The 140,889-nt window shown below is 45.9% G+C and overlaps 3 protein-coding genes and 2 pseudogenes across 3 annotated transcripts; 2 read left to right on the forward strand and 3 right to left on the reverse strand.

Moving 5' to 3' along the window:
- Positions 1–1,974: 1,974 nt before the first annotated feature.
- Positions 1,975–88,771, reverse strand: APOD (apolipoprotein D). Its single transcript, XM_067738517.1, has 6 exons — positions 88,638–88,771; positions 15,390–15,564; positions 11,700–11,852; positions 7,597–7,718; positions 4,229–4,317; positions 1,975–2,550 (listed from the first exon to the last, which is right to left on the reverse strand). Exons 2-6 carry the CDS (start codon positions 15,429–15,431, stop codon positions 2,315–2,317), a joined length of 642 nt encoding a protein of 213 aa, XP_067594618.1. The 5' UTR covers positions 15,432–15,564; positions 88,638–88,771; the 3' UTR covers positions 1,975–2,314.
- Positions 30,150–32,102, reverse strand: LOC137224494 (ubiquitin-conjugating enzyme E2 L3 pseudogene; annotated as a pseudogene).
- Positions 63,890–65,637, reverse strand: LOC137224495 (small integral membrane protein 29-like). The gene has a single exon (XM_067737256.1). It carries the CDS (start codon positions 65,345–65,347, stop codon positions 65,027–65,029), a length of 321 nt encoding a protein of 106 aa, XP_067593357.1. The 5' UTR covers positions 65,348–65,637; the 3' UTR covers positions 63,890–65,026.
- LOC137225643 (U5 spliceosomal RNA) lies at positions 79,325–79,414 on the forward strand (annotated as a pseudogene).
- On the forward strand, positions 82,659–118,183 carry BDH1 (3-hydroxybutyrate dehydrogenase 1). The gene is given in 12 exon segments (XM_067739492.1): positions 82,659–82,707; positions 83,743–83,898; positions 89,894–90,020; positions 98,369–98,420; positions 98,423–98,443; positions 99,126–99,236; positions 99,335–99,513; positions 115,012–115,069; positions 115,165–115,197; positions 115,199–115,314; positions 116,337–116,715; positions 116,717–118,183. Coding segments are annotated over 12 exon segments (1,389 nt in total). The 3' UTR covers positions 116,825–118,183.
- The last annotated feature ends 22,706 nt before the right edge of the window (positions 118,184–140,889 follow it).

The raw sequence follows: 140,889 nt of genomic DNA on the forward strand, positions 1-140,889 counted from the left end.
ACACCTTGGTCTTATCGGATGTGGCTGGGTAAGCAGAGCACATGTTCCAGACTCTATCTCTGCAGGCAGCAAGGCCACATGCAGGACCCCTCCTCTTCCTCCCCTCCTCCACCTTTTTCCACCCCCCCTACACACACACAGGTGGTAAGTGTGGGCGGGCAGGCACAGCTCCCATGTGGCCTTGTAGTCTTCATAACTATGAATTTTAATGAGTACACCACATTATAACAAGTGTCTGATCCATAATTCATGATCTCATTCCTCTGTTTTAGTTTTAGTTTAGCTCCTTTTAGTTTGGGGGCTGCTACGAGTAAAAGTATGATGAACATTTTTGTACATATATCTTCCCTTTCATCTGGATAATATAAAATAATCTTTAAGTTACATAGATTAAATTATATTCTCTGAGCACTTGCAGGATATAAAACGTAACCTTGTATTTTTTGTTGTTGTTTAAGAAATGTCTGTACCTGCTAGAGATTTATCCTTAGGTAGCTAACAGGCAAAATAATAGGATGTGCTCTTTAGGATTTGCTTCAAAACGCTCTATGAAAAAAAATGGGGGTGGGTGGGAGATAGCTGAAGCAAGATTGGTGAGATGCTGATGACTGTTGGAGCTGACGATGGGTACATAGGCACAGGGGGATTTACTACTCTCTCTATTTGCTGTTTGCTTCCCATTTCCCTTCTCTTGCTCTCCCTTCTGGATTTTTTGTTGTTTTTCCCCATGTTTCCTCTAGATACGTGGTGCCCCCATGCTATCCTCTGAATTCCCCCCATTTTCTGAGGTTCAATCGCCCCTGATACCTACACTGTAAAGGTGCAAAATGTAGCCATGTTCATTGTTTTAGATGCTACCAGACAGCTGTTAAGAGGGACACAATCATAGCTTGTCTTGTACCATGAGTTAAGAGCGAGGTAAGCAGCTTAACACTCTTGGGAAGAACTGTATGTTAGAAGAGGAGCCAGGTACCCTCTGGTGGGGTGGGCAGTGTGATAAAGCACACATGCAACAGCAGGCCGAGCTTGTGGGAAGAGGCTCTTCTTCAATACCTACCTCTCCATCACCGCCTTTTTGTCCAGTGGTTTTCAGCCTTTAGGAATTGCAAATAGCAAGCTACATTTTGAGATCATATTTATTTAGTAAAATGAAAATTGTACATATTAAGTGTCTTGGAAATTTTATAACCTTTAATATAAAGCAGTGAAGCGTCTCAAGTGCTCAAGGAAATATTTTATACTCATGCTGAAAACGCAAAAAGCTAATCAAATGGCTTCATCTTCTATTCATTTCCCAAAACATTAGTGGATTACAAATGTTATGTGACCTAAGAGTAATCGCAGGGTGATGATTTTGAGATTGTTCTGATTTTAATAGTAAAATGTAAAAAACAACAACAAACTCCTGGTGGTTCCTGACTCCTTGAAGCTGGGACACTCTGAGATGTGACTGTATAACCTTGTGGGTACCTATGCCTGGCAGGGGTTGAGACCTTCTCAGAGCTCCCATGGCTCCCTCCACATGCCTCTGCCTATGGACCCCTCAGCTTGGATTAAAATTGTGTCTTTACTTGTCAATCTCCCTCCCTAGTCTGTGAGATGCTGTGGGAGGAGACAGATTCTGTATTTTTCAATGCCTGGAATGCAGTTGGGTCCCAGTAAATATCAGTTGAATAAAAGACCCAAAAATTATTTTCTTAAAAAAATTCCCATAGCTTCACCCTCATAGATTCTCTTCTTCCTTGCACAGACCCAAGATGGTCCCATTCTTCACCTGACTCTGAAGACCTCCTGATAAGAAAGTAAATGCGTCCAGGAAACTGCCTGTCAGAGACTCAAAAACTCCAAATGATTCCCCGTTATGGACTGCCTACTGCAGGATGGGGCCACCTGGATTCAGGTCACCTGGTATGTGCCTTTGCCATCAGCTTTCCCTTTCTAGAAACAAGATTGTTACCTTTAAATTGTTCAGTGTTTCTTTTTTTTTTTCAACATAACTGCTTAAGGATTTCCAAACATAAGCTTAGAATTAAAAACTCCCAATAATTAGTCCAATTTGTAGTCTACTGTGAGCACAGCAGGTCAGCAGCAAGTTTATTATCAGGCTTGCAAGGTAACAGGATGGTGCATGGCTAAGTGTTTGGGCCAACTTGCCTTGAGTTCCTCTCCACTAGCTTCTGCTGTCACATTTCCCTTCTGGTATTTGTAATAGTTTGCTATGGTGGTTTGGTTTGTCTTTATGAGGGGTGGTGTAGGGGAAAAGCAAAGCAAAGGAAGGAACATGGAGTGAGTGCAGCCTCCCTTTAGAGCCTGGTTATAGGAACTCGGGGCAGTTCACCTGATCTGTGACAGCTATTTTCTCAATGTCAATGTCATTAGAGGTCAGGATATCTTTGAGATAGGTCACTGTTTCTGGAGGGAGATAAGGGTTTCTTCCCAAGATCCAAACATGATCCATGTGAAAAAGCCAGATGATTGTGGTACAGGAGTACACGAGGGCGTAGTTCTCATAGTCGGTGGCCAGGACCCAGTATGGAGCTGATGGCATGACTGAAAACCAGAGAAAGACAGTATTAGGAGGGACCAGGTGAAGAGAAACCTTCACCTCTAGGACCCTGGAAGCCAGGCTCTGGGGTTCTAATTCTTCTACATCAGTGGTTCTTAATTGTGACTTCACGTGGGAATCCTACGGGAACTTTGAAAAACACCAGGCCCGCCTCCCCTCACCCTGACTCCCCAATTCTGAACTGGAGGCTATTGGTACTTTTGAAAGCTCCCCAGTGATTCCAGTGTGCAGCCAGAGTTCAGAGTCATAATTCTGGATCCCCCCTCTTCCCTGATTGCAGGTTGGTACCTGGAAGTCCGTAATACCTGGGAGGTTTGGCTGTACCCCCTGGACCAACAGGCGGCTCTAGTGCGTATGGAACCACCACTTAGCTAAACGGAGTCAAGAATGTAAGGTCAGGGGCCCCAGGCTTTCCAAGTTTGTACCACTTCCTCTAGAACCCACCTACGGAAGGAGGTAGGGGCTAATGTTGGTCTGCTTGTTTTTCTTCTTGTGCGAACTTTGAAAATCCCACCACTCTTAAGAATACGGTAAATCAGGTGGTCACAGGTTATGATTCACTGATTGACATCTGTATAGTGTTGAAAGCTCAACATTGAAATGGTCCTTAAGAGAGAAGGAGGATTTACTTTCCCCATCTGAATCCAGAAACTTCCTCTGTGAACGTGACCTCCACAGCCAAGCTCCATTTTGTCAGCTCCACCTTAGGCCTGCGGTCCTACCCTCTCCCTTTTTTTGTGAGTCTGAGCTTTAGCTTACTCACAAGGAATACACCCAAGCCAGATTAGTTCCCTATAAACTTCATCTGACATGAAAACTGGACGAATGCCTTTTGCTGACACAGGTGGTTAATGGTCACGAGACCCCTGGGGTGAGAGTGCAGGGAGGAAAACCCCTCAGTTCCTGTCAATGTGGACATACTTCTCTTTAGTAGTCATTCTATTTTTAGCTTTGGCTCCTTTAAGTGCCCCTGTACCCCTTTTGGCAGAATGCAGTGCAGCTGTGACTGCCTCTGAGGGTCATCCACCTGATTCTACCCACAAGAGTTCTTTATGGAGTTGTCTGCTTTGTTTCCAGTCTCAAAGTTCCTTTTCAGTTCAGAGGATATTATTCAGTAACTCCACTTCCAAACACCAAGGAAAACTCACTGCCCAGCTTGTTAAAGTTAAGGGGAAGGTGGACCCAAATGAAACTCCAACAATTTGGCTAGAAAATGGCAGACAGAGCCAGGACTCCAACTTACCTTCACTCTTATCATCGCTTACCTCCAAGATTTCTCACATGTTAGTTGTTCTGCTAATAACTACTAATTTTTCAGTTATTAGTTTCCTCTGGGAAACAAGACTGGCTTGGGTCTCCTACGGCTCATGCCCAGTGGCCTCCAATCTGTGCTTCCTCTATTGACACACTTACTGTAGTTTTATAGTAAACCACACTGACATGTAAGCTTCTCAGGGACGAGGGCCAGCTCTGTCTTGCTCATCTTTGCATCTCCAGGGCCTAGCCCAGCGCATGGCAGGTAGGAGGTGCTCAACGAATAATTATGCATTGAATCAATATGGGTGACACTCAGATGTGATGGGAGTGCTTGGACCCAGGGCTCTAGTCTTCCGTTTGCATATCTCCTGTCCCTGACACCTCCTGCGAGAAGTGTATACTTACACCAGAAAAACTTAACTGCCAACTTGGCGGGCTCCGTGATGTTCTCCTGGGTGGCTTCGCCTTCAATTTGATTCACAGTTCCATCAGCTCTGCAATGAGTTAAAAACAAAAACCAAAAAACCTGAACTCATGAAAAGCCCCAAATCAAGGAAAAGCAAGATTTGTGACACCAACAATCATGGTGGCCAACACTGCAATTTCTGGGTAGGAGGTTCTTGAAAACAGGTTGGGTCCTAATTCCCTAATCCCTCCCCTTTGCTTTCTTGCTGTCTCTGAGACAGAGCAGAGGAAGACAGCTTTTGGGTGATAAGAATCAACAATTGCAATGCCCCAGGACTGGATAACATGTGAGGCCCTGGTATTTCAACACTGTTTTTTGGAGTGTATGTAGTAGCCTGCAAGGCCATTTGCTGCTCCTGGGCTCCAAACCAAGAGGGAGGAAAAGGGAAGGGAAAAACAAGCAAATAAAACAACCCAACACAGAACAAAGATTTGCTTCTTTAAAAATGAGAAAGGAAAAAATAAGGACTGACTGGATTACTGAAAATCATGTAAAACGTGGAATCTGGAGATCTGCCAAGTTTCCCCCTCTTTGGGCCTCAGTGATATCACGTGGCATCATTTGTCCCATAAAGGGGTTCATATGCCTGGGTTCATAGCTCTGAGGCCCCATCCAGTTCAGCAAGCTTCTGATCGAGTGTGGGAGATTCTGACGTAGGCCAGGTCAAAGCAGGCAGTGAGGAAACATTTACCTCACTTCAGGGATTCTACCAGGCATCCAGATCTCAGAGACATTAGGTGTGAAGAAATGTGCATCTTACAATTAACGCCACCTTACAATTGTTAGTGTCATTTCTTTTTTAGTGGTATATAAAATGGTGGTGTCTTAAAAGCGATGGTCTTTTTGCTTGGATGGATGAAATACTTTCACTCTTTTGAAGGGAGCTGGCCCCATTTCTGGATAACTTCCAATGACCCCCTGGATCTAAGGGAAAGACCTAGGGACTGAGGCCGTGAAGGAGGGTGCTCTTCCTAGCAGGCCAACAGAGGAGTTTCCTGTTCATCAGTTCTCAGAGGGGCAGACAAACTAAAATTGGAGCAATGGCATGTGTTAGAAAGTCAGTAGGCTATGGTTAGTGGGGATGGATATCCTAGAAACCAGACAATAAGCAGCAGGTAAGGGGGTTGGGGGTGGGAAATGTTCTCTGATGCTCCTGGATTGCATAGTCTGTTTATCACTGAGTAGGGCTGGAGACTGTGCCCCGCTCTCACCTGGGAGTCAACCTGTAAGACGGAAGACGGTCCATTTCTATCTGCATGCAGTTGCTTAGCAACAAACCAGTCTCTTCCCAACAGACTTTCCCCCTTTTCACCGTCATTTATGTTTTGCTCCAGGACAGTTTTCAAAATACCAGTCTCTGATCATAAACTCACAATTTGTTCATAGGAAAAATGCATTTGTATTTTCAAGGGTAGCAACATATTAGCAATAATAGGTAATATTAAATGATTACCACATGCTAAACACTGTTCTAAGTGCTTTACACGTGTTACCCTATTTAATGTTCACACAGCCTTATGGACAGACGTACTATGATTATTGTCAATTTACAGAGGAGGAAACTGAGGCCTAGAAAATTACCATAACTAACCTAAGATCACATCATTAGTAAGTGGTAGAACCAGGATTTGAAACTGGGCACCTAACCCTTTCAGCTCCCAGCCCTGAGCCAGCTGCTTTGGCCCCAGCATTCTGACACTGGCTAAGGGTATTTTGCTCAGGCTCCCTGCCGTGCCCCCTGCTTGTTCTGCAGAATCTATATCATTTTCCTGACTAACAAACCTTTCTCCATATGCCTTTGCTCTTAAGTAGAAGTGACCCTAGAGGCAGAGTGACCTAATACTCTGGGTACAGTTAAAGAGGATTCCTGGCCAACTCAGAAGGAGAGCTGGGGGCATCTGATGGGTTTTGGGATCTGTGTCATTGACTCTTGACCTTAGAATGGGACAAAATATTTCAAATAAAGTCATTGTTACTTTGGGACCTATAAAATTCCTGTGAGACCTTCTGGGGCTCTGCATCTCAATTCCTGTAGCCCTTACTGGGCTCTGAAATGAGTGGGATTTTTCTTTAGAGTTGCTCAAGATTCTTACTTTATTTCTTTGGTTTATGCGGGGTCAGAGAGTCAGCCCACTGTACTGTGGCTCACAGGAAGCTTAATGGGTAATAGGATGGCCATGCAAAGCCTCTCTGAGCCCGAGTAACTTCCAGGCTGGGTGGTAGTTGTTTTCTTGCAGTTGAACACAGTTCTTAGACAACTTAGGAAACAGGAATGGCAACCATCCATGCCCCGCCTCTTTCATATATCTTCTGGTCTCTTCCCCATTTCACTTCTCCCTGGTGTTGAATCTCAACTTCATCGCTTATAAGCTGTGTGACCCTTGGGCAAATTACTTTACCTCTCTGTACCTCATTTTCCTCATCCATAAAAAGAGGATTAATAATAGTACCAACCTCAGGTTGCTACGGGGATTAAATGAATATCTATGCTCATTTACGTGTACATACATAAATAGATGTATATGTACACACATGTATATATACATACACATACAGAACAGTGCCTTGCATATAGGAAATGCTTAATTAATATTAGTTACCATTGTTTATTGTTACTCTTATCTTTGTTGATGGCAGGTAGGTAGGAGTTCTTCCTAGGTTTCTTTTTAAGTTTATATTTGCTTTCTAAAGTATGAATTTTGGGATCAAATATCAGTCTGTTAGAAGTAATAGAAAAATATCTTTCTGGAGGTTCTCCTGTTCACACAACCTAGAGTGTGACTATGTATCTGATTCTTGCTTAATAAGAAAAGGAGTTTTCTAAGAGTTAAAGCTGTCTGGAGATGGGATAAATTGTCATGGAAGATGTTGAGCTCCCAGTTTCTGGAAGGATTCAAGCTATGCTGGATGCCCTCAATCAGCAGACGATATAGAAAGTGCTTCTCTCTTGGTTTGGAGGTCAGACAAGAGGGTCCTTTGCTGTCCTTTGCTACCAGAGGGTCTGTTTTGCAATGAGAGCAGGAACCTTGCAGTTTGTGTTACCATTGAGTCCCTAGGACCTCTCACAGGGTGTGGGACACAATAAGGTGCTCAGCAAGTGGTCATGGAAATGAATGAGTGACTTCTAGTCCCTACCATCCTGCCTGCCAAAAGCTTTCCTCTCAGGACCTGTCCTGAGCAGGCAGCCCAGACCCAGCAATGTCTGCATCCTCCCCACACTAGACGGCAAGGACACCAGTCACCCCAGGACAGTCTCTGCAGGGCTCCCTCCCGGACGTGCGTTGCCTTTGAAAGCACAGCCTCTCACCTCAGCTCCTTGTTTATCACTTTGATGTTTCCGTTTTCCATTAGCGAGTAGTTGGCTTGGATGCAACTTCCCTTCTCAAAGCTCACTGGGATCTTCTCAATTTCATACCATCTTCCAAGATACTGCAGAGACAACGACAAGCACAGCAAACCCTGTGGCTCTCTGGGGACCTGCAAACTCTTCCCCATTGTTGTCTTTCAGAGCAGAGCCCTTTCCTGGGGTAACCAGGCAAAATGGGCTGCATTGTTCCCAGCAGCCACTGAGCAAGATATTGACTCAAATGGTAATAAGTGAATCGGATGTGTGGGCATTGGTTGAATGCCACAGTCCATTCCTAAAGTGCTTTTTATTTAGCTATGCTTTCAGTGTCCCCTTCAGTCAAAACCTATCTGAAATTCTAAACTCCGTAAAAGGAAGGGGTTGGTTTAGATGATGTAAGGTGCCAGCTCAAATATTTTATGATTCTCCAAGACGTCTTTGAATTGTGTGCAAAGTCAGATGTGTTTACTGTGGGGAGCTGGGTCTCCAGAGTTGGTTAAATTCTCCTCATATAACCCCACACAGGGAGTTGGTCACAAAGGCTTTTGGAAGGTGGTCAAGATTTAGAAGACCTGTATCATTCCTCCCCTGAGGGCTTGCTCTCTGTCCATAATTTTGGTGCACAGAGTCATCTTTAAAGGGAGTGAGCAACTGCACGGGTGAGGGTGAGGGGAGAGAGGCACACTCCTGCCTCCATACATTGCTGGGCATAGAGACTGCTCTAATCTACAGCCTTCATGAGGGCAACTTGGCAATATCTAGCAAAACTAAAACTACATATACTCTGGCCCAACAATTTCACCTCTGAGAAGGTATCTTCCTGAAATTAAGAAACGATGTATGCATAAGGTTATTCATTGCAGTCCTATTTGTAATAATAAAAGACAGGAAATGGCCTAAATGAGCATTAGTAGGGAACTGGGTAAATAAATGATGGTACATCCATACAATGGAATGTTATACACCCTCTTTTAAAAGAGCTATATGTAATTATCTCCAAGATACATTTAATGGAAAAAGAGCCAGGTGCAAAATAGTGTATATATTCAACTAACTTTTATGTAAAAATGGGGGAAAAGGTTATTATATCAGTTCTCTATTGCTGCTGTAACAAATTAACACAAATTTAAAACACCACAAATTTATGGTCTCATAGTTTTGTACATCAGAAGTCTGACACGGGTCTCACTGGGTTAAAATCAAAGTGCTGGCAGTGCTACATTCCTTTCCAGAGGCTCTAGCGGAGAATCTGTCTTCTTGCCCTTTCCAGGTTCTAGAGGCCGTTTGCATTCCTTGGTTTGTGAATCCCTTCTTCCATGTTCAGAGGCAGCAAAAGCAGGTCAAATCCCTCTCACACTGCATCTCTTTCACTCTTCTTCCATCATCACATCTCTCTGACCACAGCTGGGTAAGGTTCTTTGCTTCTAATGATTAGATTGGACCCACCTGATAATGCAGTATACTCTTGCCATCTCAAGCTCCATTACTTTAATCACATCTTCAAAATCCCCTTTTCCATGTAAAGAAACAATTTGCAGATTCTGGGGAATATGGCATGGACATCATTCTTCCTACTGCAGTTATGTATGTGCTTTTTTATATATGTACATATTATCTCCCAAAAGATACACCATAAGCTGTTTTTACTGGTTGCTACTGGGGAGGAAAACAGGCTGGGATATAGGGGTGGAAAGGATGTATGTCCTTTTGCATCTTTAGAATTTTGAACCATGTGAATATATTTACCTAGTCAAAATATTGATTGAAATTATTTTAGAAATTTAAAAATGTATTACTCAACAAAACAAAATCAAGGAGATGCAGTCACCTTCAAAAAAGTCAGAATTTGAAATGAGAGCATACTGCAAATAGGTAGCAGTATTGCTTCGGTCACCTGGCTCTCTGCTAAAATATCTACCCACATTTAGGGCATAAATTTTCCACTCATTTGTTAAAGGACATCTTTCAATTAAAGTCACTGAACTTAACAGGCATTTAAAGCACTGAAGAATAAGTTTAAAGGTCAGCTGGTTTCATAGGCATTCTCAGAAAATCTCCATTATATACAATGCATTTAAAATAGTTCTATTATTGTTAAGGTGACTTTAATGCTCCATAATTAAAAACGAGGATACATGATTTTCCAGAAAGGAAGAAACTCAGAGGTGGAAGATTGCTTTTCATGGCATGTTCCCTCATGATCTCATAATATTTTTGTGAAGGTCTTTTTGTCTTTGGGGGTCTCCGTTTCTCTATCTCTATGAGGAGAATGCAATGTTTAAAGATAATTATGAAAAGGAAGAAGTAAAACTATCTCCATTTCCAGATGACAGGGTTTTATATATAGAAAATCCTAAGGAATACACACACACACACACACACAATTATTAGAACTAACAAATGAATTCAGCAAGGTTAAAGATACAAGAATTAATATATAGAAATAAAATGTATTTCTATTCTTACAATGACCAATCTGCAAATTAATTTAAGAAAATTCCATTTATAGTAGCATCAAAAGAATCAAATTCTTATGAAAAAATGTAACCAAAGAAGCATAAAACATACCCTGAAAACTACAAAACATTGTTGAAGTAAATTAAAGGAGACCTAAGTAAATGGAAAGACATCCTATGTTCATGGATAGGAAGACTTAAAATTGTTAAGATGGCAATACTCTCCAAATGGACCAACAGATTTAATACAGTCTCTATCAAAATTCCAACTTGCTTCTTTGCAGAAATTGACAAAATGAGCCTAAAATTTATACGGAAATACAAAGGGCCCAGAATAGCCAGAAGAACAAAGTTGAAGAACTCATATATTCTGACGTCAAAACTTACTACAAAGCTACAGTAATCAAGACTATACTGTGCTGGTATAAGGATAGATATATATAGATCAATAGAATAGAATTGAGGGTCCAAAAATCAACTCTTACACATATGGTCAATTGATTTTCAACAAGGGTGTCAAGACTATTCAATGGTGAAGAATAGTCTTCTTAACAAACCGTCCTGGAACAACTGGATATCCTCATGCCAAAGAAAGAAGTTTGACTCCTATATCACATGATATACAAAATTTAACTTAAAATGAATCAAAGACTTAAATGTAAGAACTACAACTGTAAATCACTTAGAAGAAAATATAGGAGTAAATCTTTATAACCTTAGACTAGGCAAATTTTTTTAGATAGGCCACCAAAAAGCACAAGCAACAAAAGAAAAAATAGGTAAATTGGACATCATTAATATTAAAAAGTTTTGTGCTCAAAAGACACATCAATAAGGTGAAAAGACAATCCTTACCATAAATGGGGAGTTGAGTCTATCAATATCTTTTTAGTGCAGGTAACAAGAAAGCCCCTTGGGGGAGTGCTGTCCTCTCCTGGGCTCTGTTTGGGTAACCTGCGGGGGTCCTGCACTCCTGGCTAGTTTCGAATCCTACTCTGCATTTACTGGCTGTGTGAACTGAGTGGGTTGCAAGCTCTCTGACGTTCAGCTTCTTCAGCTGTAGAGTGAGGATAATACTTCTGCAGCAGCTGCTGTCAATGCCCTGTCCCATGTCCTTTCAGCCCACCTCTGGGCTCACCTCCATCACAGTGGGCTTCCCATACACACTGCCAGCTTCCCACCTGGAGCCCCTGGGTCTCCTTCTCTGCCACAGGCTTGGCCAGTGCCATGGGAGCTCCCACTGCCCACCTACATCCGTCTGTGGGACAACCTGAGGCACATTCTACATATTTCCTCAGAGGATCCCCAGCAGGATTGAACCCCATTGTTCACAGAGTAACCTGCTCATGAACTCACGCTTTACTGCTTTCGTGCCTTCTCTGTCTGTTTCCCCGCATGCCCACTCAGGCTTCCTGGGATCATCTTCTAAAACATCTCTGCTCCCCAGTTCTTGTCTCAGGGTCTGCTTTGGGGGAGCTCCCAGTAAGATAAGTACCTACCCCAAGGCTTGCTGTGGCCATTAAAGCAGAAAAATAAAACTGAACCTGGTAGGATGCTTATGCAAACAGGAGACAGCAAAACAAGCGGGAGGTTAGCCTTTTACCGCACCTTATTCACGTCAAAGTTCTCCTGCACTGGAGGATTTGGGCATTTCCCGAGATGGAAAGCTTGTCCCTCAGCTGCTCCTAAGAGTCCAGCCAGGGCAGGAAGCAGCAGCAGCAGAGCTGGGACCATCTTGGAGCTGGGTGGCTGGAGGTGGACCTGGAGTGTGGAGAACAAAGCAGCTGGAGGCACTCGGAGTCTCCTGAGGGGACAGAGTCCCCAGAGGAAAATTTCTGGGCTGGCCGGTCCCTCTGTGAGCAGCCTCCCACTCAGCCCATCTGAGTCCCTCATCCCCCAGGACCACCTCAGTCATCAGTGTCACTGTGAGGCCCTCCACCCCTGTGAGTCTCTCTAGAAGCTTTTGTGCCACCATTAGAACACATTCTGCCTGGTATTAGAGTTTGTTGGATTTATTTTCCCAGCTCCCCCTGACCCTACACACCTAATTATGCATTTTTCAAGGACAGGCATCGTTTTTGATTCTCCCTGGACTCACCCACAGAACCTCGCAGTGCCAGGTGCAGTAGGTACTCATTGTATGAACAGAAACAATGTGTGTGTGTTGGGGATGGGTAGGCAAAGGGGTAGAGTGAAGCCATCAAGTGAACCATGAGAGAAAAAACCAAAAACAAACCATTCACTACATTTAGTGCCCTGTGAGATTCATCAAAGAAATGCCTCCCTGACTCCACTTCCCCACCCTGCCCCCATCTGCTTGGCTGTTTACCAACCCAAGAGTAGGCCTGGGAACTTTTTTTTTTTTTTTTTTTTGGTGGTACGCGGGGCTCTCACTGCTGTGGCCTCTCCCGTTGCGGAGCACAGGCTCCAGACGCACAGGCCCAGCCGCTCCGCGGCATGTGGGATCTTCCCGGACCGGGGCACGAACCTGTGTCCCCTGCATTGGCAGGCGGACTCTCAACCGCTGCGCCACCAGGGAAGCCCTAGGCCTGGGAACTTTAACAGGGAGCAGCGTGCTGGGGACTCCAGGGTCACCCTGACTGGATATGAATTCTGGCTCTGCACATACTAAGTATAATAGTGTCCAATTGATGCTTTAGTTTCCTTGGCTATTAAGTGGGAATAATAATCATACCAACCTCGTGAAGTTTCATGAGAATTAAATGAGAAAATATAAGGAGAGCATTTAGAGCAGTGTCTGACAGAGAAAATGCTCAATAAATGCTAGTTATTATTATGAAAAGCAGAAGCAAAATATTGTGTTTCCTGAATTTCTTTTTCTTTCTTCCTCCCTCCCTCCCTTCCTCCCTTCCTTCCTTCCTTCCTTCCTTTGACATGCTGTTGAGGGTATTTTTCATAGATGCTGTACATTTAACCAGAGAAGGACCAGTAGCTGACTTGTAATTGTGCAAAAAGCATTTGAGCCCAGCACCCTTGGGCGTGGCAGCTTCTTTGAGGAGGGGCAGTGGGCTGGGGTGAGGGCTGCAGCGCTGTTCACAGGGTAGGACCCTGGGCTGCTCCCTGCTTCTTTCACTGACTTGATCTCAGTCTGTTCTCCTCCTTGCGACTCCTTGCCTGTAGCTGCACGGGAGCTATTTCCAATGCTTTGCTTTGCCTTTCTGCCTGTGATGAAGAGTTCTGAATCAATGCAAGCAAGATGTTCTCAGATCTGAATATTTAAAAGGATGTGTCATAACAGGAATAATTATAACCACTTTCTTATGAATCTCTAAACCTCCAAATAACCTTTAATAATCAATAGCTTTTCTTCTGGAAGTTTTGTTGCCCGTTTTTCAAAAGAACAGTTACCTAATGAGTAAAAGCTGATGTGAGGTTGGGGGGAGGAAGGGTGGTCCCTGAGTCCCTGCCTTGAGCACGTCTGCTGTGGGGCAGACTCCACTTCCTGTCAGCCCCTACCACCAGGTAAACAACACTTGTCTTTTAACCTTTTGGGGGATGATGGATGCCAAAATCCAGCCTAAATCCACACAAATTTGCATTTCTTTCCAAGAGGTTCTTAGAACCACTGAAGTTCTGCTTTGGGCCCCTAGTAGGCTCCAAGCTCAGTGCCTTGCCCAGGAATTCTAAGCCCAGAGGATGGCCACACATTCTACAGGCACCCCCTCCCCCAAACAGGACAGGACCTTAGAGGTCATTTATCCAACCCCACCCCTCAGGCGTACAGATGGGAAAGTTGAGGCCCAGAAGGGGCAGAGCGCTGGGACTCGGGCCCCATCTCCACTTCTCCATTCTGTCCCACCCCTGAGCCATGCTTCCTTCTGTGCTCACCTTCGGTGGCTTCAATAAACACCTACCTCTGTACCTGATAAATCTCATGGCACCACGTGACAGTCCCACCAAAAGTCAGTTCGCCGTCTTACTCTGACAAATATCTTGTTACAGAATGTTCTATTGTGGGCTGAAACATATTCTTTAGCTCTGTAGGAGGATTTCAGAGCAAAACTAATTCCCCTTGCCTGCTACCCTTCCAAAGATGCCTCTTTATTGCGGTACTTTTATTCCTATGATGAAAACTTTTTGTGAGAGGAAGAGTCGATAACATCCATCATTTTTTTGCAGTACCCCTTGCATTCTCCTTCACCCAGTGCTTATTGAGCACCTTCTGAGGGTAAATCATGTTATTAACATATATCTATGAACTTGGGTATGCATGACTTATTTTTGCATTGTTTCCTAATACTAATGGGAAGACTGTCCTAACGAGGAGAGTTTAAATACTTAAAAAAAAGATATAATTTAAATATTATTTTAACTAAATATTAAATAATTAAAAAATAATTCTACTAAAGTTATGGTGCATCCACACGGGGCCAGGATTGACTCTGTGGACCACTGCTCACACTCACTGAGCTTCTCCGGGGAGGAGCCCTGGCTTCAGTATTTTATATGTGCATTGAATCTTCACAACACCCTAACTGGAAGTGTCCTGTGCTGACAATTCTCTGTGTACTCAGTGAGGTTACTTCCTGACAAGCGGTGAAGCCAGAACTTAGGTCAGGTTTCCTAAGCGTCTACACACCTGCATGTTAGCCTGGACCTGGTGCCTGGTCTCAAGGAGCTGCAGAATATTAAGGACTAGGCTTTTAGATTTCACATGACCAAAAAAAAAATGCATTTCCACAAGTAAATGGGTCTTAAAAACCATTTCGCTATCGAATCTAACAAGAAAACATATCTTCTGAAGAAAATATTTTTGTATTTTCTATTACTTTAATTTAATTTAATAATAATTAATTCTATTAATATTAAATGCATTTTCTATTCATAGTGCATTCCAATTCACTTTTCAGTCAATTGTACTGTAATGCACAGTGGATAACAACCCCCTGAGAATTCATCTATCACAGTATTGGTGTATGGAACAATTCCTCATCGTCTCATATAGTATAGAAGGGGGTGCATAGTGCCAGCAGAAGACTTTGAGGTGAGTCAGCACTGCGTTGGCACCCCAGTTCTGGCATTTGTTGGTGGTCTTACCTTAGGCCTGTTGCTTAGGATATCTGAACTTCAGTTTCCTCATCTGAAAAATGGCACTAACAGTATCTTCTTTGTAAGGTTGTTTATGGAAAAATGAGACTAAGTCTGCAAAGCAACTGGCCAAAGGCCCTCAGTTGTGTTAGTTACAATTTTTAGCTGAAAAGGGGCAATGAAAACTCAAGACTGTCTCTATTTTAAGCATTATTTATCATAAATGAAAATTAATACCACAGTACATACCTTTTTTATCAAGATGAAAGCAGTTTCCACATGCAAAATCATCCAATTCGAGATGCCTTCTCTTGGTGACTGGCTTCTCCCAAGCTATTTTATAAGCTTCTCAGGTCATTGATGTTTAATTTTAATGCATGCCACACCCCCTCCAGTTCAGGAAGGCTGGCCTAAAAGCTTCGCTCTGTATGAAACACAAAGATGGGATGTTATGTTCATCTCCCTCCCCCAGTTTCCTTCACAGCTGCTCCCTGAAGAAGAAACGAGATATTGTTTGTGTGTGTGTGTGTGTGAGAGAGAGAAAGACAAAGTGCATTTCATTCAAAACATCTTTTTTGCTGTGTGGATTTTCTAATTTAACTTTCTCAGTCAGAATGCACTGTTAAGTTCCAGTAAGATGAGTTGCAACATGTGTTCAAACATCTGTTATTTATTTTTCATTTTTGTGTAAATGAAAAAGCAACAGTCGCATTTCCTGAAAATGGAGCCTGAATTCCACCCATGTGGTCCCTGGCCTGGAACATGACGCAGGCAACAGAGAGAAGGTTAGCAAACAGGGTTGGCTTTCTGTGTGATCCTGGGCAAGCCACCCACTTCTCTGAGCTTCAGTCTCCCCACTGTGAAGGATAGACTGTCATTTTTGTCCCCGCCAGAGTTGGGTCTGTAGGGGCTAAAAGCTGAGAACACCAAAGGTGTCTTCTGCAGCTCCTCTCTCTTGAGTCTGGGATGACTCTCCCAGCTACGTATTCTAGGCAGCCCGTTCTGCTTGGGGTGGGAGTGGGGACGCGGAGCAGATTTAAGCCCAGGGGCACTTTTGGTTGGGCCTCGTCTCTCTCTGTGGAATGAACAGCTTTGGAAAGACTCTTAGGCGTTGGATTCTGTGCCTTTGTGATAGGCATAAGGTTTTTTAATTTTATTTTATTGAAGTATAGTTGATTTACAATGTTGTGTTAATTTCTGCTGTACAGCAAATTGGCTCAGTTATAAAAATATATATTCTTTTTCATATTCTTTTCCATTATGGTTTATCATGGATATTGAATATAGTTTCCCCTGCTATACAGTAGGACTTTTTTTTTTTTTTTTTTTTTCCCGGTACGCGGGCCTCTCACTGTTGTGGCCTCTCCCGTTGCGGAGCACAGGCTCCGGACGCGCAGGCTCAGCGGCCATGGCTCACGGGCCCGGCCGCTCCGCTGCACGTGGGATCCTCCCGGACCGGGGCACGAACCCGCGTCCCCAGCATCAGCAGGCGGACTCTCAACCACTGCGCCACCAGGGAAGCCCCGGACCTTTTTGTTTATCCATCCTGTATATAATAGTTTGCATCTGCTAATCCTGAACTCCCAATCCTTCCCTCCCCCACCTCCCCTCCTCCTTGGCAACCACAAGTCTGTTCTCTATGTCTGTGAGTCTATTTCTGTTTTGTAGATAAATTGGTATTTTAGATTCCACATATAAGTGATATCATATGGTATTTGTCTTTCTCTTTCTGACTTACTTCACTTAGTATGATAATCTCTGGGTCCATCCATGTTGCTGCAAATGGCAGTATTTCATTCTTTGTTATGGCTGAGTAATATTCCATTGTGTGTGTGTGTATATATATATATATATATATATATACCACACTGGCAGAAGGTGACACATAGATAAGACACTACTTTTGTACCAGACTTATATTCCTAAATAAAATTCATTCTCAAATTTGTAAGCAATAGAGAGAAATTTACAGCACTAGACCTTTAAACCTTATAACAACAGCAGCAAGAGTGAAACCTTAACATACCAAACTTTGAGAGCTCTTTCTTTGGGATGTTCTTTACCTTTACAGGAAAAGAAGGAATTCTTCTTCCTGTTCAGGGCACTGACTCTGACTGTACTCCTGTAATGCCTTCCCCTCAGAACTCTGCACGGCTCCCTCCTTCGTCCAGGTCTCTGATCTAATGTCCTTCCTTTAAGGGCCTTCCTGACCTTTCAAAAATAGCACTCTTGTCACTATCATTTTACTTGGTTCATTATATCCTTACTATATCTTTACCTGAAATTATATCCTTTATTTATGTTTTTTCTTGCTTATGGTGTTTTCCCCACTGGGATCTAAGCTCCACAAGTACAGAGAATTTGTCTCATTTTCTTACTGCTGTACCCCTAGTGGCTAGAACACATCCTAAGTGCTCAGTAACTACTTATAAACTGAATGGAAGGGACCTATCTATTCAAAGAATTTACTGAGTATTCTAAGATATGCACAAGGACTAGAGGTAATATTCAAGAGACTTCTATTTGAATTGTTTTCTGGGGAAAGTACTGGCCTGTAACTATTACAATAAATTGTTGCACAGTTTTCCACAAAGCAATATTGCTAAATTTCCAAATGTGTAAGTTAAGATTGATATATTTATATATTTGAATCCTCAGCATGAAATCAAGAACTGTGGAGCTGAAGGTACTAGTCTAGGAGTCATAGTGTGAGAAAAATCACATTATCTTTCTGGGTCTCAGTTTATTTTTTTCTGCAGGTGTTAGCAAACGATATAATTTAGGGAAATCCTCTTTTTATATGTTTCTGGAATGTAGAGACAAGCACAAGTTCTTAAGCATTATAAAACCAATCAGAATTGTGTTCTAAACAAGTCTTTATGTTTAAATTCCAAAAGAGTGCAATTTGTTGTAAACAATTAAAATAGTACCAAAATGTAGGCCTCAGAAAGTGTGTCTCATAATCCCACACCTCAGAGATTGTTACATTTGCACTTATTCTTCTCCATAGTCCTAGACAGATCCCAACATAATAACAATAATAGCAACTATATCCAGTGTACTGAAGCTTTCTTGTCTTTATGTAATAATGTATCTCTTGATATCAATTCACATAGATGTACTTCATTCTTTTACTTGCTGTAAAACGTTGTTTTTACATGACAGCACGTTTCTTCAAGAGGATGGCCTGTGGTTTTCTAGGGAAGTAGTTCTTTAGTTGGGTGATCTTTCATCATGTAGGTAATTGCCTCAGTGGTTTCACCGTAAGACCCTCAGGGAAGATGAAATTGTTTTTGTGGACTTTTTGTAGCAAGAAATAGAGAACTATCCCATCTTAAAAAAAAAAAAAAAAGTTTCCCAGATGGAAATTTCTCTGTTTATTAATACGTGGTTCTTTCAACTACCAGAGTCATCCTGTATGCCTTTCTAAAGTGATTTTTCTTTTGTCAAGTATAATGAAGGGGAAACACAACAGTAGTTTTCATGTGAAAACCCAGACTATGAGTTTTCAATAGCAGGTATTCACTCTTTAAGACTCAGTTCAAAAGTTCCACTCTCTGGTTGTCTCCCTGAATTCTTGCCCACTCCATGCAGTGTTCATCACTCTCTACTTTGTGTTTCCACAGCACGTGTTACTTTGGTCTCAGGCCCATCACACCATGTCAAGCATCACCACTAGGGCCACCATCTCCTCCTGGAGACTGTCAGATCCTTCAGAGTAGGTTTGTCTTTTTGTCCCTGGTAAATTGCCTAATGCCTGGTAGGTAATAAGTGTTTACTAAATGTCACTGGATGATTGAGTGCTTAATTCTCATTATTTTGGGGGATGACCACATACTTCATGATTTATTCAGATGCCCTCTTTCCTCTCCTTCCTGCTCCTTGGTGGCCGTTTAGTTTATCACTAGGATCTGGAACCAGCTGAGAGTTGAAGGATGCCAAGCATCTGCTGAACAGCAAGAAAGCAATCAAACTGGTGAAAACTACAACTTGACATGGCATGGGGGAGGAACACAGAACTGGAAGGCGGGAGGCCTGGGTTCTTGTCCTAGCTCCGTTACTAACTCATTTATCCATTCATTCACTCTTTCGACAACAGATATCAAGCACTGCCATGTTCAGGCACTGTTCTAAGTCCTGCAGATGTAATGGTGAAGAAGAAAGACAAGGTCCTAGCCCTTGTGGGACTTACCAACCAGAACAGAGTCAGACACACAGAGAGGAAAACATATATGAGAGAACAGGGTGATGTGATAGGGAGTGACTGGGTGGGCTACTTCAGTTTTGTGGTCAGGAAGGGTCATTTCAGTGAGATGTTAATGATGGAAAGGAAACAGTCATTCAAGGATCAGGGGGAAAAGCATTCCAGGAAGAACAAACAGCCAGTGCAAATGTCCTAGGGTGGGAATAGATTTCAGGTTTTCAAGGGACAGAAAGACCAGTGTGGCTGGAGTGGAGAGATGAGGAGGAAAGTGATTCAAAGTGAGTTTGGAGAGGTAGGCAGAAGCCATGTTACATCGTGCTTTGAGGAATTTAGGTTTTATTTCAAGTACAATGGGAAGCCATGTACTTGTACATTCTACAAGAATGTGACAAGATTATTCAGTCTTCCCTGTCAAGTGTGGATTGTAGAATGGTTCCAGATGGATCAGCTGGGAAGCTATTGCAGTCATTCAGGTAATGGTGGCTTGGACCACAGTGACTGTGATGAAAATGGAGAGAAGTAGATGAATTTGGAATATGCTTTGGAGATAAAGTGGACAAGATTTGCTGATATATTGAATATAGATAATGAAGAAAAAAGGGAATCAAGACTGACTCCTAGATTTATAGGTTGAACAACTGGGTGAATGCTCATGCTAATGACTAAAACTAGGAAGCCTGAGGAAGGAGCAAGTTTGGGAGGAAAACTCAAATTCTTTCATGGATAAATTATATCTGAGTTGCCTGTTAGACACCCATGTGGAAATGTGAAGATGGCAGTTGGATAGTCAAGTCAAGATTTGGGGAAAAGTCAGGGCTGGAGGCAGAGATTTTGGAATCATAAGCACATAGATCAGCGGTCCCCAACCTTTTTGGCACCAGGGACCAGTTTCCTGGAAGACAAGTTTTCCACGGACGGGAGGTTGGGGGGATGGTTCAGGCAGTAATATGAGTGATGGGGAGTGGTGGGGAGCTATGGGGAACGGTGGGGAGTGGTGGGGAGCGAGGGGGAGCGATGGGGAGTGGTGGGGAGCGATGGGGAACGGTGGGGAGTGGTGGGGAGCAATGGGGAGCAGTGGAGAGCAAGGGGGAGCGGGGGGGAGCGATGGGGAGTGATGGGGAGCGGCAGATGAAGCTTTGCTCACTCACCCACCGCTCACCTCCTGCTGTGCGGCCCGGTTCCTAACAGGCTGCAGACCGGTAACGGTCCGAGACCCGGGGGTTGGGGATCCCAGAAGGAGATGGTCTTCAAAGTCATGGTACTCGATGGGGTTACAAAGGGAGAGCACACAGTAATGGGAGAAAAGGATGCTCAGGACAGATCCTTACTATGCTCTAACTTAGAGAGACTGACTAGAGGAGAATGAGCCAGTAAAGGACACATAAGTAAAAGAGGACAGTGGGCTATCACAGAGCCAAGGGAGGAAAATGTTTAAAGAAGGAGGAAATAATCAACTTTTGCTGAAAGTTCAAAGAAGATAATGAAGAAGCGGCCCCTGGATTTAGCAAATGGAGGTCACTGGTGACCTTGACAATAGTAGTCTCTGTGGATAATGGGAATAGAAGTCCAATTTGAGTGTGTTGAGGAAGGGAATTGGAAACAGCAACTCAGTTTTGAAGTTGAAGGAAAATAGAGAAATGAGTTTAGTAGCTGACAGGAGACATGGAGGTTGAGGAAGATGCTCAGGGCATGCACATGGGGCTGATCCAGTAGAGGAGGAATATTGACTCTGTAGGAGAGGCGGGTGGAGACTGCAAGAGCAATCCTGAGCAGGAGAGAGGGAGTGGGATCCAGAGCACAGGTGGAGAGGCTGGCTTTTGAGAGGAGCAAGGGTTCTGGGCCCATAGAAACAGGAGGGGATGCAGAGGGGAGGCAACCAGATTCAGGGAGGTATGTAGATCTGGTGGTAAGAAGATGTGGGGTTTTCTCTTTGTGTGACTGTGGTCAAGTCACTTATCTTGCTGAGATTTGTTGGAGAAACTCAACAATTCTGCTCTGATCATGGTAAATGGGTTTCCTTGAACACAGTCACTCTGCTAATGACACCTGCCTTAACACCTGCTTCATTTATTTAGGGACAGAGTGGGGAAGGGGCAGGGTTCAACCTAGGACTAATTGTAATCATAGCTCCTGACTATTTAACACTGCAACACCAGGTCCTGTATAGGTGTTTTCCATATATTAGCTCTAATTGTTACATACCCTGCAAGGCAGGCATTAGTACTAGTCCCATTAGAGGGATGAAAAAACTGAGGTGGGAAGATGTGGTCATGCAACTTTTCTAAAGTGATGAAGTGAGAATTTAAATCCTAACGTTAAACCCATACTTTTAACCATTATGTTCTATTGGCCCAGCAATAGAAAGGGGTGAAAGTGTTCACTGAGAGATTGGCCAGGGGTTTAATACCTTCCAACCTTCTCAGCAGAGAAGGATGATACCAACTGCTTACTAATTCCTGAGAAATGCTGAGGCAAGCAGGAGGGCTGAGTTTTCTGCATCAGGCTCAGAAACTAGTGTTCCAGACTCCTTGACAAAGGCCACCTGAAAGCAGAGGAATTGAACCCGTGCATCTAGTCCATCATCCAACACTGTCATCCAACAAATTCCAGGAGCTGGGACATCTGCTACCAGTTACCTCAGTCAACTTATTGTGGCTTTAAGCTTTTCCAGATGTTTGCTGGGAAACAATCTTTGTCCAGTTTTGTAATCCAATATAGACTGAGGCCAGTTCTTATGAAGATATATGGGGCTGGCAGGGCCACCTCCAAGCCTTCCAATGGGACCAAAATTCAGGATTTTTTTTTTTAATTCAGGATTTTTTAAAGCAGAAGCAGTAAGAGCTCTGTTTTGATTTTTTTAATTTTCTAAGATAATAAATAGATTGGTGGACAGAGCTCGGGTTCCGGAACAGGGCGATGGGGTTCTTGCCTCGGCTCTCTTACCTCTTAGCTGGGTGACTTTGGAGAGTTTCCTGAGCTTTCAATCCAGGGTTTGACTATCAGGTGTTTGTAATATGGAATCCATGGGTCTCCATGGGAGGTTGATAGAACCCCATTTCAATAAAATTGAATGCTTTTGCGATCCTGTTTTGTTTTACGCATTTATGGACATTTTTGCTGAGTTGTCAGTGAGTCCATGGCACAAAAAGGGTAGGAACTTGAGAGAGGATGTCTGGAGTCCCTGCTTGATTCGACATAATTTCCATGAACATACCTTCTGGGAGAGAAATTTCTTTAATGAAGTCCAACTGAGTGTGCAGGAGTGAAGGGCAGTTTCCCAATGCTGGTGAGAGAGGTCAATAAATAGGAGGTGATGGAGTATCACATTTGGGCTGGGGCCCAGGTGACAGAGGGAGAGAGCCAGACTCCAGGCTCTCACATGCTGTCTTCATCTGGGTAGAGGGGCTGAACCATCACACACTTAGATGTGTATTTGGGGCGCACCCCCGAGAGGCAGGAGCAGCCTGCAGACTTCAAGTCTCAGGTGCCATGTGCTGCCTCGAGTGAGAAGATAAGAGGGAGGGAGAAGGTGGCAGCAGGAGAACCATGACCTGGCCCATCCTTCTATCTCTGTGTTACTTTCGCTCCTGTAACACAGTTTCCGATAATAAAGTGATGGTAGAATAAATAGAGAGTTTTCACTGACTGATGAGCCAGCTCTCGGGTACTAGACACTTGTTATGCTGGGTACTCTACATATATTATCTCCTTCAAGCCAAGAGCAACCATGCAAGGTAGATATAATTATATCCATTTTGTGGAGCAGAGAACTTGCTCACAGGTTAGTACTTGCCCAACATGGTGCAGCGAGTGGCTGAACTGGGATTCGTAACCACTTCTGAATTCACCTTCTCGTGAACGGGAGCTATTGGCCCGTCTCTTGGTCCAAGGTAGTCCCTCTTACAATGGGACATGCCCCAATTTGAAGAACAGGATTTCTATGTCTCCATCTAAGTCTTTAAGAAAATGACCATTTGATTTATTGATTTATTATGTACTTTGTCAAAAGTGGTATTGTTGTACTGTGTCTAGAGTTTTGTGTTTGGCCTTGGAGCCTCCTTTTAAGTTTTCTGAAATACAAATAGGTCCTCATTACAGCAATGAAGAGAGTATTACTGGATTTGAGAGCCACAGCATACTCCATTAAGAATGGCAAGTGGTTTTCCATGGGCTACATCTCCTGGAGGGAGCAAGTGGGTGTGGGGGAGAGGAGGTGACTGAGAACCACAGATTTCATTGGTTCCTGGATTTGGGTGGAGGCTGTATAGTAGATCTGTTACTGACTCGAGAATACATCAGTTCACCCCTTGGTCTTGCATGCTTTGCATGGGGTCTAAGAGCCTCTATTTTAGAATTATTGATGGAGTGAAATAGTATTCTTTTGTGCTTTTTTTTCCCCAAATATCTTGTGTTAGTGACTCTTCCTTAGTCTAGTGTCCTTAACTCTGGTCACATATACCTGGGGTTCTTTTAATAAGACTGATTCCTGGGCCCTATCTCCAAAGATTCTGACTTAATAGATCTGTGTGAGGGCCTAGGCATCAGTAACTGTTAAAAGCTCTGCCAACATAGAAAACAAACTTATGTTACCAAAGGGGAAAGCAGGGGAGGAATAAATTAGGAGTTTGAGATTACCAGATACAAACTACCATATATAAAATAGATAAACAACAAGGTCCTACTGTGTAGCACAGGGAACTCTATTTGATATCCTGTAATAAACCATAATAGAAAAGAATATATATATCTATATCTGAATCACTTTGCTGTACACCACAAACTAACACAACATTGTAAATCAACTATACTTCAATAAAAAATAAAAAAAAAGAAAAGAAAAGCTCTGCCAATGATTTCAATGTGCAGGGAGGTGAGAACCACTGAGTCATTGTCTTGCTTGCCTTTGGCCATCCTGCTTGCGGCTCCCTTACCTGGAAGGCCTCCCTGCCCCCTTCACCTGGTCAACCCTTGCTGGTCCTCCAGGAACACTGAAACACTGGTTGGGCTCTGTGGCCTCCTCTGTGCTCCCAGGACTGTTTGCAAAATCTCTTTCTAACACATCCCCCAGTGTTCTAGTGTGTGGTTTGTCTCTCTTCCCTACAGGGCTGTACGTGGGAAGGGATGTGGCCTTATTTCTTTGAAGCTCCAGCTTCCAGCACGGTGCCTGGCACAAAGTAGGAGCTTGGTAAATGTTTGTTGAATAAGTGAGGGCATGAAAATATTTGGAGGGAAAGAATCAGAAATGTGGCCAGACATGTCTGGTCCTTTTCCGTGCTCTGGGGGCCCTGAAGACACATCAGGAGAGCTTAGGATGAGTGTGTTTGGAGAGGTCTGAGGCTGCATGTGAATCTGACGTTCAGAAATACACGTATTCGGTTTTTAAAAAGGTCCCCCGCACCTCATCATAGTATATACCACAACAAATACTGAAGTCTCAGGGGTTCAGCTCCAGCTACCCCTGTGTAGCCATCACTCAGCCCATAGCGTCTGCTCGGCTTATGAGTCAAGCTGCCTGTTTGTCCTTTACAGAGATGTTGGTTCCATCTCAGAGGAACAAAGAAAACATTCTGACTGTGAGAGAACGGCTTTCGGGGTTTTCCTGACGCAGCCCTGGAGAGAAGACACTTTTATTTCTATCTGTTCAGTGGGGATCGGTAGAGACACGGGTGTGTCCATTGCCTTCAATCATGACATTCACATAAAGACACGGCTGGCAGAGCCTCCTTGGGGTGGGCACTCTGAGGTTTTCAGGTGGGATAGTCTGATCTTTAATGAAAATAGAGAGGGATGAGGAGGAGGAGAAAGCTCTTTCTATTAAGAACCTACCCAGGGCTTCCCTGGTGGCGCAGTGGTTGAGAGTCCGCCTGCCAATGCAGGGGACACGGGTTCGTGCCCTGGTCCGGGAAGATCCCACATGCCGCGGAGCGGCTGGGCCCGTGAGCCATGGCCGCTGAGCCTGTGCGTCTGGAGCCTGTGCTCCGCAACGGGAGAGGCCACAACAGTGAGAGGCCTGTGTACTGCAAAAAACAAACAAACAAACAGAAAACCTACCCAGTGGCACTCAAACACTATTCCAGAGACTCTGTGTTAATTCGTCTACTCCTTACAGTAACCCCATGAAGTAGATATTGTCTTTATATTATTTTTACCTTTGAGTCACTTTTCTTCAATACCTACATACTCTGTCTCCAAATATTCTCCATCCAGCCTCCTAAATTTCTATTTCATCCCTTCTCTGTTTCCCCAGTGGCAATACCTTACCTCAGGCCGCCATCTAATTTGACGTGAGAAGGTTCAAGTGTCACTAAGCTCATACCGTATGTTACAACCATAGTGGGAGCTGCATTTGGACTTGGGTCTTGGAGTAAAGGGACCTCCTCTGTTGAGTCAATGATTCTGAGACTTACCAAGATTCCCTTGAGGTTTCTGACTAATCCCCTTAGACTTCCTTCTGTCTCCCCCACCCCAGGCCTAAATCTTTGACCTGTTCTCATAAATCAATAATTTATTAATTTAACAAATGTTTACGGAGCACTTCGCAAGGACTAGTCATTTTGCTAGGCACCAGGAAGATGAGATGTACAAGATCAAACCCCTGTCCTTGTGGACTTTGCTATTCTGGCTTCTTTCCCCTCTGAGTAGTTGCTCTGGTCACTTGTTTCTCAGCTTCCCTCACCTGGATCAGTGACCTTTGTAGCAGAAGCTGAACATGGCCATTAACCAGACAAACTCCTGAAGACTCAGGATCTCTGCACCCTGCCGTGAGGGGCACTGGACAGCTCCATTCTGCCTGTCCAGGGGCTTCAAATTGTCTCTTACATTCCCCTCCCACAGCCATATCCACTTGAGAGATGGGCAAAGCTTAGGGACTCTTAGCATCTCAGGGCTCAGCCTTGCAGGTACCACTCTGGGTACCTTGGGACCACAGGGGACCCTAGTCTCCAGGGAAAGCAGCCTGTTGACCTGTCAGCCAGAAATCCTTTTATCTTTGGTATCATGAACTCTCAAGTAAACATGTCTTATATACATTTTGCCCTAAATGATCCAATGTCTGCTTTCCTAGCACATTCTATGTCTTTGGACTGGGATGCTTTGATGTAGTTAGAATAACAAAAATTTAGGAAAACAAACTCAACTTTTAAAAGAAAAATATGTGAACGAAAGAGTTGGTTCATCAAATATGCTTCAAATAGGGAGATTTCAATCATGACCAGGCGGCCCGTGATTTTCTTAAAAGGGTCAAGGAAGGGCTCCCCTAAAGAAAGTCTGCTGGGTCTGAAGGAAGGTCCCACCTCACAACTCTAAGGGATGAACACACACACTTTGCCTCTTTTCTCTACATTTGGCCTGAGATGATCTTCAGGTTGTCATAACTATTCCAGGTTGAGAATTTCACTTCATTGAGATTCACCCTAACTCACTCAAAAGAACCCAACAGATGGTCTAAAGATTTAGGCACCAACCTAATTCACCCCCTCCCCTTTTCTCCCACTAGCCAGGGCCCAGAGCTGTGGAATTTTCCAGAAGCTGGTGCTTCCAGTTGAGGGGAAGTGACTGGATTTCCCAGGACCTTCCCACTTCAGGAGGGTTATTTGAAAAGATATCCATGGCCTGCTTAGGGAATATTACAAGTTGTAGTGTGGGGATGTGCTTGGGCAGGGATGGGCTTCAACTGAGGCCCTGAGGGACTGAGTTTGAAACAGGGGAGAAGGAAAAATTTAAAAAAACAACAACCAAAAAACAAAAAACCAAACAATGGTACAAAGGAAGCACTGTTCCCATGAACAGATGGAGTGGCGGGGTCAGCTGAGCCCAGGTCACTGTACCAGGCCTCCCATAGCATCTGTGCTGGGTTGGGAGGAAGCACATCTCTGGTCCAGGGACAGAGTGGGCCAGGGAAATGGCCCAGGGGATAAATGGCTACATTAGGACGTCGTGCAGAGCAGAGGGATACCCTTAGGACTTTAGATTGGGAAACTGGATAAGTGGAGGGGAATTTCTAGCTCTACTATAGGAGTCCTGCAGTGTAGACTGCCAAATAGAATAATGCAAGTGGCATAGTGAACATTCTGGCTTGAAATATACAGCTTAACTGCTACCTGTTCAGATTAACCAGATAACGGCCAGACCTTCAAGTCCCACAGGGATCTGCGGACACAGGCACAGGAGGCTGCCTTAGGACTTGCAGCTGCTTCTAACATATGTGATACACGCAGACATGTAGTTATTCTGTATGCTCTTTAAGGCCTCTTCCTTTCCTGAGCATCTAAAATTTTAGAGACCTACAGCTAAACATGTTAGGGATGAGTCATGCTGTGAATGGTCACTGGGTGGACAGCAGAGGGAAGGAAAGATTCATGTGACCAACCTTGTCCTCCATGATACTAGACCCTACTCAGATCCCTGAGAGTGTCAGGGATGAGGGAGTTTGTAGTCTCCTCTCAATGATGTTGTAGCCAACTAAGGTTTATCCTATTTTGTCTTATTTCAGTTTTGGTATCTTGACATGCCATTATTATTTACAGCCAAGAATCAGTGAGAATCTCCATAACAGCTCAGTTAAAGAATCCTCTTCATGTTAGGACTTCTGGAAGGAGCACAGGTCTGTGAATCAAGACAGACGGGTTCTAGGCCCAGCTTTGTCATCAATCTGTGGCTGATTTTGGCAAGGAACTTCCTCTGCCCAGATCAAAGTTCATCCTTTCTTGCCACTAACATTCTATGACTGTGATTGGGTACCTAGTATAGGAAGAAGACAAGACCCCAGGCAGGTCAGGGGAGTCAGAAAGGGAAGTTGGGAGAAGGTTGTATTAGCTTAGGAACCATTAAAATCCTTGGATCCCTACATAACTCTGCTTGCATCTTTAAGTCCACTGGCCTCACTCTACCTCCCAAACTGTCAGCTCTGATCAGGGCCTGTGGGCTTCCGCAGAAGCACCAAGACTCACTGGGTCCCCATTTCTTTTATGCACCCACCATGGGGGTAGAGAGTCAGAGAGATAGGCTGTGAGGTGAGAAAGGAGGCCATGTGGAGAGTGCAGCTGGGGAAGATGCTTCCATTTTTAAACCATTTGCTGCAGGCCCTCCAGCCTCAGCACCAGGAGAGGACTATAGTCATGGATGAATAGCTTATGCTGTTGTCTTAGATGAAACTGTTTATATGAAACAGGAAATGCAAACACAGGTTCTGTTTTTCTGCACTGCATTTCTCTGATGGGGATAATAATAGTTGTGCAACCCGGAGTGTGGTTATTAAACCCATCCTATGGTCACAAAGAAGCTGTGAGAAAGCCAACAGGCACAGACTCCCCAAGGCAGGATTTGGAGATTTTGCAAATTTCAAACTATTTTCCTGATGAACTGTAGTAACCCACCACGAAGACAGAAGAGATGGAGTCGAACTCCAAGTACATTTTGTCCTCACAGAGTTTGTTTTAACACCAGAAGAATTTCTTCTGTGTGTTCTTCTCATGGTCTTACCCCTATGAACTTGTTCAGCACTCAGTCTAGTGGACACTTGGTGAATATGAAAGTCTCCAGCACAAAATAAGTGGCTGAGAATGGGAACATTCCAGGATTCCATGGGTTAGTTTATTTGCAGGACCCAAATGGTCTGGTCGGTTCTTCCACCAAATTGAAGAACTGATTATCTGAGGAGGGTTTATCATAGATATATTAATTATATATCTATGTGATTGTGTGTGGCCGAGAGCTGAGGTCCTTGGACTCCAGGAGAAAGGCAGACTCTTTATGATAAGTCTCTAGTGGTCAGATCAGAACCAGCCTCGCGAAGTTAGTGAGAGCCCTGAGCTGATCTGGAGAGCGTAGGACGAAGTGCCTGGCTGATTTTGGACAAGGGTTCTTTGTGGGAAAAAGAGGTCACTCTCTCATCTAGTGCAAAGCAAACTTGGGACACAGACACGTACATACAGCGTTCCTGCAATTCTCCCCGTCCAAGAGGACTGCTCCTTTCCCTTCCACATGCTTCTCAGGCAGCCAGTTTCCCTTTGCTGACTCTCCCTGTCTCCATCCTTCACACCCTTCCCAAGACTGCCCTTGATGCTCATTTCACCCACTTTTGCCTGGATACAAATGATGGGAGATGGCAGTGAGCTTGTCCTCAGTCCAAGCCTTCACTCCTCAGGAGGGCCCTGGGCCTTGCTTGGCTGAAGCACTGGTGATAAAATAAGGAAGAAGTCTGAGAGAAGAGGAGAAGCAGAGGAAGACCAGGACTGTGACCTGGGGACAGAAGTGAGTTTTCCTCTTACTGACTCACCTCTACCAAGAATTAGGGCAGGAGGAAACATAAAATTTAGCTCTCCAAAGTCTAGAATGATCTTAATCTTACATATCCACTTTACTGAGGACATCTCTAGTGATTTGTTTGGAGATATTTGGGTGAAGAAACTTTGATACTTTTTTATTGTCAATGGGTTTTAACCTGCTACGAAAATAGGGATGAATCATAAAACTTGGTCCTCAAATATGCCCCGGTTATAATTTTTTTTTTAAATAAATTTATTTTATTTTTGGCTGCGTTGGGTCTTTGTTGCTGCGCGCGGACTTCTCATTGCAATGGCTTCTCTTCTTGCAGAGCACGGGCTCTAGGTGTGTGGGCTTCAGTAGTTGTGGCACGTGGGCTCAGTAGTTGTGGTACATGGGCTTAGTTGCTCTGTGGCATGTGGGATCTTCCTGGACCAGGGCTCGAACCCACATCCCCTGCATTGGCAGGCAGATTCTTAACCACTGCGCCACCAGGCAAGCCCATGCCCTGGTTTTAATTTAAAGCCAAGTATTCAGTTCAGTTTTCTTTTCTGTTTTTTTTTTTTTATTATACCACTTATTAGATCCATGACACAGTGGTAACCATATTTTTCATGTCTCCTGACACCATTTATTGACATCTTTTCTTTTCTTTTTCTTAGAACATCTTAAAATTTTAATCCTATCTTTACAGGTTACCTAGACCACTTTTGATTATGAAAATTGTAGAAAATTAGTAACTGCCACAAGCGGATGCTGGGCGGTGGCCCATGTCAATCTTCCCCAGAGTCCTGCTTCTTGGGATATCTGAATGCACTGCTCAGGGTCTCTGCTCACACGCTGGAATCAGTTGTGGCAGATTTTAGTCCACAGGTCGCTTTTCCCCATATTTCTTTGTAAACCCTTCAACGTTCTTATAGAATTTTTTACTGTCCTTGTGCTGGGGGGTTCATCTGGTTGGTTTTGGTTGCTGGCTTCCAGTTTTCAGCACTAATTACCAGCAGACAGACCTGCCCCTTTCATCCATGTTCCGGGTGATAGATCTTCGATTTACATGTGATCTTTGGTAGCTTGAATGGGTAGTCTGCTGGAAAGCTGATTTCGATTCTGAAGGCCCCCTTATCAATATGGAGGGTTGTCAGGAACCATAAGCCCTTGCCAGGTCAACAAAGTAGCTTCATCAACCTAGATGTAAAGGAAGTTTTTCATCTCACATTTGAGGATGTCCTCAAGCCCCTTCAGCAGTCTCCTGCTGGCTGCCATCTTCAATCTGGTGCTGCTGGCACCTTGACATCTTTTCTTTAATATTTAGGTGTGTAATTCTGCAGATACCACACATAATAAATGGAAAGTTATCTCATTTTCTTTATTTCATTTTTGTGGACAAATAGAGAGTCTTTTAGTTTATATCAGGTATAAAGATCAAAGAAAGTCTAATTCAAGTTGAAAACCAACAACATTTGGCTGATCATAAGCTTTCCCAGGGTGCTACATCTAGAGGAAATTCAGTACCAAGTACAAGTACCATATTGTTGCTATATCACAGGTATCTCACACATCAATGATATTGTAGCTTAGAAGCAGCATCTACACTTTAAGTTGCTCATGCTGAGATGTAAGATGTTGCCGGCAATATTTATTTTGAAAACATACAAACAATAGTTCTCTTTTTCATTGCTCCAGTTACCCTTAGTTATAGTACTTAAAAGTACTTTTGTACTGTTTTGTGTGTGTGATTATAGAAGTAATTCATGTTCAAAAAAAGTGGAAAACACAGGAAAGCACAAAGAAGAAAAGCATATGAAAGCCAGTAATTCCACCAGCCAGAGAGAACCATGGTTACCATTTGGTATTTCTGATATATAGGGATAGGGTTGTAGAAGAGTTATAGAGAGCAGGCATGTATCTTTTGAAACAAAAATGAGATCATATGAGGGGCAGGGAGAGAAAAGGTGAAAGAGATGCTCCAATTGCATCAGAGTTCATGTGAGACCTTCCGACAGAGACCTGCCAACAGAGAAGTGGAATATTTGAGCTAAACCTTGAGCCCTCCCAGGACTAAGTTCTAGGAGCCTGCCTAAGGGTATAGCCTGGTTGTAATTGAATGACTCTGGCCCTGGGGTATCCGTGGCCTGTCAGGTTTCACAGCAGGTCAAGGCCACTTCTAGGACTTACTCTGCTTTGTAGCTTCCCACCTGGACCTGGAGAAGGCTGTGAATAAAATGTTTCTAACTCACTTTTCCTCTCCCCTCTCGTCCCCCTTAGCCAGGATTCTTGGCTCTTAGTAGCCAGGCTTCTCTATAACTGATATATTATTTATGATATTTGCTCCACTGTCACTACAACGATTTTATATTTTGCTCTCTTGAGATATGTTGCAAGAGAAGGAAATATGGTTTTGCCTTTGTTTCACGTCATGCCCATTTATGCTAAATGTATAAAATGGCTCCTCATGCATTTCCCACACCCTGTACCAAAGAAAAATTTTCATTCAGTTTGTGTCTTCTAGTGACTCCACACAAGGCCTTTTGACTTTGGGCCAGAACCATTCAATATTCGTTCCACAAAATTTTCTCAAGCACCCACATGGGCCAGGTACCGTTCCATGTAGTGGGGATACAGCAATGAACGAAACCTGCAAAAATCCCATCCCTCACAGAGTGTTCATTCTGGTGAGACCAGATGGCCAAATGCCTCTTGCTGCCATGCCAGCTCATTGAATCATTCATTTGTTCAAGCACTCATTCATTCAAGCAGTCCTTCAACAAACGGTGAGTGCCTACTATAGTGGCTTTGTAGTGTGTTAACTTGGCTAGGCTACATCACACTTTCCTTTCCTTCATGTTTTTGGAATAGGGTGGGCCACCAGAGGGATTCTCATGTGAGATTTGGAGGGTGGAAGTGAAGCAGCAGTCATTTTGTAGCTCACACATACGGTCGTGTATCTGCTGGCCCACCTCCTTTGCATGAAGCAGGGACCAGGCCCATATCTGCCCTCACCTCCCCTAGGGCCTCCCTCAGCTTCCCTGACCCCTGGGCAGCTGTGGGCATTTACACCCATGATGACAGGTGCCTTTGTTTGACCCGTCAGCTCTGTTAGCTCCTATGTACTCTGCTCCACTCTGCTAAGACTCAATCCTGACAAAGCTGGCATTGCTTACCCTCCACTCTACTTCACCCTGCATTTCACTTTTTTTTTTTTTTTTCGGTACGTGGGCCTCTCACTGCCGCGGCCTCTCCCGTTGCGGAGCACAGGCTCCGGATGCGCAGGCTCAGCGGCCATGGCTCACGGGCCCAGCCGCTCCGCGGCATGCGGTATCTTCCCGGACCAGGGCACGAACCCGTGTACCCTGCATCGGCAGGCGGACTCTCAACCACTTGCGCCACCAGGGAAGCCCAGCATTTCACTTTTAATTAGCTAAGGAAATTTATTTAAATTTGTTAAGCTTATTTAAAATTAATTAGCTAAGTGATATATCACTTATTATGTACATTCTACTTTATTTATCCATTCAACAAAAGTTCTAACAAGATTCTCCTACATGGCAGGCACTCTGCTAGGTGCTGGGGGTACATTGGAGAGCAGAACAGATGTGGTCTCTGCCCTCATGGAGCTTACAGCCCAGCAGGGGAGGACAGACCAAAAATTCAAGTAAACAAACAAAACTTGATTTTAAAAACGAGTGGGGCTGTATAGAGAAAGGTGAGGCAGGGTGGACAGGAGGGTAGGACCTATTCCGGATAAGATAGATGGGGAAGGCCTTTGTATCCAGATGCATTTTTAAATATTAGAAAGTCAGAAGGATATGGACCCATCAAGAAAGCAGTTTTTGTTAGAAGTGTTCATCCGTTTGAAAAATACTCCACAGTGGTTAAATTTCTTAAGAAGAAATATGAATAGAGATGGAAAGCTAGCAGTTTGAGAGAACCAGGTTCAGGAGGAAAGAGACAGTCATACAAGTTCACTGGGAGAACAGGGGATGGTGAGTCATCTTTTTCCTTCCTTTTGATCTGATGTTGAAAGGGGGAAGTATATGGAAAGGAAGTCCTTCATTCTAACAGAGACGATTTACTAAGAATGAGTTACTGAGAGTGAGTCCAGGCTGTACCATCAGAAACCTCTCCATTAAGATAGTAGTCAGGGGAAGGGATGGGACACAAGGTGGACCCTGAGAGAATATGCAGCACGTGCTCGCGACAGACAACTGGGGTGTGTGTGTGTGTGTGTGTGTGTGTGTGTGTGTGTGTGTGTTGTGATATGATGCACTTTCTCCTTCACAGAAAATCTTCTACATTAGTCCATTCTGAGGAAACAAGTGTGGTGATGGCTCTGCATTTTCTTTGACGCTGCCCGGGAACCCAGGATGAAGCCACTCAGACTGGCTGTGAACACTAGGTACGACCTGAGCTGGAAATGCTCCCCAGTTAGAGTCAGTTCCCTGGTCAGGGGTTCCCAGTGATCCTGGAATAAGTCACATCTGTCACCAGAGGGTAAGGGTCATGACTTTAATCCTTTTGTGTTCCCTCAGCATGCTGAGCAATGTGCTATGCCCCCAGCAGGAGAATCAGTACTTATTGATGCCTTTATACAAAAGCTTCCCACCTGAGCCAAGTCAACTTTTAAAGCTTTTAGGGGCTTCCCTGGTGGCACAGTGGTTAAGAATCCGCCTGCCAACGCAGGGGACACGGGTTCGAGCCCTGGTCCGGGAAGATCCCACATGCCGCGGAGCAGCTAAGCCCATGCGCTACAACTATTGAGCCTGTGCTCTAGAGCCCGTAAGCCAAACTACTGAGCCTGCGTGCCACAACTACTGAAGCCCGCATGCCCAGAGCCCATGCTCCACAACAAGAGGAGCCACCGCAATGAGAAGCCCGCACACCGCAACGAAGAGTAGCCCCCGCTCGCCGCAACTAGAGAAAGCCCCACGCAGCAACAAAGACCCAACACAGCCAAAAATAAATAAATAAATAAATTTTAGGGAAAAAAAAAAAGCTTTTAAAGGTTTGGGCCTGAAGTGTGGACTCAAGACACAGAGACCCCAGCAAGGAACTAGTGGTCTTCTAATGTTTCTCATGATGTTTCCAGGTCAAGTTACTGGTTTTGGATCCAGAGGAATGATGCTCCTCATGTTTGGAATTCTACAGAGGACAGGAAGAACTCAAACAAAAAGCTAGGAGAGGAGCCAATGTGATGAGGAAGAGATTAAAGCCCCTTTCTTCTCAAATGAGGACATTGCTTTCAAAACAAGGATGAACACTGTGTTGGGAAATTTCAAGTTCTCCTTACTGTTTTGCTCTCAGGGCAATTTTAGTAAATAAAGCCCCACTGTTATTCATTGGATTTTCCAGATTGGCTTTAAGCTCCTTTAGCTTGGTGGTGGCAGGCTGATAGGTTATAAAGAAAACACAGCAAGAGAAATCCAGGTTAAAATACTTATTTAAGTTAGCCTCTGCATATCTTTCCATATACTCTATTATTTCTGAACTCACTTTACCTATATGTCCTCAAAATACCCATGAATACCCACTCCTTCCTAGATGGCATTACATTTCATTTTAGATTTTAAAAAAGAAAAAAGTGCCTTGTCCTGGAGCCTGACATTTTCTTCATGGGTCAGAATACCCAGAGTTTCTGTGGTTCATCAACACCAGGGAGACTAAGCACCAAACATTTCGCAGATTTCTGTTATAAAGGCTCTTACAAACATGGACCCGTGCAAAGGCTCAGTTGTCACCTCTAAAGACAATGGTGTTCCTCAGCCTTACTGTCTGGCCCTGATTAGCACATATGACATAAATAGTATAGCCTCTGGTGTGACCTTGTCACAAAATTCACTCACCTTGGCTATTAGTGGCCTTTACCTGACATAAAACAAATGACCTGTCACTGATCAAGTGAACAAAAGAAATCATAAAAATTCAAGCAAAAGGGGAAAAAATATATGCACACACGTAAAGTTTTAACCTAAGGTCACCCAGCCTAAAGCTCTCAGCCAGAAAATGTGTCGCCATCTTTCCTCCCACAAGGCATTACTGGGTGGAAAACACATAAGCATCATCAGCTGAGTCTGTCCTGGGATAGCCGTCTCACAGTTCTGATAGAGGAACAACAGCCGGAGACCCCATCTCCAGCACCAGGCATGCCTGTGACCCGGCTTCCATCTTGAACTCAGAGGCCAAGGCCTGGATTCATCACCCCTCACTGCAGCAGGAGCTCAAGGAGGTTCGCTCAAAATTCAATATTTATTGCTTGAAGCACTTTTAAAGTCCTTTGCTATCCAAAGCCTTTCCCTTGAGCCTTGGAGAGGATTACAAAGTAATGCTTTCTTCCTTCAGCTTATTTCTTAGGAAATTGCCTTCAGACCTGCCAAAGTCACAAAGAGATGCAGGATTTCATTGGTGTCTTCATACATGGAACATTTGGTCATCCCTCATGATTTTTTCCACTCCTATTTCCTGAAGAGAAAACAGAAGCTCTGGGAAAGAGGGGCTACCTGCCTCTGGTCTCTTGGCTGCCCTGGTAGGAAGAGTCCAAGTGACGGTTCCAGGAATGAGGCTGGGACTGTGGGCAGATCCATACCTGTTGCTTCACCTTCTCATTTCACAGTGTGTGGCCCGCTGTCAGGTGAGGGCCACACTCCTTCTGTCCAGGTGCTTTGCCTTCACCTTGTTTTGTTACCACATTTTCCCTTATTTTCTGCCTTTCTTCCATCCATATATCATAAATCCATTCACTATCCATCCATCCACCCATCCTTTTACCCATTCTTCCCAAACTGATGACTTCCTATGTGCCAGGCTTTGTGCTAGACGCTGACTCTGAAGAGGAGTGAGAATGATTCCTGCCCCCAATCTTGTGGGAGAGGCATATGTAAATATGTTATACATATTTAGCATATGTAAATAACTCTAATACGGTGCAGAGGTTGAGGTGTGCATAAGACCAAGGGACTGCCTGCATGCAAAGGAGAAGCATCACCGCCAGCTGTCACCTCCTGAGGTGGACTTTCTGTCAAAATGGCCCCTCTGATCCCACCTCCTGGTGTTCACGCCCTTGTGTGATCCCCTCCCGTTGAGTGTGGGTAGAACTTATGACTTGCTTGATTCTACCATAAGACAAAGGTGACAGGATGTGGGTGACTATGTGTATGTAATTACATTATTCTGTTACATAAAATTGTAGTGCCCATCTTGCTGGAGTTTCTGTCTCCCTTGCTATAGCTTTGAGGAAGCAAGTGACCACGTTGGGGAATCCCACGTGCCAAGAAACTTGGCTTTAGGAGCTAAGAACAGCCTCTGGCCAACAGCCAACAAGAAACTGAAGCTCTGTGTCACGTAGCCGCAGGAACTGGGCTCTGCCAACAACCTGAGGGAACTTTGGAATTGGACCTTTCCTCAGCAGAGCCTCAGGTGAGACTCAGCCCCAGCTGACACCCTTTTCTTTTTTTAAATTGAAGTATAGTTGATTTACAATGTTGTGTTAATTGCTGCCGTACAGCCAAGTGACTCAGTTATACCAGCTGACACCCTGATTACAGTTTTAAAAGACCCTAAACAGCAGATCCAGATAAGCTTTGCTGGGATTCCTGACGCACAGCAACTGTGAGATAAAACACGTGTGTTGTTTTAAACCCCTAAGTTTGTGGTAATTTGTTATGCAACACTAGAAAACTATCATACCTCCTGAGGAGCAGCTATCAGAAATGTAAAGTTCTGGGAAGGGGCTGACAGCTGGGGGAATGTCTCCAGCTCCCATGTTCATCCATTCAGCAAATATTTATTGAGCATTTATGATGCACGATGTACTGGTTTAGATACATTAGTAAACAGAAGAAAATCCCTGGGACTTCCCTGGTGGCACAGTGGTTGGGAATCCGCCTGCCAAAGCAGGGGACATGGGTTCGAGCCCTGGTTGGGGAAGATCCCACATGCCGCGGAGCAACTAAGCCCGTGCACCGCAACTACTCAGCCTGTGCTCTAGAACCCGCGAGCCACAACTACTGAGCCCATGTGCCACAACTGCTGACGCCCGTGTGCCTGGAGCTGGTGCTCTGCAATGAGAGGCCACTGCAGTGAGAAGCCTGCACACCATGACGAGGAGTGGCCCCCGCTCACTGCCACTAGAGAAGGCCCATGCGCACCAACGAAGACCCAATGCAGCCAGAAATAAATAAATAAATAAATAAATTTAAAAAAAAAGAAAGAAAATCCCTGCTCTCATGAAGTTTATATTCTAGTCAAGGAATAAAAACATTAAATTAATAAATAAATTGTATATAACATGTTATTAGGTGATGAGTACTATAGAAAGGATAGAGGGGCTGGGGATGCCAGGGGGTGGGTGAAGTTTTTCATAGGGTCACTGGGGTGGGCCTCACTGAAAGGGCAAAAGCTGGAAAGAGGTGAGGAAATATTACACAAGAAACTCCAGGTATCCTCCACATGTACAACTTCAAGCACGGATTCAAGGTCTAATCCTGCCCTGTGGGTTCATGCAGGTCATAACTGCCCTTTTCAACCTCCTTTCTCACCGCTACTCCTCCATGCCCAGGTCCACCCTGCATCCTCACCTCCCAACCCTCTGCCATTCCCCAAACCCACCTACCAAGAATCCTCACTCCTCATTCTGTTCCCACAACAAAATGCTTCTCCTCCCTCATCACCTCAGTGGTCGCCTCCCCTGAAGCCTCCCCCGGTGCTCCCACCTCACCCTCAGAACCAAGTGCGCCCCTCCTCCACGTTCCCTGCAGCTTTGCTTGTGACTTATTGTGAGCTTTCTACTTTCCACACTTGTTACAGCTGGTGGCCTTTGTCTCTTGGAGAGACTGTGGGATGCAGGAACCTGGACTTGTTATCACTGAGTTTCCAGGCTCCAGCATATTACAGGTGGGATTTGTTGGGAAAAAAAAATTAGCTGGAGATCAGTCCTCTGTGGGTTTTTTTCTCTCTTTCCATCTACCTCTCGCCCGACTCCCTCACTATCTGTCTTTCTCTGCACACCTCTTTCTGCATTTCTAAGTGTCTTTTTCTGTTTCTCAGTCTGTCTTGGTTTCTCTCTCACACACACGTAGACACATGCACATGGACACTCGCACAATCATTATGCAGAAGTTTCTTTTGAGCATCATGTTTTCCCACGGCACCAGGGGGACAGGTGGGAAGGAAATGAGAGTGGGATGGGGTAGGATTGGGGTGGAGTAAGAACCTTTACTTCAAGGAAAAACCTGAAGTATACAACGGGCCACTCTTAAATATAGGTTAAAACAACCACATTACTACCCACACATCCACCTAGGGAGGAAACTCATTCCTCTTATCTTCACATCACCCAGCGTTTCTCAACAGTGGCACTATTGATTTTTTGGATCAGATAATTCTAATATGGAGCATGTCCTGTGGCTTGTAGGACGTTTAGCAGCATCTCTGGCCTCTAACCGCCAGTAGCAGCCCCCAGTCATGACAATCAAAAATACCTCAAGATCTTGCCAACTGTCCTTCGGGGGCAACCCCTTCCCCCTTCCTCCATTGAGAACTGCTGATGTAGCCCTTTTCTCTGATGTCACTCATGTGCAATCTCTCAGGCAGCCTCCTAAGCATATCATTTCTACAAGGTGCAATAGAACAGCAACCTGAGCCTGTTCTCATCCTTCCCTAAGCCCTGGGTCTGGCCCTCTGGGATCCAGCACTGACCCTGTGGGGGCCTCTGGTAGCTTACAGGGCACCTTTGTGCTGCCCCTTTTGGGAAGAGCCATCTCCAAGTCAGGACACTCAGCTTGGATTTCAGTCCCCATTCACAAGTTCTACTGGCTCTTTATGTGCAGTGCACCAACTGCACAACTGTATACTGTGGCCCTGTACAAACATTACCCTTCTGCTACTAAACACTGGAGTGGCTCCCAATGAGTTATTCTTCTGAAACCAGGACAGCCCTTTTCTTCTTGAATGTATCCATAGCTGAGGTGATGTGCATCAATGGGGGTGAGGTGTAGAGATGCACATTTTTTGCTTCTTAAAGCATCAGATTTTCCTTGCTAAATGTAGTACCTCGAGTAGTAAAATGTGGCCACCTGTGCAGGAGATGAGATCAGACTAGAAGGAGAAGGAAACTATACTGTGGGTAGAACTCAGAGAATATCCAGGATGAAAATACAGTCTACAGATGACCAGAGAAAACGATGACCCACACTTGCAAAACAGTTTCTGAGATGATGTGTGACAGGATCCCAGGGACTCTCAAAGGGAAATCTGACTGCCCTTTTGACCTTACAAGAATCTACCCCTGAAGGGTTTATGTAGCTTGATCCTGACGCTGCTTAACTTGTGCAGTCAGCCTGCAGTGGTCTAAGCACTGGCATTTTAGTATAATACCTAAAATGTTGTTTATAATTGTTAAAGTACGTAGAGGAGGTTTATATCATTTTTTATTTGGCTTGTTACTGAGAGAGTATTTGGACAGAGTATTATTCGTTTTCCAAATTCTACTTTTGAGCCTACTTCTTCCACAGCATAGGCCTGACCTGCCTCACAGAATTGCACACGTGTTCAAGACAGAGCCTTGGACTCTAAAACAGATAATTCATGTAGCCACATCTGTCTTTCCCGGAGAGGAGAAAGACGGAATAATGATGACTTTCCAATGTTATTAGCAAGGAGCAAACATCTTGAGAAAGGAATGGTTTCCCTTCTTGAGTACAGAGCCCAAATATGATGTCTAAAAAGTCTGGCTGTTGCATTACTTGTTGCAATTAAAAAGAAAACAAACACTGTAGGAGCAAAAGCCCTACTGATGGAGGCTTCCTCCTGAAATTCAGGCACCTGCTTGTTCATGATACCGCTCACCATGTAAGTCAATGACTGGGGGAAAGAATTAGTTTGCCCCTGATTACATCTGATTGCCATCAGTGATGACAATAAACAAGGCAGAAGGACCAAATGATACTTGTGGGAAGCTCAGAAAAGAGCCTGGGAAACACTTTCAACTGAGGATACACAAGAGAAGAAAATCAACTGGGAGTCACATAGATAACAGGCACACTGACTTAATTCAGTCATCAGAACAGTACAAAGTAAAATAACAAAGCAATATCACTTTTTACCTATTAGACTGGCAGATGTTAGAAAGCTGAATAATGCCAAACGTTGCGGAGCTGTGGGTTAGAGGAAACCTGAGCTGCTGGTGGGAGGGGGCACGTGCAGCTATTCTGGAGAGAGTCAGGATTCAGTCAAATCATATTCTGGCCAAAAGCCTAGAAGAAAATGTAGGCCAAAATCTTCATGAGCCTTGGTTAGATATTTTTAGAGCACAAAACATATGGGCCATAAAAGAGAAATTACCAACTGGACTTCATCAATTTTTAAAAATTTACTCTTCAAAAGACATTGTCAAGCAGGACTGGGGGAAACAGAGACTCCACTCCTGGAGGGCACACACAAAGTAGTGTGCGCAGTGCGACCCAGGGGAAGGAGCACTGACCCCAGGGGAGACTGAACCAGACCTACCTGCTACTGTTGGAGGATCTCCTGCAGAGGCGGGGGGTGGCTGTGGCTCACTGTGGGGACAAGGACACTGGCAGCAGAAGTTCTGGGAAGTACTCCTTGGTGCGAGCCCTCCCAGAGTCTGCCATTAGCCCCACCAAAGAGTCCAGGTACGCCCCAGTGTTGGCTTGCCTCAGGCCAAACAAACAACAGGGAGGGAACCCAGCCCCACCCATCAGCAGTCAAGTGGATTAAAGTTTTACTGAGCTCTGCCCACCAGAGCAACAGTCAGCTCTACCCACCACCAGTCCCTCCCATCAGGAAACTTACACAAGCCTCTTAGACAGCCTCACCCACCAGAGGGCAGACAGCAGAAGCAAGAAGAACTACAATTCTGCAGCCTGTGGAACAAAAACCACGTTCACAGAAAGACAGACAAGATGAAAAGGCAGAGGGCTATGTACCAGATGAAGGAACAAGATAAAACCCCAGAAAAACAACTAAATGAAGTGGAGATAGGAAACCTTCCAGAAAAAGAATTCAGAATAATGATAGTGAAGATGATCCAGGACCTCGGAAAAAGAATGGAGGCAAACATCGAGAAGATGAAAGAAATGTTTAACAAAGACATAGTAGAATTAAAGAACAAACAAACAGAGATGAACAATACAATAACTGAAATGAAAACTACACTAGAAGGAATCAATAGCAGAATAACTGAGGCAGAAGTACGGATAAGTGACCTGGAAGACAGAATGGTGGAATTCACTGCTGAACAGAATAAAGAAAAAAGAATGAAAAGAAATGAAGAGAGCCTAAGAGACCTCTGGGACAACATTAAATGCAACAATATTTGCATTATAGGGGTCCCAGAAGGAGAAGAGAGAGAGAAAGGACCAGAGAAAATATTTGCAGAGATTATAGTTGAAAACTTCCCTAACATGGGAAAGGAAATAGCCACCCAAGTCTAAGAAATGCAGCGAGTCCCACACAGGATAAACCCAAGGAGAAACACACCAAGACACATAGTAATCAAATTGGCAAAAATTAAAGACAAAGAAAAATTATTGAAAGCAGCAAGGGAAAAACGACAAATAACATACAAGGGAACTCCCATTAGGTTAACAGCTGATTTCTCAGCAGAAACTCTACAAGCCAGAAGGGAGTGGCATGATATACTTAAAGTGATGAAAGGGAAGAACCTACAACCAAGATGACTCTACCCAGCAAGGATCTCATTCAGATTCAATGGAGAAATCAAAAGCTTTACAGACAAGCTAAAGCTAAGAGAATTCAGCACCACCAAACCAGCTCTGCAAAAAAATGCTAAAGGAACTTCTCTAAGTGGGAAACACAAGAGAAGAAAAGGACCTACAAAAACAAACCCAAAACAGTTAAGAAAATAGTCATAGGAACATACATATCCATAATTACCTTAAATGTGAATGGATTAAATGCTCCAACCAAAAGACACAGGCTCACTGAATGGATACAAAAAACAAGACCCGTATATATGCTGTCTACAAGAGACCCACTTCAGACCTAGGGACACATACAGACTGAAAGTGAGGGGATGGAAAAAGATATTCCATGCAAATGGAAATCAAAAGAAAGCTGGAGTAACGATACTCATATCAGATAAAATAGACTTTAAAGTAAAGAATGTTACAAGAGACAAGGAAGGACACTACATAATGAACAAGGGATCAATCCAAGAAGAAAATATAACAATTATAAATATATATGCACCCAACATAGGAGCACCTCAATACATAAGGCAACTGCTAACACCTATAAAAGAGGAAATCGATAGTAACACAATAATAGTGGGGGACTTTAACACCTCACTTAAACCAATGGACAGATCATCCAAAATGAAAATAGATAAGGAAACAGAAGCTTTAAATGACACAATAGACCAGATAGATTTAATTGATATTTATAGGACATTGCATCCAAAAACAGCAGATTACACTTTCTTCTCAAGTGCGCATGGAACATTCTCCAGGATAGATTACATCTTGGGTCACAAATCAAGCCTCAGTAAATTTAAGAATACTGAAATCATATCAAGCATCTTTTCTGACCACAACGCTATGAGATTAGAAATGCATTACAGGGGAAAAAATGTAAAAAACACAAACACATGGAGGCTAAACACTACGTTACTAAATAATCAAGAGATCACTTAAGAAATCAAAGAGGAAATCAGAAAATACCTAGAGACAAATGACAATGAAAACACGACAATCCAAAACCTATGGGATGCAGCAAAAGCAGTTCTAAGAGGGAAGTTTATAGTTATACAAGCCTACCTCAAGAAACAAGAAAAATCTCAAATAAACAATCTAACCTTACACCAAAAGGAACTAGAGAAAGAAGAACAAACAAAACCCAAAGTTAGCAGAAGGAAAGAAATCATAAAGATCAGAGCAGAAATAAATGAAATAGAAAAAAGAAAACAATAGCAAAGATCAGTAAAACTAAAAGCTGGTTCTTTGAGAAGATAAACAAAATTGATAAACCATTAGCCAGACTCATCAAGAAAAAGAGGGAGAGGACTCATATCAATAAAATTAGAAATGAAAAAGGAGAAGTTACAACAGACACCGCAGAAATACAAAGCATCCTAAGAGACTACTACGAGCAACTCTATGCCAATAAAATGGACAACCTGGAAGAAATGGACAAATTCTTCGAAAGGTATAACCTTCCAAGACTGAACCAGGAAGAAATAGAAAATATGAACAGACCAATCACAAGTAATGAAATTGAAACTGTGATTAAAAATCTTCCAACAAACAAAAGTCCAGGACCACATGGCTTCACAGGTGAATTCTATCAAACATTTTGAGAGAAGCTAACACCCATCCTTCTCAAACTCTTCCAAAAAATTGCAGAGGAAGGAACACTCCCAAACTCATTCTATGAGGCCATCATCACCCTGATACCAAAACCAGAAAAAGATACTACAGAAAAAGAAAATTACAGACCAATATCACTGATGAATATAGATGCAAAAGTCCTCAACAAAATACTAGCAAACAGAATCCAACAACACATTAAAAGGATCATACACCATGATCAAGTGGGATTTATCCCAGGGATGCAAAGATTCTTCAATATACACAAATCAATCAATGTGATACACCATATTAACAAATTGAAGAATAAAAACCATATGATCATCTCAATAGATGCAGAAAAAGCTTTTGACAAAATTCAACACCCATTTATGATAAAAACTCTCCAGAAAGTGGGCATAGAGGGAACCTACCTCAACATAAGAAAGGCCATATACAACAAACCCACAGCAAACATCATTCTCAATGGTAAAAAACTGAAAGCATTTCCTCTAAGATCAGGAACAAGACAAGGATATCCACTCTCACCGCTATTATTCAACATAGTTTTGGAAGTCCTAGCCTCGGCAATCAGAGAAGAAAAAGAAATAAAAGGAATACAAGTTGGAAAAGAAGAAGTAAAACTGTCACTGTTTGCAGATGACATGATACTATACATAGAGAATCCTAAAGATGCCACCAGAAAACTACTAGAGCTAATCAATGAATTTGGTAAAGTTGCAGGATACAAAATTAATACACAGAAATCTCTTGCATTCCTATACACTAATGATGAAAAATCTGAAAGAGAAATTAAGGAAACATTCCCATTTACCATTGCAACAAAAAGAAATACCTAGGAATAAACCTTCGTAGGGAGACAAAATACCTGTATGCAGAAAACTATAAGACACTGATGAAAGAAATTAAAGATGATACAAACAGATGAAGAGATATACCATGTTCTTGGATTGGAAGAATCAATATTGTGAAAATGACTATACTACCCAAAGCAATCTACAGATTCAACGCAATCCCTATCAAATTACCAATGGCATTTTTTTTTTACAGAACTAGAACAAAAACTCTTAAAATTTGTATGGAGACACAAAAGACCCCGAATAGCCAAAGCAGTCTTGAGGGAAAAAAACGGAGCTGGAGGAATCAGACTCCCTGACTTCAGACTATACTACAAAGCTACAGTAATCAAGACAATATGGTACTGGCACAAAAACAGAAATATAGATCAATGGAACAAGATAGAAAGCCCAGAGGTAAACCCACGCATCTATGGTCAACTAATCTATGACAAAGGAGGCAAGGATATACAATGGAGAAAAGACAGTCTCTTAAACAAGTGGTGCTGGGAAAACTGGACAGCTACTTGTAAAAGAATGAAATTAGAACACTCCCTAACACCATACACAAAAATAAACTCAAAATGGATTAGAGACCTAAATATAAGACCGGACACTGTAAAACTCTTAGAGGAAAACATAGGAAGAATACTCTTTGACATAAATCACAGCAAGATCTTTTTTGATCCACCTCCTAGAGTAATGGAAATAAAAACAAAAATAAACAAATGGGACCTAATGAAACTTAAAAGCTTTTGCACAGCAAAGGAAACCATAAACAAGATGAAAAGACAACCCTCAGAATGGGAGAAAATATTTGCAAATGAATCAACGGACAAAGGATTAATCTCCAAAATATATAAACAGCTCATTCAGCTCAATATTAAAAAAACAAACAACCCAGTCCAAATATGAGCAGAAGACCTAAATAGACATTTCTCCAAAGAAGACATACAGATGGCCAAGAAGCACATGAAAAGCTGCTCAACAATAATTAGTGAATTATTAGAGAAATACAACTCAAAACTACAATGAGGTATCACCTCACACCAGTTAGAATGGGCATCATCAGAAAATCTACAAACAACAAATGCTGGAGAGGGTGTGGGGAAAAGGGAACCCTCCTGCACTGTTGGTGGGAATGTAAACTGATACAGTCACTATGGAGAACAGTATGGAGGTTCCTTAAATAACTAAAAATAGAATTACCATACGATCCAGCAATCCCACTACTGGGCATATCCCCAGAGAAAAACCACAATTCAAAAAGACACATGCACCCCAATGTTCATTGCAGCACTATTTACAATAGCCAGGTCATGGAAGCAACCTAAATGCCCATCGACAGACGAATGGATAAAGAAGGTATGGTACATATATACAATGGAATATTACTCAGCCATAAAAAGGAACAAAATTGGGTCATTTGTTGAGACGTGGATGGATCTAGAGACTGTCATACAGAGTGATGTAAGTAAGAAAGAGAAAAACAAATATTGTATATTAACGCATATATGTGGAACCTAGAAAAATGGTACAGATGAACCGGTTTGCAGGACAGGAATAGAGACACAGATGTAGAGAACAAACGTATGGACACCAAGGGGGGAAAGCCGCGGAGGGGTGGTGGTGCTGGTGGAATGAATTGGGTGATTGGGATTGACATGTATACACTGATGTGTATAAAACTGATGACTAATAAGAACCTGCTGTATAAAAATAAAATAAAATTAAATTTAAAACTTTAAAAAAAAAAGAACAGAAAAAAAAAGACATTGTCAAGAAAATGAAAGACAAGCCACAGACTGGGAGGTAAATATTGGCAAATATATCTGATGAAGTTCTTATATGCTTTATACATAAAGAACTCTTACAATTTAGTAAGAAGAAGACAAACAACTCGATTAAAGAAATGGACAAAAGAATGAGCAGACACCTCATCAAAAAAGTTATATGAACAGCTAATAAGCATGTTCAACATCATTAGTCACTAGGAAAATACAAATTAACACTGAAATGAGATGTCACCATAGACCCACTAGAATGGTTAAAATTAAAAAGACTTACCATACAAAGTGTTAGTGAGGATGTGGAGCAACAGAAGGCCTCGGATATTGCTGGTGGGAGTGCAAAATAGCACAGCCACTTTGGAGAGCACTTTGACAGTTTCTCATAAAGTTAAATACACACATATCATATGACCCAGCAATTCCACACCGAGGTATTTACCCAAGGGAAATAAAAACATATGTCCACATAAAGACCTGCTACATGAATGTTCACAGCAGTTTTATTCTTACTGACTCAAAGTGGAAACAACTCTAATATCCATCAACTGGTGAACAGATGAATATCTATGTGGTGAATACTTCAAACTGTGATAAATCCATACAGTGGGATACTACTCAGTAACAAAAAGGAACGAACTGCAGATACATACAAGAACAGATGAATCTAGGGGCTTCCCTGGTGGCGCAGTGGTTGAGAGTCCGCCTCTCAATGCAGGGGATGTGGGTTTGATCCCTGGCCAGGCAACTAAATCCCACATGCATGTTGCAACTAAGAGTTCACATGCCACAACTAAGGAGTCCGTGAGCCGCAACTAAGGAGCACATGTGCTGCAACTAAGGAGCCCGTGAGGCACAACTAGGGAGCCCACCTGCCACAACTAAAACTTGGCGCAACCAAGAAAAAAAGCTTAAAAAAAAAAAGAATAGAAACTCCTAGAAGATATGATGATAGAATAATATTCATTATTGTTACCTTTTGGAATATCAGCACTAAAAAATAAATGTTGTAATAGTTTTACAACTATAGGCTCATATAAATTTGAATTTGTAAGGATCTCAGCAGCAGAAAGGATCTTGTAGGTTACCTAGCCAACCTCTGACACAGAGCAAGAATGCCCCCTACAGCATCCCCAGAGCCTGGAAGATCAGCTGCTCATCCTTATCACTGCTGGGCAAGGCATCCGGAGTCCCACAGCTGTGGCTCTGAGGGTGAGTGGGATCTGCCCCTCTCCCTCCCAGCTTCTACCCCACTTGCTCCTGTGGGACCACACGGGGTATGGAGGATGCTTTCTGCCCCACTTGAGATATTTGAAGACTGGGGTCTTATGTCCCTTTGAATCCTCTCTATTCCAAGTTAAACATTTCCTGTTCCTTTAACTTTCCTCACACTAGAAAGTTCCTGAGCCCTCCAGCATCCAACCCCACCCCCCTCCGCACCCCTTGGGCTCTGATTTGTCAGTGTTCCCTGGGGCGTGTGGTGCCACCACATGGCAGAATTGAGAGACCGATCCTGTGTCTAGTTTGGGGCGCACTGCTTTTATTAGTGTAGCCTAACCTTCATTTAAAGCTCTCCCAACCCCTGTTGACAAAGGGCTTTTCAAGTTGTGAAATATATCAGGTATACAAGAAGCATTGAGTAAAATAATCACTTAATAACCCACCCCTCTGCTTTGGCAATATACTATGATGCTACATTTGCTGCAGACTTCAAAAGTCACCTTTTAAGCCACACTTACTTCAGATATTACAGCTACAATTGAAGCCTCACCCCTTTCACACTCCCTTCCCTGTCTCCCCTAGAGAAACCATTATCAGAACTCTGCATTTAAATCAACTATATTTCAATAAAAATGAAAAAAAGAACTCTGTGATTAATCCTTCCCATGTATGCTTTCATATGGTTAAATGTATGAATCAACAGTACTTAGCATTGTTTTACACGTTTTCAGCTTCAAATAAATTGTGACACACTGTATGTATTTTTCTATACCTTAAGTTTTTGAGATTTGATTCATTTTAACTGTGATTCAGCAATCCATTGAATTTTCTAAAATGTGTTTATTCATGCCCCTGTCCGACAGGCATTTAGGTCGTTTCCATTACAGGCAATGATGAAATGAACACTGTCGATCACGACTCCTTGTGCTCATGTGTGGGAGTCTCTCTAGGGTCAGTAGCTGTGACGGGAATGGCTGCGTCATGGCATGTCTGCATTTTTTCCTTTACTAAATATTGCACACATACTTTTTTAACCATCTGATTCATGCTAAGCTTGTGACCAGCTAATGTTATCATATAAACACCTACCAAGCCCAATATGTTTTGTTTTTAAAAAACCAACGTTGTACTCACTGAATGTCTCCTACATGTAAGACACTGTGCTAGGAACCATGGGCATACAGAAAAATGGTAGGTCCTTTGCCTTCCAGGAATTTACACATATATGAAAGCAAATCTAGGGCAGGATTGGGTCTGTATATGGAGCATCCTCACTGATGCTCCTAATTACTTATGAAAACCCACTGATGAGATGCATGCTCTGTTACTTGGGAAAGGAAGCAGAAAAGTGAAACACGACGACTATATGCTGCATGCCTTACAGTGCCTTTCCTTCAAGGATCACCTCCTTCATAACTGCATACACTTGTGCAGTGCTTCATAGTTTACATACACATTACCTAACTGCTTCTCATAATCTCTTCCCTGGGAATCTGATAGGGCACCTCTAATCACCCCACAGTAGAGATGGAGGAGCTGGGACGCAGAGGGGGACATGAACTGCCCCACATAATGAGGTCAGAAATGGCAGAGCCCAAGCTAGAACTCAGGTCTCCTGACTCCAAATCAGGGCCTTCTCCCAAGTATCACCAACTGCCCAGGAAAACCCTTTGGGGGCTCTCTCTCTCTGTCCTTATATCAGACTGAAAGTTAGACATGTTATCAACAAAAGTTCACAATATTAAATCCAGGCTCCATGGCTGGCAAAATGCCCTTGACAGCCAGTCACAAGTGTTTCTAAGGTCTCCTTCCCCTCTTCCTCTCCAGGCCTGGGTACTCAAATTCCCATGGGAAAGCACAACCCTACCTGTGACTGGAAGCATCCATTTTCTAGGAAACACAGACTTACTACATTTATAAAGCTAGGGTACAGACAACTGGAACTACTCACTGTCCTCCAATGCATCTCCCCCTTCCCTCTATTGAACCTTTGCTCAGTTCCCTCTCCTGAGTGCTCTCACCTCCATTTCTACCTATCAAAATCCTGTCCATACTCAGAATAGCCATCACGACATTGAAGAAGAACAAAGTCAGAGGATGGACACTATCTAACTTCAAGACTTACTATAAAGCTGCAATAATCAAGACAGTCTTGTATCGGTGGAAGAGTAGACACGTAAATCAATGGAAATGTAGAGCCCAGAAATAAACCCACACTTAAGTCTTTAATCCATTTCAAGTTAATCTTTGTATATGGTGTAAGATAAGGGTCCAGTTTCATTCTTTGGCATGTGGATATCCAGTTTTCACGACACTATTTATTGCAAGGACTATCTTTTCCCCATTTGTATTCTTGGTGCACTTCCCAAAGATTAGTTGACCACATATGCGAGGGTTTGTTGCTGGGCTCTCTTGTCTGTTTTATTGGTCTATGTGCCTGTTTTTGTCCCAATACCATGGTGTTTTGATTAGTATAGGTTTGTAATATAGTTTAAAATCAGGACGTGTGATTCTTCCAGCTTTCTTAAGATTGCTTTGGCTAGCCAGCAATCCCACTTCTGAGTATACACCCAAAAGAAATAAAATCAGTATCTCAAAGAAGTATCTGCACTCCATGTTTATTACAGCATTATTCACAATAGTCAAGATATGGAAACAACCTAAGTGTCTGTTGACAGATGAATGGATAAAAAAAAGTGATATATATATATGTATATGTATATATATATATATTCAATGGAATATTATTCAGGCATGAAAAAAGGAATTCTGCCATTTGTGACAATATGGATGAACCTGGAGGACATTACATTAAGTGAAATAAGTCAAACACAGAAAGACATGTGTTCTGATTTATATGTAGAATCTGAAAGAGTTGAATTCATAGAACCAGAAAGTAGAATGGTGGTTGCCTGGGGCTGGGGGTAGGATGGGGGGAGGTGGAGAGATGTTGGTTAAAGTGTACAAACTTTTAGTTATAAGATGAATAATTTCTGGGGATCTAATGTATGGCATGGTGATTATAGTTAATACTGTATTATATACTTGAAATTTGCTAAGAGAGTAAATCTTAAGTGTTCTCAACACACACACACACACAAAGGTAATTATGGGAGGTGATGGATGTGTTAGTTAACTTGATTGTGGTAATCATTTCACAATGTATACATATATTAAATCATCACATTGGGGCTTCCCTGTGGCGCAATGGTTGAGAGTCCGCCTGCCGATGCAGGGGACACGAGTTCGTGTCCCGGTCCGGGAGGATCCCACATGCCGCGGAGCGGCTGGGCCCGTGCGCCATGGCCACTGAGCCTGCGCGTCCGGAGCCTGTGCTCCGCAACGGGAGAGGCCACAGCAGTGAGAGGCCCGCGTACCGAAAAAAAAAAAAAAAAATCATCACATTGTACACCTTAAAAAAATCACATTGTACAACCTAAATATATACAATATTTACTTGTTAATCATACTTCAGTAAAGCTAGAAAAAGATAATAAAAGCAAGTGAGATGATAAAAAAGAAGTGGGTCCACATAAATGTAGTCAATTGATCTTTGACAAATTGAATTGCAAAGGCAATTCAATGGAGAAAGGATAGTCTTTTCAATAAATGGTGCTGGAATAACTGGACATTCACATGTAAAAAAATGAATCTAGACACAGACGTTACACTTTTCATAAAAATTAACTCAAAATGGATCATGGATGTAAATGTAAAATGCAAAACTTTAAAACTCTGAGAAGATAACATAGGAGAAAAATCTAAGTGATCTTGGGTTTGGCAATGACTTTTTAGGTACAACATGAAAGAGAAATTTGATAAGTCGAACCTCATTAAAATGAAAAACTTCTGCTTTGTGAAAGACACTGTTCAGAGGATGACAAGTCACAGAATGGGAGAAAATATTTCCCCCAAATATACAAAGAATGCTTAAAATTCAACAATAAGGAAACAGCCAACCTGATTTTAAAATGGGCTAAAGATTGGGCCAGGGGCATCCAACAGTTCCTGCCTAACCTCTCCACAGGTCCCTGAAAATTAAAGGCCAGTGATCCTAGGAGGGGTGTATTCAGCTCCTAAGTGAGTTTTCTGATAACAAAGCCAGCCTGTCTGCAACTGGAACTATTCTTGGGTCTAAGAAGGATCAGGCAACGGCCCTCTCTGGCCCCCCAACTCCTTGCTGTTGTGGAAAACGCTTCACGTGCGTGGCTAACACATGGTCAGGATGACTACTGCCGCCACCCTGAGTCTTAGGACAACCCACCTAGGACCAATTTTTGCATCAGAATTGTGAGCCAAAAAGATTTATTTTTGACAACGCTCCCAGTGTGTGCTTCACTCTAAAGCAGGCATAATATCATTAGCTACTTCATGGGATTGTTATGAGGCTTAAATGAAATAATACATGTACAACGTTTAGTATAGCACCTGGCACATAGCAAGTACTTAATGAACATTAGTGATTAATACTTCTATTATCAGGGCATGAGACTAGGTTTGGGGGGAGACTGTTGTGTGTCTAGAATTATTATATTATTCTCAGTTAGAAATGGCTGGTCCAGATGGTCCCCTTTGTTTTTGTAAGGAAAGGCTGGGGGAAAATACCCTAACATGAGAGGGGTCTCTGTGTTTCCCCTAAGGCAAATGCCTCTAACCCGGGGCACATGTATCACCAACCCCAAGGCTCTATCAGTTCCCTTGGGATAGCAGCCTGATCAGTCTGAGAACTGAGAAGGAACAAAGAGACATCCAGGAGAGCCTCTTGCCTCTGAAACAGAGGGACTCAGACACCGGCAGGTGGGATGACAGTCATGCCCTTCCCGCTGGTGGGGAAGAGAAACAATTGTCAGTGACAACCTTCTCCTTGAAAAGATTCATGACAAAAGATAAAGATTTCTGAGGCAGGGAAAAATGATTAGGTTCGAACTAACCATAACCCAGCCACAGAGATGCAAATCCTATTTCAAGCAGGCAAGAGGTGGAAACAACAGGAAAGAGAGGTATATTTTTTTCCCTGGCAACTGTATCAAATCTAAGCATTCTCTGCAGGCTTAATTGCCATGTAACCTTCAACTTTATAAACATGTTTTAAAAATAATAACTGTGGCCAGAATGAGAGTTTTGAAAAGCAGCAGCCAGCAGGTTGTAAGCCTAGGTTAAATCGTTTAAAGAGACTGAAAGTGGCCTGGGACAAGGATGGATAGCCCAGTTCCAAGGAAATGAGGCCTGGTTATCACACTGATGTCATGCATAGGATCACTTATTTGAATGAATCATTTCATCATCAAATAATCATCTCACACTAACAGATCTTGGAAGAAAATGAAAAATGCAATCAATTGTAATAGAAAGCAAAAGAGAAGAAAGAAAATTTACCCTAGATTCTATCTCCTCCAAATTTAACTCATTTTCTGGGTTCCCCACATATAGTCTTACTCAGTTAAGATTATGCAGTTAAATGGTTAAACTCCTTTTTTTCCAGGCAAAGTCCTGAGAAAGGGGTCATTTGGGGGTTATGTTTATTTTGGTGCAGAACTGATTTAGCAGAGTGGTCATGCCTGGTGAATCCTTTTTGGGATCTGTCTGGTTGGGTGATGAAGCCAGAAAGCCATGAAGCCCTGGGGCAGGAGCGTGAACAGTGGCTGGAGGGCAGTGTGTGAGGGAGCTGACCTTAAACAGGTCTACCACTCAGGGGATTCCCAGAAATGAGTGGGGGTGGTGGGAGATGCTGGTGGGGTGGGCTGAGATCCTCAATCAGGTGGGTGTAGGTGAGAGAAAATTAAAATGTGACTTTTATGTTACCATGACCTTCCTTGTAGCCACAGGCTGGAGCTTGGGGACATTTTGGCAATACGTAGAAGAAATCTTACTTATATCCACCAGCAAGGAAAACACATAAAAATCTCAGGGATTTTTGTCTTATTCCCTGACAGTTTAAAGATAAGTCAAGTCAAAGTCGAGAAGAGTGGAATAACAGCCTGCTCTCAAGGATTCCCTCCCTTCTGGCACAATCCAGTTTCTCAATGGTGGTGAAACACATCGAGGAAGGCACTCTCTTGGGGAAAAAAAATTTTTTGGTTCTTGAGAGAAACAGAGAAGAAATATGACAACATGTGCTCTTGGTAGACACTCAGAACCGTATATGAAGGGCTCTTTCTTTAGGAGTTAATTAAAAATAATAATAAACAGATGCCTTTTGATGGTTTTCGTGTTTCAAAATGTTGACTTGTTACATCCAAGGATCCTCCCTGTGTTCCGGAATAACAATTTCTCCCGAGAAGTAGCCTAATTCAGTTCTGCAGTGAGGTTAAGAAGCGGTTGGATTGGAAGAGTACTCCCTAAAGCGCCCATCTGCCTTGTGTCCAGGCTTGTGGGAGAGACACATCTAAGTGAATTGCCACACTAAGTGAATCGTCCTCAAGACGCTCACACTCTAGCGGTAGAGAGAGCTAGTGCTCAGCTGGGTGAGTAAATTCACATGTACATTAAACACTGGTTCTGCCACTACACAGACCTTCATTATGTGCCACAAATCAGCATGACTCGTAGCCCCTGAGGATGCCTGGCTTGGATGGTCTGTCGAGGGAGGACCTCTAGGTCACTTTACATGTGGGCAATGGATTGCGCTGTTCCTCCCAACGGGAAGAGGAGGGGCCGCCATGTGCCATATTTGTGGACCTGCCCGGCTCCCTTGGGCTTTATGTGGAAACATCTCCTATCTCTTCTCCAACTGAAGACACAAACGGCTGCACTTCACTTGGGACGCACAGAGCACAGGTGGTGCATAACCACCCCACCTGAGCTCTGCCATATGGTCTGCAGGAAGAATCACTTGGGGTGCTATAGCACTCTACCGTATAGAGGCAGGCAGCTGACCTTTTAGTCCATCCCGAAGCCTCAAGTCGAGGGCTGGTGGCTGTTAGTTTGGCACTGCCTCAGGGACTGAGGGGCTGCTCGCAGGGCCCAGAGGTATGCTCGCTTCTGTTCGTTTTCTGTTTGGGTTTTGTTTTGAGGCCCTTGCCGAGTTTAAAGTTTTTCAGCCCAGGCAGTTTTCTTTTCAGCTCTAGTAGCTCTCCAGTGAGAAGAGGCAGCCGGGGCAGTGAGGGAGTGCCGCTTTGGAGTAAGCAGGAGGGAGTTCTAGTCTGGTCCCAGCAAGGTATTTAACCTCCCTGAACCTCAGTTCCCAACTACTCACAGAAACAGCCCTTCCGGCTTCCAGCTAAAACCGGCTGTGACCAGAAAACTAAAGATTGTAGAATTGCCTTTTGGAAGCTACCCTCCCTTTTTACACAGAAAACTAGGTCTCTGGGAAAACCTTGGCCAAGAAGAGCACAAGGGGGAGAGAATCACAGGCAAGCCAGGCTGGGGGCCCTCCTGTGAGCCCTGGCCCAAGACGGCCTTTATGGGACACCTGGGCCTCCCTTACACAGTGTCCATATCTGCAGAGAATAACAGGCCACTTAAAAGGGTGTGGGTAGCACTTTAAAATTCACACACACACTTTATCTCATGGGCTCTTCAGACTGCACGGGCTTTTGTTGCTCCTGGAAGTTTCATCTCTTGTGCAAAGTATTTCTACCCGGATTTGGTCTTTTCCTCACCTGCTCACACCTCACTGTTCAACCCAGCGCTGCATCTCCTCAGAGCTTCGTGGCTCAGCCTCCTCTTCAGGCCGGAACCGCGCCTTCCCACTTAGGACGCGTGCCGTCCAGGAACTGGCCCGGAATCAGGGCCACTGGGCCCGCCCACCAACGTGCAATTTAAGCAGAAGCTGGACCGTCTCCTTCCGCGTCAACTTGCCTGACGCTGGAGAAAGGCGACCTCTAGTGTTGGTTCTTGGAAGGGACGCAGCGGCTTTCCGCAACCGAGGTGAGGCTCCGGGGGCCAGCCCGGCAGTGAACCGAGAGGGGCAGAGTTTAACTGGACTTGTTAGAGAGATGAGGAGGAAGGACAGAGGGGATTCTTGAGCTCCAGGAAGCCCAACCGTGAACATTTGGCCTCTGAGGCCTGCTCATTGTCCAAACACACCTGCCCCTCTTTTGTTAACACCCAAGACTCAGCCCATCCCTCACCCCTGACTCACCTGGCTGAAACAAGCTCACCTGCCTCTGCTACCAGACCAAACTTGGGTCAGCTCACCTGTGCACAGTAAAGCCAATCCACTGACACCTGGTTGTGGTAAAGGAAACTGCAGTGTTTATTGCAGAACACCAAGCATGGAGTCCAGGCTGCTTATGCTTAAAAGCCCCGAACTCCTCAAAAGCTTTTAGGGAAAGGTTTTTAAAGACAGGGTGAGGGTGAGGGGTTGGGGGTGTGTGATTCGTGGACATTCTTCTGATTGGTCGGTGGTGAGATAATTGAGAGTCAACATCATCAACCTCCTGATTCCAATTGGTCTGGGGTCTACGTGCTTGTGGTCAGCATGCAGTTAACTTCTTCCACCTCGTGGGGGTTTTGGTAACTGTCAAACAGCTCAAAGGATATGGCTCAGGATGTTATCTATAGCCCTGAAGGAGGAACTAACTAACGATCCTTGACTTTGTTTAATAGCTAAACTATTATTATTTTGTCTTGCTTGACTGTTTTCTTTCTGCATTTTCTCACTTCTCTGATTAAATTTATTCTTTGGAATTTGGGGAAGGCCTAGGAGGCTAAGGTTTTTTTTACAGACAAGAGGCAGGCAGAGGACATGGGGGGGGGTCTCTTTGTGGAAGACTTGTTCAGTTACACTTCTGTGACTGGAGAAGGGGAAGGTGGAAAAGGCATCAAGCAATGTGTCTGGGTATGAAGCAGGGCACCTGGTTGAACGCACCAATCCTCGGGTGGCCTCCATCTATGTCTCCATGGTCCTGCCATGACCAATCAGTCAGTCCTGTCTTCGGCAGGGGTTGTGGTGGGGAGTGCGTGAGCAGGCAAATACTGGGTGGCTTGCCCTTGTGAGGCAGTGGGACTGCCTGGTGACTGTGACTTTTCAGGGCTCCACCAACTTCATCAACACCACCCCATTCTTTGAGATGGAAAATCCACAATCTTCAGTAAAGTGCTACACTGTTCGGCTTAAAGCCCTCCTTCCCCCTTTCCCTTCTAAACAGACAACCTTGCTTAAGACCCTCTTATAAGGAACTGTAGAGCTGCCACTGGCCACAGGATGTGACGCCCATGGGGCTTAGGAGGCAGAGGCTTTAGGAAATGAAGGGTTTGGAGATGCTTGAAGGAAGAAGTGTCCATCCTCAGCACTACGCCCTCTCTCTTCCCAGTCTTGCAAGTATATTTAGAACCTATTAGTTGCTGTTTTTTCTTATGAGTTATAATCTATTTTCATTTTTATGTGACTTTATTGAGTTTAATGAGACCCCAAACTGCCACACTTACAAGGTCAAATTGAGTGTTTTTTGTATATAATTTTTGCCAAGTCTATTTCCAACCATACGTAGGGTGACCACCCATCCCAGTTTGCCTGAAACAGTCCTGGTTTACATCTGTCACCTGGGCATAATTATTCATGGTGTTCTCTTTCACTCCGCAAAGGGCCCCCGCTTAGATGGTGAATTACACTGTCACGCTAATCACGGATAATCTATGTAAGAAAACATTTAGGCATTAGGATTTAGAGGATGTGAGAGATAATGTTACCAGGAATTTGAGATTTAAATTGTTATTATAATCTTGGCATAATTAGCTCTAAGCTTTCTGGCAGCTGAAACAGAAGAAAAATATGAAGTTAGGAAGTTGATTCTGTCCTGTAAAATGATGCATATTATGTCTTTGGAGGGACATATTTATCAGGCACTTAATTTTAGGAGGAATTTTTCACATAAATTGTTACAAAAGGGACACTGAGTAACATAAGGGACTGTGTCTTCCATGTTAGTTTTTGCAGAATTTTCTATGTGGCCATTTTTAATATTGGTCCTTAAAATTATTGTGCTTTTCCAATTCTCTTTCTCTGTGAAAAATGGGGAGGGAATAAAAATTATTTCACAGGGGTTAACTGAGATAATATGTACGCAAGTGCCAAGTAAACTATAAATATCAAAATACTGTCATTTTCTTTCTTATTACCTTGTTGAAAACCCTCCTTTTATTGATGGGGAAGCCAAGGCCCAGAGAGAGAGAAGTAATGTGGCTACTTAGTGACAAAACAGGGGTTAAGGTTCCTGTTTATCCCTCAGTGCTAATAAAATCTCACAGAGCTGTTCACCAAGACATTCTGAGATTCTGTCAGGCCACCAGTGTGGGCTGGAGGTGGGGTGGGAAGATGAGGCAGAAAGGCTTTGGACAGTAGTGGCCCAGATGGAGATGCTAGAAATGGTGTTTTAAGTCATCATCATAGAGAGATGTTATTAACCTAATTTTCTTTTAGCAAGACAGAAAGCTTCTCATGGTGATTGTTTGAGTCACTCTCAGGTGAAAGAATAAGCCATCTATTTTTTGCAAGTTAAAAAAAAAGTTGCTCCCAGTCTGGTTTCCAGGGGCACAGCCTTTTGGGACTAGTTCCAGCAGAGGGTTTTCCAGCATTATGGCACGACCTTCTTTTCAGCTTCTCCTCCTCCCAGCCAGTAAGTCTCAAAGTGTGGTCCCAGACCGGCAGCATCTCCATCACCCAGAAACATGTTAGATATGCAAGTTCTCAGGCCTCACCCCAGACCCACTGAATCAGAAACTGGGGGTGATTCTGTTGCACACTAAGGGTTGAGATCACTACTCCAGGCTGTTCTTCGGGCCCTGTCTGGCTTCCTAGAGAGAAGAGAAACAAAATGTGGCAATCCTCCCCCTTGCTGCTCTCCCTACCCTGCAGGCAGGCTGTCCTTTCTAAACTCCTAGTAACAATTGGTTTTTCAGGTATGGCCCTCGCACTTGCTCAAAAATCAAGTTGCATGGCCTCTGTTTGATGGTTTGCCTAGCCAATACCAGCTCTGGATAATACACACTACCTTTCCCAAGCATTTCACATGTGCCAGATTTGACAGCACTATGATCTGATGGCCCAAGTGCATTTTGTTTTAAAGAAAAAACACTTAAGTCTTCCGCCTCTGATATCTATGGCTGATTTCCAGTTGAGATAAATTTAAAAGGATCCCATTTATTTTTTTTTAAAGGTTAATCAGGTCTCCAGGAAGTGAAAGCTATAGCCTTTTACTTTTCACTAGAATGTAGAATTCTGTAGAAACTGCTGTTCCCTTCCAAAAGAGCTTTTCACTTTTCCAAATGGGTCTCAGCAGAAATAGTCTGTCCTAACCTGAAAGAATATTGATTCACTTTTCAAGGCATAATGAGCCTAACAGTTTTACCTGCTCAGCCCACCACTGCAGCAGACCACTCTTATGGGTGTGGACTTATCTACGAGCAAAGAACCCTCAATCTTCCATGCTGAGGGCTTTTCTTGACTAGACGTAAACTGAAAAGGAACTGAAGAGGATTATGGTTGCATAGATCTCAAATTGCCCTCTGCCATGTAGTTCTTCCTAGTGAAACTTTCTGGACTACTCAAGGCACTCTTCCCCAAGCTTTGTTTTGTAGGCAGCACGCTGCCAGGAGAGTGGAAAATTTTTCTACTTGTGTGGCAGAGGAAAGCTGGAGGCTGGGAGGCTGGGGCACTAGTAGGCAGGAGGGTACACCACAGAGCCGACTTCTGCTCCTTGACCTGAGCAGTCAGCACAACCCCTCCGAGCTCTGGGCAAGCTGCCTTGACCAACAGCAAGGGGGAAAGACTCTTAAGAACAGGTAGTGTAACTGAGCAGGATCCTCTGGGACCTTCCTGGGACAGAACCCCCCACCCCATGTCCTCCTCCTGCCTCTTGTCTGTAGAAAACTTTAGCTTCCTAGGCCTTCCCTGAGTTCCAACGAGTAAATTTAATTGGAGAAATGAGAAAATACAAAAACAAAGGGAAACAGTCAAGGAAGACAAAATAATAATTGTTTAGCCATTAAACAAAGTCAAGGACCTTTAGTTCCATCTCAAGGGCTATAGCTAATATCCTGAGCCATATCCTTTGAGCTGTTTGACAGCTACCAAAACCCCCATCAGGTGGAAGAAGTTAACCCTATGCTGACCACAAGCATGTAGACTCCAGACTGCTTGGAACCAGAAGGTTGATGATGTTGTCTCTCAATTACCTTACAACCAACCAATCAGAAGAATGTCCATGAGCTGATCATGCACCTCCCAAACCCCCCTTCCTCACCCTGTCTTTAAAAACCTTTCCCTGAAAGCCATGGGGGAGTTCAGGTCTTTTAAGCTGTTTGGACTCCCTGCTTGGTGACCTGCAATAAACACTGCAGTTTCCTTCACCACAACCCGATGTCAGTAGATTGGCTTCACTGTGCATGGGCGAGCTGACCCAAGTTTGGCTTGGTAATGGGAGAGAGTAACAGATGGAGACAAGTAAACAGAATCAAGAACAGAAGTATCTTTCCTCCAGAACACTGGTTCTCAGCCTTGAGCTGACATTAGAATCACCTTGGGAAGCTTTTAGCATTTCTGACAACCAGGCCATACCCTAGACCAATTAAATCAGAGTCTCTGGGAGTGGTAACCAGGCAACAGCATTTTTTTTAAGGCTCCCTGGGTGGTTCCAGTATGCAGCCAGGCTGGAGAGCCATCTTTCTAGCATTCACTTCCTCCGGTAACTGCTGTTTTCCTGCCTTCTCTCAGGGCATGGACCCCTTCTCATTTGTCTTTCTTGTATTTCTTCATTCTTCTGGCCTTGAGGACCATGATGTCGAGTCAGGGACATCTTATGCTAAGTGAAAGTTTAATCTGAATTTCTTTTGCTTGGACCCCTTGTTTCCCTTTGGATCTTTCATCTTTTTCAAACAGAGTTGAGTCCCAGTAGAAATGATTGGTTTCAAGATTCAGGAATGAGACATAAAGACAGATTTATCATTTGATGTTGGACTTCTGGTCACTTCTGGTTGAGTATGATGAACAAATGAGCCTCTCCATAATGAGACATTGCTTCACGGTAGTAGTTGAAGAAAAGGAGAGCCTCAACAACAGAATGGACTCTTATGTTTTGCTAGACAAATATAGTTTTTGTTTTCAAAGGTATGTCACCAGAGACCCTCCAAACAGCCATGTTAAAGTTTGCCAATTTATGACCACACGATCTACCTCTCTCTCTCCCGCCAGGCATGATGGGGTCTTATCTCTTTTACAGGTCCTCTCCTCCCTTACTGACTACAAAAACATTCTTGGAAAGGGTCTTGGGTTGACTTTGTATGCAAAATAAAGCCTGTGATTTTGGACACTTAAGGAACCTGGGTGTGGCGGTCACCAGTTTTTGTCTAACGAACCCTCCCCTCCTTCTTCCTTGCCATGCAGCTCTTCTAAACAATAAAACCTTTTAAAAATTCTGAAACAGGTTCCCATACTCCCTCCTCCACCTCCCGATCCTCCCCAACACACTGATTCGCCATACTTCTGTCAGGATCTGGAGCACCATGGACCATGAGAAAAGGAGAAATACACTACAGATGGTGAACCAAGTAAGCATATGGTATTCTCTGCCCCTCTCCTTTACTCCCCTCTGCTGCCTGGGGATGCCTTGGCTAAGTACCATCCTCAAGCTGTTTTCAATGAAAAAATGCTGTGATATTAGAGACAGCGACTAAACTTTGAAATTGTTAAATGTCTATTTAGCCTTTATGTTACCCTTCCTAACGTTTTATATCTTTCCATGAAAGTTAGGTTTTCTGCTTTCATCCCTAGGCTAGATGGACTTGCTCTGGGAACTCCCCAGGGCAAGGGCCAGGAAGAAAACCTCTCCTCTTCTCAGAACAGGTGAATTCACGAAGATCCTGGCCTCAGCCCAGTTTCCCCAGAAAAAGGAGCCTGAGGCAAAGCTTGCATGCTAAACCTCTACTGGGGAAAGGTACTGAGTTCCAAGGAAGTAAGAATAAGGGGAAAAGGGAAGTGAGGAGACAATGGAAATACAAGGTAGCTCATTACCAAATGGGCCTCAGCTTCTTCTTTTTTTTCAAAAATTTATTTATTTATTTTTGACTACGTTGGGTCTTCGTTGCTGCGTATGGGCTTTCTCTAGTTGTGGCGAGCGGGGGCTACTCTTCGTTGCGGTGTGCAGGCCTCTCTTGTTGCGGAGCACGGGCTCTAGGTGCATGGGCTTCAGTAGTTGTGGAACACGGGCTTACTTGCTCTGCGACATGTGGGATCTTCCCAGACCAGGGCTCGAACCCATGTCCCCTGCATTGGCAGGCAGATTCTTAACCACTGCACCACCAAGGAAGTCCAGGGCCTCAGCTTCTTAAGCAAACACAGCTGGTTGCTTAGGAAACAGTGCTTGATCCAGGGGGCTGGGGTATAAGACCGGCTAAGCAAGAGCTGACTCGGGGGCACTTTCTCAGGATGATGGGTTTAACATCCTGGCAAGGACCCCAGGGGATGAGGCAGGCTGTAGGGTGGCTCCTAGAAACCTGGAGACAGTGATAGCCAATGCTGAGTGCTGCAGTGGACACACCTGAGTCGCCCCAGCAGCTGTTAATGAGGGAATAAAAAGGCTGGGGAAAGTGGGCACCTGGAATGGATATATAATATGAAGGCAGGCAATCCACAAGGGGAGTATGTTCCACGTTTGTACGGCATCATCTACGTGCCTGTGGTACAGAGATTAATCCAATCTGGTCCCTGCGGTCCAGGAGCTCCCAAATCACTAATCAAGAGCTAGCCATGGAGGACTTCATGCCTGGGTAGAGATCATCTCTTTGGGCCTCTCTCAGAATTGGGGGTGTTGATGTTTACTTAGTGCTGGGAAGGGTTGACTTTAAGTTGTTTTCCTAGTAACAGAAAAGCCCTCTGATCCACTGCCCACGTCAATGAGACTAGGCCTGGTCAGGGCCAGAGTTTGTTCCTAAACCTGCAGGGCCTTGTGCGTGACCCAGGGGCTGCTGACCCATTGCTGCCCAGCTGGCAGACTTCTAGGGAAATCTACAAAGGAAGCACCTATGTGACATATTTTCTCCAGGGTTTCTGTAGGGTTCCTGCCACCTTAGAAATGAAGAAGGAGATAAAACTGGCAGCAAATGGCTGAACAAAATTCCACTTAACTGGAGAGAAGATTCTTGGTTGTGTTGCCCAGTGCCTACACACTGCCTGTATGTGACGGATTCTCAGTTGCTGTCACTGATTGAGGCAAGGTTGTTATTGGATGCATTTGGGAAATTTTAGAGTACCGTTTTTGTTATTGTTTTAATTATGAAAGTACTAAATGCACTGACAACAAAGTCAGACAGACAGAGGTGTAAAAACTGGCCCCCATCAATCCCTGCCCTTCTAATCGGAGGTAGTTACTTGTAATAGTTTCTTGTAATTCCTTCTGGAAAAATTTTTAATGAATGTAAGCATAACACACACACAGTTGGTCACACTACATAAATATTAATTTGCTTTTCTCACTTAAAAATATATATTGAAGATCTTTCACACCAGCCTAACCTATTTAATGGCTGCAGAATATATTTCAGTGCACGAGTGTACCATAATTTAGTTACCCATTTGCTGTTAGATATTTATATTGTTTGCAGCCTTTTGATTTTATAGTGTTATAGTGAACATAATTGTGCATACGCCATTGGGCACTTCTACAAATAACTCTAGATGATTCATGACTAGAAATGGAACGGCCAGGTTGAATTTTAGAGGATACTGCCAAATTGCTCTCTCCCTCAAATTTATCTGAAACAACTATTGTATGAATCTGCCTATTTCCCTGTATCTAGCACCTCCCTAGGACCAGGGCCAGAGGATCCCTGCCATGGGCCCCAAGCTATAGAAAGCTCCATTCTGGCTCTCCTCTGGTGGTGACCTTCGCACAGGGCATGGGCTCTATTGGGTCAAGGGGGTGTGCCCACCTAAAGCCTGTACCCCCCCCCCTTCTTGACCATGCTCTGGGTGTCTGAGACCCTAGAATTTCTTTCCCAAAGAGCCCTAAGCCTACCTCTGGGGACTGCATAGGCCTCTTCCCAGATCCATCTTCCAGAATGCATATGGCTGATACGCTCATCCTTAGGCCCTAAGGTGGCCAAGGGGTAACCATATATGGAGTGTAGAGGGAGCTTGGATGTGTGGGCTGGATGTACACACACACACACAGCGTAAGGCATCTCACAGTGGAGGATGGAGCGGGGGTGGGAAAAGAAGGGGCAGCTATGAACTAGGGGCTGGGTACCATCTTTGGTGCAGAAGTCTGAGGAGTGTAAGAAGTCTAAACTTGAACCTGGCCTTTCAGATTATGAATGAGATATATTAGTTAAGGTAAGAGAAAAAAAATATTTGATGGTTTACTTGTAGTTTGTTCGTTGCATTTGTATTGTTGCTTTAACCCTGCAAATGTTAAGGGCGGGTCACTTCCAAGTTTTTAATCTCTGCTAAGCTTTTGGGGTGGGGCAGGGGGGAATGGTATATGCGCTGGGCATGTCTTTAAAATTAGTAATGATGAGCACATTTACATGTTTCTCAGCCATTTTTCTCTGTGAACTACCATTTTATATCTTTGCTCCTTTCTTCTTTTTTCTTTTCTTTCTCTCTTCCTTTTTCTTTCTATCTTTATCTTATTTATTTGTAAATGTTCTCTTGTGTATTAAGGTAATTAGCTCTTTGTTACCTGTGCTGCATATGTGTTCTCTCTTTTTGTCATTTATCTTTTGAATTTGTTTAGGGTATTTTTTTTTTTGCCAGTGTTTAAACATTTTCTGCTTTCATATGTATCTATCATTTTTCTTCTTTTCTCCTCTTTCTTTTTAATGGCTGTTGTTTACATGTTATTTATATGTTTTTCCAAAACCTATCTTACTCTAAGATCTTCTTTTCCACAAAATGCTTTATTTACAAAACATATATACTGAATATTATACATCAGGCCCTATCACCATGGAAACGACTCCAAAGCAAAGGCAGGGAGGGGTAGCGAAAGTGATGCCCATAGAAAGGGCAGAGCTCTGTCTCTTGGCCAGCCTTCCACTTCAGAAGGAAAACTTCCCATTAGCGCCTGGGAGCGTGTGGTGGGCTTAAAGCCCACAAAGATTGAAGGCCTAGAGGGGAGTGAGGTGAAGGTGAGGACTGGTTGCTCTGCTGGGGCTTATGAAACAGATGCTGCTGGGAACGGGTGGGAGGAGGAATGGACACCCAGAATCCGGCAGGGGGCGCTGGATGAGTGCAAGCTGGAGGGGAAGCAGCAGCTCACAGGGTCTTGGGCGTTTCAGGCCCAGAAAGTTCTGAAGATCAGGGTAAGGGGGTCAGGTCGTGTCTTGACACCAGCAAGAGCATTTGCTTGAGCTGGTAGTCACTCTGCCAGCCATGTACCACCTTTCCCACGCCAGAGAGGAGCTCCTGCTCAACCTTGTGTAGCTTCTCAGCAGGGCTGTAGCTGCACACGGCGAGCAGGTGATGATGAAGCCGATCCACCTGCTTTTTCTTCTGGACGTACATTACCACAGCCCCTACTGCCCCAGCCAGGGTGATGAGGAAGAAAGGCTCCCACACACGGCCCCCCATGGAGTCACTGTTGACCTGGGGGGGCATTGGGACTGCGGTGTTACTCATGACATCAGCAGCCAGAGGACTGGGTAGTCAGCGTGGGAAATAGTGCCTCCGGAGGGCGCCCCCACTGGGCTCCCTTCCGCCACTGCAGCCCCAACAAGAATGCCCTGGGTTGGCTCCTGGACCTAAGATAAACAAAACAAAAAACTACATATGCTTTTTCCCCCAGCAAATTTGGACACATACACTGCCTCCTGAGCCAGTCAAAGATCAGCTTCAGAGAGAAGAGATGGAAGGCAGAACAGAAAAAAATATTTGAAGAAATAATGGCCAAATTTTTCCCAAATTGGATATAAACTCACAGATCCAATAAATTCAATCAACTCCAAAGCATAAGAAACATGAAGAAAACTACACCAAGGAACATCATAATCAAATTGCTCAAAATCAATGATAAAGAGAAAATCTTAAAAGTGGCCAAAGGGAGAATGAATGCAGGATGACAGCAGATTTCCCACCGAAAAAAAATGCAAGCAAGACAGCAGGGGAGCATCTTGAAAGCACTGCATGAAAAAAAATCAAACCTGTTAACTAGAATTCCATAACCAGCACAAGTATCCTTCTAAACAGAGGTGAAGTAAAGGTTTTGTTTTCAGACATACAAAAGCTTCAGGAATTCATTACCAGCAGACCTGCACTACAGGAAAGGTTAAGAGGTCCTTTAGGCAGAAGGAAAATGATACCAGGTGGAAATACGGATCGACACAGAGAAATGAAGAGCAGCCACATGGGTAAATATCGAAAATCTTTTTCCTTATTATCTAAATCTCTTTAAAAGACAATCGAACGTTTAAATAAAAATAAGAACAATGTAGTGTAGGTTTTACAGCGTATGTAGAGGAAAATGTAAATAACACAGCAGAAAGTTCAGGAGGGGAGAAATTAAAATAGACTACTGTATGGTTCTTATATGTGTATTATATCACTTGAAGGTAAATCGTGCTAAGTTAAAGATATACACTATCAACCTTAAAGCAGCCTCTCCTTAGCCTTTCAGTTTACTTTCTACCAACTAGGCACGTTAATTTAGCGATCACCTATTTTTACTTGGAAAAAAAAAAGAACTTTTGTAAACAGGTAAATGTAATGTTTGAGCTATCTTCCCACCAACTTGCACTGTCATTGGGGTCATCGATACAGTCCTGTAACAGCTAACTCACAATGTAAAGGCAGTGTTTATTTACTGACATCAGGAACTAAAAATGGGCAACTCATTTTGCTTCAGGTTTAATTCTTTTTATCTCCTTGTTTCTCTTGTTTTTTTTCTGTCTGTTTTTCCCACATAGGGGATTACAGAATCTCAGCCCTCTGGGAGATGAGTGGCTTCCAGTAGGTGAAGTGTTGGCTCAGGTGTCTGAGTTCTATTTGTGGGGCTGGAGAGACCCTGGAGGCAGGAACAGCCTGAAAGTCATGGGTGAAGGTAGAAGGTCCCAGGGAACAGACCAGGTGGTGTGAACTGCTCACTGGGACTAACGGCAGAACAGCCAGACATATCAGGCTGAAGATTTAATTGTGGTTTGGATTCTCACTAATATGCCTCCTGCTCTTGTCAAGATCACCAATGACCTCCATGTGTTACATTCAGTGGTCAACTCCCAGCCTCATGTTTTGACCTATCAGCAGCCTTGAAAGGCTGATCGCTTCTGCCTCTTTAACATATTTCGTTCACCTGGCTTCCAGGGGATCTCTCTTTCCTGGCTCTTCTTCCTCCTGCCTGCTCTTTCTTCGTCTCCTCTGCCGGTTCCTTCTCTCCTCCCTGACTTTTAAATATCAGAGGGTCTCAGGGTTCAAATCTAGGGCCACTTCTTTTCTCTATCCACATTCACTCCCTTAGTGATCTAACCCAGCTTCAGGAATTTATTTTTTTCCAGCCCAGATCTCTTCCAGACTGCATTCCACACTCCACCTCTCCCTTTGGGTATGTAAGCATCTCGATATTCACATGTTCAAAACTGAACTCTAATCTTCCACTTAAAATCTGCTCTCAAATTTCCCCCCTCATCTCAGTTAATGAAACTACATCCTTCCAGTTATTCGGGACAAAATCCTCAGTCATCTTTGACATCTTTCTCTCTCTTACCCTTACATCCCATCTGGTAGCAAATCCTGCAGACTTAATCTTCAAAACATTCAGGATCAGGCCACTCCTCACACCTCTGCCGCTACCAGCCTGGTCCGAGCCGCCATCATCTCTCTCCTAAATCATTCCAACTGGCTCCTAACTGGTCTCCCTGCTTCCATCCTTGACGGACTTCAGTCTATTCTCAAATGACAGTTAGGAATTCTTTCAAAATTCAGGATAAGTCATGTTACTCCTCTTCTCAAAATCTTCCAGTGGCTTGCATCCCACCCAATAAAGCCAAAGTCCAACGTCCCCTGTAATCTGGCCCCAGCTCCCTCTGACTGCAACCCCACCCCCTTCTCTTCCTCTCATTGGCTCTGCTCCAGCTACCCCGGCCTCCTCGACCTCCCTGTGCGCCCCGAACTCACTGCACATGCTCACGCCTCTCTTGCCCTTGCTGTTCTCTCTGTGCAGTTGCTATTCCCCCAGCAAGGCAGAGTTACTCTTGAGCTAATGGAGTGGAAGCTTCCCGCCCTTCACTTCCACAGGCCTCTCTAAGGCCCGCACCTACTTTTATACTGATAATTTTATTAAAAAGGGTCTCAAAATTGTATAAACATCAGGTCCACAAACCTTGGATCTACTCCTGTTCCCCAGACATCTGCATGGATTGCTACTTTACCTACTTCAAGTCTTCGTTCAAATATCACCTTTGGAATGAAACTATTTAAATTGTACCTCGCTCTCTTCCTGTCTGGCAACTACCCATCCTCTTTTCCTACTTTATGTTTTTCCTTAGCACTTATCACCCTTCGCAATGCTAAAATTTATTTATCTTGTTTATTATCTGTGTCCCTCACTAGGATTTAAGCTCCATGAGAGCAGGGATTTTTATGTGCTTTGCTCCCAGGCATATCCCTGGTGCCTAGAGCAAATGGTAAGCACTCAGAAATGTTTTTTGTTGAATGAGTAAAGCTCAATTTTTGGAGTGAGGGGGTGGAATAAGCTAATTTGTATTTGTGGACTCAAAAAGACAGGCGGCAGCACCCTGGAAGGAGGACAGAGGTAGGAGGAATGGAAAGACAGGTGGCTCTGCATTCATCCAGGGCCTGACCCTACAAGGTTGGTGTTTGGTCTGGATGTGCTGAGGCCGATAGGGTGTGGATATTCTGTGAGGGGCAGATACCTAAAGGCTGGAAGAGGTTTGAGGGCCCATTTATGCTCCATTGCCTCTAAGGCACCTCCCCATGGAAAGATGCTCCACTTCTGAGTCCCTCTGTTTCAGAGACTTCTCCCATGATAAGAAGTCCCTCTTCCCCAGTAATGCCCCAGGGGCACTTACTAGCCCCAGGGGATCACTAAACACCTAAAAGGAATGGGGTTGAATGGAAGAAAAGATAAAGAAAGGGTGTCAACATTATATATAAAGGATAGGTAAGATTATCCTGAAGACAGGAAAATAAGACACAGAGGGGAAGTCCAAGACAGGTCAGAGTGGACTTGGTCATGGGTCAAGGTGCATGGCTCTGGACAAATGCCATGAACCGTGCAAGAGTGCTCAGGGCTCAGCAGAGAGTGGTACAGGCTGTGTGGTGTAGGAGCCAGGAGGCTTGGTGGTGGCAGGAAGCACAGGTGCATCTTGCAGGAGATGCCAAGACCTAAATGTCCTGCCAGTTGTCCCTACCACCAAAGACCCATCATCAGCTGACCTGTATCTTTGAGAAGATCACTGCCTTTCTAAGGCAGTCATTTGGCCTGGGTCTGAATCGCTGGCAGAGTCTTACTGATATTTGAGGGAGTATTTATTTACCTAAAATGTTCAGGGATACACTGTTGGATGATAATATTTAATTAACCATCAACTCAACATACAGCTTAATTCTTTCTCAGTTAAGTAGAGAGCTCCACCTCTAGCCAGTTTGGTTCATTGCAGTTTCTCATAAGTGCTGGAACCACTGTTGGGAAGGGTGCTGGACTCTTTCCTGGCTCTCAGGCTTGTGTGCCCTGAATCACAGGTCTTGGGAGCTTAAAAGGGCAGTGAAGGAGTCAGGAGGGCATCACACTGGATAAAAATGTTGGAACATGAGAGCTCTGAGCAATCTTCAGTATTACCCAAGCCTGCCTTATCATTCTATTATGCAGAGATGGAGGTCCAGGGAGGAGAGGTTGTAAAGTCACATGGCAAGATAGTGGTAGAAACTGGATGCTGGTGTTTTGACTGTAAGGTGTTCAGACCTGCTACCTTGCTAATTTCTTATAAAATTGGAGTTCCGGGACTTCCCTGGTTGTCCAGTGGTTAAGAATCCGAGTTCCAATGCCAGGGACGCGGGTTCAATCCCTGGTTGGGGAACTAAGATCCCACATGCCGTGGAGCAACGAAGCCCGTGTGCCACAACTACTGAGCTCGCACACCTCAACTAGAGAGCCCGCATGCTGCAAACTACAGAGCCGACGTGCTCTGGAACCCGTGCGCCACAAATACAGAGCCCAGCGCCCTGGAGCCCGAGCGCCACAACTAGAGAGAAACCCAGGCACCACAAGGAAGAGCCCACGTGCCGCAACGAAGATCCCACATGCTGCAACTAAGACCTGACACAGCCAAAAATAAATAAATAAATAAATGCTCTTTAAAAAAAAAAGCAGGCTTAAAAAAAATTTCAGTGGATTCATGATATACACATTGTTCTGTACCCTGATCTTTTTCATACTACAATATATCCTGGATCTCTTTCCTTGTCTTTACATATATTTGATGTCAGTCTTTTTAATGGTTGCACAGTGTTCCATGGTTGAAAATCATAGTAGTAAGTGCTTGTTTGGTTGTAAGTGACTGAATGCCAGCCGGAATTAGTTTAAGCAAGAAGGAGAATTGAGCATAGTAACAGCATGTCTCCGGAAATACATGAGAAAGAGGGACAACTGGAGACAGGGCAGGACTCTCTCACCTTCTCTGTTTTTACGTCTTCTCTGTGTTTCAGCGTCACTACTCTGTTCATACTTCCTGTGGCCCGACCAGTGTATTTGTTGGGTTCATGGGGCAGAAATGCAGCTTTTGGGAGAACTCCCCAACTACCTCCTGAGGTTAATATTTTACATCTTTAGACTGGCTCTCCTTCTTACTTCCAGTTCCAAAATTTCAGAGAAGGGCTCCGATTGGCCTGCCATGGATCAGGTGAGCACCATAAATCAATCAGCTGTGGCCAGGAAAGCAGACTTGTTCTAGCAAGAATCATGTTTCAGGGGATGGAGAAGGCCAAGACATGAGGAAGCATGATCCCAGAAAAGCAGCCATTTGGGGTAGACAATATTTTGGGAATAGGTGGACCATAATTTATTTAAAATTCCATTATTAGGTTATTTCCCATTTTTGTTTTTCTGTTACAAATAATGTTGCATCAAATAGTCATGTATGCACATCTTTGTGAAGTATGTTAGTGTTTTTGTAGAATAGAGTCCTAGAATGGAATTGCTGACTCAAGGGGCATCATGCATGCTGCCAAATTATTTTCAAAAATGATTGTAACTTTCATACCTGCTAGCAGTGTGTGAGGGTGCTGCCTCCATGTGTCTTTCCAATCTTTTAATTTTCACCAATGTGATTGATTAAAAATATATCTATTTTTGACTTGTATTTTAAATATTGATTATCATACCTGAGTATATATTCTTATGTTTATTAGCCATTTGATTTTCTTTATTGTGATTTATTTACCCTTTGTGTATTTTTTCAACAAGATTATTTATCTTTTTCTTGTTCATATGTAGGAGCACTTTATATGTTGTGGATTTTTAGCCCTTATCTGTTATATATGTTGCAAGTGTTTTCTCTAAGCCAGTGATTTGAATGGTGGCTATCCTTGTATAAAAGTTTAAATTTTTAAGTTTCTAATCTTTTAGTCTTTTCCTTTATGTCTCCTGGGCAACATGTTGGGGTTAGGAAATCCTTTTCCAACCTCAAGATTATAGAAATAGTCTCATATTTCCTTCCAGTATTTTTATAGTTTCAGTTTTCATTTTTAGATATTTAATCTACTTTCATTTTTATGTGTGTGGTATATACATACATAATTGTCCCTATACCATTAAATAATTCATCTTTTTTGATTGACAGTGCTACTCTTATTGTATATTAAACTTCCATTAATTTGTGGTTCTGTTTCTGGACTGCTTATTTGTTCCATTAATTTACTTTTTTAATTCATGCATCAGCACCATACTTTTCTAACCAGCTTAGCTTTGTAGTATGTTTTGATCTTATGAGGCATTTTTCAAAATTTTCCTGATTAATTCAGAATCAGTTGGTCAAGTTCTCCCTCCCCGCCTCTGCCTTCCCCTGAACCAAAACAGTATTGAATTCTAGATAAATGTGGGGGAAAGATCCATCTTTATGATACTGCCTTCCTAACTGGAAACATGGTCTGTCCCCTCATTTTTCTGTCCATCTTTCATCATTCTCAGTAAAGACATACGGTTGTTTTTTTTTTTTTATAAAGACTTTGCATTTTCCTGTTGTCTACAAGTAATCATAGTTTTTATTGTATTGTGATTCTCAGGATTTTTTTTTAACATTAAATTTTCTAAATGGGAAAGCTTTTAATTTTCTTCCTATATTTGTCTTATATTCAGCCAAGTTACTGAACCTGTTATTATTTCCATAATATCCTAAATATTCTAGATTAATAATTATAGTGCCTGGAGTAATGGTAGTTTTGACTCCTTTTATTTAAATTTTTTCTTTTTCTTGCCTTTCAGCCTCACCTTTGAGGTATCTGGACGTGGTTTCTCTCTTTGGGACATGATGCTGAGACTCTGCCTTTCAGCTGCAACCCCTCAAGCATGGGTGGAGTTCTATTATTATTTGTGTGTGTGGGAGGGGGACTCACCCCCTGAGTCAGCCTCTACTTATCAGAATACACTCTCTCTGCAAGCATGGCTTTCACCCTTCTCTGTTGTGGCTGCCGCAGCCTCACATCTTGCAGGAAAATGAGCATTCAAGTAAAAACCTCTAAGGATGACCTGGTTTTCCTGAAGGCCAGTAAACAAATGGGCCGCATCACAGCTCACTTCTTTTCACACTGCCAGTTCTGCCTTTCCTTCTAGCTTGGTCAAAACTGGAAGGCTGGGCTGTTCCGTCTGCTGTTCTTTTGTTTCCAGCTCACCCCATATGCCTTTGTGCATCCTCTCATGTCCCGTGCTTTCCTTGGCTCTTCTCTAATTGACCCACTAGGACCCCAACATATGTCTTCCTTCCTGCACCACCCCAGACTCGATCCAGTGATGGGAGAGAAGAACTAGCATGCTGGGGCCAGTAAACTGAATTCCTCCTGCATAGGAGGCTGGCTGCAGAACCTGGTGAAATGGGAGGGATGAAGAAGCAAGGACAGAAACACTTGGTCTGCCTCAAGTAGTCTCCAGCTATGAGGAAACATTGTACTAGGATCACCCAGAGATACCCCAGCTGGCCAGGGTCCCCTGAAAAAAGACATGTTGCTGCGTTAGTTGTGTAACCTTAAGAACACACCTATCATCACCCAGCCAATCTTCCATGAATCAGAGGGATGCTGCAAACACCATGGAATTCAAGAATGAAGCTTCCTAGTGTCCACTTCCTCACCCTGCCCCCAGCCACTCTTCAGCCTCACCTCTTCAGACGCTCTTCATTTTTTAAAAAAATTGAAGTATAGTTGATTTAGAGTGTTGTTAGTTTCTGGTGTACAACAAAGTGATTCGGTTAGTGATTCAGTTCTATTCTTTTTCAGATTCTTTTCCATTTAGGTTATTACTATATTGAATATAGTTCCCTGTGCTATACAGTAGGATCTTGTTTTTTTTATTTATTTTATATAAAGTAGTGTTTATCTGTTTATCCCAAGCTTCTAATTTATCCCTCCCTGTTCCCTTTCCACTCTGGTAACGATAAGTTTGTTTTCTATGTCTGTGAGTCTGCTTCTGTTTTGTAAATAAGTTCATTTGTATCATTTTTCAGATTCCACATATAAGTGATATCATATGATATTTGTTTTTCTCTGTCTGACTTACTTCCCTTAGTATGATAATCTCTAGGTCCAGCCATGTTACTGCAAATGGCATTATTTCATTCCTTTTATGGCTGAGTAGTATTCCATATTGTGTGTGCGTGTGTTTGTGCGTGTATCACATCTTCTTTATCCATTCATTTGTCGATGGACATTTAGGTTGCTTCCATGTCTTGGCTTTTGTGAATCGTGACGCTATGAACATTGTGGTGCATGTATTTTTTGAATTAGCAGACTCTCTTCATTTCTACAAGCTCCTCCTCCAAACGTTTGGCCACTGGCTTGGGTCACAGCTTCCTGTCCAATTCTGTATCCCCATCCTGAGTCAGGGCCTTTCGAAGTGATCTGCCTTTGGGCATATCCCAAGACCCCTAGCTGGAGCTGCCCTAGAGGGCAGTCTGATAGCCAGTACCTGACAACCTGGTCCTTCTCTGACTTCTCCCACAGTCTCCTGCAGCACCGGCCACAGGTGGCTGGACCAAGCAGGCTGGATGTGAGGGATGAAGGGGAGGACATCTGGGGGAATCTCGGGTTTTTGGCTTGGGTGACTGGGAAGGAGAGAGAAGGGAGAGGAAAGAATGTGAGGGGCTGAAGGAAACACGTCTGAGGAAACACCTCTGAGGAAAATGGCTAATGACAGAACTGTAGAAAATAGTGAAAGAAGAGGAATCACATGAAAAGTAATTGTGCTCCTTTTTATTTGAGATTTTCTCTTTTTTCCAATTAATAATATGTTGTATACTGGGGGGTGCTTGGGAAGGCCCCATTGTTCACAGTCTCTTCCGAGGCTAACACCCCACAATTTGAGACTCATTTGTTTGGGTCTTGAAGGCTTTTTGGTCTTTGAGGCTCTTTTATGAAAAGCTAATATGCCTCCAGAGGCTGTGATTACCCAGTGCCCTCTGAACAGAGGCCAGTGAATATGGACCAAACTTCCCTGACTGTCCCAACGCTTATCCTTCTCCTTCCTACTGCCCACATGCCCCATGCCACAGTGCAACTCCCTGTGGCCACAGCTATTCCCAGACATGCTTGCCTTTTTCACACCTAAGGGACAAAATATTTGCTCTTCCTTATGTCTGGTGTATCCTTCCCCATCTCAGTCTGTCCAAATTCCACCTATGTAGTAGGTAGAATCACCTGTATAGTATGCCTACCAAGAATGTCTAGCCAGGATCCAATCATGAGGAAATGATCAAACAAATCCAGATTTGGGATATTTTACAAAACAACTAGCCTGAACTCATCAAACTGTCAATGTGATGAAAGACCCTCCCCTCCAAAAAAGAAAAGGCAGGGTATTGTTTTAGATTAAAGGAAACTAAAGAGACATGATAACTAAATGTAAGCCATGGTCCTTGATTAAGGGAAAAAACTGTAAAACTATAAAGGACATTATTGGGATAATTGAAGGAATTTGAGTATAGATTAATTAAATCATATTATTGTTATCAATATTAAATTTCTTGAATGTGACAATAGTGTCATGACTGTGTGGGAGAATTGCCTTGTTCTTTTGAGATACATGCTGAAATATTTGGGAGTGATGTGTTATGATGTCTGCAATGTATATTCAAATGACTCAGCAAAGTGTATATGTGTATGTGTATGCGTATATATATAGAGAAGAAGGAAATGTGACAAACTGTTAACAATTGGTGAATCTAGATTATCGCTATATGGGTGTTCATCATACTCTTCCTTCATTTTTTTTGTGTGTTTAAACTTTTTCAAAATAAAAATTCGGAGGAAAAAATATCCTACCTATTTTATAATCTGAGATCCAAGGCAGTCACCTCCTCCATGAAGCCTGTTCACTGGCCCCAATCTGAAGGAATAGCTCCCTCTTCCATCCTTCCAGAGCCTCATGGTTTTGCCTGTTAGAGCACCTGGCCCAAGCCACCCTGGAGTGGAGTAAGCTGAGGAAGTGTCTGTCTGTCCACCCCACAGAGATCTCAGGGGATGGAGAGGGAGAAAAGCAAGCTTTGCCATGTCCCGCCTTGGCCTGGGACCAACCCTCCTACCTCTGGCCTGTGCTCCAGGCTCCTGAGCAAGGCCCCTCCCTGCTCCTGTTGACTTCTGCCCTCCCAAACAGAAAGAGGGACCAATCCTAGAATAAAGGGATCTATTTCAATGCTGTATCAGGGTCCAATCAGGGAAGCAGACCACTTTGAGTGGGTGTATTAGTCAGCATTCTCCTGAGGAACAAACCAACAGGCTGTATATGGATGTTAAGAGAGAGAGAGGGCTTCCCTGGTGGCGCAGTGGTTGAGAGTCCGCCTGCCGATGCAGGGGACACGGGTTCGTGCCGCGGTCCGGGAAGATCCCACATGCCGTGGAGCGGCTGGGCCCGTGAGCCATGGCCGCTGAGCCTGCGCGTCCGGAGCCTGTGCTTCGCAACAGGAGAGGCCACAACAGTGAGACGCCCGCGTACCGCAAAAAAAAAAAAAAAAAAAAAAGAGAGAGAGACACACACACACACACAGAGAGATTGATTTTAAGGAGTTGGCTCACGTGTAGAGACTTGGCAAGTCCAAAATCTAGGTTATGCTGGCAAGGTAGAGACACAGGGAGGAGTTGCAATTTGAGCCAGAGGTAGTCTGCCAGCAGAATTCCTTCTTCTTCTGAGGAGGTCAGTCTTTCTCTAAGGCCTTCATTTGGTTGGATGAGGCCCACCCACATTATGGAGGATAATTTGCTTTACTCAAAGTCCACCAATTTAAATGTTAATCTCATTCAAAAACAATTTCACAGAGACATTTGGGATAATGTTTGACCAAATATATGGGCACTGTGGCCTAGCCAAGTTGACACATAAAATTAACCATCACAGGGCTTCCCTGGTGGTGCAGTGGTTAAGAATCTGCCTGCCAATGCAGGGGACACGTTCGATCCCTGGTCTGGGAAGATCCCACATGCTGCGGAGCAACGAATCCCATGTGCCACAACTACTGAGCCTGCGCTCTAGAGCCTGTGGGCCACAATTACTGAGCCCGCGTGCCACAGCTACTGAAGCCCACGTGCCTAGAGCCCGTGCTCCGCAACAAGAGAAGCCACTGCAATGAGAAGCCTGCGTACTGCAACGAAGAGTAGCCCCTGCTCGCCGCAACTAGAGAAAGCCCGTGCGCAGCAATGGAGACCCAACACAGCAATAAATTTTTTTTTAAATTAAGTAATTTTAAAAAATAAAATTAACCATCACAGTTCACTCCTTGTCAACTTGGCACCCATATACATCTCCTTAGACCATACTTATTCTCCAAATAAAGACAATAACAAGGTCATAATTCAAACTACATGATACAACTCTCCTGTATACAACTAAAAATGCACTAACACTTTCCCCGAAAGAGGACACAGAGTCCTTAGGTGATGTTCACTCTTCTTGATGTCCCATAACTTAAATACTATGATGTGAAGTTAACAATACTATGATATATGAGTCAAAGTATCTCATGTTACATGATAAGGGGATAAGAGAGAAAAGAAAGGAAAGATATTACACACACACATATTCATAACAAAATAAGAAATACTCATGACAATTACAGTCCTTGTTCTGCAACTGGTCACATGGTTGTACCTGGTATTTATAATTACTTTTTGCCACTGCCCATTCCATGTTCCCTTTGCCCTCGGCAGGTCATGGTTCTTTACCATGTATGGGTGGGGTGACCCAAACTTTATTTATGAAGAGTCTAGACCATTAGTAGTACTGCCTGAATTCAGCTGTTGTAACTTTCCATTGACTTTAATTACAAAGTATGGTAATACTAAGAAACACCCTGAAGGGATCTCCTGTATTGCATAGATACTCTTCCTCACCTGATTGTGATGTTTAAGAGGTATGTTTTGGCCCTACCTTCTTGCAGCTGACCCTGTCCAGAGCAATCTTACAATCTTTCTCAGGTCCCGAGTCTGGGTTGTGCTCAGGGCACTCTCTGGATAGTTCTCATTCTGTTCAGGCCAGTTCCTATGCTCATTTATGCCCACACATCCTGGCAGGGAGAGCTCACCATGGAGTCAGCTGGAGCTGCCCTTTGGCATCATTTTTTCTTATGCATCCCTAGGCAGTGGCATCCACCCTTGACCCTCCACTTGTCAGAGGGCCGAACTCACAGACATTTTAAGCTCAAAACAAAGTTATGAAGCTGAACTTTGCCTATTCAGCGACAAACACACAAACATCAGAACTCTAAATATTGTATTTTATCAGTAGTTGGCCTTGCTTATCATATGAATGTGAGAGTTTCCCTTCCCAGCTAAAGACAAGCATTGAAATAATACACGTAAAGCCTGGAAGAGGTTTCCAGGGGTGTCTATTACATCTTATCAACTGAGAATTAAGAGGATTCCAGGTGTATCTGGCTTGTATCTTGCCTGGACCTGCGTGCTGATAGTGCTGAGGGAGCCTTGCTACAGCTGGCCAAGGTGAGCAAATGCTGAGCGTGTAGACTCTCGGCAGAAGGAAAACCATCCAGTCTTGGGAGGAGCCTGGTGTGAGGGGAGGGCGTTGGGGAGGAACAAATAGGCCTTTTTTTTTTTTTTTGGTGAGCTTTTAAAATTAATTTATTTCAGAACAAAGGTAATTATAAAGTGAAATTCTCTAGTGAGCAACATAGAAATATTGTTCTGTGTTCATTAATTTCTAGATATTATATATTGGTCTTGTCTCAAAATTTACTGTTAGAGAAATTGCTAGCAAGAGAATATCCTTGGGCCATTTGTGTTGAAAAGAAAACAAGACTAGCAAAGTGAATCTGAAGTATAACCTTCTCAACAAATAGACCTTTGGAAAGAGGTACTGGCAACCCAAAAGTGGGAAGCAGCAGCTTTGTAATTTGATTTCCCTTTTGAAATAATAGGCTCTGTCACTGGTAGCAACAAGCAGAAAATATAAATAATACACATTCATTGGGGAAAAAAATGAAAAGATATTAATCAAAATAAGCATGTGGTTTTAAAAACATTTATATTAACTATACATATTAACTATTATTTAAAAAATAGATTTGAAGTTCAGAAAATTAAATCAGCTTTAAGGGTTGAGAATTTTGTCCCATATTTTTGTCTTTCAAAGTTTATAAGTCCAATTAGGACCTATAATTTCTTTCCCTAGTTGAGTGCATCAGATCTTGGCTTCTGTACTGTACTCACCGAAAGGAACTTCAGTGTAACAAAGCAATTCCAGCTTCTGTTAGGATTACTCACAAAACAATGCCCAACTGGTTATAAAAAATTCTGTACTCCAAATAGCCTTATAAACTGGAATTTTTATCCGTTTTGTCAAAGCAAGAACCTTAGAACAGTTGGCGATGTGCTAAAAGAAAGTCTTTGGAGTGGGACAGACTTGTGCGCACTCTGTCTCTGCCACTTCCTAGCTGTGTTGCTGTGGGCAATTATTTGACCTCTCTGGGCCTCAACTTCCTCAGATGGAAAATGGGGATATTCTTAGGTCACTTTTAGGACTGCTGCAGAGATTAAGTGAAAAAATGCACACAAAGCACTTGGCATAGTGTTTGGTACGCAGCGATCAGTCATTAGCTGCTAAATTGTATTACTTGAAGACAGAGACCCCGCACTGGGTTATCACTGCATCCTCAACACAAAGCACAATGCCTGGGATCTAAGGGCTTGATCAAGCTAAGCTGCACAAAGGAAGGGGTTTCATGCAGTGCTGTAGCTTGGGGTGGATGGGTAGAGGTGGGGACACACTTGTTTTTTTATTTCCTCATACTTTTCCCTCTTCAAAGGTCCCAATTACCTCAAAATAACTTTGGTTAAATTTCCAAACTACTCCCCCCTCTGCAATACACACACAAAAAGAAAAAAACCCACAACTCTGTGGCTTAAACAAACAATCATTTTAATTAAATACATTAGATACTCTGGTTTCTCTTCAGAATGCATAAATCTTTCGCCTTTTACTAAAGATTTCCGTGGAGAGAAACAATTCCGAAAAAAAAATAAATAAATAAATACATTAGAGTCAAGAGGCAGAAAGGGAGTGGGGATGTGGGTGTCCGATACACCCCTTTATTTCCCCATAAGGTCCAAGCCCTCGTTCTACTTGCTCAGTCACTGCAGGGAGAAGGTTGGGCCTCCACTTCTCATCCATGGGCAAAATTCAGTGTTATGGTCATGTTAGGATCCAGGGCTCTTCAGCACACAAGATTCTGAGCATCACAGTTTGTTTAGAATAGTACATTGGGCTTTTTCGTTCCTTCACTGTAAATTATAGAAAAAGCTACTTGACACTTCTAAAATTCTGCAGATTAAGGACATGATTTCTAGCCAAAAAAAAAAAAAATTTTTTTTTTTTTAAAGAAAATTCAGTTGCATTAAACAAACGGAAGACCTGTAGTGTTTGGGATGGTAAATGGTGTTGTGATTCTCTACCCCCCAGTAGAACTCAGCACAGAGCACTGCACTCGTGGGCTCCTGGAGGGTTCCCACGTGGCTGGCTAAGGGCAGGATTTAACTTGCACCATCTGGTGTTAGACACAACACTGAAGACAGAGAAGAGCAGGGGTATTCAGAGATGGGGCAGGGCCAGATCTAGCAGAGGAGGGCTGGGGCCTAGGAAGATGAATGATTAGTCTGATCTGGGATTCAAGAAGGGTGTGAGATAGGAGGCAATTAGGAGCTGATAGAAGGACAGGAGCAAACACTGTGGCTCTCTGGACAGGGGTCTGTTTCAAGGGGGAACCCAGACTAAGCCAATGGTTAATCCAAAAGAGGCATCTCAGCCCACCTTTCAAGGTCCTTCTCAGCAAACCTTTCCCAAGTCTGCTAATGAGTAATCCATTAGGAGGGGGATCTGTTGAGGGGACTTCATTCTGAGAGTCTTTCAGGATGCTACCTTTCTACAGATCCTGTCCTGAAGCCTCACCAGAGCTCCCACTACACTTACAAGTCCCTCTTTTAGAAGACTTACAGGGCTTCTAAGGATTCATTTAGCTTATGCACATGTCTCATTTCCCTTCTTGAAGGCTGGGACTAAGGGCTCTTTCCTCCCAAACCTAGCTTAGTAATTTGCAACAGCACCCTCTTGGTATTGAAATGAGATGAAGTGTGCTAGGTGCCAAAGACCCTGGCCTGAGACCTTGTATCTGGGCAGAGGAACTGCTTTTACAGCAGGGGCAAGGGGGAAAGGGAGGGCAAAAAAGAGACGTATTCTGGGCACATGCTGTGTTGGGAGTGACCTGGGTCCCACCCTGTCTCTGCTTCCATGTTCAACCCCAGAGCTGAAAGTTTCTCGTTTCAAGGTCAGCAAACAGGACCTACCTTGGAAGGAGGGAAAACGTTTAAGGTAAGGCCGAGAATGGCTTTGTCCAATGCTAACCTAGACCCAGCCCTTCAGCTGGCCCTGTCTCCTGGGAGTCTCTGATACTTCCTGCCTGCCTCTGAGAGTTTATTAATGATGCCCTAAAGGGCAGGGCAGCAGGGCAATAAAAAGAGCAACAGCTCAAACAGAACAAATGGATTCCTCATTAGCAGACTTGGGAAAGGTCTGCTGAGAATGACCCCGAAAGTTGGGCTGAGATGCCTCTGGGGTTTTTTGGGGTTTTTTGGGGTCTTCTTTGTGTGTGTGTGGTTTTTAATTTATTTTATTCAAGTATAGTTGATTTACAATGTTGTTAATTTCTACTGTTCAGCAAAGTGATTCAGTTGTACATATATATACATTCTTTTTCATATTCTTTTCCATTATGGTTTATCACAGAATATTGAATATAGTTCCCTGTTGAGATGACTCTTTTGGATTAACCATTGGCTTAGTCTGGGTTCCCCCCTCACCCCAAAACAAACTCTGAACAAGAACTTGTTCAGAGTGCATCCTACCTTCATGATACAGGTAGTTTATTTTGGGAATGAATCCCGAGGAACAGGAGTGGAGGAGTTGGAAGAGTCAAACAGTCAAGTCAGGAAAGAGAAAAGCGATCCAAGGGTGCATTATTGAGCTGATCAAGTTGGGCACTACTGTGGGCAGCCAGGGCTCTATCATCTTAGGTGCTGTACAAAACGTACCTTGGAACTGCCCACTGGAAGAACGAAAAGGGTGGCATAGTTCTCCACCAGCTCCTGTCTGCCTTGGTCAAACGTCGTCCTAGGACCTGTTAATTCCTTTGCACTTCCAAGTTTATGCATGTGTCAAAATGGGCTTCGGCTTCCTGTAGGGGGCCCAGGCTGCAGTGACAGAGAAGCCCCGAGTGGGGAAGATACCAGGTACAGCTGAGGCAAGGTGCTCTCAGGTTTCACCTGTATGCAGCTGGTTGCCAGAGCAAAACTGGAATAAAAAGTGGGGCTGGGAAGGTGTGAGGTCAGCCACAGGTGGAGTCGGATATAACCGTAGACAGATCAACTGTCCTGTCCTTGTCTTTCATGAATAGAACTTTATTTCCATTAATTCTCAGTCCAAAGTCAGGATCTATGGTTTTCCTAGTGGAAATATTAACTCTTTCTTTAGTTAACTGCTTTTCTAGCAATGCATAACCCTCAAAGTGTAACCTGGTGACCCAATATAAGGATTTGTTATGGCTATGGCATGCTGTAACAGTGACTATTCTGAACCACAGCGCTGATGCAAGCTTGAGTCGGTCTGTGAAATGGGTACGGAGAACCAAGTGCATCCTACCTTCATGATTCTCCTGGTCTTCAAAGCTCTACATGCCAGGAGCCAGAGATAAGGAAGATACAGCCTCAGCCCTCAAGAAGCTCACGTAACGGAGCTGACAGGTTTCTTTAAAGCCCCATCAGGCCCTTCCTTCCTTCCTGTTTTCATCTGCCTGGTCCCTTTCCAATCAGCCCTTCTCTATAACTTGACCTAAACATAGCTCTGCCACTAATTTGCCCTGATAGGTTCCTTCTCCTCAGCCGGTTTCTCATCCTGGAAACTTGGCAGGGGAGCCTGATCTGTGACAGATTGGCCTCCGATGTTCCGTTGTTGAAACTCTGGGAAGCTGTGCTATTCTTAAATTATTTTTTAAAATCGTAGGAAGAAAATTTTAAATAAATTTCATCTGACCAAAAGACAAATTTAAAAACAAACCAACAAACCAACCCACCCCAATAAGCTCCAAAGACAGCAAGTAGGCGTAGGACCTGGAACGGCGCCTCAACCTCACCAGGTTTTCTCACTTCCTGGAGCGGCACCTCCACCTCCCTACCCGCAACCCGCTGGGTAATATCGTTCTCCGCTCGTTCCAGAACCAGGATGGCGGTGGAGGAGATCAGAGCGCGATTTAGACCTAAAATGGGCGGCAGTGGGTTAATCCCGGGCCGGGCGCCTAGCGAATAGGAATACCCTCTGCGGGAGGAGGGCCAGGCCTGACGCCGCAAGGCGAAGGAGGCGGCACAGAGGCTCCACGCCCCTGCGCGCCAGCCGTCGGGCTCCGCCCCGCGCAGCCCTACGGAGCAAAGCCCCTGTGCGCAGGCTCACCCCGGCAGCTGAGGCTGGAGGCCGGAGGAGTGGGAGCCAGTAAGGCGCTTCGAGAAGGAAACGGCGGTAGCGCCCGGTGGTACAAGAGGCGAGCGCGGGTACCTGCGAACGCACCAGCTGAGCCCTCAGCAGCTGGAGCCCCCGCGCCAGTTTGGTTTGGGGTAAGAGGAGGGGTCCGCATCTCTGAAGCTCGGGCGTGATGAGCCGGCGCCCCCCTAAACCGGCGTGATGCTCGGTTTGGTTTGGACTTGCGCTGCCCTTTACTCGGGTCGCGGGGATGCGAGTGGAAAAGGGGGCACCAAGTCCTGTAGGCTGGGCCCTGCGGCCGCGGCCGAAGTAACGATGTAAAGATGGACCGATCCCGCCCAGAGCCTTCTCAACCCCAGGTGATCCTTATCATCCGCCCTCCTGGGGCTTCCGTCCGTGCTCTGGGAGCCCAGCCTGACGTTTGTTATTCAGAAAATGTGCTTGTCAGGGGGAGGCCTAGGTTGAACACGCGGCCCCGAGTCTCCCAGGTGAAACCCTCAACACTTATCCTTCTCTGCCGCCGCATTTTACAGAAGACGAGCCCAGCCCCGAGAAGGGAAGAAACCGGCCCAAGGTCACATCGTAGTCAGAGGCCGAGCCAGGACCGAAGCCAGTAGCCCTGCCTTCTAGCCTGAGATCTAGGCACTGCACCCTTACTCACCGCATCTCTCTGGTTGTTCCCTCATCCCTCGTCCTCCTGCCGCGTCCTCCACGAGGCTCTGTTCTCGGGGACTTGGTTGGGGGGGAGGGGGAGTGCTTCCTCCCCTCAAGCTGCGCCCTCGGGAAGGATGCTGGACAGCAGTCAGGCCGCCGGTCCAGTTTCCTTGAGCAGGAGCTGAGCCGGCTGTTACTGGAGGACCGCAGAGGCCGCAGGACCGGGGGAGGAGGAGGACCGAGCAAGTTGGGGGCGCCGCGGGAGCAGGCCGGAGATGCTGGGTTGGTGGTGGGCCCGCGGCCGGGGAAGGCCCGGAGCCTCTGCCGCTCACAGGTGCGGGAACAGCTCAACTTGGTCTGGGCGGTGCGGTCTCAGCCAATGGGAGCGTGGCTCGGGCCGAGCCCCCTCGGCTCCCAGCCTCTGGTCTGCCGGAAGGGGCTGCGGCCCTGCGATTGACCCGGACGCGGGGCTGCCGGCGCGCTGGGCGAGTTGGCGCCGGCGAGTCTCTGGCGTCCCCCGTCTCTGACAGGGCGTCCCTGTCAGAGACAGAGACCCGGGCGGTCTGCGCCCTGCTGGGGGAGGGTTTGGAGCCGCGCGGGACGTTGAGCTCATTTGAGCTCTGCGTGGTGTTTTCCAACCAGTCTGCCAAAATCTGCCCAGAGTCATCTGATACAAAGTTCCCGTCTAACCCTGCCAGGGGTTACAGAGGCACACGTTTCGGTACGGTGGGCTTCCGGCTGCCAGGATCCTTTATGACGCATCAAATATCCTAGCACTTTCTACCAGAGCGTTGCAGCCCGGCCGTGCCCAGGGCATATACCCGTGGCGGGCGAGGAAGCTGAACTTTGAAATGAGTGTAGCTCGCATAGTCTCTCAATACATATTTACGGAGTGGCTGCTTCCTGTCAGACACCAGAGTAGTCATTTTGGATGAGCCGGAGGTCAATGAAACAATCCAGGTTGAGACTGGTGGTCAGATGGCGGAGCGGGGTGCTGTGAATGGTTATAAGCAGAAATACCTCTAATACTACCCGGCCTAGGTTAAGTGCTATTTCAGAGGCACATAAGGAAGCAGTGAAAATGCAAATATGGAGCGCGGCGTCTTAACCACTGACCTGCTAGGGAAGTCCCGCAACAAGAGATTGATTTTTGATTTAGGGGATCAGGAAAGGTTTCTTGAAGGAGGTTATTTGAATCAGTTAGGGCTTAGTGGATGAGGGAGACCTCAGATTTGGTATAGGATGAGCAAGGCACAAAAATTGGAAAGTGCAGGGCTTATTGAGAGATGGTGGCAAATGGTATAATGAGTAGATGAGAGAAGTATAGTTGGAGATATGACTTGGAGGGGCCCGCTGAGGACCAGGATGCTGGGCTTGTACGCTCTGATTTGAAATGTGGTAAGCGCTTATGAATAGGATGGCTCCTTAAACCGTCAGTTGTACTAATGTCATTTTTTTACATCTGCACGAAAAATCTTGGAAATATCGTTGATTCTTCCTTCCTTCATAGCCTACATTTAATTGGTCAGTAAATCACAGTGGGCTTTACCTTCAAAACACAGCCAGACTCTGACCACATCTAATTAGCTCCATGGCTTCCACCGGGGCTGGCAGCCCTTTTATATATGTCCAGGGAGTACCTCTTCACATTTTGCTGGAGTTCTGCAGTGCACAACCTGCATGGCTGTACGTTATGGTCCTGGGTTACTGCCATAGCTTCTAAATGGTCTCCCTGCTTCTGCCCTTGTCCATCCTCAGTCTATTCTTAACCCAGTGAGAGTTATCATTTTAAAATATAAGCCTGATATGGTATTCCTCTGCTGAAAACTCTCTTAAGTCATTCAAATATTATGTGCCTACTGTGTACAGGTCTGACTTGAATTTGGTAGGCAAGCCCTGTTCTCCTAGGGATGGAATGCCTGCTTAACCTGGTGGTTGTAATTATGGCCATTTTGATAGCTCTGGTAACACTTTCTCTTGGGGAAGGACAGATGTTTCCTTGACAGAAGTGGAGAGGGAGAGGCTCCTGTTCCTGTTATCATTATGAGGTCTACAGTGTGGCATTCTCAGAATATCAGGCAAGCTTAAGAATTAATGATAATGATCTACAGAAAGAACCTGCTTTCAGTGTGTTTTCACCAATATTGTTTTGGCTGCAACTAACAGAAACATTAAACGTGCTTAAATCAACACAGAGAATAAAGACATCACATGCCTTACAGAGCTGAAGACAGGAGGGCAGCTGGGTCTCGGGAGCAGGAGGCTCTGTTGCTGTTTTTTTCTCTCTTCTTCACTTCCATCTCTGCTTTCTACATGTGTGCCTGACTCCTTTCTCTCTTTGCAGATTGGCTTTCTCCATCTCTCTCTCTGGCTTCAGGCTCAAGTGTCGCATAGCTGCCCACCCCCCTCCCCCCAACTCCAGCAACAAGATCACATGTCTCTGCCCCACAGAGGCTGCTTTGCATTCTTTCACAGTGCCAGGGGACAGACCGATGGATTCATCTGGTGTCAGGTGTCTCTCCCTGACCCACTCTTCCATGGCCAGAGGGTGGGGGGGAGGGTCTCACTGTACAACTACAGCTGCAGAGGCCAAATCCTGTGGGCAATAGGCAAGTCTGAAAGGGACAGGGATCAGCTGAGCAAGACAGACACCCGAAAGATGGCAATTGCTGAGAGTGTGGTGTGTTCTCTGAAGAGAAATGGCCATCGCCTAAGTCTAATCTGGTGGCTAGTGTCTGTCAGACTAATCCAAGTGTCTGCATTAGGTTTGCCTTCGCTGAACTGGGCTATAAAGTTAAATCCTTGGCTTTTATTGAAGGTCCCTGTTAGAGGCAGCTATATAAAAGTCACTTCTGCATTTACGATAAAATGGTAGTGGGAACGTCACCTACAATATCATTTGGTGTTCCTGTATAATGTCTTTAGACTTTCGTTTCAGAATAGTTATCTCTCTAAGGGATAATAGGCATCTTATGTGAATAAGGATTTAAAACTTGTCAGGTTTCCTTTTTGCATGGCCTCAAGGAAGCCTCCAATAACTGTAGTTAACACGTATAGCTGAGCTGAGCTGAGCTGGAACTTCTAGGCAAGATTATGCTAAGTGATCAGAAGGGAAATAGCCAAAGGATAATAGACATCTATTTGGTAAGAGATCTCAAACTCCAATGCCCACAATGCCCAGGCAGTTAACAGAGGTGGTGAGTAGGCTTGAAATAGTAAGTGACAACTTTTTGTTATTGAGTTCAAGCATAAAATAGCTGCCTCGTTACGTTGCCTTTTAAAACACTAGGCAGGCCAAACAAAATAGCCAAGTAGAGTATGTTGGAAACTGGCTGCCAGTTGTCAGACCTTGGAGTCTCTCACACAGGTTACGGGCTTTGAGCGCCTCAGTGTGGCATCCCTACACAGGATGGTTCTTAGCTTAAACCCAGCTCACCCTCCCCAGTGAAACAGGACCTCCCTCTGCCACTTGGTAGTACCAAGGCCCTTCCAGACTTCATGTCCAGAAACTTGAATTCTCTTTCCTGCCTAAGTCCTGCCTCCTGAATTCCTATTTGCTGCCGATGCCCTGCCTCTTCTGAGGATGTCAGTACTGGGAATGTTTGCCACTTGCAGGGGAGACCTTGACCCTGACCCACAGGAATGCAGCCAGCTGTGTCTTCTGCAAGATAGTCCTGTCAGAATGCAGCAAGTGAGCCCAGCATCAAGACAAGGATGCACACAGGTTTTTTTTTTTTCTTTTGGAGAGGGGATGCTTTCCGTGGGCTACACGTGGGTTTTGCACTGACAATGGAAAGGAGGTGCCCTTGAGAACAGACCTAAGTGTTCTTAGAGTTCGAAAAATTTCTCCCAGATTCCAGAATAATACGTGAACATCTTGATTTTGCAACAGTATCATATAAATTTGGTCACACTGGAGCAGCTAATTGAATCCAAAGCTAAAGAGGTGGTCCCCGCCCTCACAGGGGCTCTGCCTGTCCCCTTGCAGCACCCGCCTCCCACGGCCATTTCTGTTTCCAAACCAAAAGGCAACCGAGTGGCATTTCAAGTTTGAGAAACTAATGTTTATAGAGACTAAAGCCCAGCACAAGACATTAAGATGACAAACAGCCCTGAAGAGTACAGGAATTCCACTGCCTATAGCATTGTGTTTGGGGTGAAAATAGCAACATATTTAAGGAATGTAAAAAAGTAGTAGAAGAAAAAGATATCTAAAATTCTAGCATTGTGTATATGAGAGATTACACTGTGAATAGTGCATTATTAAAGGGGCTGAGTTTTCATGCAATTTAAGCTATTTTGACACCAGTGCTTTTAGATATTGCTGACTCGAAGGAAAATAAAATTAAAAGCAGCTCTCTGTTTGGAGAAACATTGAGGCAAACACTGAGGCATTCTGTGCCACAGGCATTGAGCAGAAGGGATGGAAAGCGCTTGAATTACAGACGACTGGATTTTAAATCACCCAGTGGTGGTGACCTCAGACTCCAGTCCTGGAGGGAGGAGGCAGAGATGTCTGTGCTCAGCCAGCCGGTCAGTACGTGGGAGGGGTGTGGGGCACCCACAGCATGGGTCTGTGCCTTCCATGAAGGGCCAGTCTGTGTGTGGGGATGGGGGTGAGGTTCGAGCACACAGCTCACGCCCACTCAGCAGGGACTCACTGAGTGCCTCCTTTGTGTCAGGTTCTTCCAGGCATGGGGGATTCAGTGGTGACTAAGATGGACAAGGTGCCTGGCCTCACTGAGCTTATGATCTAGAAGGGGGAGATAAGTAAAGAAACAAGGGAATCTTGGATTGAAGGGCAATCTTATGGAGAGCAACCCCTGTGTGTTGCATGGGGGATTGGGCAGCCTCTCTGAAGTCAGAAGGGTCCAAAGGGCTCAGCCCTCTATAGAGAGGAAAGGCAAGGTCCACGGCCCTGAGGCGAGAAAGAGCTCCGTGTATGTTCAGAAGGTCAGCGTGGCTACAGAGCAGTGAGCACAGGGGAGGGGGTACCGGATAGGAAGGGAGGCAGAGGCCAGCTCCAAAAAGGCACGGAGAGGAGGCTTTTAGTCAAGGGAGTCACGTACGTACCTGACTGGTGTTGGAAAGACCTTTCTGGCTGCAGTGCTGAGACTGGAGTGTGGCGAGTCGGGGCTGGAGCGGGAGCAAGAGCCTACTGCACAGTCCAGGAAGGATCACGCAAGACAAAAGAGCCCTATTTGTTTTCCTCTCCTGAAGATTAGACGGATGAAACACCGCCACCTATCTTCTGCAGTAAATACTGTGGTTGTTGGCTAGTTAGTGAACTTATCACAGACCCACTGGCGCAGGTGACTGGTGGTCAGATTAGGGACTGCAGCAAAATGGCAGGGGAGGAGCTGCCTCTCAGGCAGAACCTTGTTACTGTTAAGGGCAGTATAACAAACCACAGGCAGGTGTGCAAAGAGAGACTAGGACGGCTCCCCAGGAAAAGAGCAACAGCTCCCAGGGCTGGGATTGCCTTGCTCAGCTCCCTCCCTACCTCCCTTTCCTTCCCTTAGGCCAGGAGGGATCACTAGAGGGGAATTAACCAGAACAGGAGGACAACTAATGCACACACCCATCTACAACTCATAATGCGAAGCTAGTCACTATGCTGAGTAGCCTTCCTGACACATGGCCTTGCTGCAGCAAGTTTGATTTAATGTGGAAAGGGAGTGGCAGGGTGGTGGGAGAGACAGTGTGTGTGTGTGTTTTAATTTAGGTTGATTAGAGTGTGTCTCATTTTGTAGCTTCAGTCTCCATGCTGTGATGAGTTACTGATGAATTCAGCCCCAGAGCTGGACCCTGTGCACGGTGGGGTGGAGAAAGGTGGAGAGCTGAATCCAAAGATACCTGGCCCAGGGCTGAAAAAGCTGCCTGGAGGCATGTGGGCAAATTGAGATGGATGTTTTGCTGGATATGGGGAACACTGAGAATGGGACTCATGGAGCTGGAATCCCTGAGGGGGTGGGACCCTGGGCGCCCCAGTGGTTGCTGCACAGCCTAGTTTGAGGGTCACTGGTCACTGGTGCTACACCCTCCTCATGCTACAAAAGCGTGATGACTCACCCAGGGTTACCCTATGAGTGGGTGGCACAGCTGGAACCAGAACCCAGGTTTCTAGATGTCCCAGCCTCCTGACTCTTTTCATCACATGAGGCTGTAGCTTGAGAGGAGGGTGGCAGGCGGGGACTGCCTGGTGCCTTGACTGAACCTGGGTCAAACAGAGCCCACTTTAACTTTCACAACCTGGAAGGAAAATGGCCCCTTCTGCCTAAACTCCTGAAGGCAGCAACACAATGCTGACGACACATTTTGTGTTTCAGAACCCACCCGGAGGAGCCTGGCCATTCTGCCTCTTGTGGCCACTGTGCTGACTGCCCGCTTCTCCAGACCCCTGTCACAGCTCCCGAGGAAAACCCTGAATTTCTCTGATAGAGTAAATGGAGCAAGGTAAGAAAATGAAGGGTGGAGGTGACCTTGAGGGTTACACTTTCTGGGCAAAGCAGAGCCCTTCACACATAATAAGGCTTGACTCTCAAAGGTGTCCCTCAATAGCGGCTGTCCACCAGCAAAGGACACTCAGAGGTGTTGTCGGAAGACAGACCTTCCCATGTCACACAAGGCACCGAAGAATATCTTTTCATCAGATTTTTGTTTTAAACTTTTTATTTTGAAGTAACTCTACACTTATACAAAAGTTGTAAAAATAGTACAAAAGTTTCCCGTAACCCCTTCTTCGCCTAACTTCCCAAGTGTTAACATCTTACAAAACCATAGTGCAGTTATCCAAACCAGGAAATTACCACTGATATAATACTATTAACTAATCTGCAGACTTGATTCAAGTTTCACCAGATGGCCCACGAATGGACATTTTCCTGGTCCAGGATCCAAACCAGGGTTCCCAGTACATTTAGTTGTCATGTCTCCTTACTCTCTTCCTGTCAGGGGCAGTTCCTCAGTCTTGACCTTAACACCTTGGAAGAATGTCTCTCAGTGTGGGCTGTGGGATGTCCTCGTGTTTAGATTCAGGTTTGTGTGTTTGGAAGAAACCCACTCAGGTGAGGTGGTGCCCTTCTTAGTGCATCACATCAGGAGTCACATATCTCATTACTTTAATCACCTGGTTAATGGCTCTTTTAAAATCTCGCACATGAAACTATAGTTAACTAAAATGTCGTGAGACTTCACTGAACTGCGTGATTTAGAGAAAGCATTAAGTACAAAGTAAACAAGCAGCTCTTCTTCTTTGAGAGCTTCTGGAAATTGCCTTTTCCAAGGGAATTTAGTGTGCTCTGCTACCTCATTTTCTTCTTTTGCAGCTAAAGCAAGGAAAAACATAATGCCCTTTCTTTTATATTTGAGAGGAGTGAAATCAAGTGGCAGGTTAAATTCAAAGACCCAGCAGCTAGAAAATTGATGGTTATTTTCTGTGCCAATAAATATATCTAGAAGAACATGCATTGAGGTTTTTAGCAGCATTTGCTTAAAAGCATTTCCGTAGGATACAGAAGCTTGGTTGGAGGTGAGGCTTCAACTGCTGGAGGACATCATATAAGAAGAGTTGATATCCCATCAAAGAGGGAATGTAGCTTGATTCTTTTAAAGGGCTTTTGAAAGAAGATTTGCTGTAATTTTTCTCAGTGAATGACTCACAGAAATGATAAAATCTGTCTCAAAAATGGCTTTCAGAGATTTCTGGAGATTTTTTTATGGAGGAGAAAATAATCCCAAAGGAAGTTTAAATACTTTTACAAAGATTTTATCCTCAAATTAAAGGGAGTGATACAACCATTCTGTACCCATACAAACATTCTTTTTTTCACTTTAGTACAGTATTCAATAAATCACATGAAATATTCAATGCTTTATTATTTTAAAAAATTAAAGGGAAGTAAGGCATTAGTCAAGCTTCTGGCTCATTTGAAGGGAAAGAAAGGCTATCCCAGGAGACTCTGAGTCTTCTGGAAGGATTGTAGAAATCACCTGGTTAGGCTGAGGGGTTGGGCACAGGGTGGTCAGGGGCAGAGCTGAGTCAGAGTGCATTAGCTGTCTTCCAGGAAAAGTTGTCAGCAGAGGTCAGGGAGGGAGACCCAGATGTGTGAGGTGGAAGGAATAGTGGGTGATCACTGTGCCTGGATCAGACAGGAGGTCTTTGGGTGGCCCGATCATTTTGCTTGAATCTCGATTGGAAGGGGCCTCATGCTCCAGTCCCCACCTGTGGGTGATCCTTTGATCTCATCCTTAACAAGTGACCTTACAGCCTCTATTTGAATATCTCCAGCCATGGGGTAGTCAGTACCTCTCACAGCAGACCTGTCTTTGGACAGTGCTATTATAAAGTCCTTCTTCATACTGGGCACAAATCTTTCCTCTGTAAATGCCACCCCTTGTTCCTGGGTCTGCCTTCTGTATTCATACTGAACAAGTTAATCTCTTATTCCTGGGGATACTATGCCATCCTAATACCCCTGACTTCTCTTATTGCATCTGCATGTTTTTTCATTGTTCCTTGTTCCTGGGTCTGCCTTCTGTATTCATACTGAACAAGTTAATCTCTTATTCCTGGGGATACTATGCCATCCTAATACCCCTGACTTCTCTTATTGCATCTGCATGTTTTTTCATTGCTCATCTCCCATGGTTTTCCCACTCAGCATCCAGGTTTCCCACGTGAATGATGCCCATTTGGCCTGAGCTCTTTCTTGAGATGTGGTGCCCGAAACAGAACACCCCCCTCCCCTACCCTACATGGCTCAGAGCAGCAGTCACTTGGTACACAGCACCTATCCAGATGAAACCTCCCCCAGAAGTGGCCGGATGCGGTCCCTGCCCTGACAACCTGCTCTGCTTCCTGGCTCTATATAGCCCTCAGATTTTGGATTTCTCAAGGCTCTGGCTCCGCCCAGGACACTACTTCCCAGATTCTGGTTACACACACCAGCTGGCTCAGCCCCAGTGCTCAGCTCTGCCTGCCCAGGCATGGCATGTAATACTCCAGGGCAGCCTGACCTGGGCAGAATGGAGAGTGGCCCTTGCCTCCCTATTCCTGTCCAGCCTAGGCTCACATAGCTTCTTTTGGCGGCCACATCAGTTGTGATTCGTAGTTGATCAGACTAATTTTTTTTCACAGGTGCTGCTGTGTGAGACCTCCTTCCTCCCCAGCTGCCCTTGCGTCATCCACATTTGTCCTTCCTAAACCCATCTTGTTAGATTCAGGCTGTCAAGCTGACTCCTGACTCCTCTCAGCAGAAAGCTGGGTAACTGGTTATCGTTGCTGATTCGTGACGGAAGGAACAAAAGGGATAGAGGCATAGACTGGAAGGAGGGAAGAGAAGCCAGCATTAATGCCTTGGCCAGCACAGGGTGGTGTCTCGAATGTGGCCCGGTGAGTTCCTGGATGCCAGTGCTCCGGGGGCCAGCTGGTTCTTCCACAGGCCTGTGGGAAAATGCCGGATTGCAACCTCTCCACCCCATCTGATTGCTCTTCTAAGTTAGGATGGAAATCAGCAAGCTTTCGTTCTCTGAATCTGGAGGCCACCTCTTTGGGATTCACCCCTTGGCAAGTTTACTGCCTACCCTGAGTATAACTTGTACCACCTGTGAGACTGGCATAGCCCTTAGAGTAAGTGGTTTGGGCAACCAGCAGTTTGCTGCCACCATAAGACCCTCCCGGGGAGAGGTGACCCTCCAGGGCAATGCTCGCTATTTTGTATTATGGGATTCGGACTTAACCCCTCAGGGGCATTCTTAGCCTTGATAAGCCAATGTATCAGGACTGCATCTCAATTAGAAGGGCAAAGACTTCCAGAAGGCCAGGGCTGGAGAGGTATCAGTGGACCCAGGCTTCTTATCTCCTTCTGCTCTGTCATCCTGATGGTGGCCCTCACCTTGGCTGCCGCGATGTTCCTCCACCTCCAGCCTCAGTCCAGGCAGGAAGAAGCAAAGCAGCATGGAAGAAGGGAGGAGCTGCCCCTGCCTCAGGAGAGCAAAACTCTCCCGGCAATCATTGCAGACTTCTGCTCGAACCTTATGGACCAGGGGTAGGTCACATGATTGCTGGGTAGGCGATAGTCTGGAAAGAATTGGGCACATTGGTACCCCAGACAACATTTTGGTATTGAGACAGATGAGAAGAATAGATTTTAGCAGCAAACAGTAGTGTCTGCCTTGGCTGGGCTGTGGCCTAGGGCTGATTTTGTCCCCGGAGATATTAGGACTTGGCAGTCAAGAGGCTTGAAAAGGAAACCCCATGGGGAAAAAGTCCTTTTTCTCTTTTCCTAAGGCAGCAGTTACAAACTCTGGTTGCAAGTTAGAATCACCTAGAGCGCAGTGGGGAAAAAAAATCCCCGTGCCCCACCCCTGGGGACTCGGATTTCATTCATTAGGCGTGAGGCCAACCATGGGAATAGTTTAAAAAGCTTCCTTGGTTCCTTAGTTCTTCTTCAACTATTTTGGGAAGAATTTCAATCGCATACAAAAGTAGAAGGTGGTAAATTGATCCCTGGTGTACCTGGGCTTCAACAGTTATCAGCTCATGACCAGTCTTGTTTCATCTGTGTTCCCACCCACTTTCCTCCCCCTCCCTCTACTGGATTGTTTCAAAGCAAATCCTGGACATCATGTTGGTGTTTAGGTATCTATTGCTAAATGGTAAGATCTCTTTTTAATAACCTAAGCACATAAGCACGATCGTTTTACCAAGTGATTCTAGTAAACAATCAGGGAGGAGAACCTAAGAACAGCTGCTCTGGACCTACATCAACCAGGTGTTTCCCAGTACTGCCTGTACTGGAATCAGGTGTTGGTTTAACATGCAGATTTCCAGGGGCCACCCCATCCTACTGAATCAGAATGTCAATCAGGGACTTGGGAGCCTGCATTTTAACAAGATTCCCAGGTGCTTGTTAACTAAAGTTAAAGAATTGAGGTGCTAAGGCCTTCCTAGCCCCAAGGGCCCTCTGAACTGAGAAGTAGCGCCAAGCCAGGGATCCCGTAGCACCTGCAGGAGCTGCAAAGTGAGAGAAGAAATAAGAGCAGGATGAGGCAGTCCCAGCAGTGGCCAAAGGGAAAGGCTGAGAAACCAAGTGGTGTCCAGGAGGGCGCTCCTGTGTCAGCTGGAGCTCCCCAGCAGTGTTCTTGGCCCTCACCTTATCAGGGTCCTGCCTCTTGGGGATTGGGTGTGGAGGGATGGAGCCTAGTGCTCTCTGGAGAAGTAGAAATATGCCATTGATAGCTGGGTATGAGCAGTAGCGCCTGGTATAATACACCCCGAGATAGTCAAGTTTGTGTGGATATATTTGAATATGGGGAAGTGGATTAGAGAAAATCTGGCAACAAATCAGTTTGAAATAATTTTTTTTCTTGCTGTGACCTTTTTGTTACTTTTTAAAATATCAAATAGTACAAAAGGATGGCAGGGGACAAGGACAGTTCTGCCAGGGGCACCTTGTTCTTTTTGTACAGCAAATCCTGGGGTTATGGTAAAACAGTGATTGATTTTAGATAAAGTCATTTAACTAGTTTTGGGTGTAGTGACCTTACCACTCTGCTTACTTGTGACCAATGCCCCCACCAGGGGTAGTGTCAGAGAAAGCCAAGTAGGAGCCAGGACTTACATTCTCACCCAGTAGTAATAAGGAACCCTGCCTGCTTGGGGTGGGGAGTGGGGGGTGGAGGAGTGTCAGAGGACACCTAGTAGAGACGGAGAGTTAGGACTTCCTCCATCTCTCAGCAGTAATGAGACCATACACCCCCATACAGTGGAGAGCAGTAGTGAGGCACTCCGACCTCTCACAGCCAGGGAGGTATTGGTGAAGACCCAGTGGGAAGCCGGAACTCCCATCCGTACCCAGCAGTAACTCCTTCCAACTTACTTTATGAAGCTAGTATTAGCTGATTCCAAAACCAGACAAAGACCGTACAAAACAGAGGACTGCAGACCAACAGCCCTCATGAATATAGGTGCCAAAATTCTTAAAATATTAGCCAGTAGAATTCAGCAATATGTGAAAAGAATTGTAAGCCATGAAAAAGTGAATTTGTTCCAGGGCTGCAAAGATGGCTTGTTGCTAAAAATCAGTTAATGTAATCCACCAAACTGAAAGCCAAAGAAGAAAAATCACATGAATCTATTATTGAAGAAAAATCACATGAATCTATTATTGCAGAAAAAGCAAAATTTAACATGCATTTGTGATAAACACTCTCAGAAAAATAGGCATAGATGGAAACTTCCTAAACTTGATAAAGAGCATCTATGAAAACCATGCAGCTAACATATTTCCTGGTGAAAGACTGAATGCCTTCTCCCTAAGATGGGAGCAGGGCAAGAATGTCCACTCTCACCACTGAGTCACCATAGTGCAATAAGGAAGTGCAATAAAGCAAGAAAAGGAAATAAAAGTCATACAGGTTGTAAAAGAAGAAATAAAACTATCCCTATTTGCAGATTACATGATGGACTACATAGAAAATCCCAAGGAATCCACAGAGCACTCCTAGAACTAATAACTGAGTTCAGCAGGACACAGATACAAGATAACACGCACAAGTCAGTGTATTTCTATATCCTAGCAATGAACTGTGGATATCAAAATCTAAAATAATACCATTTACAGTTGCTCAAAAGAATGAGTTACTTAGGTATAAATACAACAAATTATACAGGATTTGTACATTGAAAACGATACAATACTGATGAAAGAAATCAAAGATCTAATAAATGGAGACCCACACTATGTTCAGGGTTTGAAAGACTCAAAAAAGTAAAGATGTTGACTTTCTCTAAATTGATATACAAGTTTAGCACAATTTCTATCAAAATCCCAGTCAGATTTTTATAGAAAAAGACAAGATTGTTCTAAAATTTATATGAAAAGGCAAAGGAAATAGAATAGCAAAAACAATTTTGAAAAAGAAAAATAAGGTGGGAGCGCATAGCTCAATGAAACAGAGAATCCAGAAATAAAAGCACGTGGATATGCCCAACCAATATTTGACAAAGGTGCAAAAGCAATTCAATGGAGGAAAGATAACATTTTCAAAAAATGGTGCTGGAGCATGGATATTCATAGGCAAAAACGAAAACAACCAACTTTGACTTATTTCACATTTTATACAAAAGTTAACTCACGATGGATCATGGACTTAAATTATAAAACACAAGACTAGGGACTTCCCTGGAGGTCCAGTGGTTAAGACTCCGACCTTCCAATGCAAGGGACACGGGTTCGATCCTCGGTTGGGGAACTAAGATCCCACATGCCTCGTGGTATGGCCAAAAAATGAAAAAACAGAAAACAAACAAACAACCCAAGACTGTAAATCTTTTAGAAAAAAACAGGAGAAAATCTTTGGGTTGGGGCATAGGCAAAGAGTTCTGAAACTTGACACCAAAATATGATTGATCCATAAAAGGAAAAATTGAATAATCAGACTTCATCAAAATGAAACACTGTTTCCCTACATAAAGGTCCTGTTAAGAGGATGAAAAGACAAGTTATAGACTAGGAGATAATATTTGCATACCACATATGCAACAAAGGACTAGCATCTAGAACATATAAAGAACTCTCAAAACTCAATAGTGAAAGAACAAACACTCCAATTACAATAGAATATGCACAAAAGACATAAAGAGACATTTTAATCAAAGGGGATATACTGATGGCAAATAAGCACATGGAAAGATTTTCAACATCATTAGCCATTAGAGAAATGCAAATTAAGACCACAGTGGATAGCTTTACACAGTTACCAGCATGGTTAAAATAAAAAATAGTGATACCACCAAATGCTGGCAAGGATATGGGGAAACTGGATCACTGCTGGGAATGTAGAATGCTATAGCCACTCTGGAAAACAGTTTAAAAGTTTCTTAAAAAACTGAACATGCAACTACCGTATGACCCAGCAATTGCTCTTCTGGGCATTTACCCAAGAGAAAAACAGGTTCACACAAAACCTGTACAGGAACGTTCCTGGCCGCTTTATTTGTAATAGCCCTAAATTGGAAGCAACCCAGATGGCCTTCAATAGTTGAATGGTTAAACGAACTGTGGTACAGGATACCATAGAATACAATTTAGCAATAAAAAGGAACAAATTATTGATACATGCGACAATAGACAATCAGATGAATCTCTAGGGAATTACGTTGCGTGAAAAAAACCAATTCCAAAAGGTTAATATTCTATGACTCCATTCTTGAAATGACAGAATTATAGAGGTGGAGAACAGATTAGTGGTTAAAGAGGATGTGGGAGTGGGTGTGGCTATAAAAGGATAACACAAAGGATCCTTGTGGTAGTGGAACTGTTCTGTATTTTCACTGCATATGTCAATATCCTGGTTGTGATATTGTACTAGAGTTTTGCAAGATGTTACCATTAGGGGAAATTGGGTAAAAGGTACAGGGCATCTCTGTATTCTTAACTTCATGTGAATCTAGAATTATTTCAAAATAAAAAAACTATCAGGAAGCCATATAAAACCTAAGGGTTAAGACGTTGCATTTGCAGAAGGCTTTGTTAACAGAGCTCTATCACTGGAAGGCTCTTCCTACACAGTGGCAAAAATGTCCACTGCAACTGCTGGCCCACTTTGTCCCAGACTAGTAACCTGTAGGAAACAGGCCCTCCTCCTAAGTGGTACCAGCAGATTGTCCTCAGGGGTTTGGGGTGGGAGTAGTGAGTAGGGTGGGTACTGGTGCCTGAGGGCCTGTTGAGTTGCTTCCACCCCAGAACAGGGTCTGGTGTGACCACAGCCTCTGCTCATGGCTTTCTTTCCTCTTGCAGAGGCTCGCTGCTGTTCCACTCTGCCTCCTTTGTCCCTGTTGACCGTCGGACTTAGACGCTGCTTCGGTGAACCCAGTGAGTGGCAGCCCGGCTACCTGGGAGCCAGCCAGCTGGTCGGAGCCCTTCTCCCTGGGCTCCCACGCCCTGACCCACCCTCAGAGTAAGGGCTTCAGTGCTTCGAGGGCACTCAGAGCCACTCTCTCACTCACTGAACAACGCCTGCCCCATCAAATGAAGTTAGGGGTTAAGAGTTTAGACTCCGAAATCTCTCAGTCCTTCTTTCAGTTCCAGGTCTATCGCTAATTATGTTGGGCATTTTAAAATGTCTATTTCCTCACTTGTAACGTGATATAATTATCATACTTATTATATGGAGTTACTGTGAGAATTAAAATAATGCATGCACAGTGCCTTGCCCATGGTAGGTACTCAGTACTTGACGATGAAGATGACAGTGATGATGGTGATGGTGATGATGGTGATTGTAGATGAGGAAACTGAGGTCCAGAAAGAGGAGGTCACTTCCCCAAGCAATATTGCTAGTTGGTGGTAGAGTCTGGGTTAGAGCCTGGTCTCTTGATTCTGAGTCCAAGCATTTCTACTATACCAGGATGCTTCTCCAAACAGCAAGAGACAAGTGGGGAGGGCCAGGCCTGGCCCACTCAGGAAGCCCTAATTTTTACTGCCCAGAGGAGGCCTGGTCATTCAGCCCTCAGGATCCTGGGTTCCTAATGTGGGGTCTGACCTATTAAAACAGGTTGCCAGCAAAGCTGTCTTGGTCACAGGCTGTGACTCTGGATTTGGGTTCTCCTTGGCCAAGCATCTGCATTCAAAAGGCTTCCTTGTATTTGCTGGCTACTTGATGAAGGTAAGAGATGGGTCATCTTCATAATCATTGTCCTTTTTTTTTTTTTTTGCGGTACGCGGGCCTCTCACTGTTGTGGCCTCTCCCCTTGCGGAGCACAGGCTCCGGACACGCAGGCTCAGTGGCCATGGCTCGCGGGCCTAACCACTCTGCGGCATGTGGGATCTTCCCGGACTGGGGCACGAACCTGTGTCCCCTGCATCGGCAGGCGGACTCTCAACCATTGCGCCACCAGGGAAGCCCATCATTGTCCTTTTATACATAGTCATTGTTTGGTAGGGTTTTAAAATTGCAATCAAATACATACAAAATAAAATTTACCATCATAACCACTTTTAAGTGTACTGTTCAGCGGTGTTAAATATATTCACATTGTTGTACAACCATCACCTCCATCCATCCCCATAACACTTTTCATCTTGCAAAACTGAAAGTCTATACCTAATATAAACAATAACTGCCCATTCTCCCCTCCCCTCCAGTCCCTGGCAACCACCATTACAATTTCTGTCTTTATGAATTTGACTACTCTAAGTACCTAATATAAGTGGACTCGTGCAGTATTTGTCTTTTTGTGACTGGCATAATGTCCTCAAGGTTCATCCATGCTGTAGCATATTACAGAATTTCCTTCCTTTTTAAGGCTGAGTAACATTCCACTGTGTGTATATGCCGTATATTGCTTATCCATTCATCTGTCAATGGACATTTGGGTTTCTTCTACATTTTAGCTATTGTGAATAATGCCGTTATGAACATGGGTGTACAAATATCTCTTCAAGATCCTGCTTTCGATTCTTTGAGGTATATACCCACAAGTAGAATTACTGGATCATATGATGATTTTATCTTAAATTCTTTGAGGAACTGCCACACTGTTTTCCACAGTGATTATACCATTCTACATTCCTACCAACAGTGCACAAGGGTTCCAATTTCTCTATATCCTTGCCAATACTTGTTGTTTTCTGGGGTTTTTTTGTGATAATAGTCATCATAATGGGTGTGAGGTAATATCTCATTGTAGTTTTGATTTGCATTTCCCTCATAATTTTTGATGTTGAGAACCTTTTCATGTGCCTACTGGCCATTCATAGATCTTCCTTGGAGAAACATCTATTGAAGTCCTTTGCCCATTTTTTTAACGGTATGTTTTTGTTGTTGTTTGTTGAGTTTTAGGAGTTCTCTATATATTCTGGATATTAAATCCTTATCAGATATGTGATTTGCAAATATTTTCTCCCACTCTGTGGGTTGCCTTTTTACTCTGGGGATAGTGTCTGTGATATACAAAATTTAAAAATTTTTATGAAGTCTAATTTGCCTATTTTTAATTTTGTTACTTGCACCTTTGGTGTCATATCCAAGAAATCACTGCCAAATCCAATGTCATGAGGTTTTGCCCTGTGTTTCTTCTAAGAGTTTTATTGTTTTGGTCTTACATGTAGGTTCTTGATCCATTTTGAGTTAATTTTTGTGTGTGGTATTAGGTAAGGGTCCAACTTCATTCTTTTACATGTGGATATCCACTTTTCCCAGTACCACTTGTTGAAAAGACTGTCCTTTCCCCAGTGAGTGGTCAAGGTACACTTGTCAAAAATCATTTGACCATATATATGGGGGTTTATTTCTGGGCTCTCAATTCTATTCCATTTGTCTGTCTTTATGCCAGTACTAGACTATTTTGATTACTGTAGCTTTGTAGTAAGTTTTGAAATCAATAAGTCTGAGTCTTCCAGTTTTGTTCTTCTTTTTCAAGTTTGTTTTGGCTATTTGGAGTCCCTTGAGATTCCATATGAATTTTAGGATAGGTTTCTCTTGCTCTAAAAAAACATCATTACGATTTTGACAGGTATTGGATTAAATCTGTGGATTGTTTTGGGTAGTATTGACATTTTAACAGTATTAAGTCATCCGATCCATGAACACAGTATGTGTTTCCATTTATTTCTTTCACCTTTAATTTCTTTCAGAAATGTTTTGTGGTTTTCATTGTGCAAGTCTTTCACCTTCTTGGTTAAGCTAATTCCTAAGTATTTTATTCTTTTTTGATGCTATTGTCAATGGAATTGTTTTTGTCATTTCCTTTTCAGATTGTTCATTGTTTGTGTGTAGAAATGTGCCTGATTTTTCTGTGACTTTTATCCTGCTACTGTGCTGAATTCACTTGTTATTTCTAACAGGGTTTTACTTTTGTGGAATCTTTAGGGTTTTCTACATGTAAGATCATATCATCTGCAAGCAGATAGTTTTACTTCTTCCTTTCCAGTTTGGATATCTTTCATTTCTTTTTCTTGCCTAATTGCTCTGGCTACAACTTCCAGTAATACGTTGAATAGAAGTGGTTAGGTTGGCCAAAATCAACCGCAGTTTACTATCCATACAGTCTCCTGGAAGTTGCAAGCCTTCAACAGATTCTAGAATTCCAAAATAGTTACATTAGACAGATTCTGCCAGTGCACTTATTGTCTAGGTGGGGAGACAGATTCCTAGTGGTTCCTAGTCTGCCATCTTCCCAGAATCTTATTTCAAGCTGAGTATTTAATATCAGTACTGCCCAGAACCTGGGCCAGTGTTTGTAGTTGTTTTTTAATTGCCTTCCCAACAACTGGCTCATCTGTTGCTTACAACAGCTGATATCTTTTCCATTCACTTTAGTGTCTCTTGTTCTTCATAGCTTCATTCATTCATTCATTCATTCATTCATTTGCCAAATGCTAATGATGTTCCTGACACTTTGCTAGGTGCTGAAGAAGAGTAAGACCTGATCTCTGTCCCCAAGGAGCATTTTCCAGTGGTGATGGGACAGCCATGCACAGACACAACTGGAAGAATTAGAGTGGAGAGTGTTCTCAGGGTTGTGCAAAGAATGTTTAATGAGAATGCACAGAAGGAAGGGATTGACTCTGGCATGACAAAAGGGGTGACATTTGTTCTGGGCCATGGAGAATGAATAATGCTGTCATAGGTGGAAACTGGGAGGAATGACCTGTCAGACAGAAGGAGTAACCTAACCATAGGCTTGGAAGTATGAGGCTCCACTGGGACTCATAAAGTGGAATTTAGGATGCATGAAAGGAAGCATTGGGACATGAAGCTGCAAAAGTAATTGGGAGACAATTCCCCTAATTTAGCAAGTTCTGCAACATTTACCACAATCCATTTTTAGAACATTTCCAGCTTTCAAAAATTTCCCTCTTGATCATTTGCACACCTACCCACACCTACCTCTAGTTCTAGGTAGCCACTGATTTCTGCCTCTTTAGATTTGCCTTTCTGGACTATTCAAATAAATGGAATCATACAATGAGTAGTCTTATGTGCCAGGTTTATTAGCATAATGTGTTTGAGATTCATTCATATTGTAGAATGTATCAGTAGTTCATTCCTTTTTACTACTGGTTGCTATTTTATTGTATGGATATGGTACATTAAAAAATTCACTAGTTGATAGATATTTGGATAAAAATGTTTGGATTTTTGGCCATTGTGACTAATGTCACTATGAACATTCACATACATGTCTCTGTGTAGACATGTGTTTTTACCTGGTTCCTTTTAATGGAATTTAGACACCAACATCTGGGCATTAGATGTTCTCATTGCTAATGGGGCATTGCTGCTCCTTGATCTCCTCAGCGGACGAAGCTAGAAGACGTATATATAATCATACCCACATATATACATATACCGACACTATATCTATTTATATCTATCTCCTATATACATTTCCTATAAATATCACACTCACACACACACAGTTCATGAGGTTATACTGACCTATTCCAATTCAACACAACAGCATTCTTCCTGCTTCCCTCATTCCATATTTGTTTCTTCTTTTCCTGCAGTTAGCATGCTGATTCCCAACTATATTGATATATTTACTAATTTAGTTAATCCTACAATATATACACAAATGCTTCAGAATTGCTACATTCATACCATTACAAACAGCAAAGCTACTAAGTTGTTGTGTCAGGCCAGATCCTGCAAGAAGCAGGTGCCGAAATAGGATTCGATGTACAAGAGCTTGATCTAGGGAATGCCTGTAATGGCTAAAGGGCAGAGAGCAGGAAAAGTCAGGGCAATCCTTTAGACTGCAATGCAGGTCTGTGAAAAGAGGAATAGGTAGGCGCAGGTCAGACTGCAGTTCAGTCTGAGAGTCTCGGCTGGGACGATGGGGACGTCCCCAGCAAAGGTTATTTGTTAGAGGAGACCTGCCTTGGGCAGGAATGGCCCTGTACTTTTGTCATGCTTGGCCATTGGCTGAGAGTAACTCAGGCACATATGGCCGTGGCCATGGCATTCATGCCGCAGTGGATCTGAAGTTGCGGCAGCTGGAGACCTTCTGTCAGCTGCTCCCACAGCAGGTTGTCCTGAAAGGAAGTCTACTGTGGCCACCACAGTAGAGCTTAAGATTTCTTTAAAGTGTTTTTTGTCTATTGACCAAAGGTATACAAAGCACTGTGTTTAAAGTTACTTGGATTAATTATTATTAATTTGAAAAAGTTTGATTCATTTGTTTGTATTTTGTTCCCCCTATTCTTCTTGATTTATTTAATCTTAGAAGATATAAAACATTAACAAGTATCTAAAGTCAAAATTATATAAAAATGTAAACTCAAAGTAGTGTTACTCTCCCACCTCCTATTTTTTTCTACTCCACTCCATTCTTTCATTTCCCCCTTCTTACACAAATGTGTATACTCTTTTGTACTTAAGAAACTTACCAATATAGCTTGGAAACCACTCCATGTGAATTCACAGGGATCTTCCTCCCTTTTTTTAAACAGCATCATAGTACTCCATTGTGTGGGTGGACCATAGTTTACTGCACTGGTTTCCTATATACGCATGAGCATTTAGGTTGTTTTCCAATATCTTGCAATTACAAATAATGCCACAATGAATAACCTTGTGAGTATGTATTTTTCACATATTTTTTGGAGGTTTACCTTTAGGGTAAATTCCTAGGAATGAGATTACTCTTAGGTCAAAGGGTTAATGAAATAAGTCATCATTTTAAAAGATATCCCCCAATTTCCTATCATAGGGGTTGTGTAATTTTATATTCCCACCAGTAATGTATGAGAATACCTGTTTCTGCATACTTTCACCAACAGAGTGTACTTCAAACTTTTGATTTTTGCCCATCTGTTAGGTGAGAAATGTATCTCAATATAGTTTTAATTTGTATTTCTCTTACTGTGAATGCTTCTTTTACTGTTCTTTAAAGGCATGATCCAGAAGTTGCACATATAGCACCCATGCTGTCACTCTCTTGGGCGGAGCTTAGTCACATGGCCTACCTGACTGCTAGGGATTCTGGGAAATGTAATTGGTATTCTGAAACAATATGTACCCTGCTTTAAGTCAGGGGTTTTACTCCTATAGAAGAAAGGAAGAATGGGTATTCAGGACAACTTGCTGTCTCTGCTCAGTGGATGAGACATTTTTCTTTATTTTGAAGGCAGTAGGAACCCTGGGAAGGAATTTTTTTTTTTTTTACTAGGTTTAATATCTATAAAACAGTATCTGTTCAATGTAAAAAATTCAAGAATATGAACAAGTATAAATAGTAAAGTAATTTGCGTTGTCATGGTCTGAACATATTTCTAGATCAGAGAAGAGTTTGTCCTTTTAATTTTTACTTATTTTGCATTATGGAAGTAGTACATATTCCTAATAGATTCAAACAATACAGAAATATGTGGTGTAAAAAAGTAAAGTCTTTTCATTTCAGTCTCTTGCCCCCAAGTAACTGCAATTCATCTGTGCACTGTATTTCTTACTTTCGTTATTATAAACGAAGCCACAGTGAATAGTCTTGCACCTACCTTTCATTAGTAATTCTTAGGAAAAATTTCTAGATGTGAAAGTGCTAGGTGGAAAGGTGTGCAGACTTTAGAATTTATTCAAATCTGCCAAAGTGCTCCCCTCGAAATCTATACCAGTGCCTACTCCCTCTAATGGTGAAGGGATTTGGGGGGAAATGGGTGTGGCCATGCTTAAGGTTGGGTTCTCTGTATAATGTGGACCTGCCTTAACAGGTCCTGGCAGGAGTCGTGATGCCTCAAAACGCTTTGTGCCTTTAAAATTCCTCATTCATATATTCAGCACCTGTGCCATTGTGCTGGCCTGTCCAGGGACAAGGTGGGAGCACACCTGGACCTAATGCTGCAGAGGAGCTTTCGAGAGGGAGTCAGGGCCTTGGGTGCTAGTCCTAGATCAGCCACTAACCTGGGAACTGGGCAAGCACTTCGCCTCCCCAAGCCCCAGTCTGCTCTTACTTATAACGAGAGAGTCTGACTGGGTGATCTTAGGTCCTTCCACTCCTGCAGCGGTGATTTTATGAGTCAGTGACACGTACTTTGAGGAGAATACCAGGCAAATCACTGCCAGGTTATGTCTGGTGGTGTCTACCTCTTGACTATTACGGTGTCATGGTCTGTCTGTTCTGGTTAAGAGCTAGAGGGGGCAGAAGTCACTAGAGGTCTGAACTAGTTATGCAAACCAGAAAATGGTCAGATCCATTAGGGACTATGGATAAAGTGCTGCAGGAGTTGAAAATGGGAGCTTAGTCTTCCAAGCTGGTTCTGAGATGTTAAGCCACATGATAGATTCTAGCTACCTCTGCCAAACACTCTGCCTGCTCTTATTTAGTTACCCCTCCTCTTGTGCTTCAGATCTCAGTGCCTCAGGCCAGCTCAGGGACTTGGCTCCACCAGATAGGTGTCTCCACCCTCCCACATCGTTAACCCCTCACTCTCTACCAAATCACTTTGGCACGTGTACATGCGTGTGCGCACACACACACCGCGACACAACTCCACTTCCTGTGTGTGCTACCACCCCATTTCTCTGCTTTCCTTTATAGAAAAGCACCCCGAGAGGGTTTCTTGTACTAGATATTTTCATTTACTTTCCATTTTTTTCCCCAACCTAGTTAGATGGGGCTTTTGCTCCTACCACTCTGTTTATTTGTTTATTCACCAAAAGATGTTTATTGAGCACCTGCTACGATCCGACAACATTCTCTGTTGGAGCTACAGCATGTACCAATTCAGTGACAGGTTCTTGCCCTGTGGAGTTTATGTGGGGGGAGGAGATAGACAAGGAATACAGTAAGTAAGTAAATTGCTTCTCTGTGGGATGATAAAAGCTATGGAGGAAAATAAAGCAGGAAAAGAAGATGGAGGGTGAATGTGGTGGAAGGGTTTTAAAGAGGGAAGAAGGACTTCACTGACAAGTGAGGGAGCAAGTCATGCAGATGCGTGTGGGAAAAGGGGATGGCCAAGCCAAAACCCCCAAGGAGAGTGTGTGCCTGGGGGGCTAGAGAAACAGCAGGAGGCCTCTGTGGCTGAAGCCCAATAAGTGAGAGGGGCGTAGTGTGAATGAGCATGGGGGTGGTAGTGGGAAGATTTGTATCGGAGGAGGAAAAGATTGCCTCTCTGGGAGCGCAGGGAAGGCTTGGTGGGCCAAGATGGCATTTCATCACCATCTGTAAGGACGAACAGGAGTTGCCCGTGATGGGCGGAGGTGGCATATCCAGACATCACTGGTACTTTGAGGTAGCTGAAGCCTAGTGCCCTTTGTGGAGGAAGAGGAAGCTGAGAAAGGAAGGCAGGACCAGACCAGGCGGGGCTCTGAATGCCTCTGATATGGCTTTTATCAAGGATGCCAGCAGCCCCTATTTTGTCAGATCCATTGTCTACTTCTCAGACCATTTTCATACGCAACCTGTCAGCAGCTTTGACCAAACAAACCACTCTCGCTTGTAACGCTTTGTTTCTTGACTTTGTGGACACCCTGCACTCTTGGTTTTTCTCCATCTCCTTTGCTGGCTCCTCCTTTGGCTCATCCTGTAATATTACAACACTCCAGACTTGTTCCTCTTGTCACCATGTTTCTAATACGTGTGATAGATGCTCACATATAATATGTGCTGAGTGTCCTCACATTCTGCCTTGAGGTGCTAGACTGCCTAACGATAAATGCTGAGAGACTGTGAAACCTTTCTGCTGGGACTAGCCCATGACCTGCCTCGATGTTGTAATAAATTGAGGTAGAAGAGGTTGAAAGATTGGAAAGGGTAGTTAGGGTGCTGTGCTGTTTTCCCTCTGGTCTCAACTAAAATGAGGTGGGCTTCAAGAGAACTTACTTGGAGAACTTACATTTTGTGCCTTGGAGTTTGGAGGTCACAAAATGGTGTGTTAGTGTTTACCAAAAGAAGTCTAAAAGCCCCCAAATGAGGGTGGAGTGGCTCATCTGGAAGCAGAGCAAAGAGAGCCCCTAGAGAGAGGGCTGTCCTTCTACCCAGGCAGGACACTGCCGCCCGGACCTGATATGCACAATGGGAGAGCTGCCTGGAGTCATCTTAAGGGCACCTGTGCAGTGAGACCTCTAGGAGGGTGCGTGTGACTCAGCCAGAAGGGTGTCCCACTGAAGCGCCCAGGCTGAGGGAGGAGATGCCCAGGTAGAGGAGGGAATGGTCCAGTGGAAGGATCTCTGCGGAAACCACAAAAGTGTCCCAAGAACGGAGGACCAGCTCTCGAGCACCTGCTGTCCCAGGGCTCCAAGAGCAGACAACAGTGGCACCACCCTCAGAAGACTACATCTTGCCCCTTCATTAGCCAGCCCCTGCATCCAGCCCTGGAAGGGTCAGAGATTAAGGAACAGGAGAGGATAGCGAACTTGAAAATAGTGAGAAGGCCAGCTTCCAGCCCTGCTACCTGGCACCCCACTCCCACTTCCCACAGACCTGCCAGGCCTGGGTCAGGGCAGGCTCTAAACTGGATATAAATTGTTGTGGTTTTTTTGAATTTTATTTTATTTTATTTATTTTTTTATACAGCAGGTTCTTATTAGTCATCCATTTTATACATATCAGTGTATACATGTCAATCCCAATCTCCCAATTCATCACACCACCACCACCCGCCCCCACCACTTTGCCCCCTTGGTGTCCATACGTTTGTTCTCTACATCTGTGTCTGTATTTTCTGCCCTGCAATCCAGTTCATCTGTACCATTTTTCTAGGTTCCACATATATGCTTTAATATACGATATTTGTTTTTCTCTTTCTGACTTACTTCACTCTGTGTGACAGTCTCTAGATCCAAACTGGATATCTAAACTGGATATAAGTTTGAGAGTTTGGGTATTCAAACCAGACTGGACAGGAGTTATTTGATTAGTAGACTGAACTGGACTCCCTGCCAAAACAAAGAGGTTCTCTGTTATCTGAGAATGAGTGGAAAAGCTACAAGGCTTGCCTGAAATTTCATCCAGGGGTGGTAAAGTAGCTTACAGACGAAGTTTAAAGGGATAGTGAAAGAAGTGGGTTTATCAATAAACCGGTTACACGGGCACCAACACAGTAGGACCGAATGCTTGTCCCTGAGCAGCAAGACAGACATGGACAAAGACAGAAACCCCAGAGCCAGGGAGGCAGTGTGGCCCGGGCACTGCAGCCTGGGCCCCGGGACAGGTGGATCCGGAAGGGGACAGACTGCCATAGTCTGCGGGCTGCGGGCTGAGGGGGGTTGGGAAAAGTTTCCTTTGAACAGCAGGACGTGCAGGCTGCTCAGAGGCAGATGAGGACTCCTGGGAGGAATGTCTGGAGAAGGTAGGAGGGTGGGGTTTCTCTCCTGGGGCCTGAATGCTGAGCCTGAAGCTGTGGGCTGTGAGACTAACCCCCGGTTTCCTCTGTGAGAAGGCTCTTAGCTGCCAAGCTAAGTTCCTGCCGGGACCCTGGCCTAGAGTGAGGGGCTTCCCCCGGGAACTGCAGGAACATTGGCTTGATGCTGGCAGGAGGCACAGGAGAGGTCTGGCGTGGGGCCCGAGAGCTGCTGCCAGATGGCAACAGGGTTAACGAAGTCCAGAGGAGGAATGTCACTCAGCTCTCGACAGCAGCTGGAATCCATGCTATCGGGAGTAGACATCAGCGTCCCTTGGAGACTCAGGCCACGTGGGCTCTACCCCAAGGGGCCTTTGAGGAACCACGATATGAAGACTGAATTAAATCAAGATATGTGTTTTCCTAATGTCCACGTGCTGTCTGTGGGAAAGAGAGGTGTCTGTGTGCCCCTCCAGCCTCTGGACTTGAAGATGGCGTCCAGGGAGCTCTTCTCTGGTGCAGCCCTCTGTGGGGACGGCAGCAGGAGCTCCAGGCTCATCTGCTCCCCCATAGCTGGAACACCATGTCGTTTGGGAAGACTGGCATACCAGCGGGGTTCAGCGTGGACTGAGCCTCACACCTGGCTGCTCTGTGCGGAGGTGACGCTGGATGTGGCTGGCCTTCCTGGTGCTACACCGTGCTGCTTCTTCCAGGGCCACTGGGGAGGCCCCCTGGAGAACCTGGGGTTAGGGTCCTCCTGGTTCAAACCACTGACACTCAGCCCAGCCTGCAGAGAACTTTCCACCGGTGTATGCTGACCATCCTCGTGCTCCCCGCTCTGGCCTTCCTGGGGATGTTTGTTTCAGTACCAGATGTAGCCCAGGCAAGCCCTCGGCCGAGAGTAGGCATTTCTCCATCACTTCATCCTCTGGCAGCTACTCCTTTCCTCTCATAAGATGCATCACTGTTCTGTAGACCACTGAGAAAAGTCACTACCAATTAAATTATGACTGACAGTGTTTAATTTTCACATCGATCGTAGCTCATCCCTGTGGTGAAAAAAGTATGTGTCATAGAATCCAGGAAATATGGTAATACGACCTGCTTAGGGCGTGAGGACTAATGAGATAATGCATGTCAAATGCTTAGCACAGTGTGAAGCACAGTAAACAATAAATGATGTCTAGTTCATTCAAATCCTCCAGCAGCTCACCCCTGACCCCAAGCAGACCGCTGCCCACCTCTCCTGCCTCATGTCCCACCACTTCCTCTGCCTCTGCCCTGCCTGCAGTGGCTTACGGCAGGACCGTAGTGCCACTCCTCCTGAAGTGCCCCATCCCCAGGCCCCCTCTTGTTAATGTCCTCAGCTGGCACTGCCTTCGGAGGCTCTTCCTGCCCACCCCACCTTCTGTGCAGCCTCCCACCTCCCACAAGCTTTCATACAGCAAAGTCACCGCGTATTCTTTGCTTACCCTTCTGCCTTCTTCCCTAAAACTTGACTCTTTGCGAACAGAGGCTGAGTTATTTATTTTTGTGTCTGTGTTCTTAGCACAGTGCTGGAACATGACAGAGGCCCAAGAAATGTTTGCCGAGTGAATGACACTTTTCTCCTGTTTAATAATACCTGAATTTGCATAGAGCTTTGTCATATAACAGGTTTTTTTAAAAAGCAATTTCCTCATTGCATTAACCTGAGCAGGTCAGGACAGGTGGCGATGCCCTTATTTCCAACTGTAGCTGGAACAACTGGGCACCTTTTAAGGGATGCACCTGAGTACACAGACCCTGGTTCTTGTTGTCCTCTGCCGCCAGGGCAGAATCACCTCCATTCCCTGTACTAGTCTGGCCAGTTAGCCTAACCGGGCAAGGCAGGGACGACCCTGGGTTGCAGGGGGAAGCACTCACCCCCCTGCCCTTGGATTGGGCTTAAACCCCAGCACCACCCTGACACACAAACCTTTCCCTGCTGCTTTTTTCTGCTCGATGCATTTCAGGAAGGGTTGTTAAACCACTCACCATGACCTTACTTAACCAATACTGCATTTTTTGGAAGAAAGATGTGAAGATTTTTAGGTCTGAAAAAGAAAATAAATCTGTCAGATACGTGGTTGTACATGTCTCTCTCTCCCTCTTTCTCTCTCTTCCTGCCCCCCCTCCCAACTGTCTTTTTCCTGGTAAAACAGCACAAATTCCCGCCTTCTCAGGCAATACTGTCTTTGACCTCCAGGTGGTGCCCTCCCTGAGCTTTCAGACCAGATGCTTTTCCTAAGCTGGTGGCCGCTCTGACTCGTACTCCACCCATCGACCCCAGCAGGAACCTTCCGGGAGACAAGTGCATTCTCCCCACTCCCATTGCCCGCACCGTGGAGGGCACATTTTGATGGCGAGTTTGATGCCTTTCACCCTGGCTCTGTGGAACAGTTGCTGCCAAAGCCAGGGGAGCCAGCTGTGGTGGTGAGATGAAGGGCGTTGTCCGATTAGAGCTGGTGAGCCATCTGCCACGAGCCCCTTTGCTCCCCAGCAGGGCTCTGAGGGACTGGACATCCAGAGCCTGTAACCAGCCCTCTCCTCCCCACTGCAGGGAAAGGCCAAGTGAGTAGACCAACGAGCAGGCTGTGGGCCTGGCCTGATCTTGAAACCATCCCTTATCTTGCATTCAGTAAACATTTATTGAGTGCCTACTGTATACTTGGTAGTGTGCTGAGCACCCGAAAGGGTATGAGCGGGGAGGAGAAGTTTGTAGCTGGGCACCAGCCAAGTGGAAGTCAGTGGCTTCACGGTGGGACCTATGAGGAACAGTTATAGCACTGGAGACATTATGCCACGGACAGGGAAGTCCCTACATCTGGGGCACCCTTGGTCTGGGAGTGAGAAGACTGGAGTTACTCTGGGCTTAGCCTCTTACTAGAAGTGTGATCTTGGGCTTGTCCCTTCACCTGTGAGGGTCTCAGCTTGTCCATCTGTGAGGCTCACATGTCAATCTGACCATGGCAGGGGCATTTCAACTAAAGCTGCTCTCAGGCTGAGGGGCAGAGGAGCTGAGCGGAGCCAGGAAGCAGTGGAGGCAGGAGGGGCTGTGATGTCAGAGGAGTGGCAGGCTGTTTAGGCTCAGAGAGGGCAGAGTCCTTGGTGGAGAGTGGGTGAGAAACATGGGAAAGGAGGCCTCGCACGCCCCACTCCGGAAGGGAAGCATAGGAGCAGGAAGTGGTTGACTGAGGAGGAGAGTCTGCCGGAGGGGGTCAGATCAGGATGGAGGAGGAGGAAAGAGACTGTGACAGGGAGACCCGGGAGGGCTTCTCCAACAACATAGGAGGGAGGCAACAGGGACCCAAACTAACGCTGTAGACACAGGAAAGAAGGCACCGATTCTGAGGACGCAGCAAAGGAAGGCAACAGCAGAACAGGGTTAAGTGCCAGGGCTGTGTCCTCACACAGACCTGGGTCCTAATGCCCTCCTGTCCACTGGTTAGCTGGGTGACACTGAGCAAGGTGCTTAACCTCTCTGAGCCTCAGTTACCTCATCCAGATATGGAACAATTTAGTATCTATCGTACTTTTTTATAGGTTGGTTGTGAGGATCAGGAGAATGAATGGATGCAAAGTGCCTAGTTCAGGGCCTGGCAGCTGTCCTTTTGATCTTTCTCAGTAATATTAATAGTACTCTTGACTCATTAGATGGGGAAGAGACAAAGGGGCTGGAGGAGTTGAAGATGACAGTGAAACTATTAGCAAGCAAGAGGAGCAGGCTTGGGCCACTGGGCGCTTGGTGTGTTGGTTGGTTAGGATGAGTTGGGGACCTGTGGGACATGCAGGTAAGAGCGATGGTCTGGAGGAGGAGGTGGGGTTGGGAGGAGCCATGACTCCCCGGGGGTACATTGTAACAGTTACTCGGAGGTGGCGATGGGGCCGTTGCAGGAGAACAACTGTCACCCAGACCAGCAGGAATGTCATGAGTTTATTCAGAATGCTGGCTGAGGACTCCAGTGAGCTCCTTCGTCCACAGACCGTTGCTACTTATCATGTCGTCAGAGTTGTGATCCAGGAACAGTGTGCTTCCACAGGTCAAGTTCAGTTAAACTTTTTTCGTTATCGGCGTCAGATGTAATTAAATTTTAGCTGGATAAAAGGACTGTATGTATTTTATGTTGTGTGATACTGTGCCATATGAATCAAACACAAAGCAGCTGGAAATTTCCATGAACATAAAGAAGAGGAGGCTGCCTAAGCATTGAGTGTCATCTGAGGGAAGGTGCACTAGGACAGGACATTGGGCGGCAGGTGGAAGAAAGGGGTCAGGGAAGATGGAGGAGATGCTTGGGTATCATTAATGCGAAGGGAGGAGTGAGGGTCAGGATGCATAAGTGGTGTAAGCACACCAGGTGCGGGGGGAGAGGTTGAGGCCAGTGAAGATGGCGGGGGTGAGGGATGAGGGAGACGTCCTTAGCATGGGCCGCCCTCAACACCCTGGAGCAGCATGGGGCTGGGACGGAGAACTGGGAAACTGGAGAGTGTAGCTTGTGTTCTCAGAAGCCTGGCTATGGAGGGAAGGAGAGCAAGACGGTGGTGTGAGGGGGTAGCGTGATTAAGAAAAAGTTCTTTAGGATATGGGGACATGGTATTTACAGACAAACATTTATTGAGCATCTGCTGTGTACAATGTTGAAGGGAGGGAGCCGGGGCAAGGGAGGAGTGGAAGTTGCATAAGAGAGAAAATGCATGGCTGATGGTGTGGAAGGTGGAGCGTGAAGTGGCAGCATTGACAATTGGTGAGAGGCCTTCTGCTTCTCCTGGTGACAGGAGTGGGGCAAAGACTTGCAGGGGACAGTCTGCAGTGGAGGGGGGGGAGTGGCTGCGTGAGGTCAGCCCTGAGAGCTGAGCCGGGGGAGGCTTCGGCGTGGCCGCGTGGGGAGTGGGGGTGAGAGCGTCATGAGCACTTTGTTAATCAGCCATTTCCTTCCTCTAATAAATGACCTTAATTTTCCATAATTGAAGGAGAAGGCACCAGAGGTCAGTTGAGGAAGCTTTAATTTGGGTAACAGGAAGGAAAGAAGCTAGAGACCAATTACTCTGTCATTTACACAGACTCATTTCCATGATTAAGGAGGGGTGAGGCAGGGCCAGAGTTCCCACAGGCAGGGGTCAGCCCCCCAGGAGGCAGCTCTGCCCTGAGGCTACGCCTTGGCAAGGAGCACCTTCATGGCCACGGGAGACTAAATCCTGAGGGATTCCACAAAGAAGAGGCAGGGCCCCGCCGTCCTGAGGCTCCAGCCCATCCAGTGCTTACACCCAAAAGACAGCTCAGAGGGGGCCCTGCAGCACAAGGCTGCCTCCTCATTGCGCCGTCCCCCAGTTCAGCTCTGCCTCTGTCTCAGCCTCACTGGTCACACCAGAGCCAGGCTTCCCCCTTGGGTCCTCTGTTTCCCTAGCTGTGAGAGTAGTAATCAGGCTAAACGGACTCCAGTGATCCTTCTAGCACATAGTTCTCTGAGTCTACTTATCTGGCCCTTAGCTGGCCTTGCAGGAAACAGTCAACCCAAGTACACTCAGAGAGTGTATGTTTGCTCTGACCCCGTACTAAGTCCCATGGGACCACACAAAGCTGAGGGGTGTTCGCTACCTGCAAAGACCAGGTGTGTCCATTGTTCATATTGATGAACAGCTTACCAGGTGCCAGGGGCTCACCACATGACACCCAGCCAATAGTGCATGGTTCACAGAGGATGGAGTAGCGGTTAGGAGGGTCTTGGAGTGGAGCTGGACTGGGGGCCCCACCCGACACCGAGGCTTGGCTGAGCCTCTAACTTGCTGTGTGACCTTGGACGCCGCGTCCCCTCTCTGGTCCTCCAGAGAGGGCTTGGCCTGGAAGACTCCTGAGGTTCCCCTGGTTTCTGGCAAGAGGGAGAATACAGGTGAAGGCTCAGAGGCAGGAATGAATAAACAGGTGCCCAGGTGCAGGGAGTGGGATGAGACTGGAGGGAATAGGGTAGAAATGAGTGAGGTGAGGTGGGGCTCCAGGCTGGAGGAAGGCTGGGTCATGATGGGTCAGAGAGTCGCTGCAGGCAGAAGTGAGATGAGAATTGGACACGAGACTGAAGGGACGGTCACAGCCAGCAGCTTAGGCCTCTCCATCTCCTGTCATTCCTGGGTGACTCTAGAACGTGTCCCGAGAGCCTTGGACAAGAAGCTGGCAAGTTATGGGGGAAAGGAATGGAAGTGAGGAGGGGAATGGCCTGCAGGCTGATGGGTGATATCCAGAGGCCAAGCCCTGTGATGAGTGCGGTTCTGTCCCCTCCTGTCCAGGCTTGTAGGGCCTGGTTAACAATGCGGGCATCTCAGTGTTTGGGGGATGTGGAGTTCACCAGCACAGAGACCTACAAGGAGGTGGTGGAAGTAAACCTCTGGGGCACAGTGCGGGGGACAAAACCCTTTCTCCCCCTCATTTAGAGGGCCACAGCTGAGTTGGAAAGGGACCTTCTTCCTGCCCCCGGGCCTGCTCTACCTTTTCATCTTTGCTCAGAATGGAAATAGGTCTCATTAGACTCAACATCCACTGCCCTCACTGGCTGAGTGCATGACCCCCAGGGGCCACACTGGGCCGTGGATGGTGACCAGCGGGGGTGCCCTGGACGGGGTGGCAGAAAGGGATGTGTGATTTTCAGAAAGCAGAGCAGGTAAGAGATCAGCAGTCTGCACCAAAGGCTAAAAGATTACATTTGTAATCCCAGTCTGGGAACCTAATCTAGACAAATAACCACCTTTGTGCACAGAGCTGTGTGTACACATCAGGTACGGACAGGGGTGTGGTTAAGAAAATGTTGGTATATCCATCACAGTGCCCAGGTGGGGCTGTGCCTTAACTTCCTGGGTGCACACCCAGGGCGAGTGGGTCTCAAGTCTGCCTGGGCTTACCGGGCAGGCTGGATGGCTCCTCCCTCCCCTGCCCCACGGCTGGGAGAGGTTGTGGTCAGCTCCTAGCACCCCCAGGCTGGGCCTATGGGAGAGCTTCTCCAGCTCCCCACTCTCTCCCGGTGCCTGAGACTGTCCGCATGTCTTAGATCTGCAGTCAGGATCAGAGCCCTGCCCCTGCCTGCTTGGCGACAGAGCCCGGCCAGGTGATAACAATTTGGGGTTACTGGCAATAGGAGAACATGGCAGGCGAGACAGAGCTTGCTGTGTGTTGCTCATTTCACTGTGCCCTCCCACTATGTAGGCCTGCTTTCCACTCTTTCCTCCTCCCCTGTCCTGCCTGGGAACAGCCAGCTACCCAGGAAATACCAAAGATGCTGACGCTGATGTGTGGGCCTGAGCTGGCCTTCATTATAAACGAGGGGCCCCCTGACCCTGGCTGGTTCAGAAGGCGGAGCCCCAGCCTGACAGGCGGCAAAATAGCTGTCGGGGGCCAGGAGGCTGGGTTCTGGACAGACCTCCAGAAACATGCCAGGCCCCAGACCCTCTGCAGGTATTGTTGCGTGAGCAGGAGTTCGCTGTCTTGCGCCGCAGGCTGCGTGGTCAACACCAGCGGCATTGTGGGCCGCGTGGCGCACGCGGCCGGCGCCCCGTACTGCATCACCAGGTTTGGGGTGGCTTTCTCCGACTGCCTGTGCTACGAGGTGCACCCACTGGGAGTGAAGGTCGCCGTGGTGGAACCCGGCAACTTCATCGCCACCACCAGCCTCCACAGCGCTGAGCGCATCCATGCCATCGCCAGTAAGATGTGGGACGAGCTGCCTGAGGGGGTGCGCAAGGACTACGGCAGGAAGTACTTTGACGAGAGGGTCGCGAAGATGGAGACCTACTGCAACAGCGGCTCCACGGACACGTCCCCCATCATCAGCGCTGTCACCCACACCCTGACCTCCGGCTACCCCCTGCACTCGCTACCACCCCACGGACTACTGCTGTTGGGTGCGAATGCGGATCACGACCCACTTGCCCGGAGCGATCTCTGACAGGATCTACATACACTGAGGAGTTTAGCACTGGCCTCTGTTGTGCAGCCCTCGGGGGAGGGAAGAGGACGGACGGAGGGAGGGAGGGGGAGGGGCTTGTGTCATTACCTCTTGATTACCCACTTGTGGATTATCCCAGTCCCAGGAGGACCCACTACCAGTCTGAGCGTTAACCAGAGCAGGCAGCCCAGCTCAACTCGTGTGCCCAGTGAATGGCTCGGGCCTTCTCAACTGGGGTGCAGAGTGGTGGGCAGGGCCCACAAACCTCAGGGCAAACATGGTGAATCTGTCTTTCTGGAATCGATTTTATACAACGATTTTAGGTAGACATCTTTATATTAAAAACAGATTTATTATAAAATAGAATCCAAATCCTTTATATTTTAAAGCCAAAGCATCAGTTCAAAAAATTTATCTCAGGACTCCCCTGGCGGTCCAGTGGTTAAGACTTCGCCTTCCAATTCAGGGGGTGCAGGTTCAATCCCTGGTCAGCTAAGATCCCACATGCATCGGGGCCAAAAAACCAAAACATAAAGCAGAAGCAATATTGTAATAAATTTAGTAAAGACTTTAAAGAAATGGTCCACATGAAAAAAATTTATCTCATTTGATCCTTAAACCAGCCTCATGAGTAAAAAGGGCAGCTTTTTTTTTCTTTTGTACATGAAGAATTTTTGGCTCAAAGAGGATACATGAATTACCCTTTTATTGCTTATAAATCAATTTTGCTTATATTGCTTTATATAAAATATAAAGGTCCAAGTCGTGTGTTCCTGCCACTGCTGTAGAAACATTCACATTTTATGTTCCGGGGCTGCTCTGGATCCAGTTACCTGAGGATCCTGTGATGAGCTCTATACCCTCACCTGGGCCATACATACCATGTGCCCACCATGCACCTCTTTGCATGTCCTTGGTGCTGCTGTGTGCAGCCTGCAGCCAGTGATTCAGAGCTGAGTGGGGGGGTGGTGGCAACATTCTGGAGATTTCCATTTGAGGTTTCTCCAGCTTATCTTAGGACAAACTTGTGTGGAGGTGCTCATTGGCTAAGAGGTAATTTGTTTCTGGTTTGGGTCTGCTTGGTCTTGCCTGGGGTGGGACCCCTGTTGATGGGCCATTCTTGGCAGGAGCCGTGATACATAGGACGGGCACTGTAGCCTCTCCTCCCCCAGGGGTGGGTCCAGGTTCCCTGTCTGTCTCACCTGGTGCTTATACACACACACACACCTGTTCTCTGGTTCTCAGGGTGGCCTTCATTGATGGCTCACCTTCCTTCTATGGACTTATTTTTAATTAAACCAGGTCACTGATCAGCAGAGTCTGTGTTATCACTTCTTGGGTTTGGGTTTTTGTGTTTTTTTAATAAATTTATTTATTTTACTTGTTTTAATTTTTGGCTGCGTTGGGTCTTCGTTGCTGCTCGCAGGCTTTCTCTAGGTATGGCGAGCGGGGGCTACTGTTCATTGCCATGCACGGGCTTCTCATTGCAGTGGCTTCTCTTGTTGTGGAGCACGGGCTTTAGGCGTGCAGGCTTCAGTAGTTGTGGCTCGCGGGCTGTAGATCGCAGGCTCAGTAGTTGTGCCGCACGGGCCCAGCCGCTCCGCGGCATGTGGGATCTTCCTGGAGCAGGGCTTGAACCTGTGTACCCTGCATTGGCAGGCAGATTCTTAACCACTGCGCCACCAGGGAAGCCCTTGGGTTTGGGTTTGAAAGCTAGTATCCCTGCAATTGCCCAGAGCCTGCCTGTTTGGACCAAAACCAGGCAACACCCTCCTCCAGGTATCTGCAGTCCCTGGGACAGGTTCCTGAGTACCAGCCCTTCTGCCTCACCCTGGAAGGGCCAGGCCTGCCGCTAGAGGGTGCCCTATCTCCTTTGCAGCCGGAGTGGCCTCAGCTCCTGATTTGGGAGCTCCCACCCAAACCTGAGGTCTCAAAGGGTTGGTGATTCCCCACCTTGGAAGTGGTCCAGGCACAAAGACACAAGGCCCCTTTAGAAACAACTCTTCCTTCTCTTCTAGTAGCTGCCTGGCTTAATCGTGGAGCCTGGTGCCAGGAGAAAGCAGAACCTGGAGAGCTGGAACCAGCCACGGGGCTCAGGCAGTGCCAAAGAAGAGGGGGTCTCACAACGAGAAAATTCAGCCTGTCTTTTGGGCTTTGATCCCCTCTGTCATCAAGCAGGGATGCCCCGCCCAGCTCCCTATCTGCACGGTGAGGCCCAGAGGGCCTGCGTGGATGACAGGTGGGCAGGGAGACTGAAACCCTCCAGAGCCCAGGGAGGGACACTCGAGGGTCATCGTCTTTACATAACAAGAAGAGCTTTTTGAATCACAAGGCTTGCCATTCAGAATCTCGTTTTTATATCTCGGGAGATTTTGTTTCCATGCTTAATTTTATTAAAGGAAAATGTATGCAGAACTTGAAGTTACTTGTGTGCATGGATGCCTGGGAACTGGCAGGAAAGGGAGATGGTCATACGCTCTGGGTCAGGATCAGCAGTAAACCGAACACTGGAGAAGACGCATCTGCGTCTGCTGGGACCATCAGGCATTAAGTCAGGACTGCTAGGCTGGCCTGCAGGCTGCCCTGATTTTTAATTTTTATCCCAGTGATTGGAAAGCCCAGAGCAACTTCCCTCCAGATCATCTCAGTGCTAATGAAAACCTCACAATTACTATTCACCTTTCGGCCGCTGAGAGCCTCCTTGGCGGCAGGTCTCATTTTGATCCTTACGAGAGACAGCTGAGGTGGGCAGAATAGAGGTGGTTGTTCCCATTTTATAAATGATATAACTGAGACCCAGAGAGGGGAGGTGACTCACCCAGCATCACAGTGGGTCTGAGCAGATCCAGGGCCAGCACGAAAGTCTCCTGAGTGGTGCTGTTCACCATCACCTCACTCTGTGGCCCCAGGAGCCCGGGGAGCCAGGTGGATGGGTCAGGGTCGCCTGGTACCTAGACCCTCACTGCCTGTCAGCAGAGCTGCCCCTGCCTGTGGGGATGAGGGGAGGCTGGGGACTAATGGTGTCCACGAGCACCGCCTTGGGTGGCAGCATTGTCTCTAGCACCCTCCCCTTGGAAGGATTCGCTCAGTCGGTGAGTCCTGAGGACCCATCACCTGTTGTCTATTCAGGCCTGCAGCTCTGGGCCTGGGTCCCTTGGAGTATAACCCCATCTCCCAAGCAGCAGGTACCGGTCAGCTATGCAGGGCAGGGCACGAGTGAGCAGGCACCTGCACGGGGCCCTGGGCCAGGAACCAGGCATTCACTGTACCATTGGATCCTCCTCAAGGCCTCTGAGATGGAGGGGGGAGAGTCCTACACCCCACTCCCACTCTGTCACCCCACGGTGTACTCTTGAGTAAGTGGCTCTGGTTCCAGGGCCTCCCTCGAGGCCTCAGGCAAGAGGAGGGGAAGCGTGCAGACAGAGCCTGGCACTGCGGGCGGGGTGTGTGGGCTGGACTCAGCTTACACCTGGGACTTTGCCCAGTGGTACCTCTGTCTGTGGGGACCCACGGACGGGTGCCTTCAGCCCGCACTGCCCTTCCCTTGATGGCTGGAGGCTGGGTAAGGGCTTTGTGCAAGATACTCCTGACGGTGCCTTGTTACAGAACACGTGCTGCGCTTTACACTCCACCCGGGGCCAAGGGCTGTGCAAGCAGGTGACAAGCCGGCCTGGCCCTCCCTGCCATGAGCTGCTCCGGGTGCCTCCGCTGCCCGGGGCGGTGGGCCCTGCCAGACTGCCCACTCGTGAGGCCTGCTCGTTTCCTGTATTTCAAGCGGGAACTGGCTCTGCAAAGCTGCACCAGGTCTTTCTGGTGCAGGTGCAGACACGAGCAAGCAGAGGCTCTCTCGGCTTACGTAGCGCCAGGCCCGGGCTGCCAGAGAGCATCCAGACACACCTGTGCAGTGCTGGGCCCAGTCCGCAGCCAGCTCTGCCCCTCCTCTCCTCTCATTCTCACAGCAGCCTTGGGAGCCAGGCAGGCTGGGGTTATTTTCTCATTTCACACAAGAGGAAGCAAACTACCCCAAGTCTCTCACCAAGAGAGGGATAGAACCGGGTGGCCAAGTCAGATCTAACCTCCAGCCTGGAGCTAGTGATGCATGAAAAGCAGGGCAGATGGCACCCGGATCTAAAATAAGGAGGGGAAAAAATACCTCAATTATGTAACAGTGAGAAAGATCCGTGGGCATACGCATAGTACAACCACGGAGTGCTGCCCCATAAGCCATCTCCTCCTTCCCTCCCCCATCTCCTTCCTCCCTCCCCCAGGCTCTGGGCCCTGCTCCCTGGGAGGGGATGTGCTGGAGGAGCCCATCAGTGACCCTCCAGGAGGAAATCTGCCTGGCCTGGGCTCACACCGCCCCATCCTGGGCGTTTCTGAGGGCATGCTCTAAGAACACCAACACCTAAACCTTGGACAGAAACAGATTCTGGAGCTGTCCTCAGAGAGCTCGAGGGTCGTCTGAGCACAAGACTTGAGAATCCTCAGGTACGGAGGTGGAACAAGGAGGGCTCTGGGGACCCAGTGCTCCGATGTAGAACAAACAAGAAAACAAGCAAACCCAGAGCATCTAAGGCCGTCCTGGTGTGTGTAGGCACCAGGGAAGGTGGTTTGTGAGGTTTGTGGCTTCAGAGGTATAGGGTGAGCGCATACTGGTCAGGGCCCAGGGCCCAGGGCCTGGGATTAGGGCTGGGAGGGCTGCCAGGACTCCTGGAACCTCAGAGAAGGAAAAGGGACTCAGCCATCATCAAGCATGACTCCCAACCTCCAGGAAGCTGGCCAGGCTTTGAAGCCCTCCAGTGACAAGGATCTCCTTACTTCCTAAGATGGCATTTCCTTGGTTAGGGAAAATTTACCCAAAGACTGAGCTGAAATCTACCATCTCTGACTTAAGTCCTTTGACACTTGGCTATGACCCAGAGCTGCACAGAACACTAGGTTGGAAATGGGCAAGTTAGGTTCAGAAGCCAAGGTCCCTCATTTGACAAGGTTTCCATAATCCTCACTGTCTGAACAGAAGGTTTCAGCTGTGATTATCCCACCTCTCATTATTGATGACACACATCAGGCTGAATGGTCACCTAAGTCCCCTCAAGCAACAAGAACTTTGAGACAGGGCATAATACACTTGTAGAGATGCTGACGATTTCTTACACACATGTGCCCCCTCACAAGTAAGTGGGCTCCCAAATCATCTCTCATCTGATCCTCATAAATGGCTTATGAGTTAGGCAGGGCTACTGTTCCCACTTGACAGATAAGGAAACTGAGCCTCAGGGAAGTGGAGTCATTTGCCCAAGATCACAGAGCCAGGAAGTGGGAGAGCCAAGACAGAAATCCAGGCCTGGCCTCCATCCCTAGGGCCCCTTCCTTTACCCCAAGTCTGCCTCAGTCTCTCCATCAGGGCCCTGGAGCTGGGCTGGACCAGTCAGTCAGAGGCTGACCATGTAGCCTGTGAAGGAGTGATGGGTGGGAAGCATTAAACTCAACTTTCTTCCAGCCCACAGTTTTGCAGAGAACAACGGGGAAAGGGAGGCTGAGCCTTTCCTGCATCTCACTGCGGGTGTGTCCATTGTGTCTGGATCTGCCAGTGGCCTGGGCTCTGTGGGAGGGCCTGAGGTGGAGAGAGCAGGGCCAGGAGGGATTTCCAGGGCTGTGGCTGAGGACGATCCACGGGCATGCGTCAGAAGGGAGGGAGTGTGAATGTGGACCAACCTCCAGGGATGCTGGGGCCCAGAAACTCCTGTGCTGCTCTCTCAGTGCGAGTTAATTACTCTATAAAATGTGAGGCTGCTCCCACTTATCAAATTATAGATAAGCTTAATTACAGCTCGCTGAGTAACCACACTGGGTGCCTTCAGAAATAGCAGTGGGCTGATTGCTCTTCTCAGCTTCAGCTGTAGCCACCTGGGTTTCAGGAGGAAGTTCTGCTGCTCAACTCCACTCTCAGGCTGCAGGAGGGACTGCACCGAGCATGCTTCTGTCCTGGCCACTTCCTGGCTGGGCCGGTTCTCAGCCAGCAAGTGCCCTGCTGAACCATCTCTGTTCCATTACTGGGGTATTTACTCTGCTGGGGCCTCTCTCTCTCTCCTACTCATGTTGTGTTCTAGCCAAAGGTTTTGGCTCATAATGTCTGACTGAAGGTGTGCAAAGTAGTGCAGGACATGCCTTAAGAGACAAGGAAAGGGGGCTTCCCTGGTGGCCCAGTGGTTGAGAATCCACCTGCCAATGCAGGGGACACGGGTTTGATCCCTGGTCCGGGAAGATCCCACATGCCGCGGAGCAACTAAGCCTGTGCGCCACAACTACTGAGCCTGCGTTCTAGAGCCCGTGAGCCACAACTACTGAGCCCGTGTGCCGCAACTACTGAAGCCCGTGCGCCTAGAGCCTGTGCTCCGCAACGAAGAGTAGCCCCCGTTCACCACAACTATAGAAAGCCCGTGCACAGCAACTAAGACCCAACGCAGCCAAAAATAAATAAATAAAATAAATAAAGAGACAAGGAAAGAATATGGTGCTGGATGGGAAAACACACACTTTGTGGAGTCTCAAGAGCACCTTCAAGGAAACAAGTGAAGAGCAGCAGGCCACTAGGGATTGGTGAGAGGTCTGTGACATTGTGAAGGGCACCACAGGCCTTCCCTGGCGGTCCAGTGGTTAAGACTCCGTGCTTCCACTGCAGGGGGTGCAAGTTCGATCCCTGGTCGGGGAACTAAGATCCCACATGCTGCAAGGTGTGGCCAAAAAATAAATGAAGGGCACCATAAACATCCCTGCATACTGGCAGGATTGATGGACTTGCTCCAGTGGAAGAAACTGGCAGAAGGCACAGTGTGATTTCAGGGCATTTGGTGGGAATGGAGGAGCAATACTGAGGATAATACAAGTGCCCTAGGTGTTCCCACATTCGGAGGTGCACCTGGGACCTCTGTGCTTAATAGCATCTGCTCCCTCTCCCTCTGCCCCCTTTATTATTTGAGTCTCTGCTTTGTGCCAGGTGCTGTACTGGGCACAGGGCATCCAGTGGCAGGCAGCTCACTGCTCTCCTAGGAAACTTTAACCCAGGGTGACAGATTCCATGGTTTGGGGGAGGAAGTGAAATGCTTTATTGTACCAGCAATGAATAACAGTAGTCATTTTCAATCTACACACAACCTAAATCGTCTTCTTCCCTTTATAGCCTCAGCGCCCCAGGTCGACCGCAGATGTGAGGGGACAGGAATGAGCAGGGGTCTTTTCCTACTTATGGAATCACCCAACTTTCTCAAAGGAAAAATAAAAAGTGAGTGTCCCTGGAAAAACACTGCTGCGCCTTGCCCAGATGCCAACAACATGAAGTGGCCATCAAACAGTGCTATGACCACTTGCAGAATGATCAGGCAGGAGCTCTGTGACACCAGGGGTTGGGCACGTGGTCTAGAGGCTGAAGGTAGAAGCAGACCATATGCTCAGGCTGAGCACAGACATGGAGGGGCGGACGCCGACTCAAGGAATGCGACAAATTGGAATTTTCGGCATTGGGGGTTGACTTTCTACGAGGTTAAGTGTGCAACAAAAGAATGCAACAGAACACTAAAAAGATACTCTTGGGGAAGCTCTTGTTTTCCCGCAGCGGAGAAAGAAGGGGCAAATCTGGGGGTCCCTGAGCAGACAGATCCTGGGGAATGGCGCCCACTGGTGATGCCCTGTTAGAGATGGAAGGAGCTCAGAGAGCCTGCAGCCAGAAGGATGGGAAAGAAACAAGACTTGCTGGAAGTTTCATTCTGGGAAAGGTTGGGTAGAAAGAACACAAGTTCTGGAGCTGGACAGACCTGACTTTGAATCCTGTTCTGCAACCTTCCGATTGCCTAATGCTGTCAAATGATCTAGTCTCTCCTAGCCTGTTTCTGTATGTCTGAAATGGGGGTAACGATGGGTACCTTGCAGGGTTGTTAGGTGCGTGTTTAAGGTCCCTAGCACATCACCTGGCGTGGGGGAGGGACTCAGAAGGCATCCTGGCCAGTGTAGCCAGGGCCTAAATAACCCTCTCCCATCCCTACCCGACCCCATCCCAACCTTTCTGAGAAATGCCTAGGCCTTACTCCAAGGGTGTTCCAGAGGCAGAGACAGAAATCGGGAAACACTCAAAGTTGAACCCTAGCAGCCAGAGGCCACCTTCCTGTTCACCTTGCTCCTTCCAGGGGCCTGGGGCAGAGGAGGTAATTTCTTCCTTCAGGTGCCCCTTTCTGACTGTTAAACGCAGAACAAACTCTACAGCCCTACATCACCTCCTTGCTGGAAATCCCTGAAGAGGATGGCAGGTGGATTAAGGAATTACCGGCCAGAAGGGCTTCAGCCTCAGAGCCTGGAAAACAAGTGCATCCCAGGCAAAGGAGGTATTTTCTGTAGCACAAATCCTTGAAACTGTCCAGGGGGATCAGCCTGGACAGTTTTGGCTTTGGGGAGGATGGGAAGATGGACCTGTTCCTCCTGCCTCCAGCTCTCTGCGTTTGGGTTCTTCCTGTTACCTCTCAGTTACATCTTAGCTAGGCCTGGCTTCCTCCCTGTCTTTTTTCCTTTGGCATCCAAGTTCTGAGGGTTAAGTGCTGTCTATAATCAGGCTTCAGGGGATCTGCACTAAGATTTTATTCCCAGCCTCTAGGGGTTCCCAGTCCTGTGGGGCGGGTGGGCTGTGTTCCAACCCAGGGGAGCTGGCCATCACTTGGGACATCCTGTATACAGTGGATGTACACTGTTTGTGGGAGCCCAGGGAAGGTAGAAGAGAATTCAGACTGGGCAGATTACAGTTGCTCCCTACAGGGAGATCGTGTTTCAGTGGAGCCTTGATGAGTGAAGAGGATTTTGATAGGTAGAAACAGGACGTGGGGTACTTGGCAGGGTGTTCACACTGAAGGGAACAGTGTGGGACTGGCCCAGCATCTGGGAAGGACAGAATTCTTGAAGGGAAAGTGCAATAATTTGGCAGAGCTTGAAGACTTCTGGTCCCTGGGAATAAAAGGATGCTGGAAGGAAGGGGTGTGAGATCTTAGAGGGCAGTGTTCAGACAGACCTGACCCTCAGCACCATATCACTACAAGCTGAACCTCAAAGTCATCCAGCCTCTTGGTTCCCAAACTAACTGCATGTGAATCTCTTGGGGATCTGATTAAAAAACAGAACCGGTGCATCTGGGGCAGAGCCTAGGAACCTTATTTCTAAGAGGTGACTCCAAGGTACAGCGAGGAAAGGGACGGTGAAAGAAGAGGGGACACCACACCCTGAGTTAGTGACAGATCTGGGCCTAGAAGCTGGGTGTCCCACCCCTAGTCTGTGCTCCTCCACTGTACACATGAGGGGAGAGCCAGGGCATCTGTGACTGTGGGTTTGCCTGTGCCTTCGTAGTTACTCGCAGGGAAACTCCTGAAGCAGAAAGGGCCTGAGGGCTTGTTTTAGAAGCACCAGGGTAGGGAGATGCTGGTGAACTTTCCTCCATTTTCAGACACCTTTGTGGGCTGAAGTGAAGGCTAGGAGGGAGAAAGAAAGATATTCCCTGAGCCCTGGCAGAGGCCAGGTGGCCTGCCGGAGTGTTACCATTATCAGGAAAAGAAGGGTGGAAGGCCCCAGTGCAGATCTGTCTGTCCAGTTTGGCATTTGGATTGTGGCACTAGTTGGGGGCCCAGCCTCGCCACAATTTTCAGGTGTGCGTCCTACCATGGAAGATTCCATTAAGCTGTGCCGAGCCCACCTGCTGTGTCACTCTGCTTCCCAGAACCCCTGTTTTGCTCGGTGTTCTCTCCTTGGCCAGGAGGGGGCAGTCAGCTGCCTCACCAGTTTTCTTCCTGCCTTTAGAGCTGAGGCCTGGAAGGGCCCAGAGGTGGTTAAACAGGATAGGACTTTCTCTGACCCATGGCAGGAGGCCTGAGTTCCAGTTCCACATTTTCACTGCAGACTGAGCCACTGGGGATAGGTGAGGAGAAGCAACATGCTCCCATCCCTGTTTTTTTTTTAGTGCTCAGGGACCTGGCTCCCAGCTGCCTAGCTCTCCTGCATAAACCAGAGGCTTGGGGCAGGGCCTGCTACAGGTCTCTGTTATACATTCTCCCCTGCTATAGGAATATATCTACCAGTGTTTAGCTGGGCACATGGTTGCCCATAATAAAGATTACATGTCCCAGCTTCCTTTGCAGCTATAGGTGATCATGTGACTATGTTCTAGCCAATGGCACATAAGCAGACATGGTAGTACAACAGCTTTCAGGAACCTTCCTTAAGAGGTAGTTTATAAGCATCCTTTGGCTCCTTCATTTTGTCATTCTGCTGCCTGGAACTTGGATACTGCCATCTTAGACCACGAGGTCAAGGCCATGTATGGTGTTACAAGATAGTGTCTGGATCCCAGACACTAGGGAACTATTTTCCACCCTTAATCACCTATTCAGATTTTATGTGAGAAGAAATAAACTTGTGTCTTTTCTGCATTACCACTAGTTTGGGATTCTTTCTTTGGAGGCAAACCAAATCCCAACTAATGTAGGCCACAGCTAGACAGAAGATGCGGAAGCCATTACACACACATGGGGGCAGGCAGCCATGTTTGATAATAACAGTCATGAGCATTTACTGAGCACTTCCTAGTGCCAGGTTCTGAGTTAAGCACTTTATATGCATTATCCTGTTTGATCCTCCTGATGATACTATGAGGCAAGATTTATAATCCCAATTTTATAGATGATTAAACTGAGGCTTACGTTTAAATACTTGCCCAGTCAGTCAGAAAGTGACAGGATTCCGAATCAGAATCTCTTTAACTGCTGGACACAAGCCCCGATTGTTCCTCAGGCTGTGATGAGGGTCCCTGCCAAGCTGGACTCAGCTTAGATTGAGAGGAGAGATTCAGGAGGCCGGGACTGCATGGAAATTGACCATAAATCAGGCTGAAGACTCTGGGCAACACAAACTCTAGTCCTTATTCTCCAAACAAAATTCTTAGGCTTTAAATATTTTTGAGGTCTAGTTCCTCCACCTAATGAAGGTATCCCCTCAAGAGCATCTCCAATGTGATCAGATGATATGGTCTGAATGTTTGTGTGCTCCCCAAATTCATATGCTGACATCCTAACCCCCAAAGATGATGGTATTGGGAGGTGAGGCCTTTGGGAGTTGCTTAAGTCATGAGGGTGGAGTCCTCAGGAATGGGGTTAGTGCCTTATAAAAGAGGCTCCAGAGAGCTCCCCAGCCCCTTCCACGTGAGGACACTGTGAAAGGCACAAGCTATGAACCAGGAAGAGGGCCCTTCCTCACTAGACCATGTTGGCACCTTGATCTTGGAATTTCCATCCTCCAGAACTGTGAGAAATAAATTTCTGTTGGTAATAAGCCCCCCCATCTGTGTTATCTTGCTATGGCAGCCAGAGCTAAGACATCTCCTATTTAGTGGCTAAGAGGGCTCCAGACACCTCTTCTTCCACCCCCTCCTCCTCTTTTCTCCCTCGTTTTCTCTGCACTCCCCCCACTGCTTTACTTTCTGAGGATCATGGAGGTTGTTCCAGAGGCTTCTTATACAGTGTGGCCTCCCCCAAATGGGCTTTTATCTTCAAAGATTTCCATGGAGCATCAACCCCAAAATGTCTAAGACATAAAGAACTCCATCTAGACAGGTAAGCTTGGTACTACTCCCCGCTTTACTACCAAGTTCCCTTGTCACCTGGGCAAGTCCCTTCTCCATTCCAGGCCTCACTCTCCTCATTTAAAAATAATAGTAATGATAACAATAATAACAACCCCTAACACACTGTGACCCAGGCACAATACGTTCTTTCTTTTTTTTCTTTTCTTTTTATGGCTGCGTTGGGTCTTTGCTGCTGTGCGTGGGCTTTCTCCAGTCGCGCTGAGCAGGGGCCACTTTTCACTGCAGTGTGCGGGCTTCTCACTGTGGTGGCTTCTCTTGTTGCGGAGCATGGGCTCTAGGCGTGCAGGCTTCAGTAGTTGCGGCACACAGGCTCAGTAGTTGTGGCTCGTGGGCTCTAGAGCACAGGCTCAGTAGTTGTGGTGCACGGGCTTAGTTGCTCCGCGGCATGTGGGATCTTCCCGGATCAAGGCTCGAACCCATGTCCCCTGCATTGGCAGGTGGACTCCCAACCACTGCGCCACCAGGGAAGTCCCAACACAATATGTTCTAAGTGGACTACATGCATTAATTCACTTAATCCTTACAACAACCCTATTAAGGAGGTAGTACTATTCCTATTCCTGTTTTACAGTTGAAGAACCTGAGACACAGAGGTTTTTAAGTTGTCCAAGGTCATGCACAACAAAGTAAAAATGAGAGAACAATAGACTTTAAAGAGGACCTCAAACTTGTGTTCAGTTACAGTCTCTCCTTTAATGATGTCTCCTGCAGTCTCAATGCAGTACAGATGAAAGCGGGGGCGGAATGGGGGTGGGGTCTAATCTCTCACCCCCAGGGCCTCGCTCGCACTACCCTGCAGGCCTCGCCTTCCATCTAGAACAGTGTGAAAGCCACAAAACTCCAGAGCTCTAGTCTCTAAGGGCCCCTCCCATTGGAACATTCTGACTCTCTCTTGGCCAGGAGTCCCTGGGGTTTGGAAGGCAGGGCGCCCTGCCATCTGCCAGATGACACTAGGATTAAGGGCTTGATAAGAACCTGTCTGCGAGCTCCCCTGCAAGGTGATTAACCCCCCAGAATGGCCTGTTTCCCAGGGGAGCAAAATCTCCCCCTAGGAGAGCTGGGGCCTTCTGCTTGACCTCAGCTGCTTTCAGAAAGCATCTCTGCTTTAAACTAGAGGCGACACCCACCCCCGAGAACAGAGGAAGGGAGGCTGCGACGTCCTACGGGCAGAGCTGGAGCAGCCGCGGTCTGTCCCGGCGGTCGATGCGCTCCGGCCGCAGTCTTGGCGGTCCTGGCGTCCGCTCAGCTGATCCGAGCCACGGGCGGCCAGGGTGACCCCGCCGCGTTGGCCCCAGGCGCCCAGGCGGCTGCTCGCGTCTCCTCCCGTCTTGTCCAGATCCCGCCTCCCCCAATCTCCCGCCCCCCCACGGCGGGCGCTGGGCTGCGTTCCGCCCTCCTGCGCTGGTGACCCCCTGCTCCAGCTCTGCAGGAGCGACGTGGGACCTTGGTCGAGTCTCGTAAAGCTCTTTGTGATAGAGCCGCGTGCCTGGCCTTCAGCCCCTGCCCGTCCTCTCCTCACTCCCCCCCTCGCCCCGCCCCGACCCAAGTGTGGATTGTGCCTCTGTTCTAGCACCTGCCCCACATCAAAGTGGTGGAGTGATTGGCTTGTCTGACTCTGCCCTCTGCCGCCCCTAGGCTGTCAGCTCCCCGCGGCAGGAAGCCAGCCCCAAAAGTCCACCAAAAAGCCACTCTCTGGTTGATGACTCATGCAAGTGCCCTGTTACCATTGTGAGAAATACCTGGGGACCTTCTGCGTCTGGGTCGGTCTCCTCGTGGCCGCTGGCAAAGCCTGGCCGCCAGCCCTCGGGGGAGCAATGCAGAAGGCGGAGCTAAGGCAGCTGGAAGGAATTTCCATTTGTCTAGAGTTGCCCGGCCTGCTTCTGCCTTATTTCAGCAAGGGACTCAGTGCCTCACAAAACAGCCTGCCAAACATTCTTGTTTTCAAAGGAGACCATGAGTTCCCTGCCCTGCAGTGAGATCTGTTTATTACAGCGATGTCAATACATCTCCCTATTTACCTCTCCACACCCACTTTCTGAGCCTCCTCCCTCAGGGTATGTAAAGGGCCTGGAAGTGAAGGAAACTTTCCGTTTTTCTTTGATGCCTTACTGAGCTGCAGACACCTGTGCTGAGGGTTAGAGACCCTGCTTTCCAGGTGGTTTTTGAAATTTGTTTGTTTTAACCACCAGTTTATTGTGCGGCTTTGATAGCATTCCATCCCTGCTTTGAGCTTTGTTTCCTCCATCTGCACAATGAATCAGTGGTGCTTCCTAGGGTCTCAATGATTCTTCAGAAGTAACTGATAAGGGGTTTGCTTTCAGATCTTGTGAAGAATGGGATCTGCTAAAAAAAAAGCGGGGGGAGGGAATGGTTTGAAAAGCACTTGCCTAGGTGACCTCACACCTGTGTCAAGGAAGTGTCTGCTTAGGTCTCTGATGGAAAACTTTTCTTTAGGCTTCATCATCATGAGGTCCCTGAATCTGGCATGCCTTCTCCTCTCAGGGTGGCCAGGACCTGCCACCCTGAGACAGCCCCAAGAGAAGACAGGACTGAAATCATTCCGCAGAGATTTCCTGCCCCCTGGAGCTGAAGGTCATTTCTATTCCTGCCCCATCTCCCTCCCTGTCCAGACCTCCTCTGTCTGCTTCTCCTACAAGACCATGACAACAAAGCCCTCCCTGACAGTGTTCTCATTTGACACAGCAGACCTATGATGGAGGGAGGGACAGGAATTATTTCCCCCATTTACAGATGAGAAAACAGGCTCAAAGAGGTGAAGGGTTTGAGCAAGGTGACAAGGCAAGTTTTTGGCAGAATGGTGTAAGAATCCTGGCGTCCTGATAACTTAAGGTAAACTGGGACTCCTGCCAGCTGGGGAAACAGTTCTGAGAGGTGTGATTTGATGAGAAAGAAAAATATACTGTGAATGAGCTAATCCGCCCTCTTGAACATGCTCTAATAGCCAAAACAGGCATGAAAGAGGCCAAGCTAGCAGCTCCACACTAGCTGTGCCTTCTCTTGGACCCCTGGGGGTCCTCTGAACACTTCCTACTGCTCCTGAGCCAGGACACTTTAAGAAATGGACAGAGGGTCCTGGCAGTACCAGGCCAGCGGCAGGAAGGCCCTGGTCCAGTGACTCCCCTGCCCACGACACACGCACCTGGAAATGAGGGGGTTCTTCGGCCATGGCAGGTTCTGATGCAGAAGGGCTCTCCCTGCCAGCCAGCCCATGAGGCTCTGAGAAGCTACCCTAAGCATCGCCAGCAGCTTCTTAGCTTCCTCTGCTGTTTCCGAGATGGGCCCGGCACATCCTCAAGGGACCTTGAGTGGAAATCAGTATTCCAGTCACATCTCCAAGTGTCTGTAATCCCGCCTGCTTGGGCAGCACTTGGGTGTCTACAAAGCACCCTCACACCAGAGGTCCACAGGGTAGGCAGGTAGATAGCAGATCGCAGATTTATCTCCCTTTTATGAACTGGACACAACAGAGACTCGGGGAGGGGAATGACTTGTCCAAGGTCGCGCAGGGCATTGAAAGACTCAGAACTGGAACCTGGGCCTGTGACTGAGTCAGGCTGAGTGAGGCCCTTGCTGTATCAATTCCTGGCTTTGCCCACAGGGTTTTCTCCTCAGCTAAGGCCACAGCAGCCTCTCTAGCAAAGACCAGAGTGGGGTATCCATCCTGATTTCCCCAGGACAAGCGGCCCCTCTTACAATCGGAAAAGGGAGGGCCCTGTTAGGGGAACAAAATCACGTAAGCAACTTGGGAAAGATGCAGTTTCCATGCCCTGTCCTAGCTGCAGCCAGTCCAGGTGTGTGGGAGTCAGGAGGCCTGGGCTTGGGGTCCAGGTCAACAACAAATTCTCTGGGGGCCTTGGTCAGGTAGACTTTTTTTTTTTTTTTTTGAGTCTCAGTTTCTTCCACTGTAAGATGGGGTGAAGGACTAGCCTAGGATCACTGTTCTCAACCAACGCATGTTAAAATCGCCTGGGAAAGTTTGTACAAAACCCACATCTGGGGGCTTCACCCTAGGCCTAGTAGATCAGCTGTGGGGTTGAAGAAATCTGTGGGAACCCACAATGTTAACCTGGTGCTTCTGAGGCCCACTGACGTCTGAGACCACAAGACTAGATGGTCCCAAGGGCCGTTCCTGCACTGACATCCTATTATCTGAGGCATCAGGAAGTGTGGTAAGTGCACTCTGACTCTCTGCTTATTTCCTCCCATGTTTTGTTCTTTAGAGTAGACTCAGGGTCCTACAAGTGGAAAATATCTTGAATAGATTCCCAGAGTACAGTCTCTTCAGGAAAAGTACAACAAGTATGAGAAGGCCCAGGAGGGGCCGGATTTTGCTTTCCCAAGGGGGGCTGTGAGCCAACTGTGGGTTTGCTGGGCCTCCAGTCTGCAGTGTACTAGGTGACCCGCCCCATGGGCATATCCCAACAATGAGATGATTTCTCTGATGTGGCCTCTACCCACAGATCTGTGGGAACCCTGACTCCATCCAGAGGCTCTGTGTGGCTCACAATGGCCACCTTTCCTCCCTGTTCCTCAGGAGGCCCTGACTTGTGGGCTGCCAGGGTAGTCCTGCACCTCTTGGGGTGTCTGCATGCCTGGCAGCCACATACTTGGCTACACAGACAAGCCAGATGTCACTGCCCTGCTGGCAGCAGACTATACCAGTTATGGTTGTTGGCTGAAAACAAGAAAAACGAATTCTGGCTGACTTAAGCAAAAAAGGAATTTATTCAGGGATATTGGGAAGCACTGAGACTCACCAGGAAGGCTAGAGAACCAGCCTTGGAAAACAGATAGAAACAAAGCTGGCTGCCTCTCAGAAAGACCCATGCTATGGGTCTAAAGAGGGGATTTAGACGCTGTGCATCCCACAGAATGACAAATTCTCTACTCACCTGACAAAAGGCTCTACACCCAGAGAATTGCTGTTGGTGATTTCTGCTGTGGCTGGTGCCAATAATAGCATTTCCTGTTCTTCCAACCAAGTTTCAAATCCTGTGTGCCTTCCATCTGAGAACGTTCCTACCAGGTATCACCTCCTTTGCTCTGCCCTATTTATTCCTCATGTTGCTACACTCATGTTTCACACACGGCTAGTGTGGAGCTGCTGGCTTGGCCTCTGATTCCAGACCAACCCTTGTTCCCCCTGCCCCAACTCATACATAGACACCCTAACCCATGTCTGCCTGGTCTACCCCACTTTCCCAATTTCCTACCCCATTTGATCTCCAGAACCCTCTAGTAAGATTGCACCTTTTCCCGCAATAATTTTTCTCCTTCGTCCAGTCAATCAGTAAATATTTACTGGGCATCTACTATGTGTCAGTGACTGTGCTGGGTGATGAGGGATAGGAGAACCCTATCTTTATGGAGCTTAGAGTCTAGTGTGGGACACAGGCACTAACCAAAGAACCATACAATATCTTATTACCAATTGTGATAAATACTATGAAGGAAAAGCTCACCAAAACCTTGAACGTTTTAGTAGGGACACCTGATCTGGTCTGGGATGCTTCCCTGGAAGGGTGACGTTTGAGTTAAGATATGCGAGATGAGGAAGAGTTAGCCAGAGGAAGGGGAAGGAGGGAGGGAAGGGGGAGGGAGGGAGAAAAGAAGGAAGGGCATTTTAGGCAGAGGGAAGAGCTAGGATTCTGAGGCAGAATGAAGCTTGTGCCCTCCCAGAAGTTAAAGAAATTAGGGGGGCTGGATTCCCTACTGTGAGAGGGAGAGTCATGATGCCCAAGGCTGGGGAGGTAGGCACGGGCTAGACCAGCAGAGCATTAGACTCGCATAATGGATTTTAGTTTTTATCAAAGAGCAACAAGGGACTGTTCAAAAAAAAAAAGTAAGGAGGAGTTGGGCCTGCAGCGTGGAGAACAGATCGGAGATAGCAGAAGTGGATAAGGAGGTCTGTGAGGATCCAGTGAGAGATAATAGGGTCTTGGCCTCCTGAGTAGTGGGCATAGAATGGAGCAGAGGACAGATTCAAGACAAGTTTAAGAAGTGAAATGGACGGGACTTGGTGGTGAGCAGGAAATGGGGAGGGGTCGGGATGAGGGAGAACATGTGTCTGAGATCACGCTGAGGCTGGTGACCTGTGCAGCCAGGTGGAGGGTGTTAGGGGGGCGCTTGTTCCCCACGCCTCATGTTTCCAGGTGAAGGAACTCCTATTAGGTAGCACTCCTGAGCTCCGTCCCCACGGCTATGATTGGTGCATCAGGAAGGAGGAACTGGGCTAGTGCGGCTCAGGGCCTTCTGGGTTTTCTAGTGAGTGCCCATTCCCTGCCACAGATGGCTGTGACCCAGTTTGTTCTCAAGGCCACCAGCGAGCTTAGTGGGGCTGGCTCTGCCCCCGGTTAGAAGCCTGTAGTTTGGGAGGCACGTTCAGTTCAGGGCCGCCTAACCAGTTAAACCAGCCCCAAACCATGGTTCTGGCCTGGAAATGGAAGAGAACTGGCATTTTCTTGCCCTCCGCCCACCTCCCCCCAGCGCTTCAAAGCCCCAACACTTAGAGGCATATTTACTGAGATAGGGAACACTTAAGCAAGAGTAGGTTTTAAGGGAGAGATCATGAATTCAACACTGGATCCCTTTCCTGGCCACTTTGATTTCTTTCCTTTGACGAAAATGTCCCATGAAAGCCATACACTTGTCCATGTGCCTCTTTTTTATTATCTCGGGGGCATTAAATACATCAAACTGAAACTTTCTAAAATTTTGCTTTGCTTTGGTAGATCAGCCTGGACTTAAACTCTGAATCAGGTCTCCTCAGAGAGGTTATGAACCTACACCCCATCCCGAGGGATAATAATAATAACAGTAACAACTACCACGAACGAAGCCTTCGCTGTGCTCGGACCATCTCACTCAATCCTCACAGCATCCTCCGGGAGAAACACTTTTGCTATTCCCACTTTACAGGAGGAGAGACTGAGGCCCAGAGAGGTTAAACGGCCAGAGGCAAGGGCATCTGGCTAATGAGAAGTGACTGAGACTCCAGAGCTCTTGCTCTTAAATACCATGCTGACCTGGAGGGTGTGCTGGAACATTTTTAACTGCCATGTGAAAGTAAGAAGCGCAACTGCTTTCTGTGCTCTCAGCTGAGGGGTTCCCAGGCCCTATCAGCCTCTGCTTTCCTCTCCCGTCCACGCTGGTCCAGTGAGCCTTTGAACTCAGAGCTTCTCTCCTTTCCTCTCTTCAGGCATTTTCCAGATGTTTCCCCCCAACCCCACCCTCACCCAACGCAGAGACAACCTGTCTGTTAAAGCCTTGCAAATCCAACCAGAACCATCTGAAAGAGTTTAGCAGGCAGGCAGGAAAGCCAGCCTGAAATTGAGTTAGCCGGGATTCTGCCCAAGGCCCTCACATCAGCTATGCAACATAATCACTGCCCGGTGCAGAAAACAGGTTGCACTAGAACTAGTCTGTTGTCACTGGCTTGTCCTATTTGAATCGGGAAGTAATGCTGTGGTGAGATTCAGTCTCCAGTAGTTTTGCACTGGAAGCGGAAAGAGCACATGGACCCCCTCCCAACCCCAGAGGCTCAAACCACCCACCTCCTGCACCTGGGCTCTCAGCCAGGTGCTTTCACAGTTGCATGATGAGCCGTGCTCTGCCTGGTGAACATTGCTCTGCAGTCTGAGCGCCTGGATGCAATCCTCCACCCTGTGCCTTCCAGGGTCTCCCCCAGGCCTCTGTGTAAAATGAGGAAAATAATTGTACCAACTCCGCAGAGCTGTCGTGAGAATACATGATTTAATATACGTAAAGGCTTCTGGCACATAGTAAGTATTGCAAAACGGGTTGCTGTCATCGTCATAATCACCATCAATACTTGGTTTCCCACCTTCATGTTTTTATTTTTTAAATCAAAACCAAGTACCATACATAACATTATTTAATACTTCAAACGAACTTTAAATAAACTCACTTTTGAAACATAGCCTCCTCCTAAGCAAAGTATCCTTGAAATCACAAGTTTGATGGTTTTAGTTACATTTTTAATGGCTCTTTGCAACAATGCAGGCCCATTAAAGTAAATGTGTCCACCCTGTAGCACTAACTCATCTTGTGCACAACCAGGGGTTCTCTGCCCTGGCTGTAAGGGACAATGCTGTGGGCGAGTGCTGGCATGTGTCTCTGTCTTCTCATCTGTAAAATAGGTGTGATGTGATGCTGCTGCTTCCTGGGACTGTTGTCCTGTTCTGCAGCATGTTGGTTGTGCCCATGCTTTGTAAAGTGCAGTTCACTAAAGTTGTTATCATGTGGCTCTCCTGTCCCTATCCCATTCCAGGTTAGCTGCTCACCCCAGGTTTACAAAAGGAGCTGCTAATGGAAAACCTCTCCAACCCCTATCCCACCTCTCCCTGGAATTTGTTGGAATTCGCAGTCAATCAAGTAGACTTTTTTCTCACGTGTTTCCTTTCCTCAGGCTAGAACAGACCCCAAATCCATTTTAATCCTCCATCCTCATTCAGCATCCCTCCTCCTTAGTGAGGGTGTCAGGCCTGGTTGCCATGCTCATGTGATGGCAGCCCCAGCCCATGCCCCTCCAGCTAGGCTCAAGCCTGCCCCAGGGTTCGGGAAGCAGAACTTCCAGGAGTTTTATCTCCATTGGCCCGTGGGCTCTCCCCCTGCTGCCTGTCCATCGAACTCATGGGTCTGGAAATACCCTTTCTCTGGATCTGACCGGCAGAGGCAGCTGCTGCAGTTCTGCATTTTCCTACTGCATGGTGACTCATTAGGCATTCCCTCTGACCAGAGCCTCTTCCCTCTCTTCACCTGGGCCAACAAGGTAAATCTCCACCAGAGGGCTTGGTGTAATTTCAGCTCCAAGGGGTGAAGGCTGAGGCCTTGGGGGCTGGGGCAGGGTGGGGGTGGGGGGAAGGGCGGTCCTGAGGGCAGAGGAGAGGATGGGAATAAAGTCCCAGCTGAGGCCTGGGGTGCTTTGCATTTCCCTGACCCCGCGCTGTCCAGCCAGCGTGCAGGGCTTCACAAATGTCCATTTAGAAAGCTCCTCCCTGCTTGTGTGGAGCGGTCCCAGTGACTGGCCCCCATCAGACACAGGAAAAGCTGAGGAAGCTGGGCACTGAGGACAGTATGATTCCTTTTATTTTATGGGAGAAAGGAAAAAATGCCTATAAAACAAATCCAGAGCTTTTCCCTGAAGAGTGGAAGGGAAGAGCAGTTTTCAGTTTCGTAGACAGTTTTACTCTTAGTCTATCAATGTGCCATGGAACCCCGAAGAATGTTCAAGTAGCCCTTCAAGTGTGAGTTGTATCTTCCACATCAGCTGGAAGTGGCTCTTCTACTCCAGCTGGGGCATCTCTGGGCCCTCCTCAGCCCTAGATCCTTTGAGCCAGGGCAGAGGGCCCCTCCCATTTGGCTCTCTTTCCTTTCAGCACTCCCTGCCCCAAATCCTGCCCCTTCAGATTTTCTCAACCCACTGCTCCTACTCCCAGGTCCTGCCTGGCATCCGCAGCCTCCAAGACAGGGCAGGCGTCTGGCCACCCTGGGTTCTGCTCTGCCTGGGCTTGGACCCAGGTGGGGGCTGGTCATTGGGTTCTGTAAGGCGAGCTGAGCTTGCTCCTGACCAAGCTGAGACCTCGTATCGGCTTGTATCTCCTGTTTATTGATGCGCTGAGGGAATCTCTGCTCTCTGTCCCCCTGGAGTTGGCCTAACTTTGGTTTGTCAGCGCCCAGGAAAAGGCGGGAGAGTCGGGTGGGAGTTTGTTATGGAATCAATGTTTGTGTTCTTCCAAATTCATATGTTGAAATCCTAACCCCCATAGGTTATGTATTAGGAGGTGGGGCCTCTGGGAGGTGATTAGGTCATGAGGGTGGAGCCCTCATGAATGGGATTAGTGCTCTTGTAAGGGAGATCCCACACACCTCCCTAGCTCCTTCTGCCATGTGTGGAGCCCAGACCATGCTGGCACCCTGATCTTGGACTTCGAACCTCCAGTGAGCAAGAAGTCCCTGCTGTTTATAGGCTACCCAGTCTATGATATTTGGCATAGCAGCCTGAACGGACCAAGGGTTAGAGGGTTATAAAAACCCATTCTGACCTGTACATATGTTTAATTATTTGGCCAGAACTAAATTTTATTTTCCCATGGCACCTATTTCATTGTACTGGCAAGTGTCATCTCTTAATAAATGGTGTTCACAGATAGTTGTTCCAGCTTATAGAATTCTGGGGAAAAGAGCTTCTAGAATAGTGATATGTTGTACTTGCCACAAAATCAAGCAAATTGAAGACGTCTGTGAGCGTTAACTCTCCTTATGACAGTCTCATCTGGTGGGATAGTTAGTAGGTAACATAGGGACCTTCACGACAGAGATTATAACAAGAATAAAATAATAGTTCTTATAATCAAACTACAGCTGGGCCCTGTGGTAGATGGTGAGGAGTCAGTCATAAACAGGACATGCCCTCTGTCTTCAAGGGCTCCGAGTCTGGGTCATTTTGACTCAAAAGAATTTGCGGTGACCCTTCAAGTCCACTGTTCTCTCTCCAGCAGCCCAGACTGATAGCCACCAGCACGCCATCATTTCATCGGATGGATGCAGATATGACTGAGGATAAGACACCTCACCTTTGATCCCTTCGTGATGCTGTGTGCTCAGATTTTGTACACGTGGTGCATGTCTGCACGTCTTTTTACATTTTTATCCACACCAGTTTTGTTTTTTGCTTCTCGGCTAAATTCCCAAAGATGATAAAGAAGTGTGTTTATTCATTTAAATTGCCTTGCACTAGGATCCACTCAGCCAAACACCTGGATGATATTTTGATAATGATGGTGTTGATGCTGACAAACGCTTGATAATTCAATATCTATGTAAAGTGTCCTATTTTTAAAAGAAACCTTGGCTAGAACCTAACTAAAATCATAGGCAATTCAGAAGAGGTTTCTTTTAAGAAAATGGCAAGAGAAAAGGCTTTGCAGACCCATCAAATGAGAGAACAGTGGTGCTCCTGGCAGTTTTTTCTGCTTTTGGCACCATCCAGGTCACCCCCAGAATGATGCAATGTCCTTGTGCACCTCGTCCCATCTGCCTCTGTCTGTATGGTCCAGGGCCCATCAGTCCTTAAGTGCTACGCTTCCTGTCTACCAGGCAGGCCTGGGCTTCCTCTGTGAGTCACTCTGTCTGAAGCCATGACCCGTGCAGCACCCCAGAGTGTCTCGATGCAACACTTCGCTATTAGCCTCCGTGCTCATCCAGCAATTTCAAGAAGAAACTGCAAGATATTTTTCTCTGCCTAATCAAAAGCTGTTCTGCCAAACAACAGGGCAGTGAAGATGAGAGTTGCTTTCAAACCTAAAAGGAAAGGCAAACAAATACAAGAACGAATTCTGTTGGTTAAGGTGGATGCTTTGATATCAGCCTGTCAGAGATGGCAGTGGAGCCTTCCTCGACTCCTTGTGACCAGGGCTGATATTCAGCTGGTGTGCAGGGTAAAGACAGCTCTGTCCCACCAGCTTCCACGTGCCCTCTCATCTCCCAGGGAAGAAGCAAGTATGGTTCCCTGTTGGACAGAATGGGCAGCATCCACACTGCAAATTTAGTGATGAAAATCTCTAGATGCATTTTTTTTGGCAAGACTTTTGATAGCTCCACAATTATCCCGGAAGTTTTGCCTGGCCATGCCTCTGTCTCTGGCCTGATGCTCCGGCTGAACAATGCAATGAGAAGTGCTTTGGTAGCCCCTGCGTGCCCAACAGGTGTGTCCTCCTGAACCAGGGGACTAGAACTACCAGCTTATGGGAGCTGGGACTGTCTAGGACCACTTTCTCTGCAGATTTTGCAGTTGTAAGGCAAGGACCTTGCAAACCAAATTCTAGAAGATATCAAGAGGCAAGTGGAGGGAAAAAAAAGAAAGAAAAGACAAGTGACCGAGACTGCTGCATAAATATAGAATTGGTAGGATACTGCTGGTTCCCAAGAGGGGGACCATCATGCCACCGGTTCTCACCCCAGGCTGAAGGCCCTCTATTGGACTGTGAAGACATCTTGGGCGGGTCTAATAACCTGGGTATCTTCTTTGCCCTTTGCTGTGTTTCAACTTGAGACACAGAAGAGGGAGGATGGTTGCTGTGTGGGGTATGTTTTTGTGATACAGATGGGAATGTGAAAGTAAGGAACTCTGCAGCTAACATCTGAGATTTGCTACCAGCGAGGAAAACAGTCGTCAAGCACTACCCTGGGCCACCTAATATGGCGTCCTCAGAAATCCTGTGGAATGTTTTCAACTTGCCAGCCTCTTATGCACCCAGACATATATTTCATATTCCTCAAATCCTAGCCAAGAAAGGGAAGGAGGTGGACCTGGCGGGCCTGCAGGTAGCCTGGACCAACCATCAGGAGAAGCTTGAGTTTGGTGCTGGCTCCAA

Source organism: Pseudorca crassidens, chromosome 5 (genome assembly GCF_039906515.1).
Source record: "Pseudorca crassidens isolate mPseCra1 chromosome 5, mPseCra1.hap1, whole genome shotgun sequence".
Classification (NCBI taxonomy): domain Eukaryota; kingdom Metazoa; phylum Chordata; class Mammalia; order Artiodactyla; family Delphinidae; genus Pseudorca; species Pseudorca crassidens.

Bases quoted from the DNA above. Each gene is read 5' to 3' on its own strand.
- APOD (XM_067738517.1), bottom strand. From the start codon at position 15,431: ATGATTTTGCATGTGGAAACTGCTTTCATCTTGATAAAAAAG. The intron at 7,719-11,699 runs GTGCGGTAAAAG...TTGTCTCTGCAG, and splicing joins AGAACTTTGACGTGAATAAG to TATCTTGGAAGATGGTATGA. The intron at 4,318-7,596 runs GTGAGAGGCTGT...AACTCATTGCAG, and splicing joins GTGATAAACAAGGAGCTGAG to AGCTGATGGAACTGTGAATC.
- LOC137224495 (XM_067737256.1), bottom strand. From the start codon at position 65,347: ATGAGTAACACCGCAGTCCCAATGCCCCCCCAGGTCAACAGTGACTCC.